Here is a 144,179-nt window from a genome sequence, read left to right on the forward strand (position 1 = left end):
TTTCCCGTATTTCGGTAATGAAGTCTGCTAGGATCTGTCCTTTGACTGCATGCCTTGCCCTATACTCGATATCATATGCTCCTAGCTCGATTGCCCATTTTGCCATTCTTCCAGATTTTTCTGGTTTTGTTAAAATTTGTCTTAGTGGTTTGTCTGAGAGTACCACAATTGGATGCCCTTGGAAGTACCTGCGTAGTCTTCTTGCTGCGTGAACAAGTGCTAACACAAGCTTCTCCATCTCTGGGTAGTTTGATTCGGCTCCTTGCAGTATTCTGCTTACGAAGTAGATCGGCATTTGTTTAATTTCTTTCCCTTTCTGTTAATAGGACTGCGTTTACGCATTCGGCGGAGGCTGCGAGATATATGTACAGGGTCTCTTCTTTCCTTGGGGATGTTAAGGTGGGGAGTTCTGCTATATGCTTTTTCATTTGTTCGAATGCTTCGTCAGCCTCCTTTGTCCATTCGAATCCTTTTTTGGCCCCGCAGTTCTTTAGTGTTTTGAAAAATGGCAATTGCCTATCCACTCCTTTTGAGAGAAAGCGACTTAGTGCTGTGAGTTTGCCATTTAGGCTTTGTACCTCTTATACTGTCTTTGGAGCTGGTAGTTCGAGTATCTTGTTTACCTTAGATGGGTTTGCTTGGATTCCCCTATCCGAGATATAGTACCCTAGGAACTTCCCAGCTTCCATTCCAAAAGAGCATTTTTTGGGGTTGAGCTTCATTTTTATCTTTCGCAGTGTTTCGAAGGTTTCTTGAATGTCTGCAAGTAGTTCTTCCTCCGTTCTACTTTTGACGACCATGTCATCTACGTAGACCTCTAGGTTTCTCCCGATTTGCTTGTGGAAAGCTTTGTCTACGAGTCGTTGATAGGTTGCTCCTGCGTTTTTTAGCCCAAATGACATCTTTGTGTAACAGAATGTTCCTTTGCTTGTATGAAAAGATGTATTTTCTTCAACTTCTTTAGCCATTTGTATTTGATGGTATCCTTTATAGGCATCTAGGAAGCACTTCCATTTATGTTCTGCTAAATATTCAACTTTCCAGTCTATTTCTGGTAGTGGATAACAGTCTTTTGGACATGCCTTATTTATATCTGTGAAGTCTACACACAATCTCCAGCCTCCGTCTCCTTTCTTTACCATTATTGGGTTTGCGATCCACGTAGGGTACGTGGCTTCTCTTATGATTCCGGCTTTTACAGGCTCGTCTACTTCCTTGCATGCTGCCTCATCTCTGTCATTTGATAAACTTCTTTTCTTTTGCTTTTCAGGTTCCATGCTTTTTCGTTCATTCAACTTGTGTTCCGTAACAAAGGTCTGTTCCCCTAGGATGAGAACCCTGGGGACCCCTGTCATATCCGCGTATCCCATGCGAATATATCGATGTTTTGCTGTAATAATTTGAGTAACTTCTTTTTGAAATCTTCTGGCAGCCCCTTCCCTATGGTAATTAATTGATCAGGAAAGGCTGGGTTCACGAGTACCTTGTCATTATCCTGAGCCTGATCGCTCTGGCTGGGTGTCTTCACTTCTTCTGGTTCCTCCTTTGATTTTTTGACCTCACTAATTTGTTTTGTCTGGTCATAACTTGATTTTATCATTCCGACGCCTGATTTCGTTGGAATAGTACCATGGCGTGGACTGTGGAATGTACCATCTCCATTCGTTGTATTGCTGGTCTTCCCAGGAGAAGGTTGTATAGTGAGGGTGCTCGTACTACAGTGAAATCTAGGGTTTCCGTCCGTGCAAACGGAGGGTTTCCCAGGGTAACACCGAGATCTATTTCCCCAGGGGCCATACGCGGTTTCCGGCGAATCCTGCGAGTGGGCCTATAGGGTTTGTCATTCTTGCCTTTATTGCTTCTGGTAATTGCAGGAAGCAATGTTCATAAATAATGTCGCATTCGCTTCCATTATCGATATATACTCTTCGTACCGAGATATCGAATATTTGTGCTTGTATTATTAACGGATCTTTGCTGGCTTTTTTGTCTCCCAAAGCTGGAAAACATAGATCTCTTGACTGGATTTGCGAGTCTTCTGGATCTTTTCGTTTCATGCTTGCTTTATTAGGATCTTTGCCGGCATACATTATCGAGATCTGAGTATCGAAACAGGGAATCTGACCGTTTTTGTGATTTTGGTGAGAAAAATTTTCCAGATTTTGACCTTTTTTGGTGCAATATTTTCTGGATTTTAACCTTTTTTGATGCAGGTTGTGGTGATGAGTAGCGATTGTCCCGAGGATGGCGCCAATTGTTTGTACAATGGATTAGGTTAAAGGATTCGGAGGTGTTTGATGGGTTGGACGGCGATTCCCTGCTGGTAAGGTGTGAGAACCTTTTGTACACCGGTTTAGATGTGTTTTAGATCTCTTAGGGTTTTGCCCGTGGATTTTGTATGTGTTTTAGGGTTTTGGCCGTAGTAGGCATAATGATAATGATTAGGGTTTTTCCCCTTTTATAGCTGCTTTTTCGTGGAGAATAAGTCTCTCACGCGTTTTGTATCTTTAGTAACGATCTCCTTTATTTAAGGAAGTGATATGATCGTATCTTTTCATGTTTATCTTCTTTTCCCTAGGCTATGTGATATCCTGGGTGATCTTTTTAGCCTACCTAGGGTGAGGCTTTATCCTGGGTGACGGTGAGTACACCATCATTTTTTAAAGAAATAATACACATAAAAGTTAAAATAAATACTCCGCATATGTGTTTTATGACATATCGAACCCCAATGATTGATGATAAGATCAACCAGCTAGGATTACTAAAATTTTAATTGATTTGTGCCATCATTTTCATCCCATGACGCATATAATAAGTACGCCAAAACCATTTTGAAAACAATAACCATGTTACACTAATACGGACCTACACATGCTCAATGAATCATCATATGCTTTTAAATCTTTTTATACAATTTCCACTACATACCATGACAAACCCTCTGAAGCAAACAGCCATGGGCATATGCGTAAATGGATATATGGATTAGCTTTCCTCGGTTTAGATTATCAGGAGAAGACAAGTCTTTTGAATGTTGCCTGATTAGGCCATGTGTATGTAGGTGTTAGTACTAGATAGAGTAATTGATATGTTTTCGGTTAAAAGGTAATCCTTATTGTAAAATCCCAAATATCACTCGGACAAAAAAAAAACATCCAGTCCCTGAGTCCCAGGCAGGCAAACATTGGTCTCAGTCTGGCTTAATTATACTGCTCCAAACACAAACATTCTCTATGTTCAAAATGATGATCTATTTATGAACCATACCAAAACAAATACGAATACATGTTACAGATCTGGTGCCTAACAAAATATTCATATGGAAGGCTTTCAACTACCTACAACCACCATTCAAGCAAATACCAAGACTTTTAACAAACCTCTCAAAACTAAATCGTCCTAGTTTTGATGGGTCGAAATGATAGCCCGCAGAATATACAAAAATAACCCATTCCTGGTCAATGACTGGCTTAATCACTAGTTCGCTACTACAAAAACTAATATTTTTCACTTACAATTTTATCAACGGTGTAACCGAGTAGAAGTTCTGGTTGTTCTCCTAGTTGAAGGACCCGCACCAGCATTATCAACCTCAGCATCTGTAAATTTTTCAACCTTTGCTCTACGTAAGGTTTGTGTTGACGGTTGACCTTGAGATGGACCAATCAACTCCTCATCTTCATCATTTCCAAGTCTTCTGAGCCTTCTCCTTGAGGGACCAGAAGATGGTTGAACCTGAGACGGACCATTTGACTCATCCTCTGGAACTTGTCTGGAACCTCTTGGCCTCTTTCGCCTCAAGGATTCAGGAGGTGGCTGATGATCATCCGTATCATCTTCCTCAACAGCTTCAGCTTTGGCTGCCACGTAAGGCCATTGTGTGCCACAACCTGGGCAAACCTTTTCAGTCTGCAATTACTAATATCGTCAGTAACACCTAATAAGTAAGATATATAATCAAACTAACCAAAGGAAATTTACCCTTGCTTGAGAAAATTTCGCCTTAAGACAATACTTGTGAATTCGAACAGTACAACTTTCATTTCGGCACATATCTGCCTGGTAATTATGAACATGAAAATGTAAATCAGATACAATAGAAACTGGGCCATCTTCATAGATATGTAGTTAACATGACAAAAGAAAAAAGCTTTTTCTTTCCTAATATAACAAAGCGAGAAACATGTAATAATTCTGCAGGAGTAGGATTATTGACAATATGGTAACATTACAACCAAACCACCTACAGAAAAACTTGGCACCAGTTATATCCAAAACGAAATGAGACTTAACTAGATAATGCGGATAAACAACTAAGTTTTCAAGATTAGTATGAATTACAGATACAATAAGTATGTCTACTTGAAGGGGTCTAACATAAAGCAAAAAGCGTACTCTCGAAATTTGTTAACGGTAGCCGTGAGATCCAATAAGTATGTCTACTTGAAGGAGTCTACAAAAAGCCTACTCTCGAAATTTGTTAGCCGTTAAAGTTCCACATGGTTATTAAAATCTGCCCTTATTTGATGATTTACCCAGCTATACCATATCACTTTTCATAAGATTATGGTCTCAAGTTAAAAAAGGAAAGTACTTATACCAAAAACTATCATGTGATCAACAAAAATTCATGCATGTCAGAATACAAGTGACCATGGACAATCTCAATTTACCAAAGAAATTAGGAAGAAAACAAAAGACAACTAAAGATTTAAAAAAAATGAAACCTTTATTCCAGCTTCGTTGCAGACATCACATGGTGGAACTTCATTGCTATGAAACCAGCTCCGGAGATCCAAAAATGATCTAACACCAAGTCCAATTCTAGCATCTGGGGTATCACACAACCACTGGTCCTGAACCAATTCTTTAATAGTTTTCTCCTTCTGAGACATCGAGAAATTCTTGAATGCTGGTGGGGCTTGAGATGAAGAAGCTCCCTGAAACCGTGACATGTACACTCAGTTCAGAATTTATGATCTGCTTGGAACTATATCGTAGGGAGGTAAAATCTCTCGACCGGGGGAGAAAGAAAGAGGTCTTTATTGATTGAAGAAGCTTTGCACCCGGAATAGGACTAATGCAGATCCAGAAGAATGGGTCTGGGCTTTCGAAAAGATGAATATGAGCGTTGAAAGTCTTCAATTAGACTAGAGCGTTAGATTCTTTTTTTTTTACTTCTTTCAAAAGGGAATGAATGGAATGAAGAAAAGAAGAGAGGAGGAAAGTGGTTCACTGGAGTTTGTCTCTTGAAAATGGTTATTATCTTGAAGGTCTTTTTCTCTATTTTATTTCATGGTCTTGCACAGTTTAGCAAAGAGACCACGCAACATGATCCAGATTTGGTTTCTATTATATTGTTATGTGCAGATGATTAAAATAAACAAACCTGGTTTTCAAGCCGGATATTGAGGGCTTCAATGTTACACATAGTACCCTGAGCAGTGGCATCTTGGACTATAGCTTCAATCTGTTACGTATCAGTCATTATATTCAATAATCAGTAAAGTCTAGATAACAAAGCAATGCAAATAGAATATAAACGATGTGCTCTAACTAGACATTTACAACAATCATTCAACTCATTACTCTTCCGACACTTCCATAACATATACTGAGCTTAGAGACTATTTTGCCTTTTTTTTTTCTTTTTTTCTTTTTGGTGTCACGAGATATTCTGCTTAATATACTAGACTCAACATTGCATTTTCTTATTTCTGCAACATTAAAGTGTATGAAAACTTACAATGGCCTTATAGAAAGCAATCTGAGGTACGCTGTATTTAGTTCCAAGCTTGGACTGCTCGTCTGCAACAGTGTTGATCACTCCATAATACACACAGCCATCGTACTGGTTTCTGCAAGCCCGTAACTCAAGCTGAACATAAGACAGCTCCATGTTTATCTTTCGCAGATAATCGTTGAATAACTTCTGATTAGAATCTGCAAAGAAGATGGATCGTGTCTTTTAAAACAGCAGAGCATACACAGTCCAACACCACAAAGTTTAAATAGCTTTAAGAACAAGGGAAAAGCAAAAGTGGTGGTGTGGCCATTCTTTAGGTGAATGATACACAACATAATAAAGGGGTGCTTAGAATTGCTTAACTAGAAATCATATATGCTTATTGTGTTTTTTAAAAGCAGATAAGCAGTTTTGAGTGTTTAAAAGAAGAAAATTGCTTATGCGCATGTCTGCTTATAGTTCGGTGAAACAAGTTGCTTTAGTGTTTGAGATTACGAATTCAATGTTTAATACCAATAATTATTGGTGGGTCAAAATAGCAAGTTTACCCTAAAAAATAAATAAGCTGATCAAGTATTTCCTTTCTGCTTTTGTAAACAATATTCTGTTGAAATAAGCATTTAAGCAATCCCATACACCCCCATAATAGTGTTCCATCAATCAACATAAAATAGAAAACGAAGTTTGACAGAGTTACTGTAAATGATTATTACTCTGCAATCCATTAAACAAACTACAACTGACACAGAAATCCATTACACGTGAACAAAAACATAATACATATGAAAAAGCCTTTCTTTCTAATGACATCATGAAACCGTTAATAATTCAGCATACAACTGATTACTGTAAAACTTAGACATAAACTAAACTCTAACACAAACTTATCATCAAGAGTAGAGTTTGCAACTAGTTTTTCTTGAGGGTCCAGATCTCCTCAAGTTTGAACCTCCGTAGGTAAACATCTTGGACGTGGCCAAGGGTTCGGAAACAGTCATAGGGATACCCTGGTTAGAAAGCGTACATCATACTCAAAAGACTCGACCTTCCGGGGTAACCTAATGAACCGCAAAAACGTTATCCGCTTTAGTTTACAACAAGTGCTTCTTGTCAGGCTTTTTAATGTAATCATCAGCTTTCTCACTTAGAATTTTACTATCTATTTAGGGCTAAGTTTTTTTTAAATGTTATCTAAATTAACCTTGTCTGATATCTGACTTCTTATAAATCGTAAACCAGTGACGCGGCACATTATATGCCGCCCGATCAACAAACATAATAAATAAACAAAATAAATAATCATATATCGATAATTGAAAGTTGAATACATACAATAGCACGATTCTAAAGTAAGATATATTAGCATTTAAACACTCAGTCGTAATACTAAAAGCAATACAATTGAATTAACTATTTGTATAAAAGTAAAGGAAAAAAAAAGGACAATACCAAAAGATTTGCCAGTGACGTCAGAGAAGATGGAGTGAAAGTCTTGATCTTTAAGTGGGCCGCGAGATAATAGAGCTTGAATTAAGGTATGGTGTCTCCAGCACAACGGCGCCATTTCTGATTATTTTGCAAAACCCTAGATTTCTTATTTTGGGGGAAAATGGTTTTGGGGCCTATGTTGGCGGGAAAATTACTTATATTTCTATATAGGAGAAAAACGTTTTGCATTAAATGGATTTATGGATCATAATAGCTTAGGGCGTGTTTGGTTGCACTACCCTTTGTTTTATATTTTTGTTTTCTAAGAAAACTAGATTATAACCCGCCGTGTAAAACGCGGAAAAACTTATAAAAAGATTTACATTTATACATATAAAAAGCTAGCATAATGGTATAATAAATAATTAAACGTTATTAAAAAATACAGAATAATAAATAAAATGAGAATAATGAAAATAAACATGTTGTTTCTTTCATAAAGCAACCATAGTATAAATGTAATTTGAAAGTCTAAGGTTTGATAGTGGTTTCCCATCCACTTGACAAGTGTTTCTTAGTATTGTGAAGTATCACAAATGATTATATTTTTAAAGATTATAACATACGTTTTTTTCCCTGTTAATTACTTATAATATAAAAAGTTATATGGATTCACGATATGCACAAAATAATTTGATACACAGATATAGTGGTTTTATAGAAGCTGATTTTATGCATATGACCCACAAGCATGTAATCTTTTTCATTGAAGTCATAACGAAGTTATTGATTTCCTAACACCTCCTTCATTATAAAGAGAGACTCGAATGGGACAACTTTTGGGTAGTACTTATACGTCTACTTTGAAAGTATGACAATTTAAACCCAGATATTCCAAGATTCTTTGAATGCATCGATGTCAGCCATTTTATCGAACACAACTTGATCTGCTATGATATTGTATACAGTGATGGAAGCAAATATATAATTTTTATTATGCTAATGTTTAGTTAATGTATAATATTCATACATTTTTCGTATCACGATAATGATTGTTGTCACAATATCTTTTATGAACTCATTCAAATGATACACTATAAACAATAACAACCCTATTTTTCAACCTTAATCATACATCATCAAGTGTATAGTTATACTTCATAACATAAGGTTATTTTAAAGCATATTCCAATACAAAACTATTTGTTATTAATTATTTGTAAGAAAATCAAATACGAAAAATAAATATAATGGAAGATAGATCATAATATTACCCGACACAAATTAAACAACGGTAAATATAATTGCTAATACTTATTAGAAAATCAAATATTAAAAAAATTATAAGATACATCGACATAGGTTTTTGAAACAATCATTATTTGTTAACAAATCAAAAAAGCGTATTTTTTTTAGTAATATTAATCTATAAGAAGATTTATAAAAGCGTATTGATTTTAATAATATTAATCTATAAGAAGATTTATAAGAAAATTAGTTATGAAATCAAAATAAAATTAAATGAAAAATAGATGATGATGTGAATCGAAAAGGATATCAAAAAAGTTAGATATATTAAAGAGTATTCAAAAAGTCAGACATATTAATTTTGATATGATTAGTAAAATATTAATTAATAATATGTATTGTTAGAGCATTTTATCTATAGTTGAAGGACTAAAAGTGTATTTGATTAAAAATTAAGTCAATGATGATGTCATCATTTTGATCTAAGGGTGGATAAATAAGAAGAAAATTTAATTAAGGGTCAAGATTATTTCATCTTTGAATTAAAGGTTCTCTTTTATTATTTATTAAAGATGGGAAAAAAAACGTTCTAATCAAAGTTTTTCAAAAATATTTTTCATGAAAACAGAAAACAATGTTTTCAACTTTTTAATGGAAAACTTAAAAACATTTTTTTCTTGTTTTTCATTTTCATTTTCTATTTTGCCCTCCCCTACACATCTATGACATTTTTTTTAATAGCAGTGGTGATTGGACTCAGCGGCATGCCTCTTCATCATCTAGTAGAGATCGACCACGTAGCACAGTCAATCCGAGGGCATGACAGGCGGTGGAATCCCACTACCGTTCTGGAGGAAACTAGCTAATGCTAGAGAAAACCCCCATGCTCCACCTCATTGGCAAAGACTTCCCAATATGCCTTTCAAAGGTTTTGAACATGTGACCAACATTTGGCTGAAATACATAAAGAGCATTATATGTCCAGTTTGGTTAAATCCCAAGGACTTCACATCTATGACATGTTTTATAGTTTTCTAAATAGAATGCGTTTTCAAGATTTTTATTTATTTTCTTGAAAATAAAAACACCTTTTATTTTTTAAAAAAATTAGAAATAAAAACTAAAAAACGTTTTTTACAACCAAACGGGCTCTTAAATTTTAAGGTTTTGATAAACGTGGACGATAGTTAAAAGTGTATTAAATAATTGTAATTTATTATAAAATTTATGGGTGAACTTTTAACTTGAAAACTATAAACTTTTTATGCACCTTAAATACAGTTTTAAAGATTGCATTTAACAATTTCTATTTTTTATTATTATTATCAAGCTATATGACAAAATCTCTTTTATGATAAACGTATAATAACAAAATCCTTAAAAATAGTACTCCGTATATGGTTATAACACTTTTTTTGAAAGGCAAATCTAATAAATACATCAATAACAGATTTAATTATTACAATGATGTATTTAAAAAACTTAATTATCAAAATAGGGTATTTTAAAAAGTACCAAAATGTTTTTTTTTAAAAAAAAAAAAACTATTTACCAAAACACAAATAATTAAAAAAGTATTTAACTAAGTAGTTATTTATAAAAAAAAATAATTAAAAAAAAAACTTGTCCTTCATCCTATATATCAATGATAAAGGTTAATATTGATATAAGTTTTATTTAATATCAACAAGCAAATGAACTTTATGATCATCACCGATTTACATTACATTTAAAATAACTTGCCACATAACTTAATTCGCTTCAATTTTACCACTTAATTTAGACTTCATAAATTATAGGGACAAATGCTTTTCTAGAACAAACATATTTAGATTCAGATTAGATTATAACCTATCCATAGAGCAACTTGCTATTGTTAAATAGAGCTTTCGATTACAAGTAGCCATCCAAGTAGTTTCCACTTTTTCAAACAAACACACAATTGTCTAGTCAAAAGTCAAATTAAACCACCTTCTTGTTACAAACCAAATGGTCAACGGCGGCTATCCAAAAAACAAACCCCTCTCATTATAAATACCACATATCACATACAACTTTCTCACACACTATAACTTCTTTAAAAAAACAACTTACATTATTTTGATTTCATATAAATTTATTCATGTCAATGGTTGAATTTTCGTTCGAAGGTTTGTTGATCAAAGGTGCGGTTTTCGTGATTGTTCAAGCTTTGGTTTATTTTATACTATCGAATTCTTCTGATGTATTCTCAAATACAAAAATGGCGAGGTCATTTAGTTTTAAACCCGCGAGGTCTGTTAGTATTCGAAGAATGTTTGCTGCTATCGCGGATATGCCTCCTGGCGGCGAGATATCTCCTTCATCGTCAACTAGTGGATTTGGACGTTCGTTATCATCTTTAGACAATGATTTTAAAAAGTTTGAATAGAGTTAAGGTTATGTTTGATATATTGGTCAAGTATGTTATTTCTATTTTTATTCAATTCTTTGATTCTTTTATTGGATATGTATTCACATTTCACAATACGTCTTTACTTCAAGTGTTAAACAGCTATTTACCCTGTTAAAAATCTTTGATTCTCTGTCCTTTACGTTTTTGTTCTTGTAATTTTCGGCTTATATATTTATAAAAAATAGCGATAAATCAACCTAATTAATGTATCTAAAAACCAACCTAATCATAAAATCATGATATTTGGAAAAACTAAAGGATAAGATTTGAAAAGATATTTAGTGGAATACACATGTCAAATTTTTAAAGTTTTATGTTGTTTTTTAGGCATATCTTTAGGTATATTTATCATTTTCCGTTTATAATATGAACAATTACCATGCATGTGATTTATCCTTATAATAAAAAGTGTAAAAATAAATATGTTTAAGTGTATTAAAATGTATTAGATGTATTGGATATTGGATATTGGATATGGATTGAGGAAATATATTAGAAAGAGATTTTGCTCCGGTGATGTTGTATGACAGTGTGTTAGTTACGTTATATTGAGATGAACATTCGGGTTACTCTAATATACCTATTCTCACGTAAATAGGCAAAAGTCGTTGCCCTCAAATGGCAATCACTAATAATGTGGTCCATGACCACAAAGAAACAATTACTCATTAGTAAAGTGTTTTTTTGTCATGCTAAACTATGAAAAATCCTGAAGAAATTAAACACACACACGTAAGAGAAGCCCATCTAATTGATCATGATAGTCGCTTTTGACGTAACCATGGGGATCAAAAACATCTTTACTGAAACAAGATCCTATCTGATCAATGTCCTTAAAGTCACGACATGTAACAAGTAGTCCGGGTGAGAAGCAAGGTGATGTAGCCTGTAGGGTGACTAGTGGGAGCTGTAGAAAAGGAGTAGAACGCGAAACTGAATCTTCAGTAGCAGCAACAAAACCTTGAGAAGCCGATGAACCAAAGAAATCACACAAGTCTTATACAAGGTTTTTTTACATAAAAGGGAAAGAAGTCAATCTGGGCATGTAGTTCCAACTCATTTACTCAGCCCCGTTATCAAGGTATGGGTTGGTAATACACTTACCTTGCTCCCCCATCTTCCTCACCACACCCACGAACATATATACTTGTTTGGTACCGATTTCTCACAACTATTTGATTAAGTGATTGCGTTTTGTAGATTTAAGAACAATCTCCGTTTAGAATGACCAATGTTTTAGGGAATACTGCAGTCGATCAAGTTTGATCATTGTGTACTGCCTCTATTTTCTAGTTTCTAGTTTTGTAAAAGAAATTTTTGACATTCAAAACCTAATAAAATTCCTCTTTTTATTAAAAAGAAAATGGTCTGCATAGGGGATGTGACTGCCCTCGGGCGTCTATAAGATCATCTAGGTTCATATTGTCTACTTTTGGTGCACTAATAATAAGGTCATCTTGTATAATCTTGTCTTCTTGCTTAATCTGGTCTTCATCGGGTTCTACCTAATTAATATTCTAATGCTTAAGAAAATGTCTCTATGGTGTGGTCTCATAAAAACGTTCAAGATGAGTCTCATTGCAATGTTTAGTTGGTGGATTATCAACCTAACAATTACACAATTAAACTGTTAATTACTCCCTAATTTTGGTTGGTCGACTATATGTAAACCGGATACAACTAATACTTGTTTAATACGATTAGTTGTTTATCATCATCCTGCACATAAACTTGCTTGCACTTAGCCCAATATCTAATTCGTTGCGTCGCTATAAAGGACATCATATAATCGTATATATCACTAAGGCCTGTTCTTATAGGAGCGTCTTCGCTCCGTCCCACTCGCTGAAGACGCAAAAGTGTATAGGCAGCGAGCGTCCCCCACGTTGCGTCAATCTCCAGAGTCCTGGCCAAGACACTCGCAGACGCTCCTTGTGGGCCATGCGAGCTTGTAATCAACCGTTATATAAAAAAAAATTTGTTTCTTCCTCCTTTTTGAATTTAACGGCTACCTTCTACTTTTCTTTTTAAACAACCAACTCCACCTTCTTCTTCACATTACCATTTCACATACATTCAAACCATTCATTACACTCAAACACACATCATGCCTAAGAAAAACAAACAAAACAAAAACAAAAAAACTAATCAAAATATTGGAGACGACATGCTTCAAAATCTTCTCGACTTTCCTCCACCACCATCACGCGTGATGTCGTCGTCTAGCCTACAACTTCAATCAACCAACTCTCAATTCCCACTCAACTATATGTTGTCGCCATCAATGCCTCCATGCCATGTGAACCCGTTTTCAACTTCCTTTTATAATCAAATGGGTTATAACCCGATTGATGGTATAAACAACGCAAACAACCTTCTGATATTGCAACAATTGCAGGCGGCACAGATGTATCAACAAGCAACAACGGCATCGGCACCACCACCACCACAGCCGATTCATGTGGTAGATGAAGCGGACAACCAATGCGCGGGAACTAGTGTTGCTTCTGCCACTCCTGTGGACGAAGAAGATGTGGCTGTCCAACCACCAAAGAGAGGACGCGATCAAGGGGAATGGTCAAACGGAAAACGTGTTTTGGACAAAGATTGAGACGTTGTTTAACAAGACATCAACAGATGGTCATCGTAATGTGAGTCAACTTCATGGAAAATGGAACAAAATCAAAGTCGGGTGTAAGAATCTTGGGACTGTGTATAAAAGGTTTAATGATGAAGGACGGCAAAGCGGCGCCGACGAGAAGCATATTTTTGATGCCGTCCATAAGCGATACAAGGAGTTGTATGGGCCGTCTCACTTTGCATTCGAGAGTTGTTGGGAAATTCTTAAAGGTTTTCCAACCTTTTGGAACGACCACGGCACAAGTAGACAGTCGTGGGTGGATATGGTCGATTTGGATGACGACAGTGGGCCATCACAATCGCTTGGTCAACAGCAAAAGCCGGGTGTCGACCAGTTGTTTGGAGATGACCCGATTAGGAGACCACCGGGACGTAATGTTAGACGAAAGTTGTCCCAAGGTTCTCATGTAGGTTCGAGTAGATCATCCACCGGTTCAGAGGCGCTTCTTAAGCTTGACGAAATGCTCAAGTTGCAGAAGGAATCCATACAGAAAACAGATGAAGATCTGCTCAAGTTTGAAGAGGATCGAAAGGCAAGGAAAGCTTCTCGTCACAGGAGGGAAGTTATGGACACGTTTACGTTTCTTCAGAACCCGGTTCCCACTGATTTGCCTAGAAGGCAGCCAAAGGCGCTTCTGAATTATCGTAAGTCTTTGATGGATCAGTTTGGGGAAGAGTTTCTAGCGATGGGTGAAGGTAGTGATGATGAAGACGATAAGGATGACGAGGGGGACGAGTAGTTTGTTTTAGTTTTCATTCGAGTTGGTTTGTGTGTTACTTTTCATTGTGTGTTTTCAATAAATTGTGTTGTAATCTTTTTTTTTTAAAAATAGATGTTAGTGTGTGTTTTTTTTTAATTTAATGTGTTTTTTTTATATAAATGTGTGTGTTTTAATGTTAAATATATAGTTTGGTTAAATGTATTTAAAAGAAAATGAAAAAAGAAATGATGATGTGATGAAGAAGTTCTGAAGAAGCTGTCTTATAGGCAGGGAGAGTCCTGGAGGGAGTCCTGCTGATGTGGCAGTCAAGACTCTCCAGGACTCCCGTCCTTATAAGGAGAGGCCTAAGCTCTTCATTCATCTTTCTCAATTTGTTGACCTGCCTATAACGTTATGACTCATCTGTTTCATTAATTGACATTTTAAGATAAGTTTTTGTGCATCGTATAGCTTCCTAGTGACTTTCATGATGATGTGTCCACTGTCCATGGGAGTCCATTTACAATACTCATTATGTTATTGGAAGTAGAATATAATTCATTAAGTTCTTTACAAAGCGTTACTCATTTTTTAAAACTCCATAGATTGTGGACATACTTGCTTCTAAAGCAACGTGAACTGATTTTTCAGTCAAGTTCAATTCTTGCTCAAGAATGATCAATGAGTTTTGGTGTTATAGATCGAAGAGTCTTGATATATATAAAAACTTCTCTTAATCGGGCTTCTAATAATTGTCATGTTAGGCCCATTTAACTAAGATTTATATATAGATCAAGACTCTTTGATCTAAAACTTCAAAATCCAATGATCATTCTTGAGCAAGAATTGAACTTGACGAGAATAATGAATCCAGTAGTTGACGATGGTTTGAAAGCAAGTACGTCCACAATCTTCAGGATTCCGATAAAATACGTAAACTTTCGTAATTAACTTAATGGTTTGAATTCTACTTACAATAACATATTGAGTACTTGTTAACGGACTCCGGTAGACAAAGAATACATCATGGAAGTTACTAGGAAGCTGCGCGTGATATCTGATATTCATAAACTCATATTTAAATGTCAAGTAACGAAACAAGGGTGACAAATCGAAGTTATAGGCACGTCAACAATTTGAGAAAGATGAATGAAGAAATCAGGGACTTGTACAATTATATGATGTCCTTTATGGTGGGGCATCGGGTTAGAAACCAAGCTAAGGATAAGCAAGATGTTTTGAAAAATGATAATAAACAACTAATAATATTAAACAAGTATTAGTTATATCCCATTTTTATATAGTGGGACAACCAAGATTAGGGAGTAATTACAAGTTTAATTGTGTAATTGTTAGGTTGACGATCCATCAATTGTAAGTTTCAATCAAGACAATCCTCAATGTTTTTTTTGACACTATAGACATTTTCTTAAACATCAAAGAGTTAGGAAGAAATCAATGAAGACGAGATTAAACAAGAAGACGAGATTATACAAGATGACCTTATTATTTGTACACCAAATGTACACAACATTAAGCAAGATGACCTTGGAGAAACCTTAAGGGCAGCCACATCCCTTACGAATACCATTTTCCCTTTTAATAAAAGGATGAATCTTATTAGGTTTTGGCTGTCGAAATTTTCCGTTAAAAAACTAGAACTAGAAAATAGAGTGAGTACACCGCTCAAACTTGACCGACTTCAGTAAGTCCCTACAACATCGATTCTTCTAAACAAGAATTGTTTTCAAATCTACAAGTACTATCACTAAATCAACTAGTTGTGAGAAATCAAATAGTTGGTGGGTGTGGTGTGGAAAATGGGAAGCATGGTAAATGTATTACCAACTCATACCTTGATATAAGGGTTGTGTAAATGAGTTGGTGCTACACGTACCCTCTTTTCTACCAAAGTTTTACTATTCTTTTTATTAGTTGAGTTCTACTATCTCGTGTATAATGAATTAGGAATTATACAACCTCTAAACACTCGGTGTAGATCATGCAATAAAAGTTTTATTATAGTCTTGTTTTTGGTGCTTTTCACCTTTTTAGAACCAAAGTAGCCAACATACACAAGTCTTATACATGGTTTCTCATATGAGAAGAAAAATAATATATAAAAATGTAAAAATAAATTTTTTAGTTTTAACTAAATAGAAAATGGCTGACAAAAAAAAATGTAGTGGTCTTTATTCTCAAAGTTATACGGCCCAACACCATATTCACAACTCCAACAACCGTAACACACCTTTTGAGTTTTGCATGATCAATTGCCCCAATACCACATATTTTTTATCTCTTTTTTTCATTTCTTTTATTTTCTTACCATTTAAAACTCAGAGAATGTATGTTATGTCTAAGTTTTTTTTTCTTTTCCCTTTATATTTTAATACTTTTTTTACATACTTCACACTCGAGAATGTAGAACTTTAGAGACATTTTTTTTGGTAACAAACTAGTCTCTATCAACTGTTCTTTTTAATTAGGAAAAAGAAGGAAAGGGAAAAAAACAAAAAGTAACTATTGAGATTTTTTTTATATATATTTATTAAGATGGAAAGAGTTGGGAAAAAAAAAAGATTTAGGTAGCTTTTGACCCAATTTTTTCTTCTAAAGATGAGATTATTAAGAAGTAAAAGTCTCAATCAAATTATGAAGTTAATGATTCACACTCTGAACTTAGTAACTAACAAGAACCAAATAATTAACAGCGCGTTTAGTTCGAGAAAACACCCTTTGTTTTTTATGAAAACAAGGAAAACTGAAAACGCGTTCAAATTGCATTTTCCTAAAACAATTTTTCAAGAAAACAATAATCTTTGTTTCCACTTTTTGATCTAAAATTAGAAAACTATTTTTTTTTTCTATTTATAGTTTTCCAAGTTAATAAGATAGAGAAATAGAAACAAAAACAAGTTAATTTGAACATGTTTTCTAGATTTCTAAGATGGAAAAATAAAAATTACATTTTTTATTTTGAACGCGTTTTCAAAATTTTCAAAGGTTTTCTAGAAATGAAAAACCCTTTTTATTTTATAGAAAACTAGATTAAATCCGCACGTTGTGCGGGACTGACTGAGAACGTAAATCAAAAAATAACTGATAATTACATTATTATTCATAGTTTATGATAATATAAAAAATAGTCAATTTACAACTGATGCAAATAATAAAATTATAATTTATAAATATATATATATATATACTTATCAAATATATTAAAATATGACTAATGAAACGTAAACATTTATAAATCATAAAATTCTTTTTCTATGATCTATATATATTAAATATAATATAAAACACAATCTCACTTAAAACAATGAATATTATTTTTTTATTTTTTTTAGAACGGCACAATGATAATTACTCGTATTATTGAATTAATAAAAAGACGCGGTCTAAAGAATATATAAACATCTTTACGCTCATATATTATCAAAATATAGAATCTTAGTTGTATGAAGATAAGTTACAAATATAGATTTAAATATAAAAAATATATGTGTGAAATTGATAAAGTAAATATCTAATTTAACATTGATAATATAATCGGTTAGTTTAATATTAGATGTAATTATCAATATAATCTAGTCTTATATTATATTAAACTATATTATATTCCACGTATAAAGATAATTAATACAAAGGAAGATAGAAAGAAATAAGTTACAAAGATCGACAATATATTATCAATATCTTTTAATTAGTTTTAAAATTCAATAAATATCTATTGTAGTTTGCAAAATATAAAAAAATATTAAGTTAGATCAAGCAGTTTGTGCATAATATTAAAAGTTAGAGGTCATGAGTTCTAATCTTGTATTTGGCTTTTTTATTTGCTATTTAAGATTAATTAAAAAAAAACAAATGTCCACGTAGGCAAATGATGACGTGAAAATGACACCTAGGAAAAAAGTCTAGTTGGCACAAAAAGAGAAGTGTCACCTAAAAAAAACATATCCTCTCTTAGTTATATAAAGAAATGAAAAACTAAAAAACATTTTCTTGAATTAAACACACGTAAGTATCATGAAATACTTTTACCCAACATTATATCAAAGAAATGTGGCTTTCAGCCGGCAGCTAGTGAGTAAAGTGAACTTCCGACAAAAAAAAAAAAAGAAAAAAAAAGGTTTGATTTCGGTCACATTTAAACAAATAACTTGCTCGATCGCTTGATTTATTTAGTCGTGTTGTGTTGTGTTGTGTTGATGATTTATAAGGACTTTGGTGGTCTTTCGTGTATGAAAATACATATTTCAAGTACCAATTGTGTAAATGAAGTATATAAGCACCACACGTTGCTATCTTGATATACCAACAAGTGTTTCCAAGTCACTGTTATCGCCTCACAAACCGAACCAAACCAAAACCTCCTGCATGTTCTTCACGCAACCACTTCTTCTTCACCCCAAAATCATCATCAGCAAAACCTTCATATAATCACACTCACATATATACATATACACATTGTTAATAATAATAATAATCATCATCCAAGAACACCAAAAATGAATGCAATGCCAATGACATTGAAAGTGGTATCCCCTGTTCCAACAGATATAGATATTGCTAATTCCGTACAGCCTCTTCATATTTCAGACATTGCCAAGAAACTTAATCTTAATTCTAATCATTATGATCTTTATGGTAAATATAAGGCTAAGGTATATTGTGGCTTCTTTCTTTCTTTATTTAGCTGCACTGCACCTTATATTATTTTTAATAATAATAGGAATGTTGGTGGATTAATATTTAGATGTTGAACTCAAATTGTACTAATGTGGGTGCTCTTTTTATATATATATTTTAATTATTATCATTTGTTCTAAACTTTGGGGCTTATGGATTTTATATTTAATGTTACATGGGTGTCATTTTTTGGGTTGAACTTGATGAGTGTTTCTAAGTAATTTAATAACTACATACATTTGAGGCAAGACTCGCCCCCGGTATCCCGAATGAATCAAGATATAAGTCTTACAGATTTTTTAGAGAATTTTGAAAGTGACAATGTCATAGGGATCATATGAACTCTAATAAAAAGGGGTGTAGGAGATAGTGTTTGTTTTGTTTTGTTCTTTTTTTCGATAATGCCCTACAATGATTATCCATTTTAAAAACATGACAAGTAGATAATTACTTTAAAAATACAATGCTAGATTTGATTGCTGGAAAATTTCAAAAAAAATTTGTCCTTTAAGTCAGGGAAACAGCCCGGATCACCAGCTATGGCCCCTAAATGACCGCTCTGTGATAAAGGAGATATGAAGTACAAAATGACAATGTCAATGCTATCACAATTTTCATTTGACATTTTCTAGGATTGAAGAGTTAAATTTATGGATTTACTCATTTACCAGATCTTGACATCGTGACAAGCCCATTTACATTATAGAAGTAAAAGCATCTAGTTTGTAAATGAAATGTACCAAGACTGGGGTGCTAATCGTGTGATGATTTGTTTGTGTGAAAATTTTAGGTTTTGCTACCTGTGATCGATGAACTTAAAGGACAAAAAGATGGGTTCTACGTCGTTGTTGGAGGAATAACACCAACGCCACTTGGAGAAGGCAAATCTACCACTACAGTTGGTCTGTGTCAAGCATTGGGAGCTTATCTTGATAAAAAGGTAACACCTTTTGGTTAAGTGGCAATTAATACCCATTTGCTTATGAATGGGTCATTTTGGGTAGTGGTTAATCTCAAATGTGTCAGATAAAAATTATATAGAGGAGTAGAAAGTCAAATGGGTCAAATGGGTTGTACGTCGTTCAAAGTTTATACAACCTCCTAGCTTCTTTTAATTCAAAGATCTATACTATAATCTTAATATTAATAAAAGATAGTGCACTAAAAAGTCAATCGACCTATACTATAATCGACCTGCTCAACTCTCTCATGTTGTCATCTCTATTGTTGTCTTGTTGATGCACATTGTGTCTTGTTGGTTAATTGGTAGAAGTTATAAAACTTTTGGTTCTTGATTGTTGCCTGTATTGTTAGGTTGTTACCACCCTTAGACAACCATCACAAGGGCCAACATTTGGTATCAAAGGTGGTGCTGCAGGTGGCGGTTATAGTCAAGTCATTCCTATGGACGAGTTTAATCTACATTTGACAGGCGACATCCATGCCATAACTGCTGCAAACAACCTTTTAGCTGCCGCCATTGACACACGAATGTTTCATGAATCAACACAATCCGACAATGCTCTTTTTAGTCGATTGTGTGTACGAGACAAACAAGGTAACATGCGATTCAATGATGTAATGTATAGACGCTTAAAGAAGCTCGGTATTACTAAAGTCAAACCCGAGGATTTTAACTTAGAAGAAGTAAAAAGATTTGCTAGACTTGATATTGATCCTGAAACCATCACGTGGAGGAGGGTTATGGATGTAAATGACCGTTTCTTGAGGAAAATCACCGTGGGTCAGGGCCCAGATGAGAAAGGGATGATGAGAGAAACGGGGTTCGATATTTCCGTTGCTAGTGAGATAATGGCAGTTTTATCCCTTACAACGTCTCTAGCTGACATGAGAGAGAGGTTGGGTAGAATGGTAATTGGCAACAGTCGAGCTGGTGATCCTGTTACTGCTGATGATATTGGCGCTGGAGGTGCATTGAGTGTACTAATGAAAGATGCAATTAACCCAACCCTAATGCAGACACTTGAAGGCACCCCAGTTTTTGTTCATGCAGGCCCGTTTGCCAATATAGCTCACGGAAACTCGTCTATTGTGGCTGATAAAATTGCATTGAAGTTGGTGGGCCCAGGTGGATTTGTTGTCACAGAGGCAGGGTTTGGATGTGATATAGGAATTGAAAAGTTTATGAATATAAAGTGTCGGTATAGTGGTTTAAGACCTCAATGTGCTATTATCGTGGCGACTATCCGGGCTCTCAAGATGCATGGTGGTGGACCACCAGTTACTGCCGGGAAGCCGCTTGACTCTGCTTATGTTACTGAAAATGTGGCTCTTGTGGAAGCTGGTTGTGCCAACCTTGCTAGACACATTAAGAATACAAAGGCTTATGGTGTAAATGTTGTGGTGGCGGTGAACCAGTTCTCGACTGATACAGATGCAGAAATAGGAGCTGTTAGGTCTGCTGCATTAGCTGCTGGTGCATATGATGCTGTTCTCTGTTCTCATCACGCCCATGGTGGAAAAGGAGCGGTTAGTTTTACTCCAAATTTCTTGCATTTTGGAATTAAGGATCTAAGCATTTCGATTTTAAATAGTAATGGTTTTTCTAATAAACAGATCAGGCTTCTGATTATTTGATTTTTTAGGTATGAAACAATCAGTTTCATATAGGTGAATAAAACAATTAGGAATCTAAGAGTAAAATAGTTTTCATTCTTGTTTTTGTGAACCTAAATGGTAAAAACACATTGGAACTCATATTTGATTACTAAATTCATAATGCCACTGTCGAAAGTTGCATCCAAAAACTCCTTAAGCATTGTCAACATTCTATTTCTTGTGCTTTTCCAGATTGACCTTGGGATTGCGGTTCAAAAGGCCTGTGAAAGTGCTACTGAGCCGTTTAAGTTCTTGTACCCTTTAGATGCAAGTATTGAGGACAAGATAGAAGCTATAGCAACGTCATATGGTGCAAGTGGTGTCAAGTACTCCGAACAGGTACTCGAGATTCTCACTTGTATTCAATCCTGAGGAAAAAATGTCTAAATTTCTTGCTTATTTTTTGTAGGCAGGAAAAAAGATTAAAATGTATACCAAGCAGGGCTTCTCGGGACTTCCAATCTGTATGGCAAAAACTCAGTACTCCTTTTCAGATAACCCTGCTGCCAAAGGAGCTCCATCAGGATTCATATTGCCTATTAGGGATGTAAGGGCAAGCATTGGGGCAGGTTTTATATATCCGTTGGTGGGGACCATGAGTACGATGCCAGGGCTTCCTACCAGACCTTGTTTCTATGACATTGATCTTGATGCTACTACTGGGAAGGTAAAAGGGCTTTCATGAAACATTTTTTTGTATACTTAGTTACAAAAGTTTTTTGTTTCTGTTGATGTTGTAGTTAGAGTGTTATATCATATCTGTGATAGTGAAATGATGTCATGTGAGCCTCAAGCTTTAGCAAAAAAACCCTTCGATGGCTGAAATGATTAAATAAGAGTTTGCACGAAGCTTTATTTGTGATCTCATTTTGATTATCTGTTTCGTTTGTATAACATACACTAGGGTTATATGTGCAAACTAAAAAACGACAAAGCAAGGTAAGATTGTCCCGAATGACACTGGTCCGTGAGTCACCTGTATAATATTCAGTGTATTCACCACTCAAGTGTAAAGATGATGCTTTGGATAAACCTGTTAACTACTGAAACCCTTGGCGTCGATACTATAGTGCGAAAAACAAACAAAGAGAGATGAAACTGCTTTTGTGTGACTTTTGGATGAAATTTGTTTGATCATCACAAAAATATTATACACTCCATACCTTGGGGCAAATACCCGCATAGCCACGTACATCAATACATACAATCAGCAAAGTAAAAATATGGTCTTGTTCAAATGACACCTGAATAGATGATAGAAATCAAACCAACTCAATTGTATAGTTTGTCAAGTTGAAACTTGAAATAAGATTATAATTTACAATAATATAAAAATCATTATAAACAGATCTGCAACTCTTGAAAAGCTACACATTACACAATGTAGATTGCAAACACTTTCCATCACAGCTCTGAAACTTTAGAATGCTTCTCCTTTGATCATCCTTTAAATAATTCTGCACTACATGACATGTGTATAAGTATATGAAATTCCCAACTCACTCTACAAGTTCATACTAAAAGATATTGTCTAGCAAGCAGAATACAGATATCCTTTCAATAATTCTGCACTTGCTAACTTCCCACAAGTGCAGGGCACAATCAAGTTTTATGCATTTCATACACCTAGAAGAACTAGTTTAATAATCACCAATCCTCGATCTTTAGAACTAATTTGATTCATATTTTCACCAATTAGTTCCCGTTGAGGCCTTCTCAACCGCTTTTATTTAATAAACTTCTGCCGCTTTATAATTAATGATCAAGATTGAGGCTAAGTTTTAAGTTATACTCCTCAACCAACACTGAGCTTGAAAGTAGTTATGTTTTAGTACACAAATTATAAAATCAAAGGGATTCATTCCTTGAGATCTTCATTATCTCTATCCATGGAATGGGTTTGAACAACAATCTGATTAAATACAGAAAATCCTTAAATCTCAATTAGGTTAGAAACTAATAATCCTGGACTCCTATAGTTGACTTTGCGACATTATAATCTCCCAAAAATTTGAGATAAATGACACAGGCAAATTGGCACCATAATTCATTTGATAATCTTTACCTAAAACATCATAAACTGTGTTTCTTTGATGAGTTTCATCAACCAGCTGGAGGGCTAGTCAAACAGCCAACTTCAATACTTAAAAGGATTTATTGAATGCACATTTCATATAAGCTCAACTTAATCTTCAATCTTTTCTAGAACTAATTTGTTTCGAATTTGTACCATTATTATCAAGTATTCAACAGAGCTACCACTTCTGTCATTTAATTGAGACCAAGAAAGACAGGCTATTGGAATTTTCTATTTCTCTAATTGTTTTAAGTTATATTCCCCAATCTTCACAAGCTTAGTACACTAAGGATCCACAAACTAAACAAATCCAAATAAATTAGGCAATTTGTATTTTATAGGGTTTTCCTTTGTGTCTATTAGTGGTTCTGAGACCAAGATTGGAAAATATATAGAGTAGTATTCTTCCCCAAATATATACTTACAAAACAAAGAAAACACACAAACATGAAAAGCCTCAGCTAATAGGGAGTTCCAAGAAGCTGTGTCTCTTTGAGGAATTTCGTCAAACAGCTGGAGATGGGCTGATTTAAAATAACTTTTATAAAGGTATAATATATATATATGATTGGTTTAGGAATCCCTCTGAATATTTGTTAACAAATTACTAAAGTTCAACTCATACAATTAGTTGTGTAAAAGATTGAGATGACATACCATGATGTTAACATTAATGCACATATACTTCCAAATATGAAGTTGGCGCTGGCACATCTAACTTCGTGCAACGCCAAATATCAAGTCGTTGAAGGTGAGGGAGGCGTTGTAAGACCTCTGAAACTGATTCCACTTCCTCGAATTCAACGATTTCTAGAGAAGTTAGAGATTGTGGAAGAAGAAAACACCCTGAAGGCGGCGTATTATTATGATCTTCATGTTCTTCCATTATTCCAAATGAAACCACTCCTGAATTTTTTCCTTCTAACATTAATCTAACAAGTGAAGGTGGGTAATTTTGAATTCCCCACTCTGACATTGGCTTCTTTAATCCACCTATCCTTAATGTCTTTAAATTAGGAGGCCACAGTAACTCATAAGATGGAAATGAACCCTCCATACTCGGACAATCAAGTATCCACATCAATTCCAAAGATGTGAGACTTTGCAAATGCTCTTGAGATATTGACTTAAGATTCTCGCAATCATTGATCAAAAAAATCTTCAAATTAGCGGATGAAGATGCTGGGCGGTCCTCCTGCAATCGAGAGAATGTCAATGATGTCATTGATGAACACTTCCATATATCCAACTTCTCAACACTATTTGGACAACAATAACTCTTTAGTGAATGATACTCAATAATTCTCAGTTGTCTAAGATTTGGTGGAAGAGTATTATTATAATCTTGTCTTCCATTGTTCCTAGTGAACCCACTCCTGAATCTCTGCCATTTAACTCTAATTCAACAAGTGTAGTAGGGCAATGTTGCAACCCCCACTCTGACACTGGCTTCTTTAATTCTCCAATTGTTAGCTTCCTTAAATTACGAGGCCACAACCCCCCAGATGATGATGGAAATGAATCCTCCATACTTGGACATTTACATATCCACATCTCTTCCAAAGATACAAGACTCGGCAAATGGTCCTCATATATTGAACTAATATTCTCGCAATTTTGGATCCTAAGTATCTTCAAATTAGAAGAGAATGATGATGATGATGATGACGATGGGAGGTCCTTCTGCATTTTAGAAAAGCTCAATGACCTCAATGAATCACAGTCTTCTATATCCAACGACTCAATATTAGTTGGACAGGAGTAACTCTCCAGTGAATGACATTTTCTAAGTGTCACTCGTTTTAGAGAAGTCAGATGCCCAACCCAATTAGGAAATTCCTTTCCACCATACCGTTTAATTTTAAGTTTTTTCAGATCAGAGGGTCCCCTTAGCCTTTCAAGTACTTCATATTTACTAGCTAGATCCCGAGAATCGTGTTTGCTCCACACCAATGCCAAATCATCAATGCCCTTCTTTTCCTGTAAATTGGCATCTTTTGCTTCGGTTAAATTGGCATCTTTTGCTTCGTCAACCCAACCATCCCCAAAGGCAACTTCTTCAATGACCGAGTATGAGTCATGTCAAGATGTCGAAGGTTTTTCAGCTTTACTAAACTGACTGGCAAACTAGATAAGTAAAGACACCCACACACCAACAAGCTTTGCAGATTATAAAGCTCACTAACTTGTTCTGGTATTCGTTGGATGTGTGTATTTGAAAAATTAAGGTACCGCAAATGCTTGAGACTACCAACAGATTCTGGTACCACTGTTATCAAGCAATCACTTAAGCTCAACACCCTTACCAACTCTAATTTGGGAAGTAACTCTAAAATAATTCTATTTGGTGTTTTCGGTATTTGCCAAGGAATTGACAACAGTAAGAATGTTCTCAAGCATCTAACTCTATGCAGTTCTTTGAACTTTGTCTGTTCTGCTACTTTTTCGTCTATGAATGAAAAATGACGAAACTTTTTAAAATCTATGATCCTGTCATTTAGATCCATATTATCATCCAACCTAAAGAAAAAATCTCTTGCAACACTTGCGGCCAAGTCATTTAGCAAGTCATGCATTGTGAACAGTGATTCATCATTGGCTATAGGCCGAAAAAAAGACCTTGCCAGCAGCTCTTTAAAATACTTGTTACCCAAACTCTCCATTGGTTGTTTGTTGCCGTCTGGTTGGGACAGAAACCCTTGTGCCATCCACAATAGGATTAGTTTCTTCTTTTCAAACTCGGTCTTCTTTGGAAACATGGAGCAATATGCAAAGACTTGCTTTAGATGTGGAGGGAGATGATAGTAGCTCAGCTTGAGTGCGGGAAGAATACCACTTTCGTCGTGTGAACCCCATATCTCGCTGTTCAGCAACGCCTCCCATTCAACAACATCAATTCCTTTAGTCTGCAAGACCCTCCCAGTTGTTACCAAAGCCAAAGGCAAACCATCGCACTTGTTAACAATACCTTGAGCAATCGGCTTAAGTGATGGATGTTTGTTAAAGTTTTGTTCCGCGAGTGCATACTGAGCAAACAAAGACAACGCTACCTCATCCGACAAAACCCCCAGATTGTGACGGTGAACCGAGTTCATCACCAATGCAACCTTGGTATTCCGTGTTGTCACAATAACTTTACTTCCAGGTGCCCCTACAAGTGGTTTTTTTAGGACTTCCCACTTCGTGTGGTCTTCATTCCAGACATCATCTAGAACGAGTAGGAACCTTTTGTTCGAAAGTTTTTTTTGAAGCGCCTCATGAAGCAAATTTAGATCAGCAAATTCTTTGCTTTCCCCACATACAGCTTGATAAATAACCTTGCTGACACTAAGTACATCAAACTCATCGGAAACAGAAACCCATGCTCTGAGTTCAAAGTGACCCTTCACTTGCTCGTCGTGGTACAAGATTTTGGCAAGAGTTGTTTTGCCAACCCCACCAAGACCAACTATGGACACGGTTTTCACATAGTGACAGTTACTTGCTTCAACCCCCAAAAGCTGATCTAGCAATGCCTGCTTATCATCCCCCCGCCCAAAAATCTCTGACTCATTAACCAGTGAAGTTTCTCCCAATGGTTTATCTATTCCGCTTGACTTTTCAACAATCTCTTTCAAACCCAAATCATTACTCAGCTGAAAAAGCTCATTCAATCTAGTGGTAATATCATCCAGCCTAGAACTAATCTTACGACCATACATGAAGTTATGTGGAGTGAAATTATTATTAGTACAACAAGCTGGGATGAGGATGATCTTCATTACCTTACTACTACTAGTAGTAGTCCCACGCCTCATAACTTCTGTGGCGATATCATCAAGTACGTCGTCTATGTCGTAAGCCACATCCTGGAGCTCCATCAGCCACATTTCAACAGCTCTCTGTGTTATTTTCTTGTGGCCCGCATCAGCCAGTACAGCTTGAATCAGCGGTAACTTTCTCTTCCAATCTTTCAGCTGAGATTCCATCCCTTCGGATCGAGCAAACTTCATCAACTCACCACCCACTAGCTTCTCAATCACAACAGTGACGATGGCTCCAACAACGACTTCAGCCATCGGATGCTAATTGGAAAAAAAAAGATCCGAAATTTGTTTGTTTGCTTTGTTTTGCAGCTGGGTGTTATTTTCAAATGTTTGCACTTGTATAGTTTATAAATAATATATTTGATAATATCATAAAATGAGCTGAATCTTCTCCTCCATGTGTTCAAGTTGGATTATTTCGGAGTAAATATATATATGAAGATCTGTTCAACATACATATGGAGTTAACGGTTGACTTTGTCATAATTGTTTGGTGGGGGGTTGTGATTTCAAATAGTGTGCCTATGTCCACTTGCACTTTATATATTTTATTGTAAAACGATAAACAAACATTTAACGTACATAGAAGATTCTATATTTCTATATTAAAAGTTCACCTTTTGAATTTTATGTTAAGTATATAACTAATTAATGCACTTTAAAGAAAATGTTTAAAACTTTGTTTAATAAAACTTTTATTTATCATTATTTATTATGCGTGAATGTTGACAGATCATGTTTCATAACCAGGTCCTTAATTATTAAAGAGCTCATCGCAAAATAAATATCAAATTTAAAAATCCTGACCAGATCAAATTATAATTTATATTAAATGCAAATTTCGTCCATACTGTTATTTAAAAGGAACATTTCTCATCTTTGTAGTTAAAAATGAGCTTTTATCATCATTATGATCAAACTTCCGTTAATTTCCTTCTTCCCTTTTATTAACTCTTTACGTGTAAGTTAATGATAGTGATGAAAAATGTGATTTTTTAATTGACAAATTTTGCTGTTAACCCTAAAACTTATTACATAAATGCATAGACTACCTCTGTTTTTAAATGAGTGTTTATAAGTAAAGTTCAAGAGGCAAACTAATTTTAGTAAAAAGTACGAGTACAACTTTCTAAGCGCTAACGACAGCTTGGGATATACTTAACATTTTGCTTTAAATAATCCATGATGCATAATGCAAGGTCTTTTATTAAACCTCTCGATCTATGTATATATCCAATTGTAATTGTAATTTAATTATAGTTTTGTTTGATTGTTACTCCATCATAAATATATTCGACCATATAAAAAATGAAATCTTCACACCCAGTCACGTCCACTTGTATATATAAAAAAAATAAAAAAAATAAGAATCTTGGAATGTAATAAACTTTGAATGAATGTATATAATAGTAAATAACTAAAGTTATGTGTATTGTATGTAAACAACTCGAAATAATGTTTATTGTATGTAAGAAAATGTATTCAACCAATTAAAATCAGACAAGTGGCACCTCTATATGGTTGTCACGTATGTTTTCTTACATACAATAAACATTTTTTAAAGTTGTTTACATACAATACACACAACTTTAGTTATTTCCTACTATAGACATTCGTCCAATGTTTGTTACATTACAGGATACTTATCCCATAAAAAAACCTAATTTGATGTAGTATTTTTATTTTACCTTTATTTATACTCCTTTATAAAAAAATAACACTCTCCCTCTAAATGCTAAAACTTACATAGCGAAATTACACTTATACCCTATTTATTCCCTACTCCTTGTACACACACAACACAACGCTTTGAAACAAAAACACACACAAAGCACATAGTATTGTTTTCTTTTAAAAAAAAATAGTACTGTTGACGGTAACTATCATGACACAGTGTCAATTATATCTGCCGCAATACGCGAGTATCATCTGACATCTAGTCATTTTCTAATAAGGATATATATATATATATCATAGAGAATTGTATTTTGGTTTTTAGTTATTATCTATAAATTTCTTCTCTAATGTACATTTATTTGCAATATATGTGAAAATATATTAACTGTATTAAGTGAAAATATTACTCATATATGTTTTTTAATACTTTCAAAATTAAAATTGTTATTTTTCTATAAAATAATATAAATATTTTTTTTTTGAAAGACAACAACGGATAAATGGGTAACATCTCTACGTAGATGTGCTCACGTCAATTCAACTCTTGGCAATGCCCTAATTTTAAATGTCAAACGGTTACATTGTCATGATTTTTTTTTGTTTTGTTTTTTTTTTCATACCTATCTATGTATCCACTTGTAATTTTCTTTTGGAAATTTAACAGGGCATCACCCGACAAACATCACTAGATCTAATCATAAATCTAATTGCATTTATATTCTTTTATAAAACAAATTACTTTCCCTTCATTTTTAACTTTCTATTTTTAAGGTACCTCTCTCTCTTCTCTCTATCCACTTTCTGTTCTCTCATCTTTAACGGCTCTTTCTCTTGGATCTTGGATCGGAGATTGAGCCTATGATTTCGAGATCTGGATCAAGTATTAAAGATTGAGAGTTTGAGATCGAGATTATTCTCATCCGGTTAAAGCTTCCACTCCGGTGGATCTGGAAGCAGCCTCTCTACCGTTGTGTAGGGATAAGGTCTGTCTACATCTTACCTCCCCCGTACCCCGGCGTTTCTCGGGATTGGGTACCGTTGTCGTTGTATTTTTAAAGTACTTAAATAGCTTTAACTTTCAACACATTCTTAACTCACACACCACATCTACCTAAAATATCCATAAAATATTTTTCAATCTTTATCAATCCAAACTATTTCTCTTTTTTTTTCCACTAATATAAATATTTTTACCAAATATATTTAATTAATTATAATACTATTATTTTTTACAAAATACATCTTTTAACCTTAAATTAACTATACTATATTCTTTTTATATCAATTACTTTCACATTAAAAATCATACACCACCCATTACCAAGGGTACCCCTCTCGTTCTTTCACAAAGAGACGTGACCACTTGTGTAATAAAACCCGAGAAAGTTGGCAATTATTTATAAAATACAAATTATAATAAGTATAAACATCTAAAATATTGTGTCTCTAAAAAAATTGGGCCCAGGTCGGCGTAGGGTTTACACATCCACCCTGCCCAGATTAGGATGTATTTAGATTATAACCACAAATCTGTACAAGACTTTCAATATTAATTAAAGGTTTAGGGGGAAAAAAAAATTAAAAATTAAAGGTTTAGGAAAAGTTGACCCTGTTCTGATCGCACGATATTTTTCACCCACCAGACCACGTACGAGGAGTGTTAAAAAATTAAAGGGTACTCTTGTAGTCTTGTTTTATGTATCTTTTTTGATCTTATTATCTTTCCTTATTCTATGGATATATGAGTATAAGTTTTAGTTTATCAGATCAATAATTATATAAATGGATGACACGTAGAAATTATTGATTTTAGTTTTAAAATTCATTAGCATGTTTCCTTTTTAATTGGACTTTGTATGTTGGGTCTGAAAGTGATTACAGCAAATTTAAAAAAAGTAAGCACTTAATGTTGTTTTCCATCAGTTTTGGGTATGTGGGACCTATGTGTAGAGAGGCCATTAGGTTCTGTTTAAATGTCTAAGATAGAATAGGATCTCTAGCAGACATGTGGATAGAACCCTTGAACTCCATTTATCCAACTTCTTGTTTTTTGGTTTGAAAGTGATTACGAATACTTAAAATCCAAATCAGAATACCCTTATGTTTCACATTGCTAGGCTTATTTTATATTGACAGTAATTAGTTTTTGCAGCATTCTTTAGTTAGTACCTTCCGGTGGGCGTGATGAAAATTATAAGTTGCTACCTTGTGGATAGAATTACTACTATTCCTCGGCCCATTTTAGAAACCATCCTATGTCTTGTAGCGATTAAAGATGCAGTGAGGACGAGTATCCTCTCGAGGAGCTGGAGATACAATTGGACCACAATTTCTAAGCTTGTGTTTAATGACGAAGAGCTGTTTGATCTTCCGCAGAATAATAATTATACCTATAACAGCCTAAAATTTTCCCTGCAATATACCAAGTTTTGTCAATGTACGAGGGTCCTTTACTTGAGTTTTCTCTTACCTTGGGACGATTCAACACCTTCACTGAAGAACTCGACAAAATAATAACTTTTTGTCGTAGAACAGTACTACTGTCAAAAAATTTACACTTCACTTTGGTTGGCGTTGGTCCTCAGCTAGATATTCTTTACCATCATCTTTCTACTCTTTGTATCAATTAACGGACATAGATCTTCTTGACTGTGACTTTTACCCTATACCAACACTCAAAGGAGAATTTCCCTGCCTCAAAAAATTACACGTGCACACTCAAAATCCCAATGGAAAAAGTCTTGTACATCTTTTATCCTGTACTAAAGTAGAGCTTTAATCTGGTTAGTATGTTCCTTCTAGAATGCATATCGATTGAGCCTTGTGGGCTTTCATAACGTATCTGAATATTGTAAGTTGCCCTGCAGATGATTACTTCTTGTTCTTGTAGGCCATGTGATACCATCTCCGTGTTTGAGATATGCAAGCATTTGTCTTCGATTGAACATATGTCTCTTTGCATGCACGCTTTCCAGGTGGCATTAACATATCTCCATATTACTATAAAATTGCTAAAGATTCCAAAAAGATTATGTGTACTAATATTTGTTTTGATGATCTAATAATTGAAGGTTTATGAAGAAGAAGCTCCACCAGAACTTCCAAGTGGATTGGTCCACCTCAAATATTTGTGTTTACTCGATACCCCATTTTACAAAGCTTACATTCTCTTGTTTTTTTGATTAGAATCTCACCCAATTTGGAGAAAATTAAGCTACAGGTTATTAAGAACACAACAGCTATCTCATTACCTATATGTCTTTTCATTTTCATTGTCTTCGTATACTGACGCAAGAAATACTTACAGTTGTGTGAAGCATGGCAGCCGGTACAAGTAGATTATCCACATATTTGGCTGAAACATCTGCGTGAATTGGAGATTACAAACTGTGGCAAAAATAAATATCATCTGGAGTTTCTGAAGTTTATCTTGGCCAAGTCACGTGTGCTGAAGAAAGTGAGCATAGCGTTTCACAATAAGGTTTATGTTCATAGTGTTAAAGGGATAGAGACCATGAGAATTCTCCTGCAATTGCCATGTGCATCGTGGGTAGCAGACATCAATTTTGAGCATCCTATATATGACTTAGTTGGCTTCAAATCGTTATATATTTCCAGATAACTTTTGGGGTTAATTATGATAATCAACTAAAGTTGAATTTTTGCTTGTTTATCATGCATTTTAATTTGTGATTTTCCATCACATACACAGCCAAAACAATGTTGTTTTACACCAAATTGTGCAAGGATAAATGCAAGTGTTTGTTTGACTTGAAAATAACATCATTATTTGGGCTTACCCTTGCACTTGAATATTAATTCGTCCCGAACCATGGCTCGCTTAGAAGTGGTCATAGAGAATGGAGAATGACATCAACAGCGGATCATTTCTGAAGGTGTATCTCTTTACTAACTTTATGCTGAGAAAAAGGACCTTGCCACCCAATAAACATACAACAATAAACACTGATTATGTAGGGAGTCTGAAAATAAGGTGGGCTCCTTGGTTAATGATTGGTATGAAGTGTAAAAGAAAGAGGTTTGAGAATTCCTTTTTGTTGGGAAAAAGTGCATTTTTCCACCACTTTGGACATCAATAAATATATGGTCGTGTGACATATATTGTGAACCGTTCAGTGGGTTTTGTAGTCTCTGGCCAAGGCTACGTAACAAACTAAGATGCGTCCAAATTGGGTTAAAGGTGAATGAGATATCGAGTCTCAAAGTTGTGTGTTTGGTGCATAAGTTGGAGTTAGAAAACCTTGTCCCACATTGGTGTGGGATATAAACTTTCACTAGTTTATAAGTGGAAGTTTCTAAGCCATGTCAAGATCTTGTGTTGTGTTTTACTCTGGCTCCTACCCGCGCGTAGGGCACAGAAAATGTGTTTCTGGGTCAAAATTCTCTGAACCAACCAATGCATGTACCTGCGGCCACAAGCCAGGCTATATTACGTTTCCTTTGTTTTGCAGGATTGTTCTTGTGGCTGATTTTATTTGGTTCTGTTTTGCTTCATAATAATCTATCATTTTGTAATATAATATATATATATATTTAAGGAATTACATATTGTTATTATACTGTTTTCCAACACTTTTCGCATCAACCAAGTCTCTTAACACTGCTTCATAACAACCTTAATTGAAATTTCCTGTTGGCAGAGAAGAAGAGTTACCAAACAAGGCTTCTCATGACTTCCATTCTGTATGGCAAAAACTTGGCACTCTTTCTCAAACAACCCAAAAGGAGCAAGCATTGGGGCATGGTTTCATATATCTGCTGGTAGGGACCATGAGTACGATGCCCGGGCTTCCCACCAGGCCTTCTTTCTATGACATTGATCTTCATGCTACTACTCGGAAGGTAAACGGGATTTCATGAAACTTTTTTTGTATATCTGTTGCATTTGTATAACATACACTAGGGTTATATATATACAAACTATAAAACCACGAAGCAAAAATAAAAATGTTCGGAATGACAACTGAATTTGAAAAATGAATTGGGCCACATTGTTCGACTAATTTAACAATCACTCATTCATCCTAAACTAACAAGTATAACTTTCTTTCCTTCTAACATGATAGCAAATATAGCAACTACAGTCTTGTCACCAATATTCAATCAATTAACCACTCAAATGAATTGGGCAAAGTGGATGGTTTGGATAAAACCTGTTGGTGTCCATAATATAGTGCGAACAAAAAACAAAGAGAGATGAAATTTCTGATGAAAGTTGTTTGATCGTCACAATAAAATGTTATCTGCTCCATACCTTGGGCAAAATACCCACATCCATACATACAATCAGTGAATTAAAAAGAAAAACCATATATCTTCATGATAAAGTTGAAAAGGTTGACCTGAAAAGCTCAGAAAGGTAAAACATCTACTTGTACTTTAAGGCACAAAGTAACCACATTAGTCCTAATGTACAAAATCACAACTTCATCCTCCAAATATATACGCACTTGCAAAGTCATAGTTAAGCTAGTTAAGAACTTGATAAACAACTTCTCAAATGATCACTTATACTACGTACTCTATTTCGCTCTGTTTCTGCCGTCGTGTAAAATGCTACATTTAGGCAACCGTAGTCGAGCAATATGCAATGTACACAATGAAAGAAAGCAATGACAACTGAATAGAGGTTCTGAATTAATAATTATATAACGGAAATCCAACTGTGTGTCATAAACTAAACTAAGCAACATGAGACTGCATGACATTACAAATTTAAAATCGAGTTATTAACAATAACAGATATCAACATAAACAGTTCGCAAGTTGTAAAAACACCCACATAATCTTAACTGCGAACACCTTCCATAAGTCCGAAACTTCGACAATGCTTTATCTTTCGGTGGTTACAAAAAAGAATAACCCATGAAAGCAAGTCTTTCTTTGTTTTTTCTTCTTCTGATGGTAAGTTGTCAATTCTCCTACTACCACTTTGATTATCCTTGGCACAATTCTAAAGCACATGACCTGCATACAAAAAGATGAAATTCCCAACTTAGTCTACAAGTTTGATTTACGAAATGAATGTTATCAAGCCAAATAGAAATGTCTGTATGTTACCATTGAGGAATTTCAACATTTTTTGAACAACAATCACATATGTACTATTTTTACTATGTTTGCTTCTCCTCATTAATAGTTGTTGTAACGTGATCACAACTTATCCTAAAAAGTATATAAAAAGTAAATTAACCACATAAATGAAGACCAATTTCTGTTAAAAATGTACATGTTTATTTAGGGAATTTAAAAATAAGTTAGTCACATTGAGAAATTTCATCCAACAATATACTAATATATTTATTTATTTCTAAAACTATGATATAACTATCTAACTAAAGAGATTGAGATAACATACAACGATGTTAATGTATATCCTAATACACCTTCAATGCTTCCTTTTTTTCTAATACACATTTACTATCATAGATGAAGTTGTTTGTGGCACATCTTTAAGCTTTGGGCAATCCGAAATATCAAGTTGTTGAAGGTGAGGGAGGTGTTGTAAGACCTCTGAAACCGATTCCACTTCCTCAAATCCTGAGATTTCTAGAGAAGTTAGAGATGATGGAAGAAGAAAACATGCTAAACTCATATTATTATGATTTCGTTTTTCCATTGTTCCAAATGAAACCACTCTTGAATTCTCTCCATGTAACGCTAATACCACAAGTGAGGGTGGGTAATTTTGAAACCCCCACTCTGACATTGGCTTATTTAATTCTCCTATTCTTAGACACTCCAAATTAGGAGGCCACAACCCACATGATGGAAATGATTTCTCCATGTTTGGACATGTAAATATCCGCATCTCTTCTAAAGATGTGAGACTTTGCAAATTCCCTTGAGATATTGACTTTATATTCTTGCAAAATTTGACCTCAAGAAACTCCAATTTAGACAATGATGATGATGAGCGGTCCTCCTGCAATTTAGAGAAACTGAGTGATGTCATTGATGAACAATTACTTATAACCAAACACTCAACACTATTTGGACAGCAGTAACTCTCCAGTGCATCACAATAATAAAGAGTTACTTGTCTAAGAGATCCCATGGTACTACTTCTAACATTAACCACCTCATTCTCTCCCCGAGTTGATTCCAAAGATCTGAGACTTTGCAAATGCTCTTCGGATATTGACTTTAAATTCATGCAATATCTGACCCGAAGAAACTCCAAATTAGAGTTGGACAAGCTCAGTGATGTCATTGATGAACAAAATGATATCTCCAAACTCTCAACGCTATTTGGACAACAATAACTCTCCAGTTTATCACAATGATGAAGCGTCACTTGTCTAAGAGATCTCATCATGCTACTCCCCACATTAACCACCTCTTGTCCCTCAATCGATACCAACTTTGGGCAGTTATATATTCCTAACTTCCTAAGTGAAGTCAGATGCCCAAGTGTTGCTAATTTTTTACAATTCTTACAATCTCTTAATGTAAGCGCTGTTAATTGATCAAATAAAGGATCCCCAAGCCAACTAGGAAATTTCATTCCCCCATACCCATTAATACTCAGTGTTTTCAACTCGGAGTGAGGCCTTAGCATTTCAATTACATCATCTTCATTTGTTATATTCCGAAAAGCATAATTCCATACCAATTCCAAATCATCAAGGCCCTTCTTTTGTTGTAAATTGGCATCCTTTGCTTCAGTTGGATCTATCACTTTCTCCAACCCCTCGATGTAAAGTTCACCTTGAAGATCTTTTAGGCCCTTGAGCTCAGATATTTTAAACCCATTATCTTTTTGGATAACAACCTTGGATAATGTTTTTAGATTAGTCAACCCACCAATCCCTAAAGGCAACATCTTTAATGACGAAGTACCAGCCATGTCAAGATGTCGCAAATTAATTAGCTTTACAAAACTAACAGGCAATTTAGATAACATACGACACCCACGGACCAACAAACTTTGTAGATTATATAGTTCACTCACTTCTTCTGGTATTTGTCGGATTTCTGCATTCGAAAAATCAAGGTATCTTAAATGCTTGAGATTACCAATGGATTGTGGTGCCTCTGTGATTGACCAATTAGTTAAGCTTAGCACCCTTAGGAAGTGTAAGTGAGGAAGTAATTTTGCAGTAACATTGTCCAATGTATCAAATCCCTCCCAACGACCTGATGAAACAGGTAAGAACGTTCGCAAGCATCTCGCTTTGTGTAATTCTTTGAACTTTTTATACTTTGCAACTCGTTGTTGACGTATGAATGAAAAGTAACGAAACTTTTCATAAGCTTCGTGACTTCCATTAAGATCCATATTCTCATCCAACCTAAAGAAAAACTCTCCAGCAACACTTGTGGCCAAGTCATTCATTAAGTCATGCATTATGTATCGTGATTCCTCATTCTCTAAAGGTTGAAAGAAGGACCTCGAGAGTAGTTCTTCAAAATACTTGTCACCCAAACTCTCCATTGGCTGGTTATTGCCCTTTGATTGGGACAGAAACCCTTGAGCCATCCACAATAGGACTAACTTTTTCTTTTCAAACTCATAGTCCTTTGGAAATAAGGAGCAATATGCAAAGAGTTGCTTTAGATGTGAAGGGAGGTCATAATAGCTTAACTTCAAAGCTGGAAGAATGTCACTTTTGTCATCCGAATTCCATATATCGCTATTCAACAACTCTTTCCATTCGACCTCTTTATTTCCCTTGGTTTTCAAAACCCTCCCAAGTGCTATCAAAGCCAAAGGCAACCCGTCACATTTCTTAACAATACTTTGAGCAATCAATATAAGTGATGGATGATTTATAAAGTTTTGTTCACCTAGAGCAGATTGAGCTAATAAAGACATAGATATCTCATCAGACAAAACCTCCAGCATATAAGGTTGCAAAGAGTCCATCACAAATGCAACCTCCTTCTTCCGAGTGGTCACCAGAAATTTACTTCCATGTTCCCCTACATCAAAAGCACTTCTAAGAAGATTCCATTTGTTGTGGTCTTCGTTCCAGATATCGTCTAAAACAATCAGGAACCTTTTCTTTGAAAGTTTTTCTTGAAGGGCCACATGAAGCAGATCCAAAGTAACAAACTGTCTGTCCTCCCCTCCTACAGCTTGATAAATGGCCTTGCTAATATTGACTACATCAAATTCATCGGAAACACAGACCCATGCTGCGAGTTCAAAGTGATCTTTCACTCTCTGATCATTGTACAAAAGTTGGGCGAGAGTTGTTTTTCCAATCCCACCCATACCAACTATGGACACAATACTGATCACATTATGATTGCCGCATGCTGCCTCATTACCCAGCAACTGCCCAATCAATGCCTCTTTATCTTCTTCCCGGCCCAAAACTTTGGATACATTAACAGATGATGTAGTCGTTCTATTCGACCTATCGACTTTCCGATCCGCTACTAAACCCAGAACCTGTTTCCGGTCATAAAGATTTTTCATCTTAGAGGTAATAATATCTAGCTTGGAACTAATCTTTTGACCATAGATAAGTTTACTAGGAGTGCAATTAGTACAAGTTGGAAATATCTTGAGTAACTTACTTCTGGTGCTGGTGCTGGCTTGAGATGTTTTAAGGTCTTGCTTCATGACTTCAGTTGCGATATCATCAAGTACATCGTCAATGTCGTACGCCAACTCCTGGAGTTCGTTCAGCCATAACTTAACAGCTTGAATTGTTATTTCCTTTTGGCCTGCATCGGCAAGTACAGCTTGGAACAAGGGTAAAGTTTTCTTCCACTCTTCCAGCTGAGAATCGATTCCTTGAGATTGTGCAAAATTCATCAAGGCAGCAGAGAATAGGTTCTCAATTAGCCCACCCACGACAGCACTGACTAGGACCTCAGCCATTGATTGGTATTATGATCGTTTGTTTGTTTTTAGATTAGATGAAAATGAAAGAAAAAAGAGAAGACCAAGACTTGTGTCTTGGAAAATGGTATACAGTACGGTTGTTTATTTATTTGGTGGAGGGCCCTGACTTTAAATTAAACAAACGCGTTGAATAGCAAACTACTCGATCTCCTTATATGTAATTAATTAATATTGCAAGGCTTTTTGATTTTTTCTTTTGAAGGTATCTGTGAGTACGGATTGAATTTCACAACAAGGATTAACATTATTCTGACTTAATCGGGTTCATACTAAAAAGCCTCTTCACCCAATACCTAATAGAAAGAACCATCCCCTCCCCTTCCCCCAATATTCCGTCTAAAAACACAAGTGCACGACAACATATTAGAGAAAACTTTGTCTTATAAGACTTGAACTTGGATCTTCACAAATTCAAGCCTTTATGAAAGAACCTCCTTACCTCATGAGAAAAGTTCCTTACGAATGGACTATGTTGTCTTATACTACAAGGCTTTTTGATACTTTCTAATGTATTGGATTAAGAGTGGTTCGAAGTTAGAACAACCCGAGGAGTCAAGTTACTCATAACTCATTGGAATAAAATTAAAAATCAATCTTTGATTTGATATAAAAATGAAGATTTCTCTGGAATTTGTAAGTATCTCTATAGATTGACTTGTAAATTGGTTTTGTTTCTTTGTTATATCATAAATCTAATCGATTACTCTTTCATTGGACAGATGTGTCCACTTGTATATAAAACAAGTAGTTTGTTGCAGTATAATATACTCGTATTATTTTTATCACTTTTTAACCATCGAAAAGGACTACAATTTTGTCGTTTCTTTGTAGAAATGAAATGTATGATAATTTATTATTTAGCTTGGACGTGTAAGATAACATATTTTTTCGTTTCTTTGTACATTGAATTTAGGTGTCAAAAGCTATGTTTTGAAATACAATTGAATCAAAATTCCATTGATTCAATAATATAAAATTCCATTTAATGGAATCTAATTCTCTCTATAGTTTTCTCCTAAAAACGAACAATAATATAATCATAGATACATTGTCAAATTAAAAATATTTGTCACACTAGTTTCCCATACTTTAATAAATAAAATGCATGTTCTATCCTTAGTTAATATCATCTAATTTTATCTTAAATATTAAAAAAAGAAAAAATATATTTTTGGTCCCTCAAGTTGGCAGGATTTTCAGTTATTACCGTGAATTAATTATAGAAAAAACCTTCAAGTTGGTCTTTTTTTTCGCTTTTCACTTCGTGGCTAACAGTCGTCTATTAGGTCTGTTAAGGGATGGGCATATTCGTCATTTCACCATTCGCCGCTGCCGCAGCTATCACCACCGCCACGGTCATGCGCCAACACTCCGTCACCGCCACTACAACCATTACATCGCCGCCACCTCCAGGGCTCCACCGCCACCACCACCGCACGCCACCATCACTCGTCACCGCCACTACCGTCGTCTCCATTACACCGTCGTTTAGTATTATAAAGCAAAATTTAATTTTGTTGAATTTTAAGTTTCAACAATTCATCAAAATCACATTATATCAATAACTTATACTACTTGTTGCCGACGCCATTACCATCATATGCCACAACCACCGTCATATGCCACAACCACCAGTCACTGTCGACCGCCGCCATTACATCACCGTCACCATCGCCCGCCACTCCGCCACTACCACTGCATGCCACCAGCACCCATCACTGAAAACATCGCCGTATCGTTGCGCAAATACCTTCTAGTTGGTTGATCAAGTCATTCTCTATCACTTTAAACCAAGGGCATTTTTGATCATGTGGTCATAAAAATATATTTTGTTTGACATACAAAACAAAATAAAATTAGAGAAGGGCAATTTAAACCAATCATACAAAAACTAAGTGGGGCCTTCTTATATAACAACCATGCAAATAATTCTCTATGATATTGTAGTGGCCGTTATCTAAAAGCACTAAATATTTAAACAAAAATATCAGTTTTTCACTTGTTTCATTACTGAAAATTAATGGGGTGCTACTCAATGGAGGTTGGGATTCAATTGAATCACCATTTTCCCAGAATTAATCAAAAAAGGATTATACAAAGACGACCTTATAATTCATTTTTGAAAATGAAGCAACGACATCATTGTAAATATGTCACCCGACCTCATCATATCGTTTCGTGTTCTACATTAGACGAAGCACAGATTCAGCAGCAGGAGGAAGAGATTTCATTCAGTGATGCCGAGAAATCGCTTATAAGTAGTCTTATTGGTATTCAAGGACGCGGTCGTTCTGCTTCTCCTCAGCAACTCAAAGTAAACATTACATATTCTGTTCTGTTAAATCTTTCCCTTTAACCTTTTGGAACGATGTCTAACTCTTTATGCAAGAATTATATAGTTTTAAGGTAATATTAACATAATTTGGAATTAAGTTTTATGAGTAAAATTTACATTTTTGAATGTCTATAAAAGTAGATTTGTTTAGACGGGACATGATTAAATTACCCCAGTCTTTGTCTATAACGACTCTAATTACTAGTTAAATATCGCCTCTTGGCCCGACTGGTCTGTCATTTGGTAAATGCAGAGCATTTACATTGAGCTAAGAGCCAGACTACCAACAAGTATTCGATTTGGAAGCCCAACCTTTGTTTATATAGTGCTAGCAGTCCCCTGATTCGCTGAGTGGTCATCACAATGACCCACATCTTAGTATCTAACAAGATAAAATGTCTGAAGGACGTTTATATTTAGAACCATATTTGAAATTTGAAAGATAACGAATTGAAACCATTTATTATGGATGCTCTAATGGATGTGTTAGAAAGAACGTCGTGTTGATGTATGATATATTTTTGATATTCTTTTGATTGTGTAGGACGTTGAACAAGCCGTGAAAGTTCTAGAAGCTACTCAAGGCATTCCTGATCCGGTATGTGATCATTAAAACTTAAACCTTAATCATTGATCCATAAAATACTTAACCATCAAATGTTGCAGACCAGCTCGAGTCTGATTGAGGGCAGATGGCAATTGGTCTTCACAACAAGACCTGGAACTGCCTCCCCGATCCAGGTTACCCTTCAACTCATCTCATATCAAGCTTTTATGCAAATGCTTTGCTCAAAATTTAACCAAAGTTTCATCATTTGATACGAACCAATGGCTTGTATCAAATGATAAGAACAATAACAAATGATAAGAACAATAACAAAGATAGACTGGTATTCGAGAACCAGTAAACTCCCAAATTAAACTAAATAAGAACAATAAACTTCTGATTAATATTCCACACCCCAAAATTACAGCCCTAATATTCTATTTATACTAATCCTATAGCTTGGTTAAAAAGCTAACTAAATAATAATAATAAATATATCAATAAAATACTTTCCTAATAATAATAATATTAATAAATAATGTGGAGACATATCATTACTCCCGCCCCAAACAACAAGTACCTTATCCTCAAGGTGTTTCCTTAAAAAGTTCTCTCTAGTAGTTCCAGGATCCCAAATCTTGACTTGTAAATCCATAGCTTGCTGATCATAGTGAAATTGTAAAATAGACCCGATCATTGGTTTGTCTTCCAACCTGTTAGCTTTATAAATTATGGTGTTTAATTGTAAATTTTCATTAGTGGAAGGGGCTTAGTGTTAATTAGACTTATGTATAAATATCCCCTTCCACCCCCATTTTGTAACCATATCCTAAACTCCTGTTCAACACAACTTGGCGAGTGTTTTGAAGACTACTCCATAGATATATTAAGCTGCCACTTCAACTTCGACATCATATCAGGTTTGAACTTTGAACATGTCATGGTTCTGCCCTATAACTTGAAGTATACTTCTGATAAAGATGTTTTCTTTCTGAGTAATATTATTTCCAATAGGAGGTTGACTAGGGAAATCTTTCAGCAAGGCAGCCTTACTGTTTTCAATAAACTTATTCTCTATATCTTCTGACACCACCATGATTTGTTCTATAAGAGCCACTTCTTCATCACATGGAGCAACCATAAACTCAGTTGTACTACCACCATCTTTGCTATTGTCTTCCACTGTGATAGGTCTGGTAGGTACAAAATATAACTGAGTTTTCGTGAGAATATTTTCACAGTCCCATTTATTTTCTGACTGTGACGTTTCCAGTTCACACCTTTCAGCAACAACAAGTCAGCAAGTTGGTCATGGATGTCCCATATATCCATCAGTATACTTTGTTGAACTATTGCCATTCTTTGTTCAGATCTCAACATCTCCTTTTGGATCTTGTGAAAAGTCTGCATACTAGCTCGATGTTCTTCCATTATCTTGGACCGAAGATACGCCATTGATTCAAGCAATTAAAAATAAATAAATATTTTTAATTCCGTGCTGTGAGCAGTGACGATGAACTAGTAAATGCAACAGTGTTTCCGGCGATGAACGGTACCCTCGTGAACAGTGGTTTGAAAAGTGTTTTTTTTGTGGATATCACAGGTTGCAAGATCGATGCTCTGATACCAATTGATACGAACCAATGACTTGTATTAAATGATAAGAACAATAACAAAGATAGGCTGGTATTCGAGAACCAGTAAACTCCCAAGTTAAACTAAACAAGAACAATAAACTTCTAACTAATATTCCACACCCCAAAATTACAGCCCTAATATATTATTTATACTAATCCTATAGCTTGGTTAACAAGCTAACTAAATAATAATAATAATAAATATATCAATAAAATACTTTCCTAATAATAATAATACTAATAAATAATAAATAATGTGGAGACGTATCATCATTCTTGTAGAGAACATTTGTTGGGGTCGATTTGTTCAGTGTATTTCAAGAAATTTATCTTCAGACAAATGATCCCCGAGTTTCAAATATTGTCAAATTCTCGGATGCAATAGGTGAGCTTAAAGTTGAGGTATGTATGTCTTTGTTCATCCACACAGCTATATATCATTGCACTTTGACATATATTTGATTGTGTGTTTGACCTGCATGTATAACTTAGGCTGCAGCTACAATCAAAGACGAGAAAAGAATTCTTTTCCGTTTTGATAAAGCTGCATTTTCACTCAAGTTTCTCCCTTTCAAAGTACCATACCCCGTGCCTTTTAGACTCCTTGGTGATGAAGCTAAGGGTTGGTTAGATACGACATATTTGTCGAAATCAGGGAACCTTCGTATCTCAAGAGGAAATAAGGTAACTTTGATATGCAGTTAGCCAAGTTCGATTTGCTTTTTTCTTGAATTTAATAACCACCAGCTATGTTGGTATAGTGCAGGGGACGACATTTGTACTTCAGAAACAAACAGACCCACGACAAAAATTTCTTTCTGCAGTTTCCTCTGGTAGATCAGTGATTCAGGTGCCATTTTAAATCTCTAAATTGAGTTTGGAGTGTTTACATTAGACAATTTTATTAAAAATTTGTCTTCTTGCAGGCAATTGATGAGTTTGTTTCGCTAAATCAAAAGGGAGAACAAAATCTTGTTGAAGGCGAATGGCAAATGATTTGGAGTTCACAGGTCAGTTTTTAAGAGTTGGGATTGGCGATCTGCTCATAGTGTCTGAGATTTATGTATCATAAATAAAACCCTGGAAATGATTCTGATATGTTAAGTCTTTTTCTCAGATGGAAACAGATAGTTGGATAGAAAATGCAGCCAACGGTCTTATGGGCTCACAGGTAAATTCGAGTCTTGACAGTTATTTGGTACATACTGATTTGCCTCACTCTGACCATGACTATCCCGCCTTCTTACTCTAACGTAACTATGTTTAGATTGTCAAAGAGAATGGGAGACTTAAGTTTCTGGTTGACATAGTTTTTGGGTTCAAGTTCTCCATGAATGGAAATTTTGAGTAAGTTTTTTATACATTTTTTCCAAGTTAGTTACAAACTAGCAAATTTAGTATCATAACAATAACAATGGGTAAAGTTATACTTACACCTTGCTCTCTGGATGCAGGAAATCCAGCACCAACGTGTATGATGTGACGATGGATGATGGTGCAATCGTGATTGGTCCATACGGGCTTCCAGTCGAGCTAGTAACCAAATTCAAATTGGAAGTGTTGTAAGGATTCTAAACTTATCTTTTGCGCCTTTTGTTTGTCATTATTGGACTTGTTATGATTTTTTTTGTTTCTCAGATACTCCGATGACAAGATCAGGATCACTCGAGGGTATAGCAATATTCTTTTTGTTCACCTTCGTGTTGACAGTTGATCAAAATTGTACTTGAATTTCTGTTACAGTAAGTTCCCTGTTGACTGTTGTCCTTTCAAGACCTAAGAAACAACCAAAGTCAACTTACTGACAGTATTAGAACTCCATTATCTCAGGTTGAAGAACATTAAAGATTTGTTGATGATCATACAATTGGTGATAATTATATGTTACATAGTTCTTTTTGGTCTGTTATAGAAACGAATTCAAAACTGTAATTAAGGTTGTTTTCCAATATATTCTGTGCAGTTTTTTGTTGTGTATTTGTTTGTTTGTCTTTTTGTGTATTTTGCAAATTGGGTTCTAATTTTAGCCATGTTTGTTGTTTTTTACATGGACGGTTTGTAAGTCAACGGGCAATTCAGTCATGTTACCTGTTTTTTTTGTCGATGATTAATACAAGTGAACAAGAGGTGATAACCTTTTATCTAAAAAGTTCTCATTACCATATTTGGCCACAAAATATAAGCCCAAAAACATGTTGATATATATTTAAGTAAACATATATCGCAAGTATTTAAACAAATACAAAACATGTTGATATATATTTAAGTAAACATACATCACAAGTATTTAAACAAATACAATTAGATGTGACATCTGAGGCATAACAAAAATTATACAAAGCAAGATTAAATTATGAATAGACCAGAAGAAAGTGATCACAAGAACAGATATGATACATTGATACCACATTTCAAAAACAAATTATTATTTAGAATCTATACTTGTTTATGCTTAGAACATTATGATATACACGTTTTTAATCATGATTATCTTTTTACTAGAAATGAAGATGTATTCGTTTGTGAGTGGAAGAGTTTTCATTTGAAATAAGCATCTGTTTTGGTGCTTTAACCTTTTACATCATTTAGAAAATAAGCTAATATCCATAAATTGGTTTTTGTATAACAAGTGTATTTCTAATGGGCAAAGGTCACCTATTCAAATAGATCAAAATCCTGTGAAGTTGAAATCAACTTGATAAGCCAAATTATGAAATCAACATCATAAGTCATGTTAAAAGTGTTATAAGTAGGAAAGAACATAATAAGTCCTTAATTTTAATTAGTTTGTAGGTCTAAATTTTCATTTACTATTTTGTAACTGGCAAGTTACTGGTCAACATGCAACATGCCTAGGATCGCGATCCATTTACATATGGACATAATAATGCCAATTTTAAAGGTTGTTAACAAGTCTGAATTTGATATGATGAACACTGAAAAAAATTATTAAAAAAAAACACAAATAAACCAAAAACAAAATCACATGATGCCAATGACATTGCCAACCATGTCATATTGTCATGTACTTCATCACTAAACGGTACACTTTTAGCTACTTAGAGATGAGCTTTGAATTTTGGGCATGCAATCCATGTGTCTTGAAATAAATTACAAAGAAAACACAGAACAAAGCATTTCTTTGGTGTAATTTGGAATGTAATCAAATTAGCATGCAATGCAACTTTCCAATCAGTACTACTTTTTAGTCACTGAAAACAAATATTATGTAAAACATTAGGCAAGTGTTTAAATCAAAGTTATGCATAGGTGGTTCAACAACATTATTTAGGAGTGCAACATACGAAGTACATAACCTTACCTAAAACCTTCTTTATCCTCTTCCAAAACATAAAAACAAAAACAAAAACCAAAAAAAAATGCAAAAATAACAAACAAAACCAAACCATAGAAAACCTCCAAACTTATTTGCACATTTGGATAGACTTGGTTTCATCATCATAATACTTGATAGTAAACACAGACAATACATTGAACTCTAAAAGTTGTTACTTCATTCATCCTTAGCAAGTCCTTTATTGGCATCTTCTACTTCTTTAGTACTAAATCCCTCGACATGTTTTTCATGATCATCATCTCCTGCTGTTGCCTCATTATTGTTTTCTTTCTTAGTTTCGATATCTTCTGTATCGTCTTCTTCCATACAAACATCTGTTGTTACATTAGTACCATGTTCTGTTTCTTGCATACCCTTTTCAATGCTGCTCTCAGATTGCTTAAATTCAACATCTGCATTATTATTCTCTTCCGAATTTTGACTCCTTTCTACGTTTTCCCTCATTACATCGTTGTTGTCTTCCATAGACGGACCATAACCCCTACTACTCTCGCTCTCGTTATCAGAATCATTCTCTACAACCTCTTCATTATTAACGCGTTCTGACACACCCCCACTTTGTCGTTCAAGACGCTGCAACCGCATTCTCAAATCATCAAACTCCCTTTCCATCAAAAACAACCTTTCTTTCAATATCAAATTCTCTTCTTCCAACTGCGCTATATGCGTATCCTGATCATCCACTCTATTCTCCAAATTATAACTAGTATGATCTACACCACCACCACTATAATTCGGATAAATCATCTCAAACCGACTCAAATCATGATCCAATCTCCTTTCCACTTCCACATGTTCTTCCACATCACTCTCACTCGATTCTCCTCCTTCATCGTCCTCATCCTCCTCACCCGCCTCACCGTCATTCCCATTTCCGGGTGACCTTAACCTAATCAAACCTTTCATTGACCCATAACCATCTACACCCCATTCCTCTTTAGCCATATCTACTAGAACCTCCCTAGAGGGAGAAAAAATCGGGGTGGGCAACACTGCTGGTGTCACCGGACAAGGTGACACCAACGATGTAATCCCACCCGCTTTCTTAGCACGAATCAAAAACGATGTCGTGTTCCTAGGGGCAAATGGGGCTGATCTACCCCCATAATTATTATTATTATACTTCTTTTTAGGAAAATATCTCCTAGCTTTTAACCTATTTTGTTGTTGCAATTCATTCAATGTTGGTGGATTATATCCACCACTACTATTACTATTATTAACTCCTATAATTGTTTTGTTAGAATTCCACTTTTCATTATTCAATCCCTTCTTATTTTTCCAACTATTCTTACTTCGTTGTCCGATCGATGGGACAACAGAAGTCTGAGGTGGGGGCCACATTCCGTATCCCCCGCCCCCACGGTGGGTGGACATCGACCCACCACTAACACCCTGTACAAACATTTGGGAATTCTGATTATTCATTACAGGTTGACCCATATTCATCTGATTGTTTGCCATCTGATCTTACAAACAAAATTATATAAACTAATTTAATTTAATTTAAAAAACCCCTAATACAACACAATAAATATTAGGAAAAAAAATAGAAAAAACCCTAAAATAAAATAAGGAGACAAAAAGCTGATGTTAGATATTAACGATGATAAGATCTGGAAGGTAAATAATAAATAAAATTAAAGGTTTGAATTTTTAAATTTGGACAGATAATTGTTTTGTTGTGTTTTTGTGATGTTTTTAGAGAGAAATTGTAATTGAAAGAAAATGTAAAAAGGAAGGGAAAGCGTGTGGTTTATGATTATGTGGAGGCGAATAAAAGGGAGGGGATGGAATTATATATAGGCAGGTGTAATGGATGATGTGTGCGATGGACGGATGGGATTGATTTGTTTAATCTGATGGCTAAGATTGGGGGTTTTAAGCGAATTAGCGTCGGTTAATGAAGGATACGAACGAATACGAAATTACGAATATTTAAGGAAGTACTGTTTCCTTTTATAAAATTTCAATGATAAAAATGGTGTGAAAAACGCTAAATATAGCCATTGGTTTAAGTTTTTTTTTACAATTCCAATCTAATTCACAGTGAAGACATGTCCATCACTCCTTATTATAATCAAAATTCATATTCTAAACATCAAAAACCTCAAATATAGCCATTGGTTTAAGTTATCGTGCATAAAAAAAATTTTTTTATCTTTCATATTAAAAGTTCAAACTTAAATTTATGTTAAATGTAGAACTATTTAATGAATTTAACTACATCCCTTAAACTGCGTTTAACAAAACCCAAATAGTATTAGTGTCCATTTAATGAATGGGACTTTATTAAAACTTAATACTTTGAGGTTTTCGATTTAATAATAAATTTAGCCAAAGTATTTTTTTTAACCGAAAAAGAGGATTTTTTGAACATTACAAAATTTACTCTCGATGTTAAATCATTATAGATAGAGGTAATATTCCTGAACCAAAATTTTTTTTAAAAAAGGTATTAAGCATTTTTATTTCGAAAGAACTCAGTTTTTTACGGATTAAGACAATGTATGATAGATCTCTTATTATCGAATCACGACAGGAAATTTTTAAACGAAATTTACCATTAAAAAAAAATGTGTTAGTGTAACCAATGTGTTTTGCACGTATCCTGTGCCTTTGTTGTCACCCATCGTCAGGGCTCCAACAAAAGTATCCAATTAGGCCTATAAAATAAACCAATTAGCCCAGGCAAACCCAAACTTGTAAAACAAACTAGCCCATATGAATTAAAATAAACATATACTACACAAAAAAAAAACAAATAACTTATGCGGATTTTGAGCCCCAATAGTTCGACGGTGTATGAGGAGGTTAAGATGTAGGCAGACCTTACCTTTACTTAAGTAGAGAGGCTGTTTCAGTTTCTACCTAAATGGTAGAAAAAGCCCTCCGACCTTTGCATGGGATGACTAGGGTAACTGATCCAACATGCTTCTTTACTACACAAAAAAATATAAAATAAAAATACAAAGGGTTTTACAAAGTACAAACTAATATTAGGGTTTATCAAAGAATTACTCTGAAACCATGCCGAAGCATTACAGACCAGCTGTATGCTCAATCAAATTTCTTATTTTTATTTGTTATATATATTTATATAGATATATATAAGTTCTGATGATGTAATTTGAATAAAATTTGCAGGGGAAAAAGAAAGAAGGAAACGCAGCTAGATATATAACAAGGTCACAAGCTGTTAAGTATCTTCAAGCCAGTCTCTCTGTTTTCAGGTATATAGCTATATATATATATATATATTGCATTTATATATATTGATTTGTTGAATGCCAGTATAATGATAGATACAGAAAGGACTAAAGATTTTAAAATTCTTTTTATAAAAAGTGGAGGTGAAATTTTTAGTCAAGAAGAATATTTTTTGTTGTAAGATTTATGTTTAGACTTATTAAAAATTCAAACTTTTTTTGTGGGTTATGTTAATATGGTTGTATAGTTTCGAAATTTGAGAATTAAGTGGTTGGTTAGTTAAGGCGATTTATGGTCGGAGTCACCTTCATTAGGTAAGGGGTAAGTAATAAGAGTTTAACAACTATGACAATAAGAATGGCATTTGGCTGCAGTGAGGAAGTAGTCAAATTTAGCTTGTTTAGCAACGCAGAGTCCGATACTCTTATTCGAGGTTTTCAAGTTAATGTTTACTGCAGTGTGTCAAAATGCCAATCTTTGAATTTAAATCAGTAATTAACTAGAGTGCGCCAAAAAGCCAACATTTGAATTTGAACTAGTAATTAACTAGCTTAATGTGAAAATCTGTATTGGGTTATTTAATGGAGATTGACAACGTAGAATCTGATGAGATGTATATTTGTTGATAGTTGTATCCAGCTATGCATGTATAGATGTATATTTGTTGATAGTTGTAATCAACTAGGCACTAGCTAAAATGTATATATGCATAGAGTTATACATGTATATTTGTTTACCACAAAAGGAGGTAGGCAACCTGCCTCTATGTAGTTACCAAGGAAGTTGACCGGCTTAGTCTATAGTATAATCCTGTAAATAGTTGTAACCTCTAAAGATATTCTTCATTTTGCTGTGTGTTTAACATTTCAAGTGTTTCTGTTTTTACTTTAATGCGAGATTATGAAATTTTGAAGGGTGTTCTTAAACAAGGTATTCACTGTTCGGATTTTTTGATATGATAGGCGATTATGTATCTTCAAAGGTGTTTTTCCCCGGGACCCAAAGAAGAAGGTGAAAGGAAACCACCATACTTATTATCACATGAAGGATATTTTGTTTCTTAAACATAAGCCACTTCTTGATAAGTTCCGTGAGATGCGGGCATATGAGAAAAAGGTAAAGAAAGCCGTATCTAAGAAGAACAAGGATCTTGCTGAACGCTTGTTGACCCGAAAACCTTCTTACACTCTGGATATGCTTATTAGAGAGAGGTTGGTCGTACTATATCAACGTGACTACATTCATAGCATTTTCACCTATCATTACTCATTGATTAGTAAATTGTGTTGCCTTTAGATATTCAAAGTTCATTGATGCATTGAGAGATTTGGATGACTGTCTCACCATGGTGCATCTTTTTGCCACATTACCTGCCATAGAGAGGAAAATATTCAAGCTGAGCGAATCCATAACTGTCAAGGGTATGCTTTCCAATATTTCATTTGATAGTGAATTGTTAAGGACATTATGTCTTAACTTTTGTTCATTTCTGATATTGTATAATATTTGTATCATCGTATGTCCTATCTGGTAATATAATGTTATATATGTCGTTGTAGGTTAAGCCTTGAGTGGCAGGCATACATATCTCGAACTCATAAGCTGCGTAAGGCTTTCATATCTGTGAAAGGCATATATTACCAGGTACGGTGATCAATGCATACACATTCTTTGTGCATATATACAGTATACGTTATAGAACATAATATGTAACTAATATGAGTGTACAATTAAACCCTGTTCAGGCAGAGGTTGATGGGCAAAAAGTCACATGGTTGACTCCTCATGCACTACAGCAAGTCATGCCTCAAGATGTAGATTTTAAGATCATGCTTACATTCTTGGAGTTCTATGAGGTTTGTGGTAATTGAGTTCATATACATGTGTTATGGATGTTATATCGGCACTAATTTATGCATATCTTTTTTATTCTTACTTGTTCTAACATATACTTTGGTTAAATTTTATATGCAGACTCTCCTTGGTTTTGTCAATCTCAGACTCTATCATTCAATCAATTTAAAATATCCACCTATTCTTGATCCTCGTTTGAAAGCTTTAGCAGCAGGTATGAACTTGCTATCTTGTGTTTAGCTGTTGATGGATCACTATATTTGTGCGTTGCTTTGTGGAAGAATTTTTGGTGTCTTGTGTTTTGGAGATGTTCACTATTTTTGAAAATTTTGCAGATTTATATGCTTTGACAAGGTATGTTGATGCGGAAAACCGGACAAATGGAGCAAGTACCGAAGAGTCTGAGCTTAGACTAGCTCAACTTCAAGACCAGCTTCCTGCTAATGAACCAGGTGCATTAATGCACCTGGTTGATGCTGCTGCTGAGGAGAACGAGGATGATGAAGAAACAAAGGCCTGTAAAACCCTCTTTCAAAATAAGACATTCTTCTTGGGTCGTGAGGTATGATCAATGTCTGGTCAGAATTGTAGTCTTGAGATTATGTAGTCTTGACTTTTAACTTGGCATATTTGTGTGCGCAAGATTTAGTCTTTAAAGTAAGTCTGTCTGTGTGTTTTAGGTTCCAAGGGAGTCGTTACTCTTTGTGATTACTGCATTTGGTGGTGTGGTTTCATGGGATGGGGAAGGAGCTCCATTGAGGAATCTGATCAGAGCATTAATTATCAGGTATGCCATTTTACAAGGAAAGCTTTTAGTTGCATAAATCTTGTTAGACGTCAATATTTTATTATCTACTTTTAGCAAATGCCTTCATAGGTCTGCTTTACCTGGTATGTTGTGCAGATTGTTGATCGGCCAACCCAAAATCACCGGTTTATATCTCGAGATTATATACAACCACAATGGGTGTTTGATTGCATAAATGCACGGGTCATACTACCAACTGAAGAGTATCTGGTTGGAAAGTAGGTTTTATATTTCTTTTGATTTTGTAGATGACATGGCAACTTAGTTTATTAATAAGTTTCTAAATCTTTCAATGCCTTTTGCTGAATAGGGTGCTTCCGCCACATTTGTCTCCATTTGTTGACAACGAAGCAGAAGGTTATGTACCTGAGTATGCAGAGACCATTAAAAGGCTTCAAGCTGCTGCAAGACAAGAAATCCTTCCAATGCCAGGTGCAGAACATGATGATTCCCAGAATCTACTTGTTGAAGGCATCATTGACCGCACAAAAGCAAAAGAAGCTGCTGAGACAAAATGGAAGGTCAGTCAGCTGATGTACAAACATGTATATGTAGTTCAGCACATGTTTGGTTAAAAGTTTGCTTACATGTCTTTTGGTTGGATGCAGATGGCTATGCATCAGACTCAATACCATGAAGAACTAAAGAAAGAACTTGAAGGGACACAATACACACCTGTTGTTACTGAGAGCCAGAAGAACGCTGATGAAGAAGATGCGATAGAAGATGACCCTCTACAGCAGGCTGCAAAGGACGATGACATCCTTTCCACTCTTACAATGTCACACAGTAGACAGGGGCTTTATAAGGCCGTGAAGGTACGATTCCATCTATATCAACAAACCAATCATCCAGTGGACCATTTTGAGTTGGATAATCGTGCCAGACAGTACTTTTTTGGTTCATAAAATATTTAGTCTTATTTAAGATCACAATACAAAATTGTTATTATAATCATAATAATATTCCAAATCCCTAAATTCTTACAGCTAAGTTAATTAATTGACCCGTTTTCATCCATTCACAAAATATCAACTTTGAGTTGAAATTAGTCCAACTATATATTCATTCTTGAACGAATCTTTTGTATCAACTAACCATCTAATTATTTGCTTGTTTAGATTTCCCAAGAAAGGAAAAGGGCAAGCAACCAACTTCTTGAGTTAAGGAAGAAAAATCTTAAAAAAAGCAAGCAAACGTCTACAGACTAAGTTGGATTCTCATCTACTCTGCCAATTGCTGCTTTTAAAAGTGGTTAATTAAAATTTTGTAGTTATTGTTCTCCTCTTGTTTGCATCTTTTCAACATTCTAATTCAAATAGTTTCCAAAGATTGATATTCCTAATGTATCATATACTCTTATTGCAACCACATGTGGAAATCACAAGACTTGTTTAAATCTGGTACTATAGCGTGATGGAATGCTATCTAGGACCTACACAGTAACTTGACCAATCTTAAGAGTTGGTTTATATAAAACGTTGATACCCTCAATTGTGTTTGCATCAAATGTGGCATTTGCAGTTTCAATATATATGAGTTTAGCATTTTTTGAAATTTAAGAAGTCACAACCATGGTAGCTTAGTGGTAGGTCACACTTTCATAAAAGCAGAGTTCGAGGGTTCAAAACTTCAAATTCTGTCTCATGTCTCCGTAATCATGGTGTTACATGATTTTCGTATCTTCCTGTTGATCATAGGGTCTGTCAGTGTAAACTGAAATGGATGGATTATCGTCTCCAGCGTTATAACTTATAATAACCAAAAAAATGTGGTACATACAGTTTAGCTAGTTTCCACAAATAATGTTTCAAACTCGAATGTCTCTGATTCTATAAAAGGGCCTCCTATTTCAACTTATCCAAAGACATTTATGTTGTTTACTCTTTTGCTTAATTGTTTTCCTTTCAAAAAATATATCTTATAACTTTTTAAGATAAATGAGATCTACGGGTTTGTCTGTTTGTTTACTTGAATGTACATAAAAATCTTGATCAGGTTCACCACTTTTTATTTTGAACTAAATGTTCATCACTTCCTAGATAGATGAATTTATATGAACTTCCTGTTGAATGGATTCGGTATGTTTACAAGTCTACTCTGATTCTTATAAAGGATTTTTTTCAACTTAATTGGATCATTGTTTTAGTATAATCAGTTCTTAATTGACATGGTATCGATTGAATATGGAAGAAATAAAGCAAACAAGTATTGCTCATTTGACTCGATAGACAAAATACATAATACAATATGCAATTTGACTTGAAAGAGTAAACCCATCTTTTCACAAGATTAAGTTTTAAACATAAGATATTTATTAACTGAAAAGAGCAGGGGATGAAAAACCAATTCTGGTTTGATTCAAGACTGAATTCAGTTTGAGAAATGAATTTGGTTATGTTATTCAGACTACAATGTGAATTCCCCTTGCTTTTCAGTTTGGGATAAAAGTTGCATAAACAGTATTTATTGAACACGGTAACCAAAAATTGAATCGGTTACCCACTGACAATGCAGTCAATTAGCTTATTGTCTTCAATAAACAGTCGGCGAAACTTAAATGAAGTACAGACATAATATAACTTTGTATAGTTTGTGGGCGTAAGTGGCAACCGCTACAAGAACCCATTTTGCTAATGGGCGTTCAAATATATCTGTTGAGGAGTCGGGAGAAAGCATATTAAAGTGTGGTTTTCAGTACAATGCATTCTAGTTACCTATATAACCAGTAACAATCAACACGGCTGATTCATAATCAGTCATGTGGTTTAGAATTCTCATGTGGTTGATCCATGGTAGAATTTTGTAAAAATCAACACGGCAAACGAATGCTACAAATGTATAAGCTACAGTTGCGTGGACATAGTCATAGCTTTAGCCTTTAAGGGTTATATATTATACCCGAATATTGATAAAATGTATATCTAGTCCACCATCGAAATGAAGATTAAGCATTGCTTTGCTGTTTTTAGTTTTCTTCACATCATTCAGCTTGAAAGCTAGCAACCTAAGAATATGGAAGCAAAAATCTTCATCTGCATGTACTCAAATTCTCGGCGCAAACCAATTCTGTATCCTGCATATTTTTGCAACACATAAAAAAACTAATCATGTTAAAATATACCTATAGACAACATTAAACTACTGTGCATTTTATAGCACTAATTTGGTAAATTTGCCTTAGTCAACTTTAGTCCTAAATGAGACATCTAAAGGAATTCAGACACTAGGAGTTAAATTTTATAGTTCAGGTATTGGTTGCTCATCATTGACAGTGAATTTTTATGATCTAGAGGAAAGAATAATGGTATGGTATGTTGTATACTAACCTGAAAAGCTGTAAATTGGAAGGCCCCTCTGGCTACAAGCCACCATTGTCATCGAACCATCATTCTGGTTTAAAGTCTTTTGCATCATCACGCCTTCATTCACATCATAACCCTCGTTAATTAGTGAAAGACATAGTTAAGTATGCCAATAATGAAGTTAAAGTTTAAAGGCATCAAGCCTCCATTTATATATTTCAAAAAATTATAGATTTAATGATTTATTATAGCTGAACTACTCAAAAAAGAAGTTGAAAGACAACATACCGGGTAATCAAAATCGTGAACAAGTACATTAACTTATAATCTGGAAGAAAGAAAGAGATCAAATATATGGAGAGAAAGGTGTTGGGTTATATAACTCTTATCAAATCAAATCACAAAGCACGCAACGGAAGACAAGATCTATGTAGTTTAATTAATTAACCAAAGTATAGAATGTGTACCTTAAATTGGAGAGAATAAGTAAGAAACCTTTATGATAAGGTTTGAATTAAACCTCTCTACGATTGCACACACAACGTTGGAATGTATGTATGCTAGTACTTGATCATGAACCGAACAACCCTTTGTTCCTAGCTCTAAATTTCGACCCAATCAAAAACCCAAAACCCTTTTTTCTTGATGATGTCGATTGAACCAAAGAGGAGAGGAGAAGAAGAGATTTTTAGGGTTTTAGAAAACCTAATGAATTGTGTGTAGAAAACAATTAACTTAGGCCTCTATTTATAGTGTTTAGGAAACTTGATGACCAAGTTTAGGGTTTTTGAAACCCTTGGACGATCCCCCCCCCCCCCTCTAGACTATTCTAGAGGGTTTCCTAATTCCAACTCTTCTTCGTTAAGTCCGTTAGTTAAGTACCGTTAACTTTTAACGGACCTCCGTTAGTTTTTCGTGATCAAATTAATCAATAAATTACATTTAATATATTAATTAATTTATAGTTATATTCACGTTGAGGTGTGACCCCGTAGGCTTAAATACTTTCCGAATACGTTCATTTTACGTGATCATATACTAACAACTCCCACTTGAGCTCGTAACGAATGAAGGTAATAACATTGGTTAGCGTCTAGCAACACTCCAATGCTCCCGAAAACATTTAAGTATAGTTTTAAACGGTTAAGGCATTTATTATCCCTTTGTTCCGATACCTTTGTTAAATATGAATATGGATCAAGGTCATTTCATAATTTAACGATTATGTTTCTCATTCAATAACTAATTAATGATTACCAAATATAATCGAGAACAATCTGGATTTATTTGGGCACGGCCATGCAAACATCTTAATTAGTCAAATGAGGGCGCCAATGGTATCATGCTTCAACTTTTAAATTGAAGGAACAAATCCTATATTGACTACACGTATCATTCATCATACTTCACGACACTTTCTGAAAATAGCCCTTTATGTACCCCCTTATTCAGGTGAGTTAGAACTACATCTAGTAAGTGTGATTCATACATGCTGACCTACATGTATCTCAAGTTAAAGGATCAATAAAAGTAACCATTTACGAATTTCACTTAATGACGACAATCCATAAAGTGATAATTCATTAGTGGAGTAGTCCGATATGCATCCGCTATGGATATCATGTGAGTTTATATTCCAAGAATATAACCAATCACTCATATTTGTCTTAGTTTAATTATATTCCTATATAATTAATCGACAATGGACAATTTAGAATATTTAATAATATATATAAAAAATATTAAATAAAATATTCAAGGATTAAACATGCAAATATAGAACATAATTTAATATTGAATGAAATCAAACATATCAAGTACTTTATTTCATTATAGAAAATATAAATTATTTAACATCCCTTATCCAAATACTGAAACAACAGATTTACATGAAATAACTAGCTAATTTAAGTCCTATGCCCTCGGCATGCCTTTCAAGCTTGGGCCTAGACAAAGCTTTTGTGAAAGGATCAACTAAGTTAAAATCTGTGTGAACTTTGAGTAATTTGATTTCCCCTAGTTCGATCTGCTCACGAACATAGTGATATCGTCTAGCATAATGTCTGGCACCTTTTTGAACTCCGGGTTCGTTGGCAATGATTAATGCACCGGTATTATCACAGTACAAATCAGTGGGTAAGTCATTTGAGAGGATCACATTTAGCCCGCTAATGAACTTCCTTATCCAGACTGCTTCCATTGCGGCTTCTGAGGCGGCAATGTACTCAGACTCTGTTGTAGACACGTCAACTGTGGTTTTTAGCTCATAGCATTCCGCCGTGCCTTCATTTAAATAATGAAGACGTATCCCGACTGATATTTTGAATCATATTTATCAGTCTGAAATCCAACATCACAAATTCTTTTACCATTTGAATTTTTGATCGGGATTTCAACCATACACCAAGAATAATTCTTTAGTAGCACACATGTACTTAAGAATATTCTTTACAGCAATTCAATGATCCTATCCAGGATTTTGCTGATAGTGGCTAACTATATTTTGCACGAACGCAATATCAGGTCTAGTGCATCTTATCGTATACATAATAGATTCCACAGCCGAAGCATAAGGGATTTTTCGCATACGCTCCACCTCATTAGGTGTAGAAGCACTATTCTTGCTAGATAAGTTAAGTCCTTGCATGAGTGTAAACCCACACTTAGAATGCTTCAAGATTCTTATCAATATAAGCACTTTGACTTAATCTAAACAACCGCTTTGATCTATCTCGGTAGATCTTGATTCCAAGAATAAATGCCGCTTCTCCTAAATCTTTCATGGCAAAACACTTTCCAAGATGGGATTTAACATCTTGCAACATTGGAATGTGTTTTCTTATGATCAATATGTCATTGACATATAAGACAAGGAAAGTAACATTACTCCCACTAGCTTTGCGATATACACATGGCTCATCGGGATTTTGAACAAAACCAAACTTTTTGATTTCTTCATCAAACCGTTTATTCCAACTTCTTGATGCTTGCTTTAGTCCATAAATGGACCTTTGAAGCTTGCATACTTTGTTGGGATGTTTTGGATCAATAAAACCTTCCGGATGATCCATATAGACTTCTTTATCCAAGTAACCATTTAAGAAGGCAGTCTTAACATCCACTTGCCATATCTCAAAGTCATAGTACGCTGCTATGGCTAAGAGAATCCTAATAGTTCTAATGTCCGCAACTGGAGAAAAGGTTTCATCATAATCAACACCGAAACGTTGAGTATAACCTTTCGCCACGAGACGAGCTTTATAGGTGTGTACATTTCCATCCATGCCCGTCTTCTTCTTGAAGATCCACTTACACCCAACAGTTTGAGCATTTTGTGGAAGATCAACCAAGCTCCAGACTTGATTGTCTTTCATGGATTTCATTTCCACCTTCGTAGCTTCAAGCCATTTGTCAGATTTCCGGATCTGATAATGCAGCTTTGAAATTCGGAGGCTCATCGAGATCTCCTAAAACGTCTTCTTCTACCATCAGACATAATCTGTTAGTAGGACGTCTTGTCCTTTCGGACCTACGAAGTGGAATCGCTTCATTATCATCGACTTGAGGTTCATCACTTTGAACATCCCCCCCCCCCCCCAAGTTGATGATTGCTAGTATCTTCAGAAGGTGACACATCTTCCTCTTGAATCTCATCAAGTTCTACAACCCTCCCACTGTTCTCTTGAACTAACTTCTTTTCAAAGAACTCAGCATATCGAGCAACACGAACAATGATTTTGGCGGGATCATAGAAGTCGTAACCCATCGTTTCCTTAGGGTATCCGACAAAGATGCACTTAGTAGTTCTGGGTTCAAGTTTGTCAGGCGTATCGCGCTTCACAAGTGCCTCACATCCCCAGACTCTTAAGTAAGACAAATAAGGGACATCACCATGCCATAATTCGTACGGTGTCTTGTCAACCTTCTTGGTTGGAACCATATTGAGAATGCGTACAGCAGTCTCTAGAGCATAATCCCAAAACGAAAATGGGAGAGTTGTACGGGTCATCATTGATCTTACCATGTTTACCAAGGTTCGATTTCTCCTTTCAGAAACTCCATTATGCTGAGGAGTATATGGAGGAGTAAGCTGTTGGACAATTCCACATGCTTTTAGATAATCCTTAAACTCTTGGCTTAAGTATTCACCACCTCGATCCGAACGAAGAATCTTAATGGTTTTACCGAGTTGATTTTCTACTTCATTTTTAAACTCTTTGAATGTTTCAAAGACTTCATGTTTATGTTTAAGCAAGTAAACATAACCATAACGACTGAAATCATCCGTAGAATAATGAAGTAGCTAGCATTTTTCCTTGACACATGCCTAAATGGGCCACATACATCCGAATGTATTAGTCCAATTAGTTCCTTAGCCCTCTCGGTTTTATGCGGAAAAGGTATTCTTGTTATATTGCCGAAAATACAAGATATGCATTTGTCAAATGATTCATCATTTGATTGTAAGATCCCTTCATGTTTAATGCTTTTCTTGCTAACGACAATTCCAAAGACACGCATTTATCAAATGATTCATCATTTGATTGTAAGATTTCTTCACATTGAAGTCTTTAAATGCGTTTCTTGACAAAAAGATGACAGTGTCAAAGATAGATAGAGTCCAAGTTAACTTGAATCTTTTGCTATTGAATTATCATTTGAATCTCATCAACACTTATAATTCAGTTAAGAAGATACTCGAAGAACTGGTTAAACCAACTTGCTTCTTCTTCTTGTTCAACTCAGCTAGATACTTAGGACAATTCCTCTTCCAGTGTCTCACTATAGCATAGTGATGACAAGCCTGGTCTTTAGCCGTATGCTCCTTTTTCCAAAGGGTCTTTTAAGGTTTTGAGACTAAACACTTTGTTTTCTCTTACCTAAGTTCTTGCCTTTAGCTTTACGGTTGTTTTGCTTTCTAAACCATTCCCCCCTTGATCATAAGAACTTGGGGTATCTCAGATTTCTTGAAAGGTTTTCTCCATACTCAATCAACTTAATATGAAGTCCAACTATGCTATGCATATATGCAATTATCTCTTATGCCAATAAGAATCGGCAAAAGATACACATAGTTTAAACCTTTCCATAATGCTCAAAGTGACTCTTCATCTTGAGTACATGAGCACTTACCGGTTTCCCATACTCGTGTTCAAGTTACGGAGTGACTCAATTAGCTAAAGTAATTAAACTCCAACTTGTTTTCCATACATAGACTTGAGTTATTTGATCATATCACACGGATTTTGCAATCCGAATTGCTTTTTAAAGCTCAGGAGACATGCTTCTAGCATCAAATAAGCAACCTCAATATTTCTATTGTACCGAGTATTTTATGCTTCCAACTACAAAGCAGTGGCATTCGCATCAGGAATAGCGGTATCTGAGTTTCAAATGACATCGGTTTTCTTTTCAACTCTTAGAACAATTCTCTATTGACAAAATAGTCATTGAAATTGGTTTCAGAAAGTTTTCTCTTTCTAGCATTGACCTGAAAGCCGATTGGTGTATGTTTTGTGAAGGATTTGTTGCCTTTTACAAAACAGATTCAAGTCCAATTATCGGTATTTTCGATAATAAATCCTTAAGAAATTAATTACCCAATGCTTACAAAATAAACAATTAATTTCATTAAGGCTAGGATCCAATTGACATACAACCATTTCATCAGTTGATCTGCTAGAAATGATTGCACTCAAAAGGTAAGTGACGAGCAATAATTGCATTACAAGTGCAATTCCTAGAAAGTATGGGACCTACGTAAGACACTCGATTCATCAAGTGATCTTTTGTAGTCATGTTTTGTCTCATCTTTTTCCACGGGTCAAGGTCTCACCGCTTAACTCGCTTTAAGTCGTCCAACTAAGAACGCGCAAAATTGACCACCACTGTGTACCAGTGAATGGGTTTCGCCATGCAATCGCCATTTCACCACTGTACACTAGTGAGTTAAACAACGACCCCATGTGTCCTTGACAAATTGGATGGCAAATGACTTAAGTTTATTGGGTCATTCAATTTGATATTGTAACATTCGTAATTTTTGACTCATTTGACTTGTCGAGTTTTAACGTAACGTTGAGTTTGTTTAAGTGCACGGTTTTGTTTTAGCATTTAAATGGTTAACGTTTAGCTATTAGTCGAAGTTAGCGGAGCGGGAGCCACTTATGGACCTCTCTAGGCCGGCCCCCAAACCCCCCTCCTCTTTTCCCTTTCCCTTTCATTTCTTTCAATCTCCTTCTTTATCTTTTCTCTCCAAAAGCAAACACCAAGACACCTTCTTCTCCTTTATAAATTCTTGGATTATCGATTGTTGTTTGGGCTAGATTAGTAGTAAGTCTTTCATCATCAACAACAACTAAACATCATATAAATGGATCAAACCTCCAAGTGCAAGAAATCTCCATTTTTAGGTCAAATTCGGATTCAAAGGCTTTTGGAAGATTTGGTAAGTCAAACTCAACCTTTAATCGTCATTTCATATTCATAAACTTGTTACTAGTTGTAACTAAGGGTTTTTGGGTCACAAATTGAGAAAAAGGTCGAATTAGGGTTTGTAATGGGTCAAAGCGAATTTGAAGTTTGATTTGATGTTTAGATACGAAATCTTGGAATGGGTTGTGTTCATTTAAGTTTGTTTATGTCCAAATGTGTGGATTCAAGCTTGAAATCGGGTCCTAGATCCTCCTTGGTCGACTATGAGGTCAAAATGGGTGTTTTTGGGTCGTTTATGGTGATGAGCTGCTGCTGTTGGGTGCAGATTCTTCTCACTGCGGCGCAGTGGGAAGGGTCAGACCCCACTGCGGCGCAGTGGCATTTTTCTAGTCACATGTCAATTTCAAACGCTTATAACTTTTGATCCGTAAGTCCGTTTTAGGCGTATGACCTATCGTTGGAATCGTGAGAGAGTCTACTTTATCATGGTATAATCCTTATATCTTGAATCCACTGCCATTTTCAAAAATGATGTGATAAAGTGTCCTTGTTCATATTCGGTTGAACCAATAAGACACTTTAGGGTTGTGACGTAACTGAGTTAAGTCCCAATTGTCCTCTAAGGTTGATTTTCTCTTCTAGAACCTATATAGGGTTTGACACGTGATTTGTAACGTATATGTTTATAGGTGGTGCACGCTAAGCGATTGTTGGACGTTATAACTCGATTATAACTTGTACTTAGCTTGCATATCCAATCAAGGTGAGTTTCGTAAACCCTCCCTACTCAATTGAGATTCGGGTTGAAAAGTGTACGTGCTTGTTATTGTTGTTTAATCGATTGATTGATTTTTTGATTAACGTATCGACTTGTTGCTCGGTTAATTATGCTTCCATTTATGAATACTTGTTGTGGTTTGCGTAGTTGTACATACATGGAAGACGGTTATACTTTCAATGAATAGGAGATGTGGTGGGAAGGCTGCGGGTGACCCTATATATAAGCATCAATGATTCCTTGAAATTAGAATCGTAAGAAGTGTATGTGCATTGTGTTGTTGATTGATGGAAAACGTTTTGATAAGGATCGGGACATAGGATCTCGCATGATAACATTTTCCCCCTTAACGTATTATAGATTTGTGATTGCGATAACGATTAAGTCCATGTTGATGGCATAGCGATAAGCCCACGATTTGTGGCATAACTTTGTTGTTAACGATATTGTTTAACATATATATTGAATATGAATGCTTAGTTGTAACGTAACGTTGATATTACACATTTGAAATATATGTAAGTCGTGCCGTGATATTACGCATTTGAAATATATGTAAGTCGTGCCTGGAACGTATTTTACGTATTTGAAATATATGTAAGTCGTGCCTGGAACGTAGTTTACGCATTTGAAATATAAGTAAGTCGTGCCTGAAACGTATTATACGCATTGTTTATCATGTAAGTCGTGCCAGTTTATCGCGCATTATTTATTATGTAAGTCGTGCCATTATAACTATTATTGAACGTAAACGTTGACTTGTATTGATTTGTGATAACGTGAAACCTTTTAGGGTTTCCTTGGAACTTGATTAAGTATTCTAATCCTCGTATATCGTTAACCGTTGTTATCCTGACACACTTATTTCCTGTTACTTGTCCCTACGAATCACCAACTTTATATTGACCCATTTTAGTACACTTTTCAGGTGAACAGGTTAGCTTAAAATTGTATTGGATGATTGATTGCTTGATTATGCTAGAATTGGATATGGACTTGGACTTCTTGGATCCGTGATTCATTATTCCCGATTTGGGGTTTATGCTTAGATGTGACCCAGTTACTTGCACTACTGAATGGTTCGTATGGATTTACTTGATCCTTTTATGCATTTAGTTTTACTCTACATAATTTCCATGTCGTGTTGTGCTTTTGTTGTGATACCCCATGATTCCGCCTTGTTGGGGTGTTACAGATATGTGATCAAAAAGTTATGTTTCGAAGATTCATGCATATCTTCTAAACATAATATTTAATAAAATCATTTGTATAGTCTTAACAACACAAGAGATCTCGGTAGCTCCATTTGAACGCACAAAGAAGCGCAAGGGCAAATGTTTGCGATGAACGCAATTAAAAACCCGCCCTTTTAGAAGGCTAGCGCACTCCGACTTATACCTCTCTTAGAGTTTGTTCAAATGGGTGAGCCGGTGTATCTCAAGGTTGTAAGATTCCAATTTTATTAAAAAATCTTTATTTCGATATTGCTTAGTCAAGTTTATATTTTCTCAAAAACAATTTTACATCACAATTTATATCACAATAAATATGCAAAATTATAAACTATAACTATTAAGCATGGAACGACTTATGGTAGGCCACCTAAACATGTCACTATGGTTTATTTATGTCTAAATCGGCTCCCCCTTCAAAGAAGAGGACCACATACATCAAGTTGTCTTGATTGCGTAAGCCTTAAACATATACAAAACAAACAATTATCACATAAGCACATTGCTCACTGGAAATTCCAGTAGCTTCACAACCTGTTTAGACCTATTTCTGGTCCGATTCAGATTTCGACCAGAACTATAAAGTTTTAGCCCTATGTGTTGAGTATCTACAGTTCAAAGCACGACCTCTAACTCATTACGGATTATAAGATATGAATTTTTTAGTAATCTGTCACAAAACAGAAAATTTATACGAAAAATTCACATTGTCACACAATTAATTATCCAATTATCTAGCATAATTAACCCTAATGATCAAGATTTCATATCAATATATCTAAGTAAGAATCATGAATGATTTGCATGAAAAATTCATGATTTTTACTTCTTTTTAACCATTAAAAATAAAGGTACAACATATAATCACATGCAATCTATCACATAAACATGCAATTAATCAAAACTTGGATTAGGAACCCTAAAAAAAAAATTTTTTTTTTTATTTTCTGGAATTTCGAAACATATATATACATATATATATATATATATATATATATATAAAACCTTTTTCTAATTTAAATAATATAATTAAATTACAAAATCAATTTAACAATATATATATATATATTATATATATATATATATATATTCGAAAATTATAAAAACAAGAACCCTAACCCCCCTTCAAGTTTTGATTTATTGGTAATCAAAAAACATACATAGTAGGCTCGTGATACCACTGTTGGGTTACATAACTATTATCAAATCAAATCACAAAGCACGCAACGAAAGACAAGATCTATGTAGTTTAATTAATTAACCAAAGTATAGAATGTGTACCTTAAATTGGAGAGAATAAGTAAGAAACCTTTATGATAAGGTTTGAATTAAACCTCTCTACGATTGCACACACGACGTTGGAATGTATGTATGCTAGTACTTGATCACGAACCGAACACTCTAAATTTCGACCCAATCAAAAACCCAAAACCCTTTTTTCTTGATGATGTCGATCGAACCAAAGAGGAGAGGAGAAGAAGAGATTTTTAGGGTTTTAGAAAACCTAATGAATTGTGTGTAGAAAACAATTAACTTAGGCCTCTATTTATAGTGTTTAGGAAACTTGATGACCAAGTTTAGGGTTTTTGAAACCCTTGGACGATCGCCCCCCCCCCCCCCTCTAGACTATTCTAGAGGGTTTCCTAATTCCAACTCTTCTTCGTTAAGTCCGTTAGTTAAGTACCGTTAACTTTTAACGGACCTCCGTTATTTTTCGTGATCAAATTAATCAATAAATTACATTTAATATATTAATTAATTTATAGTTCCATTCACGTTGAGGTGTGACCCCGTAGGCTTAAATACTTTCCGGACATACCTTCATTTTACGTGATCATATAGTAACAAAAGGTGCACCTTATCAAATATAGTATATTAACTAATTTTGTAATTCACCATCTATCTTGATGCCGGGGATATGTGAGATTTTGGGCCAATAGCTGAAAGAGCCTCTTCCACTTTTAATTGTCTTTTCTTTGAGGTTGAGGCATCCTATAATTGTTAATCTCAATAGTGAAGTCAACGGCTTCTCTGGTAGATCTTTTAGCTTTGGGCAATATGTTATCTGAGGTGAGGTGTTGGAGTCCCACCGAAACTGTTTCTAATTTCTGAAATCCAATGCGAGAGAAATAAGATTTGAAGGAATAAGATGATGAGACAATCGACTCAAATTCCTCACCTCATATCCCCTACTGCAATCTAATGTTAGGTCAACAAGAGAGATCTGGAAAATTGAGGGGCCCACTCTGATTTTCGGCTTCTTCAACCACCCTATTACAAGAGTACTCATCTTTGGAGGCCAATGTCCACGTGAAAAACGACCATCCATACTTGGACAATACGCAATTGTCACATTTCCATACAATCAGGAAGGTGAGGTGAATAGAGTTCAATAAACTATTCATTGATTTCAAATGTAGCCAGCCATCTAAAAATACTTCCTTACAATCTTCGATAAAAAGCAACTTGCGCTTTTGCATTTCTCCCCCTCCCCTTTCGTCAGTCAGGAAGGAGACACTTGTAATTGAACTACAGTTTCTAATTTCCAATGTCTCAATGCTACCTAGACAGCTACAATCCTTCAAATTGTCACAATCCTTTAGTCTCAAAATCTGATGTTAGCATATTGCTTCTACAATCCTCCTCTCTCCTAATCTCACCAATTTCAAACATCCATTTACTTCTAAGTACCTTAAATGTGTAAGAACCTTACTTGCCTCTTGTACTGATTCCCACGTGTATCTTATTCCATTACAACTATTGACCCTTGCATGTTCGAGTTCCATTACAACTATTGACCCTTGCATGTTTGAGTTCCCCAAGATTCTTCATAACACCTCTCCACACCTCATCACTAAGACCTAGAATATTATTTATCACCAAATTGATGACTGATGATGTTACACGAACCATACTCACCATCACCACATCCATTTATTCTTAGTTTTGCAAAAGATTTGAGCGAAATTCCTAGTTACACCATATGGGCTGATTTTTGTTCTATTCGTACAAAAAATTTTATCTTTCTCTCACTTCACGTCCGCACCTATTTTTCAACATATACCCATTAGTCTATTACCAAATCCAACTACAAAACAATCATCAATTTATCGAAAGTTACTCGCCTGAAGAATCTTGTTTCATTTCAATCAACATCAGTTCAAACACTCGTCCAAATATGTTATTTACATACAAAGCTAATGAAGATAAAACGAACCCAATAAAATTCAAGGTGCCCAAAACCAGAGGCGGTGCTATTCTCACAAATTCTATGCTCATAATTGACCAAATACTACAAAATTTACAACCTGATATTTTACATACAATCACTACTTAAAATCTGCAGATTAAATTCCTCATAGTACACTTTAAGTTAACCCCTCTACATGTAGAAAATCTGACCAAAAAACTATAATCCTGAATTTGGGTTATTTCCAGCAAGAATGAGGGAAATTTCCAAACCCCGACTAAACGCTTGGTTGAACATAAGCCGTGTTTGAAATGTTGAGATAAAAGGGAACCATGAACACAAGGCAATGGGTACAAATATCAGCATTCCCATTCCAGCATCAAATAACCTAGCAAGAGACCGCACAGATTTCCACAGCCCAATCTTTTTCAACACTGGTTTCCAAGCCACACAGATCTGAACGGAAAAAAAACATGAGTAGAAAATGAGATTAACGTTCCCCACTCATGTGCACAAAAGTAATGAGACCCAAAAAAGAAAAGCCAAATAAAGAAAACATACCGAAAGTATTCCCCAACCAGTGGGTACAAATGCTAAGATGCTAGCAAATATGTCGGTAATAGTAAGCTCTGTGAGCACAACAGCAACAGCTATTCCAGCAATTGCTAGCATGAAGGCAACACCTTGTACAAATCGCAAGATCAGTTGGAAATTGACTGATATTTTCTGGCTGAATGTGAAAATCTGTATACATAAAAGCAAGAAGATAAAAAAGACCCATATTAGAGATTATCCAATTTGCTACAAGGTAATATAACATTACAAAATTCAATGTCATTTTCTGTACCTTGAATAAGAATATCAGCCCCACAAGTACAAGCCAAGAAAATCCATACACCTGCACATATATATGTACACTAAGCAAAATGACATAATTGAAAAGCTCGGTTACATGATGAAAAAAATACCTACCGACAAAGACGTATTTGAGCCTTGCACATCCAATTTGTAAACAACACCGTATTGAAAGATAAAGAAGCGTAGACTTAAAATGGTCTCCATAATCCTTCCCCCAAGTGTTCGGATATGAGACTGCAAAAAATTACAATTTCATAAAAGTTGATCAGCCTGGCAGAGTTACAAGTTAATAACATGCAAGAAAATATCATAACCACGTGTATTACTCCACAATGTATAGATACAAGACAACATAAAAATGACAAAAAGTTATATTCATACCAATTCTTCATCCCACCATGCTTCCCAACTTTCTTCACCTTTGACACCGATTCCTCCCCTATAAAAGAGCCAATTTGTCCAATCGCGGAAGTCCTCAACCGTCCTACACAATCTCAAAAGACAGTAAATAAAACAAATAAAATAAAAAAGAAGATGATGCACAACTCCAATTAGCAAACACCATAACTTACTTTTGCCATTCAAAACCTGAGGGATTAAACATATACGGAGCAAAAAGCCACGATATTGCCATAAACCAGCTGCTAACACTAAGAAGAATGTAGCCTACTACACCAGCTTCATTGAACCCATACGCACTATACACTACTAGCAATAGAACAACTTCCAATCTGTTTCAACAATTTTATATGTATCAAAAGCCTGAGCGCATATGAATGTAAACAAGATCTAGATACACACACATGCACACACACACACATATATATAAGAGAGAGAGAGAGAGAGAGAGAGGTACGCTTTGACAAAATGGCTGCGTGAATAAAGCCTGTAGTTCTCTGAAAATCTAATGTGGCGCACGACAAAGCCCCGACCAGTTGCATGATACTGTTTTGAAATTTGAATTTTGTTAGGTTAAAAGGAAGACATAAGGTAGACGAGACATATTTGATCCATTTACATATGCAAACATTGAACTGGGTTATATCTCATCTGTCAAAATGGGTAGAACAATAAATACAAAAGTAAAATCTGAAAGAAAGAGTTAAATAATTTGATAGAAAGAGTTGAATGTCTCCCCATTAATGTTCAAGGTCAATCCAGCCCATTTTAACATGAACCCGTTTTGACCCATTACCCAACCTGCCTATTGTCACCTTTAGAATAGAGCAAGAAAGAAAGGATAAATAGAATAGACCTTTGCACCACCATGAAGAATGGTTCGGCCAAAGTAATGTGTTCTTGTGCCCAAAGAAAACGTGAAGAAAACGGTACACAGCTGAAATTGCATGGTGATAAAACTAACAACAGCCTGTGACACCATTAAAAAAAAAAGATCACATAAGGAGCAGATTAAGTAATAAAAACAATCTGCATGCACATAGACAAATAAGCATACCCTCAAGAATCCTTGCTCCAAGATAAAACCCAAAACCATGGGTATAGCGGTGAAGACACCAATCTGAAATAGGAACTGTGTATTCAAAGCTGCATTTAGAGCTCTGTTGTCTAATACGTCGGCTCTGTTTTGGATATCTTCACCAACTCCAGACAATGCCTGAAACACGAATGTATATAACTTCAAAAGATACTTCAAAACTCTACTAAAAAAATATATAACCAAAACTATACTACTTACCAAATACAATTTGCCATACAGAAAAAAGTACACAGTAATCACCGTTAACTGCACACAGATCACGAAACTAGTTAGGGGGACAAACGAAACGTTTAACATTGATTTGATGCGTGCACAAGCTCCTAATGATTGGAAATTTAAATAATTATAATGTAGGTGAATACCATGGTACAAAAGTAGAATCCAACAGTTGTAAAGTAGAATGAAAGCATTCGGAAGAAATCAAACAACTGTCCAAGTCTGTATATATCCCTACTAAGAACCTGCTCGCCATTTCCACCCGCCACTTTTCCTTCAAACAGTGCAATCTGATTGAGCCCAACATCACGTCCCTTGCCAACTTGTATGTACTCATGATGAGTGATATTTCCTTGCCTCAAAGTTGAATTAAAACCTGCAGTTTAAATGTCAGATCTATGGTTTCATGAAGCGGAATAATAGTTAAAATGTTCTAAAAGTAATTAAAAAAAAAAAACACAAAAATACCGGCATAAATATCTTCGCTAATGTTGATCACACGAGATGCTTTGCTAATACCACCCCGTGTTATATGGAACACTCTATCAAATACATCTGGGTGGCCATAATGCATGCGAACCCTGATCACATTTTAAAGTGAAATCATGATGAAGTACATAAATAGCTTATTAAACTATAAAAAACTTTGAACTTACTTTAATGGTGTTGCCAAAACGCGCTGTCCAAGAGTAACGAAACTTGTTTCTTGATTGGACATGAAAGAAGCTAAAGAAGAGACACTGCATAAATGGTTTAAAAATTAAAACTGTTTATTCACAAGAATGCATATGTCAAGAAAAATACATTAATTAATATATATACCTCCCCGTAAACACATGCTCTCTCACACCAAGAATTGTAACAGGATGGATACCATGATAAGCATGAAATTCCTCCAGAAGATTTCTCATCTTTAAAGCTTCTTCAAAATAGTTGTCCTAAAAACAAATAGATGGATGCTAATTAATATCTAAACACAAAGATGATAAAGAAATCACATATGTAGTATTACTATTACCTGATTCATGTCTATAGTTTGAAGAGCATTTCCACGGGTGAATACAATCGCATGATTTTGATTTTCTGGTTTTCCTTCACCAAGTTTGGGATTCCCAGGCAATTTTATTGAATATACTTCCTACACAATGAATACTTCCATATTAACAAATAATTAAGCCAAAGTTAATGGTCATTTGGATTCAATACACAACAATAACCAATCCCACAAGTGTGCAGGGTATGGGGATCTAATACACAATAGCAAAATAGTAAAACTGATTGAGTATGAGCAATCAGAAGAACATCATGATATGAACCAGAAGCCCAACAATGTTAAGTATCGATTTATAATAATTGTCTTGTTATTCTTGGAAGTTACTTGTTCTCCAAGATTCAGTCAAGCCTGTCTACAAATAAGGCTGCCATTAGAGTTAAATTTCAAGATTTTTAATTAATTGTTCTTAGGAGCTTAGGGATACTGGGGCATTAATCCTTAAAACGGGCTACTAGAGCGTATCTAGATTATCTATTAATAGTAACAGCCGCTCCTGTTGGCTTTTGTTCGTGTTATTCAATTGTGTTTTGCTGTTTAGCTTGGTGTCCATCAGGGGTATAGTTCATCGCGCACTGTTCATCCAATGGAATTCGCATTGAAGAAGATTATGACAATTAGCCTAGAAGGCAATGTTAAAGAATATTGATTCGTTTCAAATCTTATTCGATCTGGTTAAAAATTTTGAAGAAATTTCAGAGATTACGCTACATACCTATTCATCTGTGGTTTAGAACCTGAAATTAGGGAAATATTGTTAAATGGCATCAATATAGCTGCTCTAAAGTGAAAGATCTGATTTCATTGGCCTTAAAAAGTTGAATCTCATGGCTTGCAAGATTCTTTCTCAACGTTTGATCCTACTTCTTTTTATAAAAAAGATTTGGATTTAAATATTAAAATAGAACAGAACAAAGCTGATTTTAGTGCTGGTGTTAGAGGTATGGAAGACATTGAAGGTACAAAGTCAACACAATAAGACCAAGAAGAAAGTAACAAGGAGGCCGAGGAAGTAACCATATTGGTTGTTCAACCAGAGGTGGTGGAAGATATTAGTGAAGATTGTGGTACTCTAGCAGAGGTTCGTGGTAGCCCATTTATAGAATAACAAAATGATTTTGTAGTGAAGTCTTCTAATTAAATGTTTTGGGGCTGGTCGATTGTAGCCAAAACCAGAAACTTTGGCCAATGTGGAGGAGATGACGAGAATGTTAAGGGAGGCCAGGTCATTCTTTTTGAAGAGCCATGGGGTCACTTCAGATGACCTGATATTATTGCTGGACATAGTGTTCAAAGAAAGATATGGGATCTCAGAATTTCAAGATTGTTTGGAGCAACACCTTGAGGACAAGGTGTTTTGGGGGGAAGGAGGCAATGATATGAACCAGAAGTCCAAGGGTTCTAAGTGTCAATTTATAATAATTGTCTTGTTATTCTTGGAAGTTATTTGTTCTCCAAGATTATGTCAAGTCTGTCTACAAATAAGGCCGCCAGCCATTAGGAACTTAGGGCCACTGGGGCATTAATCCAGAAAACGAGTCTACTGAAGCTTATCCAGATTATCTATTAATTGCTACAGCCGACTTCCGTTGGCTTTGTTCGTGATATTCAAATGTGTTTTGCTGTTTAGCTTGTTTGTATCACATCAAAAGAGGATAGAGATAAGAGATGAAAGCATAATACGTATAACGTAAAAAGAAGGGGCCTATCCACAGAAAAATAAAGGAAAACAATGAAAATTATTAACCTTGTCTTTCCCGTTAATATCACCCTTAACGAGTTTAGAGAAGTACTCTTTGTTACCAGCAGTCAAAGTCTCCACTTCATCAATGAAAGCAACTCGAAGTGCTTCATTTCTGGAAGACAGCCACATATATATTGATTATAACAGATTATCATCAAGGAACTTGATATCACAAAATTGCAAGAAACTATATATATATTTGCCAGATAAAGCTAAAACTAGAAATCAGAAACATAAAAATCTCACCTTTGCAATAACAAGCCAATATCAGCAGCCTCGGGCTTTTGATCTTCTTTCTGTTTCCCATATATCTGACACGTCACAACATACGTAAATTTTAGGTCCGCATGAGCTCTTGCTTCAGGAGAAAACTCAAATCCTTTAGTATCGGTTGCTTCATTATCGGTAACTGGCGCTTCCATATCTAGCATAAAAGTAAAAATTAAAGTACGTCTGATGTGATAGCCTTAAAATAATAAAATACAAACTTTCAGGAAGCCGAACCTCCAACAGTCATTCTTTCCAGATAAGCTTGAAGCATTAGAGCTTTTCGGTAATACATCATTCCTCGCACTGAATATATGTTTTAACAAAAACTAGGTGTCACGTAAACAGGAAACACAATCTGGAAATTCAACAGAATTACAGTAGGATTTATGGAACCAGGCTATGTCAACTAAATAAAATAATGTTTTATACCAGTTCGTGCCAGTGTTTGTCCACGATATGATGCCCAGAACCGAAGTTCAAGGTTATCGTCTGGATTATCAATTAGAACCGACTCATGAGTGTTTTCATCACGACCAATCCGTGCAAGAAAATTTTTCCATTCATCTGCAAAATCCAAAAGGGCATCCATATAGACTGGTACTCAAAGCCATTAAATATATACACATTTGAAAGTGAAAATACCTGGATAAATCTTTTGAAGATAAAATAAAATCGAAATCCCATCTTCATTTTTCTTAAGAAGCTCATTCATACTATAGAGAACAGTCTCCGAATAATATGGAGTGAAAACGCTGATAATTTCAGAATCTCCATCAGTACCAAAGGGGTAGCTTATAATCACATGTATCAGAATACTAGTATTGAAATGAAGCACCAGCAAACAATAAAAGTGATAATTTACCTGAAAGATAACATTTCTCGAACAGGCTTGGTTCTGGGCATGGACATGAAAAGTGAATTCGTGAAGAACTCCAACCTGCGTCTAGCCTCTAGGTTTCTAGGGACATTTACTGCTGAATCCTTGATAGTGAAAAGCGAATGTAACCTCCGAATTTGTGACCTCTTTAGACAAATATATGAGTATGAGATTTAATGTCGAATATAGAATAACATGAAAAGTAAAAGTCAACTAACACAACATTGAATATTACTGAAGTCTACATACCAATTCAGGATCTTTTGGCCACTTTAACTTCGAAAACAGGCGACCTTCCTGCCTTGCTTTTAACAAGAAATTCCAAGTGGCATAGTTTTCTCTACAAAATTTTAACATGATCTGTCAATTTTATGTTAACGTAGAAAAGAGGTAAGATGTACATATGCACGCACCTCATATTGACACTAAAAAAATCGAGCTTAATAACATCATAAAGATCAAGAGCAGCATTGACTGCACCACTCTCCAGTTCAGGTGTTCCAACTTCTTTCTGTGCATACAAAATGGAAACCACATTATTGTCATACAAAGTGAATGAAAAGAAATAGGCTATAACGTACAAATACATACCAAAATTCCTGTAAGTGCAGTAACTTTTTGAATTACAAGAGCCAACTTTTTCAGTTGGAAGTCGGCATAGACGCTTCCTTTCACTATACTTGCTCTAATGTCTTCATATATTCTTTCAACCCTACAAAAGACATGTAGATGAAAAGCTAAACAAATGCACTAAGACAATAAAAGGACCACTATTTTAAGAACAAATAACTTATAATATAAAAGTGGTAAAGTTAGCAAATCAGGTGGGACAGTTAAAGGGCCACGACCAGATCAGGTTACAACCAGTCATTTTTAATTATGAGCCAGAACAGGCCAGATAGGGTTGGCCTGCATGAACAATTCTAACATATTTACAGATCATAACGTGTTATGATAACAAAAGTTTTGTCACAATATAAAACTGAAAATTTGTATACAAAATGGTTTAGCAGATTGCATATACTTAAAATAGACTTTGGGTTACTTTCAGCCCAATAGATCAGTATCAAATGGGTCAAAATTGCCAGCTTTACAATATATGAATCTAAACACTTCGGTCAGCACCTACCACAATTTTCCATCATCATCCAAAACTGAAGTCAAAATTAACTTGATGGTATAAAAGCACTCTTCAACTGCATACTTCATGTAGTCGTCCCTTGAAATCCTATCCCACAGCTCATCTTGCGTGTCACTCTCTCCAGCAATGTCTTTTGCAAGGAATATCTGCATATGACAAAGAGAGCATATAAAACAAGGAAACTAAAAAAAGAAAAGCCAAAATATGAAACTTCAAGAATGACCTTGCTAGCTAGGAGGAAAAGTGGCCACTGAACCATAGGAACAGACCCAGAATTCTTTGGCATTTGCAGCAATTCCATTTCCCTGGGAAATAATATGCATTGAAGTAGGATGAGAAAAAAGCCATTACCCAGTAAGTCCTGTTATTATAGCAGTAAAACACTCACAAATTGGTAATGTAATCTTCTTCTCGCAGATTATTCACAATCTCATTCCAAAAGGGTGAAAATCGTGAAGCATCAAACTTGTTTTTTGCCAAAACCTTAACATAATGGAGAACATAAAATTTCATTTAAGAAGGGAAAGAAAGCAACAAGTCAAAGGAGCTGGAAATGATAGTATAGTTTAATGCAACTTACCTGACCAGTTAGTGTAAGAGAATTCCTGCAAAATGTGAATTACTCATCAATCCCACAAGCAACACTAATCCAACTATTTAACATAAAATTTCAAAATTTCTGATATAGAAAGTGACCAGGAACACCTGTTAGCTAAAGGAATATGAAGATTATCCATAAATGCCTCAGGGAACCTCTCAAAGAATTTGTGGACGGCGCCCAAAGACCTAATCTGAAAGAACAGATACAAAACAGAGGACTTGTAATTATTACATGTCCTTAGTCCTTACGACAAAGCATAAACGTAGCAGATGGATACAACAATTAGATACATACAGAAGTGAGAATAGAAAATATACACAGGAACATAAAAGTAAAGATGATGTCATAATCCAAGATAACTACTATATGAGATTTTATTTATCAAGCATGCATGTTTTCAATACATTTACTTACCTCACCAAGACGATCTCTAGCTCCAAGCAAAAAACCCACAACAGCAGATATAATGGTGTAAAAGATGTGGATGTCTAGAAGATAGATCTGCAATTTTCAATAATAGCCAATCATGTTTAAAAATAGACGACAGCAAATATAATGGGCTAAAACATGAGACATTAACATATTAAAAAACATCACAAAAGGAATCATTTCTTAACCAGTCACCTTCAAAACTATACATATTACAGCTCAAGTTCAAAAACATATCTAACCATTCATAACCATTAAATACACCAAAGAATACATGTCTCGCCATCTATGTTCACCAACAAAACAAAACAAAAAGAAAGAATAGGGAATATGAGTGGTAAAAATGCAAAACAGAGCTCATAGTAATTAGTCTTCAATCTTTCCATCACAATCAAATACAAGTTGAGGTTTAACTCATTGCTTTTGCATAAGCTCATAAAGAAGAAAAAGTGAAGGCCAACAAAATCAAAAGCTTGTCATATAAATAAAACAAATGCATAATTTGGTTACAGTGTTACACTATAAGGTAGTTACAATTTTCTATCAGAAACTTAAAATATGGAATATTTTAAAAAGGTCATTTTAAAGAGAATGTTATTGAATAACTAGATAATAAAGAAAGAAAGTACAAAAGAACTTACACAAAACACCGGTGCCCACAAGCTAGCAATAGTCAAGGCATTATGGTTGTCTGAATGTTAAATGATCAGATTACTTATAAGGAAAACAATATCCCAATCCAATTAATAAAACAAAAAGGACAAACATATTAACGAAAGGAATGTAGAAAAAATGACTTCAATATCATAAAATCTAACTTACTTTTTGATACAAAATCATGCCAGGAATAACGCAAATCTTTAATATCGATTAGCTGCCGTGTTGGTTTCACTAGGGGCCTGATCTGCATAAAGACTCAATGACATACATATAAAAATCAAGTAATCGGAAATAATGAAAACACCTAAAATAACACTAACAACACCAAACTAGTTAATTACCTGAAGAAAATAGGCAAATGCAAACTTTCCTCCCAATACAATAAGCCAGAAAAACACATACCTGATTTTACAAGTCAGTGACATTATAACTAATTATAAATAGATGAAGGAATTGGAGAAAAAACGATGCGTTGAGATCATTACATGATATAATCTGTTGTTGCTTCATACATGCCTCTCCCAACATAATAATGCTCCTAAAAAATAAAATCAGCCGGAAAATAATATTGTTGTCAAAAATCAAAAGTAAGAGATTATGAACCATAACTCCATAAGTAGAAGTATATGAAGCTACATGGGATGGAATGCCAACCTGATGAATCCACTTGACTAAACGAACTACAGATGAATTACCCAACCGGTCGATTAGATGGTGACATGATGGTAACCGTGCCAACGAGCTCCAGCAGAATTGAATTCCAGCATATATGCATAGAACAATTACATATATCTTGAAAACAATAGACCCCGATATTGAATTAGTCGTGTCTTGGAGGCCTTTCCTGAAAGGAGACGGAATTGATAAGAACTCTGGTAATGACTTTCACAAGCAGGCATACAGATATAAAAAACAAAGATATATAATTACTTACACATAAAGAAAGATTATGAATATGGTAGCAAAGCTAAACCATAAAAAACGAACAAAAATCCGTGAAACAGCCAAGTGTCTTGTTGTAGAATAGGCACCGTACATCACCACAATATCCAATACACCTGATAAAATAATCAGTAAGAAATTAAAAACATAAACTGAGAAAACACTTTTTTTTACTAAATAGGTATGCAGAGAGCGACACCTACTTTGAAAAAGCTTCATAACAAAAAAAGTTGGGCCAAGACTAAGAACTAAACGTACTGTCTTGCCATCTAGTTTTCCATCATTGAAAGCTATTATGGCAAGCGCCTGTAAAGAGGATAATGTTTAGTATCAGAAAATGTGGGAAAACCAAAGAAATTCTGACAATGTGGCCAACCTGAAACATCATGAAAAGGAATATCCATAGGCGGTGGAAACTATGGTAAAGATGAAAAAACGTCCGGTGCTCAACGAATGAGGTTTTCCCACGACGCTTACTGGCGCTAGCTTTCAATATATTCTACAGAAGAAAAGTTGAAGGTGGTCAAAGTAAGTTGCATGACAAAAACCTACGTGTTCTTTGAAAGAAAAGATGAACACATAATTACTACCGTTGACCTCCGCGATGGCTTCAAAAGAAATGATGAATTTCTGTCTAAAGGCCAACCAAGTTTAAGACAGCTACGAGACCTACAAAAGAAATAGCATGAAACGATGTAAAGAAAAACATTAAGCATCTTAATGATGATATTTAAAAACATAAACCTCACCAGAAGTACTCATTGAAATCATCATAATTTCTCCACGCGGAATGAGGAGCCTTCCCATTTTCGTTGTTATCAGCCTCCTGCAATCAAGCTTAACTACTTAGCATCTCTGCAGAGCACAAAACCTAGACGTGGTCACGTGGAACAACCAGGTTCATATAAAAAGGAATACTCCTTCAGTACGTGTCACGTCATGTTGACATGAGGCACTAATTGTCCAAAATCTATTTATGACAATAAGTGTGGAAGATATGTTTACAAGAATTTTACTTATTTAATTAATATTTATCATAACAAGCCACAAGAATTATATTATTTCAGCCACTTTGACTCTTTCCTTATTGATGATATTACACTCTTGACAACATCACAAGTCAAATGCATCAATGTATGAAATCTTGGATTAAAATTTGTAACCTGTTATAGAACTTATGACATACAACAAGATAATTCCTAACTAAACTCTTGAAATGTCAACCACACCATTTAACAAACCATCCCAAAAGTCCACTCAAAGTAATTAAGCAAGTAAAAACAAATGCCTACAGTGTCTACGTAATTTACAGCATATGCTTACTGCCCACTACAATTATGCCTATTCTCGTCCACTAATATAATCGCAAATCAAAAAACTATAAAATGACAAAGTCAATGTACACAAGACATACTGCAGCAATAACGTCGTAAAGAGGGCAAATGACTTGTTCAAGAAATGAGACGCCATTCTCAGTAACACAGCTGACAGCTGGCTTTGCAAGTTGCTGCCTCAATATATCATCCACTTCTTCCCCCATCTGTCAATTAGACTTTTAGTTAAAACAATCTAGAACATGTGAATATGTTTTACCGACATATCTAATAAAGCGAAAAATCCAAGCATATTTTCAGTGTTTAACAAAAATAAATAAAAAAATCTAACATCCATTACATTAAAATAATACGAAGAGTTTTGATCCCCCCCCCCCCCTTCTCCAAAAAATAATAATAAATATAAATACAAAGAGCAAAAGTTTATTTCAGATATTCCTACACGGTGAAATATGTAGCACAAGCATTCTGGGAGATATCGAACGTTGGCAGCTTCACCCCAAATCAAAAAGTACAGCGAAATAAAAAGTATTTTCTTTTCCTTGCTGACATCCGTACTGCAAAAACGAAAGAAAAGAACTAAGGATTTATGAACCCACATGTAATTGTTAAGACCAAGTTTAACTTTGGCATTATATATTTTAAATATTTGTAAACGTCATACTTGCTCCACATTGGTGGGATACCCAGGTAGTTGCACCATTTGATGTAGTTATCCAGAGACTTTACAAATACCCTATCCACGGCACCCTCGTCCAGTTTCTGAAACAACATACAGTGCACCTTATTAAACACATCATTCAGGTGGTGTTTATTGCGGCACTAATGTAAAACATGCATCTTAAGGTAAGCTATATATATTATAAAAAAAAAGCTGAATAGATATGGGACCTACCGGTTCTTGCTCATCAGGAGTACCAAGTCGACTTTGCTCATTTGAAAGAAGATTGACAATATTCTCCCTTTGGTTCGAAACATTACCTTTCTGCCAACCAACAAATATAAAAACTAGTTAGGACCAATATATTTGTTACTATCATTTTCTATTAAAAAAACATCTTTAAAGTTTAAAGTCATCATCAGGGACTCGAGTACAAACCTGAAATCCAAAAATGTAGTGCAGAAAGTCGAGAACATCGGCACTCCTGGTAGCGGGTAACGGAAAATTTCCCGGCAGCTTTGGAAGACCTCTGAAGTACTTCAAAGACGATATTGCAGCACGAACCTGAGTATCAACTCATCATGTCATTAATAGTATCATAAACTATGTTAAAAATGAGAGGAGAAGTGAAAGCGTGATAAAAAAACAAAAACAAAAAAACATGAACTTCATTCACCTCTGGGAACGAAGTGATAGCATTGGTCATAGCAGGAGCATCAAGAGGAATAATATTATAAGCAATTAAATCTTCTGTCATAGCAGCATCAGATTCAATCACACGCTTTAACTGAAAAATAACAATAACCATTAGATATAATACATAAATGACATGTGTTGACAAACTATTCAGACCCATGTTGAATTCTAAAAATATTTTTATAAAAAAAGAATAAACCTCATCAGGAATCAATTCTTCTGCCTCGTCAGGAGAAATTTCCTTAGAAAGCTGCTCTAAAACAGTTCCCAAAACTTTAAGAGTTGCAAAAACCCGTTTTCTCTTCACGGTTTTGCGTTCTAACCTGTTATCCAAACATAAAAGTGTTTCATATACAACAATATGAATCTTAATACAAGGTGAATAAAGAATGGGAGATGAGAGAGTCTCATACTCTTGAAAGTTTCCACTAAAAGTACCCGACTCCCGCAGTTCCATTTCCTCCTCCCGTAGCTTATCTACATCATTCTTCTCTCTGTATATCTTGTAGAACTCCCGTAAGCGAGTTATGTCTTGATTTCGATCAAAATCTGCACCATCCCTCCTTGCTAGTTTTTGCTACCAGATAAATAATAGAACACATGCGGAAACATGTCATTCAACAGAAATATTTGAGAAGATTACAACATTTGTCACATTGTCATAGAAACCATACCTTGATCACAGACATTAACCCTGTCTTGAACTGTAGCACGCCCCTACCTTCACTATTAGGATCTAAATTTTGAGCCAAAGTATAAGCATGCTCACATACTGCAACAAAAGTAACATACACTATTTTAACAATGTTATAAATTAGCAGCTTAACTGGTAATGTAAAACGTCTGAAATGAGTAAACAGAAAGAAAGGGAGAATGAAAAATATACAAATCCTGGAAATGTTTGGATCTTCATCTTGGATTTCATCGGCTGCTCTTAGAATGGGATCAATGTCCCTACTATTTGAGAGTGAAGATGGAACATTTCCAGCAATGCCGCCAGCAGGGCGTCCATAAGCATCAAACCCGGTTCTTTCCCTTCGAAGTGCAGCACGAACCAAACGCTCCCACAGAGAGGCCATATCTCTGTGGTCCATCTGAGACATCTATCTTACTGTATATGTATGAAATATAGTGTCAGAGGTGACAGGCTCATTTCAATTCACTCTAATATAAAACAAAACAAAACAAAAAACAAGAAAGCAGACAAACAGGGTATTAAAAAAAAACACAACTTTTATTAAACATAAGTATAGTTGCATGTCAAAAGAAAGAGACTACTAAACACTGTTGTCGATGATTACATTAAGATAACATTTTATGTGCTTCCTTAACGCTTATGCTAGTAGCTAAACAATATAAGTTCCAAGAATGCCACAAATACCATGCAAATTAGATGTCCAAATATAAATATCAAACAAAACTATAATCAAAGATCAAGGATACAAATATAAGTCAACTATAGAGCAACATATGGTAAGTAACTGCTAGTAAGTACATAAGTTTGAACAGACTGAACCCTTAGAAACTGATCTGCTTATAGCTAAAATGGACAAAAAAAAAAACTTCAAATAAAAAACTTCAAATCCAAGCATATAATCCTTCATAATAAGTGAAATGCCAGCAATCAAATTCATATCGCATTAACAAGCATCTCCAAATAAATATATCGCTTTATAGTAGGCTAGCTATTTTCAGTATATGAGCTTTTGAATTTTGAACAACAGCTCCTAGCCTCCTACCTAGATCCACATATCAGATTACGGAAGCTAAACACAAAGTATATATGTATAGATATACTAAACCCTAGCTATTTAAAATCTAAAAGACTCAAACACAGCTAAAATATATATATATATATATGTATATATACACATATAAATACATACATACATTCTATATATATATATATAATTTAGAAGCATGACCTAACAATAGTAAACTAACTACACAATTATCTAAATTAACACAAAAACCTCTTTACTAAAACCATAATTTTAGCATATCAGCTTATGAACCCTAACCTCATGCAATGTTAATGTCAACATTTACATTCACACTTACATACATATATATATATATGTGTGTGCGTGTGAGAATAAATAAGTAAACTGAAAACTCACCGGATATGTAGATCGTAGCGGTGCAAAAGATCCGAGGTAACAAAACTATTATATATATATATATATTTTAAAAGTCAGTGTGTGTATATATATAATTTATATATATATATATATGTAATTGTATATGTATAGTTCAATTGGAGAGAGAAAAGAGTTGAATCTGTAAAGAAACGAGTTTCTTTTTTAAGTTTTTGAAAGTAAAAACCGGGGAGAGAAAGATAGATTGGGGAAGAAAGGGTGGTGTTGGTTACCGGCTATAGCAGGTTAACACGGGGTTGATTTGTATACGTACGCTGGTGTTAACCGTGTTAGTGTGTGAAAGAGTGAACAAGTCCAGGATGAGTTTACTTGGTGACTTGTTGTTCTGATTAAGATATAGCTTTTGCAAGTTTTAAACATTTTTATGCTAGGTGTTCTTTACTTTACCTTTCTTTTTACAACCTTTTTTAGGTTTTGTTAAGGAAAATAAAAAGATGTAATAAGGTCGAGAAGGGTTTTAAGGATTTTTTAAAAAAAGGGGTTTGTTACTTTTGCAATAAGTTAAGGGGTGTTTAAAACTATTCATACGAATACGAAAATCAAAAAATATGATTAGATTTTATCCAAAAACTAATTTTGGATATCCGAAAAAGCTATTTTCTAAGCATGTTTCAATATCTTCTTTTTATATTCGAAATTATCCGAAAATATGAAGATCATGATTCTTTTCATCACGAGACTGACCCCATCATCTTTTCATCACGTGACTGATCTGATCAAACACCTGAGAGACCCCACAATTGAGTAAGAGGACAACAAGCAAAAACTTATGATTTTACTATCAATAAACATCTGAAAACTCTATTTTTCAATATCTGAAGGTATCCGAAAATATTTCTTTTTTGAAATTGGGATATTTCAGTTATCCGAAATTTCGGATATATGTTCGGTAATGAAATCTATTATCCGTATTGGATTAGTGGTTTTTCCAACCAGTTATTCATAATTTATTATCAAGTGTATATTATCTTATTTCTAACTATTGGCGAAGATACTTTTCCACTAACAAACTTGATTTATCAAAAATATTATTAATTATTTAATTTACAACATTTATCCTCTTATTTCTAATATAACTACACTACCACTTTACAATTACCATTACATTAATAACCTACAATACTCCTCACTACGCCATAAGTTACCGTTGCCGCTACAACTATCGTTGTCGCATCTCGTTGTCACCCGTTTAGTTTTATAAGATCTAGCAGACTAGCATGGTATCTGCGCAATGCGGGTGGTCGTGGCGGCGACGGTGTGATGGTGGGGGAGACGGTTGGTGGTGGAGGCGACGTCGAGTAGTATAGATAATCTATGTAAAGGATTAATGGAAATTTTTTAAAAGATAAATGACTGATAATGTAATTTAATTAGATAATTCTCTATGTAACTTTCAACAGGTTAATATATAAAGGTGAAGTAAACATGGAGTTCCGTTATCTAATGTGTTGGATCTTCATAAGAGAGTAAACTCTTAAAGATATATGATATGTGTTTGTGTATTGTTTTCAGATGACATCCATAGAACTTTCGTGAGTTTATTGAACATATGCCTTGTTGATGTAACCAATGTGACTCCATTGAAAGATGTGAGAAATGATGTTAAGAAATGATTGTAGATAATCCGATTGAGACGTTTTTGGCCGGAAGTTAAAGAAGCTTCGTAGGAAGTTAGTAAGCATATTTATGTTGAAAGTTGATTCGTGAATTACCCTCACCTAATTGATGCTGAAGTGATTCTAAGGACGGAATACTCTTAAGGGGGATGTAATTGTAACATCCCGAACTTTCTAGTTAACGGTTGACTTGAGTCGTTAAGTCAACATTTCGTGTCCGTTAAGTCTTTAGATGATTCAATGCGTTTATGTGTTTAATATGCTCTAAATGCAAGGTTATAACGCCTTAATGATTGATGTGTATCATTGTTTAAAGGTATACTTTAATGCCTTTAGATGTGTTTGAAGTGTTTAATGTGTTATAAGTATTCCCAATAGGTGTTTTGAGCTAAATATGAGCTCTATGGAAGTTCACAAACTAGTTTTGACTTAGGTGGAAACCTAGAAACGGGATTAAGGGTTTTGTATCAGTTCATTTGCCCCTTATTACAGAAAACTAATCTTCTCTTTGAACCCTAAACCACCTTTTAGCCTATATCAATCTTCTATGCGATTTTCTATCGATTTTGGGTCCATTAGGAGCAATTAATCACTTGTAAATCGATCTAGTAATTATCTTCAAGGTAAGGATTGTATTCTCCACTAATTTTAGGTCATCCCTATCTGTTCATCTCGTTCATACTTGATCTTGATTGCATTCATGAAAAGGTACGCTAGGGGGAATATGACAATATGAAAGAGGTTTCAAATAGAATCTAATCAACCTGATAGAACATGGGCCATGGCTTTTGTGCAGCGAAGAATAGATACATCAAAGCTAAACCCGATATAGTTCAACTTTTAGAAGTGGTTTGGTGAACCATAGTTTTTGTGTATCAGTGCTTAGAAGTAGTAAAGTGGGATTCTCAACAGGTCACTTTCAGTTAAGTTCAGAACAAATTAATAGGGGAACAATATACTCTCTTAATACACTCAAGATATAGCTGAACAACCCGTTGACACAAAAGTTTACGAGAAATCCCGATGGGAGGAGTGATGCCTGTGGGAGGAGCGGGTATAGTAGATATGCCAGTGGTGGGTGTTTCGCGGCCGGTTACAAAGGTTATCATTACGAGAAAGAAAGTTAAATTGGAGATCATCATGATGGATATTTGATGTTATTGAGTGAGTGAATGTGGGAAACTGGGATGTATATATAGGGGGTAAAGTATTGGGAGGGGGGGGGGGGGAGAGTGTGTTGTCTTTCCTCATCTTCACTTTCAATATTATCAAGTCTCTTGATTTAATTTTTATGCATATAATTTTAGTCACATGTATCAAGTAAATTAACTATCACTCCGTACTTCATAACAATTAACTTTTCAATTAACCTAATATGTTGAGAAATGTAACAGATACTCGGAGTGATTGGTAGCAATATAATCAACTAAATTATAGTAATTTGGGTTGCTACTTGCCATTAATATTTATATAGTTTTATATGGGTTGTTGGGTACCAAATACATTTGAGCATCTATACAACCACCATGGATTTTTACAAATTGCCACTTCTGTAGCCAAGAACCTAATCGAGCTAACATATGCTTACCCACTTTTACACACTCCAGTAATAGTACTAATCCAACTAGAGACATGATTGCCGAAACAAAACTTAATTATAGTAAAGAATTAATTGCCAATTATCTAAAAAAAGTTGAAATATCAATCTCATTTAAGATCAAAGAATAAAAAAGAAAATGCCATTTTTAAATGAGTTGTGCACTCTCTTGAAATTCATGTCTTCTGACGAATTAAACTATACTCTTACAAAGTGAAGTCCCAACCAGTTTGGCGTATATAAGGTTGACAAACAAGACGATTTAGCTTTTGTAACAAGATCGAACTAATGTATGACTAGACCAAGCCATCAATATATAGTCCCAAACCTCTTAATGGGGTGACCACGAGTGTGTGTGTGTGTGTGTGATTTAATGGTGATTGTGCGTATGGATTGTTTGTACGCGTTGTTGTTTTTAGGTGTAAAGTTTGAATGTGTTTTTCTTTCACTATGTTAAATGGGGTACTTTGTAGATTTTCATTTTATTTTTATTTTTTTGTTGTAAAAAATGGGTTTTGATTTTTTTAGGAATCTTTTTAAAAAATGGGTTTTCTCAATTATGATATATATCCTTACATGTTACTTGTAAGATGAAAACCATGAAACCTTTTTTGATTTTTCTTTTATTTTCTCATTATAAGCCCATTTTGTAGCTAAATCAAGCTAGCATATGCTTACCCACTTTTACACACTCCATTAATAGTACTAATCCAACTAGAGACATGATTATCGAAACAAAACTTAACTATAGTAAAGAACTAATTGCCAATTATCTAAAAAATTTTGAAATATCAATCTGATTTAAGATCAAAGAATAAAAAAGAAAATGCCATTTTGAAATGAGTTGTGCACTCTCTTGAAATTTATGTCTTTTGGCGAATTAATCTAAACTCTCTTGAAGTCCCAACCAGTTTGGCTTATATAAGGCTGACAAACAAGACGATTTAGCTTTTGTTACAAGATCGAACTAATGTCTGACTAGACCAAGCCATCACTATACAGTCCCAAACCTCTTAATGGGGTGACCTCGAGTGTGTTTGTGTGTGATTTTATGGTGATTGTGCGTATGGATTGTTTGTACGCGTTGTTGTTTTTAGGTGTAAAGTTTGTATGTATTTTTCTTTCACTATTTTAAATGGGTTACTTTGTAGTTTTTGATATATTTTATTTTTATTTTTTTTGTTGTAAAAAATGGATTTTAATTTTTTTAGCAATCTTTTTAAAAAATGGGTTTTCTCAATTATGATATATATCCTTACATGTTACTTGAAAGATGAAAACCATGAAACCTTTTTTGATTTTTCTTTTATTTCCTCATTATAAGCCTATTCGCATATGTTTTTATCTATAAAAGGTCAAATAAGTGAAATCAAATAATAAGGTGAGTGAAAAGACAATTAAATACGGAGTAATTTTATTATGGGAAAATGATCGGTACAACAAATTGTACCCAAGCTTAGGTACTATACACACAAACATGCCCCCTGATTTTACACCTTTATCCTTCAATTTATATATGTATCAAAAATGCCCCCTGATTTTCAACTTGGCTGTACCCTGTACGTATGATATCCCCTTTTATTATATACTCATAGTATTTTGAATTCACAATTCACATAAGTAAACTTTTTTGAGCATTTTATAACAAACATGTAAAGGTTGTTACTTAGGTAAACTTTTCTTCATAGTAAACTTTTCAACAGCATAGTTGGATCAGTGGTAAACACCCTTGCCTCTGGAGACAGAGGTCATGGGTTCGATCCTCATCCCATGCAAAGGTTGGAGGGCCTTTTATACCATTTAGGTAGAAACTGGAAGTAGCCTCTTTACTTAGGTAGAGGTAAGGTCTGCCTATATCTTAACCTCCCCCATAGACCGTCAAGGTATTAGGGCTCAAAACCCGCAGAAGGCAGCACTGAGTAGTTACTTACTTACTTACTTTTTTTTTTATATATAACAAAAATGTAAATATAACTTTTAGTGTCATCTTTAACAAATTTTTGGTTTTACAAATACCAAAACTACATAAATTCTTTAACATATTTTGGTTTTAAAAATTTTAATTAAAATATTCGGGTTAAAAGTCGGGTTAATTAGCTAGTAAAAACAAAACACAATTGAGGTATAGTTAGCATTATTGCCTTGATGATAAGTCTTGATCAAATATATGGTTGAGGCCTACTAGGTTTAGAGAAAACCAATAAAATTGGGTCTGGTTGAGGCATATTGGCCTGGTTGTCATGTCCATTCTTTAAAACCTCAAAATTTTCTATTTTAAACTTTATACCGGAATTATTTACTATTTTATAAAATAAATATTTAAAGTCTTAATTTATCATGCTATTTTATAGCAAATAACCAAAGTCTTATTTTTTAAATATTTTTAATAACATAGTCCTTTTAAATCATTTATATCTAAATGCCTACCACATATAAGTTAATGCCCCTTAATAGCGAACCCTCGTCATGGGTTGTCATTCAACACTTTCTTTTTTCAATTTTACATAAATTATTTATTATCACGTATCAGTTGAATATCAGCCTCATCCTTAAGCTTTGACGAGGATAGAAGTATAGAACCTATAATAAAAATTGAGTTTGTTAAACTTGTAGACTCGTACTCGTTGAGGCCGATGTTTATAAGGGATCTTCTAGGCTAAATCTTGAATGTTTTGACGTTTTTACTTTTACCACCAAATCGTTGGCGTTATGTCTTAGCCGTTATAGAGGACCTTACTTTTACGATGGTGTCTCGGGCCAAATCGTGGCTTCATCTCTCCATGGAGATGGCCAGAATTTAAAAATAGTGTGTCCATGTTGTTGAAATTTGAATTTGGTGATTTTTAGGATTTATAACATTTTCATTAAATGTAAAATTCATTTTGTTTTTTAAAATATGAAAATGATGTAGTTATGTGACTGAGAACTTGAGAATTCGGTGAGAATCTTATATATATTATAAAACAGTTGAACTAATGACTTATTAACCAATCAAATCGCTCAATTTTATTAAATTGGTTCTCACTTATGTCATCATTTAGATTTTACTACAAATTAAAAATCCTAATAATCATTACAAATTAAAAATCCTAATAATCATTATCCAAAATATTATTATATTAGTATCTATATTAATCTTTAGGAAAAGTCTCATTAATTTAAACTTTTTTTGTTTTCCATCAATAATTTACGCTTTTTAACCTTGAATACTTAATTTATATTTATTTTTAATCATCAACTTGAGTAGTTTTTTTTTTTATAATTTTTTAAAGAAGTTACAAAAAGTATTTAATTGTTAAAGATAGAATTGTCACACAAGTCAAGAGTCCTAATTGTTATCAAATAATGACCGTGCTCAGCGTCTGTGGTATTTTCGTCTTGGTGTTCAGCTTTCTGGGAGTACAGTTGCAGATCACAGCCGACCGTGCTCGCGGGTGTAGTTCTTCTTTTCTGAAACAGAATTTTTCCGAGCTTCAATTTAACTTTTTCAAGGTCTGAAACCTATAGGATATGTCTAATATAACATATTAAGGTGTTCTAATTCGTTAGATTTTGAATTAGAGCGTTTTGAGTTTTTCACATTATTTTAGTTTAAAATTTTTCCAAGTATGGAAGTGGTCAAACAAAATCAACAAAAAAAAAATGGTCGAGTCGATCCCGGTCTTTTCAAGTTTTAAAAGGACTCGACTCGACTCGACCAAAAGATTGGGAATTTTTTTTTGTTCTGGCCGTAAATTTACGGCTTAGTTACAATTGACCGTAAAAACCTAGCCATAAAATGAAAATAGTCCTAATTGTTATATAATTATCATATGATAGGTGATTGAAAATAAACTTATTCGTTAATGGGTCCGTATCATGACCAAATACATATAATTGAATGTCAAGTACATGACCACAATTATGTTTATAATTTAATTCTTAATTATCTTTCATTAAACTATTACATTATGAGTACAATTGGTTTCAAAAAATTATATAATATGAGAATTATTGTAGCATGTGCATTGTGTAATGACTACGACAAATGATTTCATCAATATATCTCAGCTAATAATTACAGTAATGAATCTGTTATTATTGTACTACAACTGGCAAATTATAACACTTAGAAAACCTGTGATTATTGTACTACAACTTGCAAAGTATAACACTTAGGACCGTATATCTTCAAATTTATAAGATTTCATGAATTAAATGTATGAAGATCTAATATTGATAATATAGTGGTGGTAATATAAGTGGGGTGAAATTATTTGGCTAGAGATATGAGAAATTGAGATCCTCATTAGCGTATGGCTAAATACCACGTAATCGTTTTAAGTGGCCGATGACCATATCGACCAATACTAAACATTACAGTTGACCTGTAACAAAACAAACATCATTTTATATTGTTGACCATTTCTATAACAACAAGGGCGGCAGTTGACCTTTAAAAAACAAGCTTCAAACATGGTGTTAAATTCATTAGGCCTGCATTAACTTTACCAAATGAAATCACAATTTAAATCTGTCACCTTCCATTTGTCTGTTACACCTTTCACCATCACTATCTCTTTTCAAATTTTCTCAACATTCATATATCAATGCTGCTCCGAGCTCTTTATTTACTCACCATTTCAATCTTTATATTCATGCTACATTTGGTTCTTGCTCATATATATCTAGAATATATCAAGTGTAAGTTTTTTTTTTTTTCAATTATGTACATCAAGTTCTCTATGTGTGTGACAAAATTTTGAATTGAAATTCATATTGTATGTATTGGACCAAATCTTGTATGCAGTTTCCAATTTCTAAATTCTGTCCGTGTATTAAACTTTTAATTCATTATTATTGTATATACATGACGTCTTATAACCTGTAACTATAATGTTAGTAATGACATAGTGTAGGTTGTGATGACGTACGTCAACACATATACGGGTTGGGTTACCAAATAAAGACTAAGTTAGATAAATGCAATATTAATGAATTGGTAAAATTTGACACATAGAGTAGCCAAAATGACAAGTTAGGATTCATTTTGGTGCACTTATCCCATTTTGTTAATGTTGAAATGACTTCATTTTTCTTCTTTTTTTTATTATTTTTTATTTTGGTTGGATATAACTTTATAGGCAGAATCGTTTGGAAGACTTTAAATTGCTATGTCTTTGGAGGATCTTCTAGCTGATGAAGGTTTTAAGACATTCAAGGGAAGAAAATCGAGGACAATTAGTAGAGCTTCTACTGGAATTGTGTCAAAAAGAATACCGGTTTACCCACCACGAGATGAACATAAACAGGGTTCTTCAGTTCGTTTAAGAAAGACTGAAAGGGCGTATTCTGATGTTAATCGATATGATATGAGTGTTAAGTCTCCATTGACTGATTTAGTCAAGGGTCGGCGATCATTAGATGTTTTCAAGAGGGAAAAACTTGTAAAAAGATCTACAAATGGCACGAATGGGAAGCATATTAGAAGCCGTTCTCAAGAAATACATGTTGATATTGAAACTAGTACCGAGTTGTCAAAGCCATCTTCTGTTGGTGAACTAGCTCTTGATGAGTTAGCGATTAAAGCCATTATTCATATGCTGAATGTTCATACTAAACGTTTTATCAAAGACCGAGATTTTAGGACATCACTGCATCATAGTTGTCTTGATTTGCTTATTTCTACAGATCTTAATGATGAAGTCAAAGTTATAACCAACCTTGAACAAGCCATAGAATCAGTCGAACGTGCCACAGAAGATCAGGCTGATCCAAAGTCATTAAAAAAAGCTGCTTTACAGCTTAGTGTAATCACGGGTCTGAATAAAAACGAGCTAAAAGATGGGTTTACATCCGGGATATCCAACTCTGTTTTATCAAATTGTGGTCATCTTTACCTTAGTGTGATATATTGTTTACAAAATAAAGAGCGGGTTGCAGCCAGACATCTTTTACAAGTGTTTATTGATTCCCCTTTCTCTGCGAGGACGACGTTGGTTCCTGAATTGTGGGACAACATTTTTCACCCTCATTTAGTGCATTTGGATGACTGGTACAATCAAGAAATTGATTTTCTTCTGGATGATGCAAGTAACCCGAGGAAGTTGAAGAAACTTAAGAAATTGTATGATGAGGTTTTAGATACTGGGACCCACAAATTGGCGTTGTATTACAAGGACTGGCTCACGGATGGCATGGAGGCGCCCTTAATTCCTACCATTGATGTTCCATCAGTTTCTTTTCGGGGAGTTCAACGAGGAGGTTCACTTGTACATGGCTCTTTAGATTTCAGTACCCCAGCCAATGCATTTACACCTGAACATATGGTCACGAAGAATTTAAACGATTCGGGGATCAAGCATGCATCAGTAGCTGGTGATGTTGAAGTTCATCAGACTATGCAAATGTCGGATGATGGATCTTTGGTTGAAAATAAAATGACAGTGATACACTCTTTGGAAGAAAGGGAATACAAGGATTTGCATATCAAACAATATGGTGAAGTCCATCATGTAAGTGTAATATTATCTCTTAATTCTTAGATGATTAGAAAACTTCAAACACTGAAACATATCCTTATTGAATTTAGACATATGCTATCTGTAGACTAGAAAAGCGATAACATTCTTGAATTTAGCAGGAAGCACTAGGTGCCCGAGAAACAATGGAATTGCTTACAGAAAATGTCTTAGGAAAATATAGAAATGGCATTCTGCAGCAAGAATGTAGGAACGTCACCAACATTTTACAAACCCTTTCAGTTTCAGAAGTCAATGAACTTTCTCTAAAGATGCTACAGAAATCTGTTTTTCAACAAAATGAGAGATCCACCTGCCTGCCGCATCTTGATAATGCACATCCGGTAATTGTACCAACACAGCTACCAGAGTATGTAAATTTCATTTATTGTCTTCAATCCTAACTTTAAGTTTATGTTATTCGAAATGTAGCAAATTGAAACAAGGCCTATTAGTGGAGAAAGGGAACGTTATTTTTTTGATATCCCTCAGGATTATATATGCCCTCTAACTGGACTTATTTTCAAAGATCCAGTGACCTTAGAGACTGGTCAAACCTACGAACGAGTTGCTATTGCAGAATGGTTCAGTGAGGGAAACAAATCATGTCCTGTAACCAATGAAATTCTGGAATATCATAAGATACCACGTACAAACTTTATATTGTGTCGAGTCATTGATAAATGGAAAGCGGAGTACTCCAGAAATATATTAGCTTTAGCATGCCAGTTGGAAGGAAGCCCCCGGGAACAAAAAAGTAAAGACGAAGAGGCTATATTCATATTAGAGAAACTTTTTACTCTTTTTGGAGAAGGAGAAGATAAAAGAATCGGCAAACAACTTATTGCATTTGGTGGTTTACAGTTTCTCATTAAAAAGTTTGAATATGGAGATATGGACGAGAAGACTTGCGTGGCTGCATTGTTGTTATGCTGCATTAAGGCTGACTCTGGTTGTCGTATAAACATGACTAGAAGTATTGAGAAGACCTGTTTGCTTGAATTACTTCACTGTAAGGAAACAAAGTCAATTGCAAATGCCGTGTTGCTGCTCTTTGAACTGATCTGTCTTAACAGGTTTGTTGCTTTCACTTATTTTAAGATTCATTTCTATCTTCATAGCGTTATGTGATCCACATAGACCTATAGGTAAGTTAGATAACAAGATAACCAACTTCATCCAGATTTCTATGCTAGGCAACCACCTTACTCCTGTCTCAATTTAAATGTCTTGTTTGACTTTTTGAAGTCTTTGTTTTCCTACTTTGACTTTTAATATCTACTCTAAAAGACCTATAAACTAGATTTCCATTTAAGTTAAATACCTAAGATATCTGATGTTTAGATGCCGTATCAGCACCACATCAACCTCATGTAAGAATAAAATGAACGTTGTCAAAGATTACTGATACGCCAGCTACTACATCTTTGTTTTTGAGCAGTAACCAGGTCCTATTACCATAAATCAAGATTTGAAAGCTTACTGGTTGGGCATTTTTTTCCTTTAAGTTTGATGTTTTTTCTGATTAAAAATAAGTTGGATACTTAAAATAGAATCGGTTACTTTTTCATGCAATTGGTGTCGTTCCTAATTCCTATAAGATTAAAGGCAAGGCTATGGTTATTTGCAAGGCAGTCAACGGATCCAGTGGTTCTCAGAAAACTATCAATGGGATTGTATCAGTTTCTGATAGACTCCTTTTGACCCGGTTGCAAGTAAAGCCCATACAATGGGCACATGCAAATAAGAGGCACCAATTTCGGCACATGTAGTTATATGTGAGTTTATCCCGAGTATCTTTTATCGGTAACATGTCATACGACTACAAGAAGTTTACTAGCTAAAAGAAACATGTTAAGAAGGGTGGAACGGGTCAAAAGTCAACCAATGTGTATAAACCTACTAAAACTACTATATTTACAAGTTAGATGATTATTGAAAAAATATAACATTTGTTATCAGTTTGACCATTAGTTATTTATATGTAAGTTCAAGAAGTGGGACATAAAGAGTGTTTCAGGTCAACCCAATCCAACTCGATTTTTACAAGCTTACCCTTTTTGACCCATTACCCAACTTTTCAACCTGCTAATTTTCAGCTTTACTTGTTATATTCATTCCTTGATTTGTCACTGGTAGGAATCTTATGAAGATCATATATATTGTTGGTTATTTTCCAGGAGAAAGGATGTCCATTTTTTCTTGAATGGCTTGCAGAAGGAAAGTATAATGAGCTCAATGCACATTTTACTGGTCTTTCTTCGTGATTGTCCACCTGAGCAAAAACCCTTGATTGCCGTGCTCCTGTTACACTTGGATCTTATGGTATATATAATGCACAAGTTTCTGCAGTATATATATCCGGAAACAATTTATTATGATAATATCTGTGTTTATATTTATTCAAAATGTGACAGATAGATCAACAAAAGTATAGCATATATAGAGAGCAAGCTGCCGATTTCATTACGTCAGCTATGAACACTAGTTTTGTAGATGATACAGTCAGAGTGACATGCTGCAGAGCACTCCTTATTTTGGGAGGACGTATCTCTTTCTCTGGGAAGGTAATGACTGAAGATTGGATCCTAAAGAAAGCCGGTTTCCTTGATGGTCCTGAACTGGAGGCACAAGAAGATGAAGTAACAGTCAAAGATTACATATTGAAGGTAATCGTGATTTTTTTCCTTTCTAACAATCTGTTTTCATTCGTAGGATAAAATACATTTGTAATTCTTATTATCTTATATCATGCTAAAATGATCTGTTCTAACATTGGTCACCGGTTACAGGAAAGCGAGGAGGAGGATGTGGCTGTTAACGATTGGTTGATGAAAATGTCAGCATTCCTTCTTAGTGATAGGAAGACGTCATTTTTACATTTGCTATCCCGGTGCTTAAAGTCTGGTCATAGAGATATGACAAGGGTCTCCTTGACAACAATGACATGGTTAAGCTCTACTCTGGCTTTTTTACCTTACTATAAATCCCGGGTCTCAGTGTTCTCAGTTGTCATCAATCAATTGAAAGAAAACCTTAAAGACGGTGAAAGTGTAGAGCACAGAATTCTTGCAACCATGTCCCTGTTAAATTTCAGTAAAATTCCAGGTTGGCATTTACTTGAGCCATTTTTGATGTGTTTATTATTGCCATGTCTGACAGTATTGTTGTATTATCTTTGAATGTTTATTGTTTACAGAATGCAAAGAGCTATTGATGACGATTGCAGATGAGATAATAGTACCTCTCAGGGACCTTTGTGAAGCAACTTGGATGGCAAAGGAGTTATCTGCTCTAATTTGTCAAAAGAACATTGATAGTATAAGAGGGCACAAATGAATGCCGACGTCATCTTTTTTTCAGGCTATAAATATAGTACTGCAACTTGAGGAATTGATTGGCTTTTTGACTATCATTTTGTTTGTGACAGTAACAAAAAGCCTCTATAGTTTGCAATGACAATTTTGGTAATCACTGAAATTTACAAAAATAGTTCAGCTCAACACTTTAAACACATTTGTTCTGCAGAATGTGGTTTCTTTACATAAATTTGTTCAAATGCTGATTTGCTACGGAAAGCCCTGCATAGTATGATGTTCCAAAAACATTTAGCATCATGATCGTGGAATCTTATATATATATCAAAGTTCAATACCAGACACTAACGGCGTTCAGAACTTAGAAGTAGAGTGTCACGCTCTGCGACTTCTTACAAGTCTATTTGCTTCACCTTTTTTCCTTAAACCTGGCAATGGCATTCATTGTAGAGACTAGAGAGGTATCATATTGATATTATTTAATCAAATGAATGCCACTTCTACTATCTATTTATTCTAACTGGCCCTAAATCCTTCTTTTTTTGTGTGGTTCTTTTTCCCTTCAATATTTGGTTTTAAACTAAAATGACTCCAATAGGCATGAGCAAACCATTTGATCATATTTGGTTTGATTATATAGAAAAAAAACTAAAAAGGAACTCATCATAATTTTAGATACCCAAATCATCAGGCCGACTAAGCCTTTAAACAAAGAAAATACAAACAAACCATTTCCTATAATGCCATTTTCTCACGAAATAAGTTTAATTTGAGACAAAACAAAAACAACATACGATGATTTAGACAGATAATCGACTATAACACTGTATTGTTTAGTTAATGTAACCAAATCAAATTTCTTCAAACAATAGTTTTTGTTATTGTTATGGTGTAAGTCTCATAATATGTAAGTGATAGAAACTTTTCAAGAACATCCATTATGTCATTATGCATTGCTTCAAGATAGTTGAAACTTGAAACCAAAAGTACAATTCACAAATTGGACTTGATGTCATCACACATGTATGAGACAAATAACAATAGCATATTTCTGTTTTTTTTTTTTTGTTTTTTAATTTCTCTATAATTAAAAATAAAAATAGCAATACCCTTTTTTTCTATAAATATTAAAATATATTTATGTTTATTCTTTCACATAGACGTAAACGAGTCTTCTTTCACAAAGAATATATTCTTGATTACTTTAGACATTTTTTAAACAATATCGAAATAATTATGTTTAAATTTATGTAAAAAAAAAGCGACATATGTTATCTACCAATTTTACTTTCTTAATCTTGCCGTCATCTCATGGTTAGAATGATTTTTAAGATATTTAGTTAGCAATGATTAATCATTTCTCATCCAAAATACATCTATAATATTTTACTCTTATCTCTACTCCTTAATAAAGCAAATCCCCCTATTAAATATTTTTGTCTTTGAAATACCTTATTTGCCCTTGGACTTTTTTGTTTTTTTTCTTTACGTAACTACTCAAAATCCCTAATAAAGCAGACCGTCTTCCAAACTACCACTACTGCCGCCGCATTGCACGGTAACCATGCTCGTATAAAAGATAAGCACCTTCCCTAAATTTCAAATTAAAACTCCAAACTACCAAAAATATCCATATCCTTTATTTATTAATTTAAGTATCTTACCCAAAATACCTATAATACTTTAATGAAATAATTTACAACATACACATCCCTTAATTCTTAAAGATAACTACACTATCTCCTTTAACATCAATTACTTTTGCATTTAACACCATTGTCCATCCCCACCACCCGTCACCGCCACCACCTGTCGACACCGCCGCCGCCGCCACCACCTCGCGCTACTACCTCCATCGCCGCTGTATTGTGCGAGCATGTGACTCGTACCTTATAAAAGGGGAACCCTCTCCAAAAATTTCAAATAAGGAATTGAAATACTTAAAATACTGATCTCCTTTATTAATCAATTTAAAGTTTTAAACATCTCTACCTAATATACCTATAATACTCTTAATGAAATAAATTACATATAAATCCGTGAATCATTAAAATAACTACATTACCTTCTTAAACATTAATTACTTTTACATCTATTACAATTAATTGCCATGAATTTCATCCGTCGCCATCGCTACCCACGGTCGCTACTATCATTAATACCAAATGCAAAACACGAATGACAAAATACAATATAAGAAAACAAAATCTTCAATAAAATTTATTTACTAGGAAGGTAAAAAAATTATAAAACGGTAAACAAAAAACTGATTTTTTTTGAACGGCAAAAGTGAAAAAAAAGAAAAAAAAAAAAAAAAAAAAAAACTACTCCATCCACCTATTTTGTCCAAAGTAAACAAAAAACTGATAATCACAGATTCAAACACATATCCAAAGTAAACATGAAACATCAACATAACATAATTATTATTCAACAATACTAGTTGATCCTTTTACATTTGTCCACCTATTTTACTGTCCTACTTTCACACACTCGTTTCCCCACCGCCGTTCACTCCATCCAATATGTCAACCGAACCATCACCGCCGCCGTCAGCCACCGCTATTAATTTACCGGCTGATCCGTTAACCGGCGAATTAAATCGACAAAATTCAAATAATAATCCAGAGGTCAAGAAGCTGAAAATTGAAGATTTAAATTGGGATCATTCATTTGTTCGTGAGTTGCCTGGTGATCCTCTAAACGACATCGTTTCTCGTGAGGTTAATTTAGTAATTTTTTTATATAGCAAATTTCCGTCTTGATTTCATGAATTTAACTGCTGTTAATTTGAGCACTGTAATTGTAAATTTTAGCCTAGATATAATAATTATAATATAAGCATAGTTTTTGTGTGCATTAATTTAATTGTAAATATTATCCCAATCGAGTTATTTACACAATATGACTTTCAAAGTAGTATACTGTTGCTCCTAAAATCAGTCTACCCACCACGTTAGTCACTGCATTATTTGGTACGTCTAGCGGACATTATATCCACATATCAGGAATTCCATGCAGTGTACTCTTTTTAAGCATTTCTTCCCATATAGGACTAGAAAACTTAGACTGAAAAAATAGGTGCTCGTGAGAATCTTTACAAAAATTGCACAAAGGACATTTCATATTGTCATCATTATTCGTTATTCCATATCCTTATCCTATCATGGGTATGTAGTTTTCCTTGCACAGCTAGCCACATTATGAACATATGGCTAGGTAGGCCTTGTGTAAACCAAATTATCTTGTTCCAACTGACAACACTATCCGTAAAATCTTCCCAGACCCTATTAACAGCAAAATCAACTCATTCCCATTGTTTTGCAACTTTTTTAGGCTTAAACTGACAGTCCCAACTACGGGGGCCCAATTATAGTCAAAAGTTGATTTTGCTCTTTTTTTCGTTTTCGTTTCCTATTTATTTTTGAATATGATATCAACAACCAACCAACAAGGTTTCAAATCACAGACATGAAGGAAATTGAAAAGATAATCTTCAAGAGTTTTTTTTTGGTAATTTTAAACGGTAGTTGGCGGTGTAAGAAAGGAGGGAGAGAATGATAGGTCATGTTCTTATTTGTGGAATAAAGAGGGTGAAGTGGCGGAATATGATTGTTAGTGTTGAGCCTTAAAATGGGAGTGGGTAAATGCTTTCGATCATAGTGATTTGAGTTTATTTGGTTTCCTATTTGTTATCGTATAAGCTGAGATCAGTACCTCACGAGAACAGATAACTATATTTTACTGGTATCCGGATACAGTTGGGGATCCTAATGTTACAACATTTTTACGATAATCATCCACTTTTTGTCAAAATACAATCACTGGCTGTATTTTCATCTTGAGTTATAACTAATTCAAGAACACGCGTATAAATTTTGTACCAAGTTAATGATATATTCTGATGTTTTAAATGCCATTCCGAAAAGTAAACCGAAACAAACCTGATTTCGCTGGTGAATTGTGTTTATATAGGTACTTCATGCTTGTTATTCCAGAGTATCTCCATCTGCTGAAGTAGACAACCCTCAGCTGGTCGTTTGGTCAGAGTCCGTTGCTGATATTCTTGATTTAGATCCTAAAGAGTGAGTTCCTTTGGATATATAGAGCACATCTTCGGACTTAAGATTTAGTTTCTAGTAAAAATAGTTTATTATGTTTATATGTCATTATACGATGTTATGGAAGGAGGGCGGTATCTCAGGTATATTATATTTATCACAAAAAATTGTTTTACACCTAATTGTGGGACTCCCACCTGGCATTTTCTCTTAGTCTAACAAGACAGGTCCCCAAAACTGTCATGGAATTTGCTTAGTCATTATACTATGGTTTGATGTCCACAATTCTTTGTATATGAATAATAAATAACTGTGGTGGTTGCCTGAGAGATGTCATAATCTTGAAATATGTTATTTATGTTGCAGATTTGAAAGATCTGATTTTCCACATCTGTTTTCGGGAGCATCTCCTCTAAAAGGAGGGTGAGTGGCATTTCTCTTTTTTGACATTTCTGAAGAGCTTTTCGTTCAATTCTATAAATGCCGATGTCATCACTCAGGTTATCTTATGCTCAGTGTTATGGTGGACATCAGTTTGGAGTGTGGGCTGGACAGTTGGGCGATGGGCGGGCGATCACACTTGGTGAGCTTTTGAATTCCAAGAACCAAAGGTGGGAGATTCAGCTAAAGGGTGCTGGGAAGACTCCCTATAGCCGATTTGCTGATGGTTTAGCGGTTCTACGTAGTAGCATTCGGGAATTTCTTTGCAGTGAAGCAATGAATAGTCTGGGAATTCCATCCACTCGTGCACTTAGCCTTGTAATGACTGGAAAGTTAGTGAGCCGTGACATGTTCTATGAGTAAGTTTTGCAAGTTAATAAACTTTTCCATTTTTAGAATTTAAAACACCCTGTTCAATATACCCTGTAACTTGCTTATATCAATTGACCTGTTATATTACAGTGGTAATCCAAAAGACGAGCCTGGTGCTATCGTGTGCCGTGTTGCTCAATCTTTTTTGCGTTTTGGCTCGTTCCAGATACATGCTAAAAGAGGAAAAGAGGATCTCGCCATTGTTAGAACTTTGGCTGATTACACCATTAAACACCACTTTCCTCATATAGAAAGTATGAGCAAAAGTGATGGCTTATCTTTCTCCACTGGGGAAGGAAGCAGTGATGTTGTGGATCTAACTTCCAACAAGTATGCAGGTGAATGTTCTAACTGATTCGACTTTGATATATACTGACTATACATTATAATCTGATCTTTATTTGGTTTCAACTGATGGATGATTATATCAGCTTGGCTTGTGGAAGTTGCTGAACGAACTGCTTCATTAATTGCAAGATGGCAGGGTGTTGGGTTCACTCATGGTGTACTAAATACTGATAACATGAGCATATTAGGGCTCACAATTGATTATGGTCCTTTTGGATTTCTTGACGCCTTTGATCCTAGTTTCACTCCCAACACCACAGATATTCCAGGGAGAAGGTATTGCTTTGCAGAACAACCTGATATTGGCTCATGGAATATAGGCCAGTTTGCATTAGCTCTTTCAACTGCTCAACTAATAAGTAAGCAAGAGCTCAATTATGCCATGGAAAGGTATGGAAACTTCAAACTTCCATTTTACTTGTTTCATTATTATCATTGCTGCCACCACTCATTAATTGTATATCACTGCAGATATGGTAGTAAATTTATGGACGAGTATCAGGCTATCATGACCAAAAAAGTTGGCTTGCCAAAGTATAATAAAGAACTCATTGGTGAACTGCTGAACAACATGGCAGTTGACAAAGTTGACTACACAAACTTTTTCAGATTACTCTCCAGTGTTAGGGCTGATTCAAATGTTCCCGATGAAAAGTTGCTAGTTCCGCTTAAGGCTTCTTTGCTAGACATTGGCAAATCACGAAAAGATGCTTGGACCAGCTGGGTCAAACGTTATAGAGACGAGGTAGCTTGACTCTTGAACTTGCATCACTATAAAAAAACTGTTAATATATGTAATGTGTAACTGGACCGCTCTTAAGGTACTTGGTAGAGGTAACAAAATGGACGATTTTGGGGAACAGTAACATGTAATTATGTTGTGGGTCGATACGGGATGGGTTGATCACAAACAAGTTCTGTCAAAAACCCTGTAAGTACTCTCATATTTAAATAGTGTCTCTAATATGTTACAAAAGCTGTATCGCATAGTAATAATGTTTTTGAGATTTTATGTATCAAAAATACACTTGGGCAATCTTCCCATTTGGAAACATTTTAGGTTGTCTCAAAACACTTTATATCCAAAAAAGTTATTAATTGGTTTGACTTTTTGACGCCTTTCCTTTATAATATTGTCTTATGTTACCTGTTCGATCTGTAAGAGATAAAACATGTGTGGATCAAATCTTTGATATGTAAATGGGTTGATATTGCCTTATCTAGTTCTTTGTAATGGTTATCAATGGTATTTTTGTACGTAGATATCTACTAGTGGTATATCGGATGAAGAAAGGAAAGCGTCAATGAATTCTGTGAACCCAAAGTATATTCTCAGGAACTATCTATGCCAGAGTGCCATTGATATGGCTGAACAAGGTGACTTTGAAGAAGTGAGACGCTTGCTGAAGGTCATGGAAAGACCGTTTGATGAGCAACCCGGTATGGAAAGATATGCTCGGTTGCCTCCTGCATGGGCTTACCGTCCAGGTGTTTGCATGCTTTCTTGTTCCTCATGAGGGCTCTTTTGCCCACTAGAAAAGAAATGTAAACTATATCAAAGAGAGTTCCATGTGCATAATAGTAAAGTTATGTGCTAAAAGGGTTAGTCTTTTAGGATTTTCATGTTGTGACAGTTACAAATTTTACCCTGTAATATGTTTGCTTTGGGGGGTATTTAATATAGTCCAAACTCCTAAGGATACAAGAACTCAAAGTAAAAGTGTTACATTGTTGTGGATTTCTTGATTTTAGTATGAAGAAAAGTATAACCTCTTACTTATGTTGTGGTTTTGACATTTGATTAACTAGGGGTACTAGAGAAGCACTATCTGTAGTAGTTCCAAAGTCAGTTCCGAGACCCCAACCCTAAAAGGCGTGGCTCATTTTGTTTTTAGGTGTCGGCCTTTTTAGATATATGTGAAAAAATAGAAGGTAAATCCTTCACATCAACCCGATTAAATGGTTCGACTCCCCGTAGTAACAAATCTGTGGGTTTTTCCCGTAAGTTTTCTACGATCGCAAAACAGGCTTTGAGGATAGAATGTTTAAATTAAAAAATGTTGTTAATGATGCTTACCTACATATACAGCTACTCCTTACTTGAAGACAAGAAGGATCCACGAAACAGCATATATATTGGGTCATTAGTTTTTTCTGTGGGGACATATATAGATTATTGTGTTTCTTGTCACAAATAATACATGAATTGAATCATCGTCAAAGTGTAGAGAGGAGCCATGCTTGTTTCGCCAGCACTTGACAAGTTAGTGCCCAAACTTTAAAAGTCTTTTTCAAATTAAGTAACGAGATATGGTCTACTAAATTTACTTCTTAACTGTAAATAATTTAAGGTCAGCGTGGTGAGACACTCAAGTTTACCCACGAGGCACATATTTGATCTTTGGTTTAGCTTATCTGGCTTTTTCTTTTTCTAGTGGTGCAATTGCCAATTGGGCTCGAGTTTCATATGGTTGGGAATTGGGATAGACATGCTAGCCCTTATGTCATTGGGTCACTTCAAAGTTTGTTAGACGGTTGAAAAAGTTACTTCTAATTATGCCCGGTATTAAATTAAGGTGGAATCCCCTCAAGTTAGTTTCAACTTGAGGGGTCTCTCCCATTAAATTGAGGCACATGGTAGAACAGATAAATAGAATAAGAAATATTGGATTATACATGTTTATGATACTAAATATTATGATATTTTTTTTGAAATAATTTAGAAGGAGTATTGTATATATGTCACTTCTTTTTTCAGTTTTTTATAGTTGCGAAACATGCATGTATAGGCACATCTTTTTATTATTGCGACAAGAAGATTGTTTTATCTTTTATGAGAAAAGTAAAAGTGTAATCGTAAGGTTTTTGTCAATCTCATAGACATGGTCTTTAATGAGAAAAATACAATGTAATCCTTTTCATGGAAAGTTCGATCATAATGAGTCATTCACCTGTCACAACAGACTTTGTTGACTTACAAAGCAAGGGATTGAATTATAGATCGATATAGTTTTGTCGCAATATAATTAAAAAATAGCAATGTAGTTCTAGCTTTATTCTAAACTTGGTAACGAATTTTTGAATATTACCAATGTTTATGGATTACATATACAACTCAACTAGCACAGAAACTAACTTTGGACAGAAACAGCACAGGTTACAAATACTAATTTTCAGGACGATGATCTCCTTTTCTGAACTTCAAGAACGCCTTGACAAGTTTTGAAGGATCCTTCCTTCCATTAGAAAGTGTAATCCATATGTCATTTATTGAACGTATTAGACATGCTTTTAATTTAGACCTATATTTTAGGCATATATATCAGGATTAAGATCCTCTAAAGTTATTATTAACTTCATAGGTGAAGTTGAGAGAATCTTGACCTTTGGATTAAAATCAAAAGTTAAGATTCAAAGTTGATATTTGAATCTTGACACTTGATTTTAATCCAAAGGTTAAAATCATCAACTTCACCTATAAAGTTAATAATAACTTTAGAGGATCTCAATCCTATATATCATTACCTGTATTGAAACAAAGCGAAAAACATACATACACGCACTTTGTGCACATAGACCACTCTCTTCCTCTTCGGTTATTCGGCCTTCAATTCCCTGGCGACAAGACAAGCCCCGGTTGTGCCAACTGTTTACAAAGTTGACGATTTTTTCCATTGAAACCACGAGACCATTGGCGTGTGGTCTTAATAGCTTAGCAATTTGTAAATCCTTAATTCAATGAAGAAGAAAGATGGTAAACAAAAATCTGTAAATCCTTAATCCCAAATTATTAAACAAATTAAAGTTTGTAATTTTTTGGTCAAAATTTTGTTCTTGGAAAGTAATGACACTATTTAAAGAGATCAGACCATTGATTTCTTTACTACTCGTACTATACATAACTCGAATTGTATTTTGCACCCTTTATTTGTTTATGGATTACATGCATATACAACTCAACTAGCACAGAAACTAACTTTGGAACAGAAATAGCACAGGTTACAAATACTAATATTCAGGACGATGATCTCGTTTTCTGAACTTCAAGAACGCCTTCACAAGTTTTGAAGGATCCTTCCTTCCATTAGAAAGCGGAAGCTGCTTTTTCCAACATTGGCTGTCCCTATAAATTGCAACGGCACAAAAACAATCTTTCAAGCATGAAATTTTGCAGCTTTCTACATTACTGGGGTAAATGCTTGCATAATCGGATCCTGGCCAATCAATGTTATTAAGCTCAGTCAAATCAAACTGCTCTTCCACATACCCTGCATCACAGCTCGGAACAAAATCAGGGTCACAGTCACCATTCGGATAACTGGGCTCAAGCAATGAAAACCCTTGTGGACATTCACATTTTGGCCGGTTACCATCAAGGGTACAAACATTGTTTAGCCCACAACCTTTGCCAGTCTGACAAATATTTGTTGGCACCAACCATACAACTTCCCAACTTGTATTGCGCTTTGGATTCTTGGGGTAATAGTACTGAGTAAAAACCCCATCAGAATCTAGAGTAGCTCTGTGATAATACTCTCCAGAAGGAACGGCGTATTTTGGAGTAAGATCAAATCTTTGGCCATTTCTTTTCAATATATACAAGTACCCTGTCTCATCAAAAACCACTTTTTCACCAGAATTCGTTGAGTTTGAGTCATCATCAGTTTGACTATCATAGTAAGGATCACTACTAGCTTCCCCAGAGAATCTATCAATAGTATTAAGAACAAGATTCCCTTTTTCAAGTAGACGTAACTGGAATCTTCCAGTAGAGAAGTTTGTTCTGCTCGTTTTCGAATTGATCTTTTCACCTTTAGCCAGAATTTGAGTTGGCAACATTGTATCCGCTGGATTACCAAAACTATCCCATATAATAGTGCTAGAATCTCTACCAACAAGCACAAAGTTACCAGTATCGTTCATCAAACCGTATGCAATATAATCAGAACTGGACACAGAAGTCCAAACCTCTCTCCCTTGAGGATCAGTGAGTACGAGCCCACGACCATCAATTAGCGCAACTTTTGATCCCCTGGGCACCATTGGACCATCTTTTGGATACCAAATGATAGTCTTGTCTGGTATCTCGTCATACCATATCGATAACAAGAAAATATTGTTTCCTTGAAGTTGTTGAAACCCAAAGGCAAATTCGCCAGAACGTGAAAGCCATGGTTTTGCGTTGGATGTTGCCGTGAGTGATGCACCAACAGATACAGAACCATCAGCCTGTTGTGCAGCCACACAAAGTAGAAAAATTGTCAGAAAGCCGGGACACAGCGGGATCACTGCAGCCATTGAATAGAAGATTGATAAATTGATTGACAAAATATATAACAACAAATTAGGATTCTTTATAATAATAAAGATGATTGTGACTCAAAATGAAGACTTTTAAAAGTCCACCCTCTTTTGCATGATGCTGAAATACTTTTTACCTCAGTTTAAACCTTTTTAAACCATTTTTCAGTTTTAAATCACCACATCATCACTCAATTTTCATACTAAAATACTTTTTACCTCCAATTTTTTCAGGTTTGAACCTAAATTTTAAATCCCTATTAGTTTACTACTTTTAATTTAAAAGACGCATCATATCAAATTAAAAAAAAACACACAATTCATTAGTAAATATTGATGCTATAAATACAGCAAAATAAAGATTATATTAATTTAGAAATTTTACATTAGTTTTTGGCACTCATAAAACCAATTTGTTAGTTTTTAAAACTTAGAAAACTATTTTGACACCACAATACTATAAGATTTATAATTTTTTGTTAAGAAAATGCAATACTATACCCACATAGATTTCATTTGCTTTCCTTGTTTCTTTCTTAGTCAAATTCCCTTAATTTTGTGTACTTCTTAACAAGGAGTTGAAACTCAAATTGTGATACACGGCAAGAAGACTTCAATGTGGAAAACTATCTCCAACTGAATGACAACTAGACCCAAATCTCAACACCAGTTTCTTGCATGTTTTTGAATTTATTGAAAGGATTTATTTTTATGAAAATAAAAAAGAAAAAGAATATATAGAATGCTATCAGCGTTAATTTTAAAACAAACACTCGTGTAAGAAAAGATATCATAATACTTGCGCAAAGTATAGAAAATAATGTTATTATAATTAAAAACACTGAAAATCTAAATTACAATAGCAAACAGTACTAAAATTACATAACTCAATACACTTGATAATAAAATTACATAACTCAAATGGTAAACACTAAACAACAACCTTTATTTATAGATGGATTACTATTCAACTAGGACTGAAACTTACTTTAGAAATAGTAATAGTACATTTTACCTAGAAAAAAAAAGTAATAATGCAGGATATCAGTATGTAACAGAGAACGGGCTTGGGCATGGAGGTTCGTTCACTCCGACTTCTCCTTCAAGCATCTGAATGACCTTCCTCATGGCTGGTCTCGAAGATGGGTCTTCTTGGACACACCAAAGACCAACCATCAAAAATGTTACCAGCTTCTTGTAGTCATTTAAAGCCTCCAAATCGTTCTTAACAAATTCATCAAGTCTGCCTTCATGATAGCAGTCCCATGCCAAATCAGTTAAAACTTCCATATCTTCGTTATCATTCTCAAAAACAACACTTTTTCGGCATGAAATGATCTGTAGTAGCAAGACTCCAAAGCTATATACATCAACATTTACTGTGACCGGGGTGTTCCTAAACCATTCAGGAGCAAGATATCCTTTTGTTCCTCTTATTCCAGTATGGGTTCGACTTTCATTGATCTTCAAAAGTTTTGCCAATCCAAAGTCGGCAATCTTTGGATTGTAGCAGTCATCAAGAAGTATATTCTGAGGCTTTATGTCACAGTGGATGATCTGGGCGCTACACTCTTCATGGAGGTACGAGAGTCCTCTGGCGATGCCTACAACAATGCTACTCCTCTGTTTCCAACAAGGTCGCACGTCTCCAAAAAGATAGAATGCCAAAGTGCCATTACTCATGTACTCATAAATCAACAACCGTTGATCGCCATCATCACAATAGCCAAGGATCTGCACCAAATTTTTGTGATGAGTCCTTGCAATAGAGTTGACCTCAATTTTGAATTCCTTTTGAGCATGTTGTTCCACAGTATCCAACTTCTTCACTGCCACGGGCTTTGTCTCTATTACCCCCTTATAGACTACCCCAAAGGCCCCCTTTCCCAGTACATCTTTGAAGCCATCAGTAGCAATGACAAGCTCTTGGTACGTAAAACGTGGCAGAGTGGTTTCAACAGCTTTACTACTACCTGGATATGTAGTTCTGGATTTCAACTTGCAGATTTGAAAAAAACCAAAACAAAACACAGCAATCAATACTGCGTTTACAAACACAGACGTGCTTAACAAAGCTTTTCCGATAATAATTAAACTTCTCCGACTTTTACTTTCTCTTGGAAACACAGGAGAGATTCCAGGAGGATGACCAGTACCTTTTCTAAACTTCAAGAAGGCCTTCACAACTCTTGAAGGATCCTTCCTTCCATTGGAAAGTGGAAGCCGCTTCTTCCAACATTGGCTGTCCCTATAAATTGCAACAGCACAAAAACAATCTTTCAAGCATGAACTTTTGCAGTTTTCTTCATTACTCGGCTTTGTGCTAGCATAATCGGAATTTGGCCAGTCAATATTATTGAGCTCAGTAAAATCAAACTGCTCTTCGCTAAAACCTGCCTCACAGCTTGGAACAAATTTAGGCTCACAGTCACCATGGGAATAATTCGGATCAACCAATGAAAACCCTTGTGGGCATTCACATGTTGACCGGTTATCATCAAGGCTGCAAACATTGTTTAGGCCACAACCTTTGCCAGTCTCACAAATATCTGTTGGGACTAACCATACAACTTTCCAGTCTGTATCGTTTGTTGAATCTTTGGGATAATAGTACTGAGTAAACACCCCATCAGAATCTAGAGTAGCTCTGTGATAATAATTTCCAGAAGGAACCGCGTTTCTTGGTGTAAGATCAAATCTTGTTCCATCTGTTCTCAATATGTACAAGTATCCTGTCGCATTAAAGATGACTCGTTCACCAGAATCATCATCAATAAAACCAAAGTTATAATAAGAATCATCATTAGAATCACCAATGAATCTATCAACAGTATGAAGAATAAGATCTCCTTGTGGACGCAGACGTAACTGGAATCTTCCTACAGAGAAGTTTGTTCTGCTCTTTTTGGATTCGAGCTCTCCACCTTTCATCAGAATTTGAGTTGGCAACATTGTATCTGCTGGATAACCAAAACTTTCCCATATTCTGCTAGAATCGCTAGCAACAAGCACAAAGTTACCAGTATCATTCATTAAACCATATGCAATATCATCAGAGTTGGACGCAGAAGTCCAAATCTCTCTCCCTTGAGGATCACTGAGTACGAGCCCACGGCGGTTGATCAGCTCAACTTTTGATCCTCTGGGCACCAGAGGACCATCTTTTGGATACCAAATGATAGTCTTGTCTGGTATCTTGTCATACCATATCGATAACAAGAAGCTATCGTTTCCTTGAGGTTGTTGGAACCCCAAGGCAAATTCTCCAGAAGGTGAAAGCCATGGTTTAGCGTCGGGTACAGCTGTGAGTAATGCACCAACAGATACAGAACCGTTATTAGTCTGTTGTGCAGCTACACAATGCACGAAAATTGTTAGAAAGCATAAAAGCAATGAGATCTCTGCAGCCATAGAAAATTAAGAAAGATGGATTGACTAGAACAACAATTTAGGATTCTTTATAATAAATTAATAACAGAAAGAATTTTATAAGTCCAAACATACTTTCTGGTGCTGGAAGTCTTTTTTTTGTGTTGTGGTCCATGACTCCATGTTTGTTTCTTAGTAAATTCCCTTTTATTTTGTGTGGTTCTTAACAAGGAATTGAAATACAAAGTGCGATACACGGCAACAAGACTACTTCAATGCGGAAAATTACATATCCCCCAGAACCAAATTACAATGGTCGTTTTGACCCGTCACACGTCGAAAACGAAGACTTATAGTAAAAGTTATGCTCATTTTAATGAGGCACCTTTAGAAGCTCTATTTTGGACCTCTAATTATATCATAGCCTTGTTTCAATACTTGGGCTCGCATCACAAACAGATTAGAAGGTTAACCAGGAATTATAAAGAGGTTAAACAACGAAAATATTAATGAAATTTTCAGTTTGTAAACATTTGTATAATGTATTTATTTTTATTTTAAAATGACGTGTTAGTTGATTATTGATTCGATTTCAAACAGTGACATCCAAGCGAGCAGTATGCTAGATTTTGGAATCTGAAAGCACCCCTGGAGACAAAAAGTGCTAACACGACCCGCACATGTGCAAAGAGGTAAAATATACATCTATGGTACTTTTGACAGCCTTCTAGAATAAAAATATATATGCAAAAAAATGTCACTGGAAAATGAAAAGTGTTTGAAAAAAGTGACATAGATCCGGCCAAAAGTAATCTACATATGTACCAAAGCTTGAATTTATTAAAAGACTAAAATAACCTTACCAGTGTTGTCCGTGCGTAAAATCTGAGCCATACGAAATGTTTAATCAGACGGTTACTATAATACACTGAATTTTGATATACAAAGATAATAAATAAATAAAGTCTAATACTTAAATAAATGTGGAATCTTTTATTATACTAAAATACAATTGCTCTAATAACTTATCCACCAATCATAACTCTCGATTTCTTAAGGTTGATTTTTTTTCAATTTTGACTTTAATTTACACTTTTTTGTTTTCCATCACAAATTTACACTTTTTACCCAATAATTTTAATATATATAATAAATAATAATAGCTTATATATATCTGATAAAATAATAGCTAATATTTATCCAATAAAATAATAGCTAATATATATCCAATAATATGTTCTATCATATATATAAAATTAATTATATAAAAATAAATTAAATTTATTGTAAATATATTAAGATTTTAGTAGTAATTGTACAATTTTAATTTTAATATATATTAAAAGACAGTTGAACTAATGACTTATTAACCAATCATATAACTCGATTTCATCAAATTGACTCTCGCTGATTTCATCATTTAGTTTTTACATAATTTTATTTAATTAATAAAAAATAAATAACTAAAATAATTATTTTTACAATGTTATTAAAACTGATTCTATCTATAAAGTCCGGTTTTCACACACGAACAATTGTACATTGTAGTATCTCGAGTTAAGTCGAGAAGGGGCTTTAAGGTGTTAATATGTGACAATGAATGACAAGACAAAAAACACTACAACAAATTTCGTCTATAAATAAGTTTTTCAAATAATGAAGGAGAGTATATACTTCCAATATTCTTTTATTACATTAGTTTTCTTTCTATAAGGTTAACATTTTTGGCTATTGAATTGAACACTCAGTATCTACTTATATCTTCAACTTTCACTTTATAAACTTTTATGAGTTATATGTATTAATATCTAATATTAATAATATCGTAAGTCTCGTGTTCAGTGTTAGACACGGGTCTAAAATCTAATAATTATTTTTACAATGTTATTAAAACTGATTTCTATCTATAAAGTCCGGTTTTCACACACAAACAATTGTACATTGTAGTATCTCGAGTTACGTCGAGAAGGGGCTTTAAGGTGTTAATATGTGACAAATATGACAAGACAAAAAACACTACAACAAATTTCGTATATAAATAAGTTTTTCAAATAATGAAGGAGAGTATATACTTCCAATATTCTTTTATTACATTAGTTTTCTTTCTATAAGGTTAACATTTTTGGCATTTGAATTGAACACTCAGTATTTACTTATATCTTCAACTTTCACTTTATAAACTTTTATGAGTTACATGTATTAATATCTAATATTAAGAATATTGTAAGTCTCGTGTCCAGTGTTGAACACGGGTTTAAAATCTAGTATAAATAGTATTATATTAGATATTAAGTTGATGGCCTCATCCAAAATTTTGAACGATAGATATACTCTTAAAATTGTAAGTAGTAACAAACAAATGTAATATATATCCGTAAGTTAAAGAAGTTATCGAACTTTCTTTCAATACTTTAAATATAAACGGCCCAAATGAATAAATTGTACGTATGAGACTTGTGGCAGTAAGATACAAGGTATATTATTTGGTAATTTAATCTAATAGATAAGAGTTTATCTAGTTTCAAGTTATAAGATAAAGATTAAATGAAGTTGTGATTTAGTAAAAATCTAATTAGTTCAGGTATATATGTACATACATGTAAATGAGGGAAGCGCAAAATATGGAACGGCTTGGGCGTTCGTGTGACGGTCGAAAGGGCAATGAAGGTTGGTTTTCAATATCCCTACATTATATAAATCTCACTTCAAAATTTATTAGTTATTGCCTATGTGGCATGCTTAAAAATGCAAGAAAGCCCAAAAATCATTACAATATTGCTCCTTGAAAGGTCTACGGATTAGTTACTTTTATAAGAAGTTCAAAATTTCAAAAACGGATTAGTTATGCTTTCAAGAAGTTCAAATTTTCGAAAATTTGAATATGTAACCGTTCATGTATTGCTTGTGGCGGTTACTTCCTTGCATGTCTATGTCTATATAAGGCCACTTCCATTCAGTTTTAAGGCATTTCAAAACGTAAACACATAACGGATCAATTTTAGCATGGCTTCACTAAACCATGTTTCAATTAGAAATTTCCGTCCAAATAATAAGCCATGTACGGTAACGGTTAGAATTTGCGGCTATGGAAGCAACCTCTATATGGAGATGTTAATAACATAGGTAGTATTGAGATGATCCTGATGGACGAACATGTAAGTATTCATTGTTTGTGAATTTTTCTTCTTTGATTAGATTACTTTTTAACATAACTTTCTTTCGAATTTATAACTAGCTTTTTAACATTCTAATGTATAAACATTTTCATTTTGACAGTTTGATAAAGTGGTTGTTGTTGCAACAATTGGTTTTATTCCAACCGACCAGTTATGGTATTCAATGGAATGTGTGTACTGTTCTCAAGAAGTTAAGTTGACCGATCTCTACATGGATGCAGTCGACATTATTGATGCTTTAAGGGACAACAAAATGTGGATTTGTTGTTTATGTTACAAGGAAAGAGTTCTCATCAATCCTAGGTATATATTTATATTTCATATTAAAACTTTATAATCATTAAGTTGTGTGGTAAAATTGTATCTCTGTTTTTTTTTTTTTGGTAGGTTTAATGTGCAAGTTAGGATTGTAGATGCCACTGGTGCTATTGGAGTTAAAATGAATAATCAACAAATTTCAAATCTTATACAAAGAACAGCCTATCAAATTTGTGATGAAAACAAACACTCGTGTAAGAAAAGATATCATAATACTTGCACAAAGTATAGAAAATGGTAATTTGAATGAGAGTGATGTTTTGGTTTGGCATGACATAAATGGAAATGAGAGTAGCTTTTCCTCTAGTAGCGTATGGGATACATTAAGGAAACGAGGGGAACTTATACCGTGGGTGAATATGGTTTGGTTTCCTCATGCTATTCCTCGACATGCTTTTCATATTTGGCTTATTTTCAAAAGGAAACTTAAGACCCACGACAAAATGAAGGTGTGGGATGCCGGGAGTGCAACTAACTTGAATCTCCTTTGCTGCTCGTTGTGCAAAAAGGGGCCTGATTCGCATGATCACCTTTTCTTTGAATGTTCATATTCTCTGCAGGTTTGGTACTCAATAAGACACTTGGCTAATATGCAACATATATCAGAGCGCTGGGATGACATTACGGCTTGGTTGATACCGATATCTACGAGCAAATCGGGTTATAGTGTTACTGGCAGATTGTTGGTGGCTGCTCTTGCTTATTACATTTGGCAGGAACGCAACAACCGCATGTTTACCAACCTGGAACGAACTCCAGGCCAATTGAAAGAGGCCGTGGAGAGTACTGTTCGTCTTAAGCTGGCGAGCATGAAATTTAAACAATCCCAGAAGACTCTTCGCTTACTGGAACTGTGGAAGCTACCTAAAGAACAAGATATGGGTGGATAAGGATTGTTGAGGTCCACTTGAGACCTCTAGAGAACATCCTGTTGCTGTTTCACAATGGATGAAACTTATCGCTTGTCTATTTCTTATGTACAATTAGAGTTTCTTTAACAAGACTGATGGCTTGTTAGATTGTTCTTATGTTCACTCATATATGGCTTGTCATGTATGGGAATAAATGTGGCACACAACCGCACTATTTGTAAAACGTTTTAATGTTCTTGGAATATAGTTCAGCGGGGTAAACCCTTACCCAAAAAAGTATAAAAAATAATGTTATTATAATTAAAAACACTGAAAATCTAAATTACAATAGCAAACAGTACTAAAATTACATAACTCAATACACTTGATAATAAAATTACATAACTCAAATGGTAAACACTAAACTACAACCTTTATTTATAGATGGATTACAATTCAACTAGGACTGAAACTTACTTTAGAAATAGTAATAGTACATTTTACCTAGAAAAAAAAAGTAATAATGCAGGATATCAGTATGTAACAGAAAACGGGCTTGGGCATGGAGGTTCGTTCACTCCGACTTCTCCTTCAAGCATCTGAATGACCTTCCTCATGGCTGGTCTCGAAGATGGGTCTTCTTGGACACACCAAAGACCAACCATCAAAAATGTTACCAGCTTCTTGTAGTCATTTAAAGCCTCCAAATCGTTCTTAACAAATTCATCAAGTCTGCCTTCATGATAGCAGTCCCATGCCAAATCGGTTAAAACTTCCATATCTTCGTTATCATTCTCAAAAACAACACTTTTTCGGCATGAAATGATCTCTAGTAGCAAGACTCCAAAGCTATATACATCAACATTTACTGTGACCGGGGTGTTCCTAAACCATTCAGGAGCAAGATATCCTTTTGTTCCTCTTATTCCAGTATGGGTTCGACTTTCATTGATCTTCAAAAGTTTTGCCAATCCAAAGTCGGCAATCTTTGGATTGTAGCAGTCATCAAGAAGTATATTCTGAGGCTTTATGTCACAGTGGATGATCTGGGCGCTACACTCTTCATGGAGGTACGAGAGTCCTCTGGCGATGCCTACAACAATGCTACTCCTCTGTTTCCAACAAGGTCGCACGTCTCCAAAAAGATAGAATGCCAAAGTGCCATTACTCATGTACTCATAAATCAACAATCGTTGATCGCCATCATCACAATAGCCAAGGATCTGCACCAAATTTTTGTGATGAGTCCTTGCAATAGAGTTGACCTCAATTTTGAATTCCTTTTGAGCATGTTGTTCCACAGTATCCAACTTCTTCACTGCCACGGGCTTTGTCTCTATTACCCCCTTATAGACTACCCCAAAGGCCCCCTTTCCCAGTACATCTTTGAAGCCATCAGTAGCAATGACAAGCTCTTGGTACGTAAAACGTGGCAGAGTGGTTTCAACAGCTTTACTACTACCTGGATATGTAGTTCTGGATTTCAACTTGCAGATTTGAAAAAAACCAAAACAAATCACAGCAATCAACACTGCGTTTACAAACACAGATGTGCTTAACAAAGCTTTTCCGATAATAATTAAACTTCTCCGACTTTTACTTTCTCTTGGAAACACAGGAGAGATTCCAGGAGGTTGACCAGTACCTTTTCTAAACTTCAAGAAGGCCTTCACAACTCTTGAAGGATCCTTCCTTCCATTGGAAAGTGGAAGCCGCTTCTTCCAACATTGGCTGTCCTTATAAATTGCAACAGCACAAAAACAATCTTTCAAGCATGAACTTTTGCAGCTTTCTTCATTACTCGGGTTCATGCTCGAATAATCGGATCCTGGCCAATCAATATTACCGAGCTCAAATAAATCAAACTGCTCTTCCCCATAACCTGCATCACAGCTTGGAGAAAAATCAGGCTCACAGTCGCCATTGGGATAACTAGGATCACGCAATGAAAACCCTTGTGGACATTCACATATTGGCCGGTTACCATCAAGGCTGCAAAGACTGTTTAGGCCACAACCACTCTCACATATTTTATCTTTTGGCAAAAACCATGTATATTTCCAGCTTGTATTATCCGTTGAATTCTTGGGGTAATAGTACTGAGTAAACAGCCCATCAGAATCTAAAGTAGCTCTATGATAATAATTTCCAGAAGGAACCGCGTCTGTTGGTGTAAGATCAAATCTTTGGCCATTTCTTCTCAATATGTACAAGTATCCTGTCGCATTAAAGATTAATCGTTCACCAGAATTCGTTGAGTTTGATGCATCATTTGTACCACTTACATAGTATGCATCAGTAGCAGAACCAGAAAACATGTCAATAGTATTAAGCACAAGATTCCCATCTGGAATCAGACGTAGCTGATATCTTCCACCAGAGAAGTTTGTTTGGCTCATTTTCGAATTGATCTCCCCACCTATCCCCATAACTTGAGTTGGCAACATTGTATCTGCCGGCTGATTAAAACTCTCCCATATCGTGCTAGAATCACTACTAACAAGCTGAAAGTTGCCAGTATCATTCATCAAACCGTATGCAAGATCCAAAATGGGCCCAGAACTCCAAACCTGTGTCCCTTGAGGATCACTGAGTACGAGCCCACGACTGTCAGTTAGCTCAGCTTTCGATCCTCTGGGCACCATAGGACCATCTTTTGGATACCAAATGATAGTCTTGTCTGGTATTTTGTCATACCATATCGATAACAAAAAGCTATCGTTTTCTTGAGGTTGTTGGAATCCCAAGGCAAATTCGCCAGAAGGTGAAAGCCATGGTTTAGCGTCGGGTGCAGCTGTGAGTGATGCACCAACAGATACAGAACCGTTATTAGTCTGTTGTGCAGCTACACAATGCAGGGAAATTGTTAAAAAGCTGAAAAACAACAGGACCTCTATAGCCATAGAATATTTTGTGGCAAGAACAACAAATTAGGATTCTTTATAATAACAAAAAAGGATTGTGGCTTAACAGAAAGACTTTTGAAGTCAACGCATACTTTCTAGTATGCTGAAAGGTTTTTTTTTTTTTTTTTTTTTTTTGTGTGTGTGTGTTGTGATCACAGAAGATTATATACCGAAATCTATCTATCTATATATATATATATATATATATATATCAAGTTAACATTTATATGTGGTCCATGTTTGTTTCTTAGTGAAATTTCCATATATAATTTTGCATGGTTCTTAACATTTAATGCAAACTCAAATTGTGATACACGGCAATAAGAAGAGTTCAATGTGGAAAATTATCCCCTGTACCCAAATTCCAACAGCTGTCTCTTGCGTGTTTTTTTAATTCTAATCATCCTTCTATTTTCAAGTTTTCATGGCTTACTATTTTTTCAATATGATTACATTTAAAACTCGTTATATAAATTCACAAACAACTAGTTGATTTTGTGTTCTACGAAGTGTGGTCAGATCATTTTGTAGTTGAGTAGTTTAGCTATTTTAATTTTATTTTTTGAACATAATTTGATGAGCATTTATCCTTTTATACCTTATTTACAGTTAAATTTTAGGATTAATGATAATCTACTAGTACTCTAGCAAACAAAGGCCCTTACCCTCATCACACATTCTTCTTGTTCCTGAATCCATCATAATGGGCTTACCGACTTTACATGCTATTGCACTTAGACCTTTAGTACTCCATGCCTCAAGTGGCATATGTTCCACTGCTTAACCCATAGTGGCAACACAGTAGGTTCAGTTTTATCAATGCACATCTCTGGGTTCCATTGTTATACAATTAGGGGCTTATTGTTGATCATCCAAGGACCATTTTCAACAATGTACTCCAAATGTTCCTCTTTTCCAAACTTAAAGCAATATATTCCAACATTATTCATGAATACATCAACTAGCCCAAATTTCCTCCACATTCTCATTATATGATACCTAAGTAGCTCATTAAATGGCATCTTAAATCCTACAAAATGTCCACAATCCCATTTCTTACATCCATCTTTAACTAATTCCTCATCAAACACTACAACCTCTCTTCCTTCCTCATTGATTACAGTTGGCACAAATTCAAGTTTGTTAGCAACTATAGTATAATTTTGAACTACAGCCTTAGCATAATTCATTTCATTTGCACTTAATTTGATTAACCTCAGAATTAGTGGGATTAGAGGTACTTAAATTATCATCCTCATTATTGACATCCTCCACATTGTCTCCTTCCACACAATCAACCTGTTCTTTCCTTTGTTTTAGTTCACCTAGTTCTGGCCAATCCTCAGCCCCTTTTTCACCAACTCCATTAATTTTTCCTCCAACTTCCTTATACGAAAATCGAAATTTTATTATTGTTATAAATTTAAGTAATAATTATTATATAAAAATCGTTAACAAGTTACTCCCACAGCCAAGCATAGGGTAATTTCCTCGTTTCTAGTTAAAAGTGGTTTAGAGAAAAGATTAAATGTTGAAAGATTATAATTAAAGAGCTGGACAAAGTTTTTGTAATTAAAGAAACTAGGCTTTAATACCTGTATGCTGTACATCTTAACTATAAATTATTTAAGTTAATCATTAATAGTAAAGAACTTGAATATATCCTTATTTTTATCTCTACTACATTATAAAGTATTTGTTCCAGCATATTTTTTCAACTTTCAACTTTTTAACCACTCATTTTCATCCCTCTTCTCAAATCTCAATCACTCATTTTTTTCTCTCTCTCCTTAATAAATTATTTTATTCCTCTAATTCATTCAAAATCTTTTATATCAAAAACCGCACATCGATAAATTATAAAAATTAGTGTTCTTAAAATTTCATGCTTTTTCATTAGAGATGTTATTCAATATACTTTCGACGAATTTTTAAGTCCGCGGGCGGAGCCCGTACGGTTAAAGCATTTGGGTATCACACTCTATGACCTATCATCCTCCACCACCTCATCGCCACAATGCGCGGGTATTTTCCCTCGTACATATATGATCAATCTATCATATACCCCGGTGTATGGATGAGAAATTTATTATTTTTTTTTTTTTTTGGGGGGGGGGGGGGGGGGGGGATGGCTGGTATATTTAGGTGGCAAACGAAAATCCAAACAACAGAAATGAAGTTATAAAAGATCTTTCATATGTCATGTGATTTTGTAAAAGAATGAAAATAGAAAAATAGAAAATATATATGATGTATGGTAAAGACCACACATTCCAAAAATAAAACATCATAAGTACGGTAAATTGACCCCATATATCTTTGCAATCACATAACTCATAACATGACCTATCAAGTTGTTTCATAACTTAAGAGGATCCCTTATCCGTAAACCTCACAATGCAAAACAAATCTGTTTAGTACACCTTTAGCAACGATATGAGTTGCTAAAGACTTCTATCTCCCTTCTTATAATGATAATTCAATCTTTATTTATGTATTATGGACTTTATATATGTATTATGGATTACAATTCAATTACGACTGATACTTACTTTAGAAACAGTTCTACAACAAGTTACCAATAACATTTCATGATTAATTAGCAAGAAGTAACAAATAAAGGGCTTGGACATGGAGGTTCTGTCACTCCACATTCTCCTTCAAGCATTTGAACCACCTTCTTCATGGTGGGCCTCAGAGACGGGTTTTCTTGGATGCACCAAAGACCGACCATCACAAATGTCCCCAGCTTCTTGTAGTCATTTGTGGCCTCCATATCGTTCTTAACAAATGCATCCAGTCTGCCTTCATGATAGAAGTCCCATGCCAAATCGGTTAAAATTTCAAATTCGTTATCACTCTCAAAAATAACACTTCTTCGGCATGAAATAATCTCTAGTAGCAAGACACCAAAGCTATATACATCAACCTTTACTGAGACTGGGGTGTTCCTAAACCATTCAGGAGCAACATATCCTTTAGTTCCTCTTATTCCAGTATGGGTTCGACTTTGGTTGATCTTCAAAAGTTTTGCCAATCCAAAGTCGGCAATCTTAGCATTATAGCAGTCATCAAGAAGTATATTCTGAGGCTTTATGTCGCAATGAATGATCTGGGCGCTACACTCTTCATGGAGGTACGAGAGTCCCCTTGCGATGCCTACAGCAATGTTACTCCTTTGGTTCCAACTAGGTGGCCTGTCTCCAAACAGATAGAATGCCAAAGTGCCATTACTCATGTACTCATAAATCAACAGCCGTTGCTCGCCATCATCACAATAGCCAAGTAGCTGTACCAGATTTTTGTGATGAGTCCTTGCAATAGTGTTGACCTCGGTTTTGAATTCCTTTTGGGCATTATTCTGTACCACAGGATGCAACTTCTTCACCGCCACGGGCTTTGTTCCTATTAGACCTTTATAGACTACCCCGAAGGCTCCCTGTCCCAGCTCATCATTAAAGCCATCAGTAGCATTAACAAGCTCTTGATACTTAAAACGAGGCAGAGTAGTTTCAATAGCTTCATCACTGATACTTTGGTATGGTTGATTTCTAGCTTTCTGGTTGTAGACCCTAAAGAAGCCAACACAGATCACAACAATCAATACTATAATTACAACACACAGGGCTGCTCCAACCAAAATTAAACTGGCCCGATTTTTACTTTCTCTTGACAACACAGGAGTAGGAGAGTTTCCAGAGGGACGATCACTAGTTTTTCTAACTTTGAAAAAGGTTTTAATAGCATCTGAAGGAACCTTCCTTCCAGCGGATAGTGGAAGCTTCTTCTTCCAGCAGTTGATGTCCCTATGAAGTGCAACAGCACAGAAACAATCTTTCAAGCATGAAGTTTTGCAGTCTTGTTCATTAATCGGGTTCAAGTGTACATAGTCTGATCCTGGCCAATTAACATTGCCGAGCTCGATTAATTCAAATTGCTCTTCCCCATAATAACCTTGGTCACAGCTTGGAGAGAAATCAGGCGCACAGTCACCATTCGGAGAATTGATATCATACAATGAAAACCCTTGTGGACATTCACATTTTGGCCGATTATCCTCAAGGCTGCAAATATTGTTTAGCCCACAAGCTTTGCCAGAATCACATATATTGTCAAAATTTGGTGGCACAATCTTTATGTCTTCCCAACTTGTATTCGGACTGCTTGGATTCTTAGGGTAGTAGTATTGAGTAAAAATCCCATCGGAATCTAGAGTAGCTCTATGATAATAATCTCCAGATGGAAGCGAGCCTCTTGTCGTAAGATCAAATCTTTGGCCATTTCCTCTCAATATATACAAGTATCCCGTTACATCGAAGATAAGTTGGTAGCCAGAATTCGTCGAGTTTGATGCATCATTAGTACCACTGGCATAGTAAGCGTCACCAGCAGAACCAGTAAACATGTCAATGGTATTAAGAACAAGATTCCCATCTCGAATCAGACGTAGCTGGAATCTTCCACCAGAGAAGTTTGTTTGGCTCATTTTCGAATTGATCTCCCCATCTATCCCCATAATTTGAGTTGGCAACATTGTATCTGCCGGATGATCAAAACTCTCCCATATCGGGCTAGAATTACTACCAACGAGCTGAAAGTTACCAGTATCGTTCATCAAACCGTATGCAATATCATTAGAACTGGACGCAGAAGTCCATACCTCTATCCCTTGAGGATCACTGAGTACGAGCCCACGGCGGTTGATTAGCTCAGCTTTCGATCCCCTGGGCACCATAGGACCGTCTTTTGGATACCAAACGATAGTCCTGTCTGGTATCTTGTCATACCATATCGATAGCAAGAAGCTATCGTTTCCTTGAGGTTGTTGTTGGAACCCAAAGGCAAATTCGCCAGAACGTGAAAGCCATGGTTTTGCGTCGGGCGCAGCTGTGAGTGATGCACCAACAGATACAGAACCGTTATTAGTCTGTTGTGCAGCTACACAATGCACGAAAGTTGTTAGAAAGCAGAGAAACAGCGGGATTGCTGCTGAAGCCATATATATATATATATTTATATATATATATTTAGATTTTTTAGAAAGATTAATAGTAATTAACAAGAACAACAAATTATAGCTAGTATTATTTATAATAAAAAGAAAAATAGAGGATTGATTGCTTAAAAGTCAACAGAAAGACCTTTCTAATGCTAAAAGTCATCTGTGATGAAAAAATTTCTACTCGTATCAATTAGTGTACGTTTCCTTTAACTTTTTGCGTGGTGCCAAACAAGGAACTGTAACTCAAACTATTGATACGGCTAAGAAGAATTCAATATGGAAAACTATCTGCACTACTCAAATTTGACCGTTTCCTTTTTGGACTTAAATCATCCGTACATGCTTTTTAACTTTGTGATCGCCTTTTTGGACTCGCTTAATTAATTCATCGGGTTTAATTAAGCTTGTTAATTGTAGAATAAAATTGGCCGGCCTAGTGTTTATATCTATATCTATACTTCTATACTACTCTCTCCGTCCCATTTTAGTTGTCATGTTGACTAACTTTGACCGTAAATAACTTTGTTTGTGTCATGTAACACTTAATATAAAATATATGAATGGATTGGGTTTTTAATGTATTTTTCGTTCATATAAGTTTCATCAACTACTATATAATACAAACAAAGTTATTTACGGTTAAAGTTAGTCAACATGACAATTAAAATGAGACGGAGGGAGTACCTTATAATACAAACTAACTGGATCTCTTAAATTCAACACTTTTTATATTATTACCAAACTACCCCTAAATATCAGAAACATATCCACGGTCACTTCTTTTTCTCTCAATCTGATTCTCAGTCATACACGATTTCTCCTTCCCACCACCATCCCCATTTTTCAAAAATATTTGGTTTGAAATCATCGTCTTGACAGCACCTCGTACGTTATACACTGTCACCGTTGCAACGCACGGGTACTCTTCTATTATATTTATAAAAGGGGTCTAAGCGTGATAGCCTAGTGGTAATTAAATGATTGGTCTTCAAGGGATAAAAATACCAAATTAAATATCTCAAGTTTGAATCCTAGGAGCAAGAAAATATACCCGCTTGTGGCCACGAAGGTTCATTCGCAACTGTTCCATAGCGGGTGGTCGCCCTACGATTAGTCGGCTTGCAAAACAGGTCCGGGGTTAGTAAAGAAATAGGGGTTTAAGAGCTAAAATACCAAATGATGAAATTTTCGATTTGTAGACACTTGTGTCATGCACCGTATTAATTTATTGACCTATATACCTATTGTTCGGAGTATTTAATTTTCAAATGTTGTACATCTATGATATTTTTTTGACCTGATCCTAGCAAACAATATGCTGAAAATTTCACTATAAAATGAAAATTGTCGGAAAAAATCACGTAAGTCCAGCCAAAAGTACCATACATATATCAAATTTAAATGTTCAAAGGGTGTATATCTGTAAATCGAAAAAGAACACAACTATAGATACAAACAAAAAATATATTGTTGAAGCCGGCCTTAATTAAACTGTAAAAAAAAAAAAAAAAAAGTTCCCATGATGACATGTAAAGATGCAGTACTTGTCTTTATTTTGCAACTCGAACTTCTCGTACATGTCAGTTATATAATTACTTAATTTTCAAGATGATACAAATTAAATTGTGGTATATATGCGACTTTTTTACATAAAAAATTTCTAAAAGAAGAGGTTTACTTAAAACTGACAAAATTAAGGGAAGGAAAACTAAGATGGAAAGATGGTAAATATTTTCACAATGTAAGGGTGCACACTTTTGTCAATATATAGAAAGATTTACCAAGTTTTGTTAGTTTTCTACCCTCACACATACCCACCACTAACCACGCATATAGGGGTATACAACATTCACAAAATTCATAAGTTGTTACAGATCACATTTGCACAATGTTGATAGTTAACCTGGGTTAATTATGACAAGTTAGAAAGTATGTATGTATAAATAGGTTGGCAGTTAAGTCCTAAAGGGTAAGGGTGCATAGTCGATACTTGGTTCTTTGGCTTCATTTTGGCTAAAGTTTAAACAGTGAGAGCATTAGCAAGTTGTTTCCGGCATAGATTCCGGCAATAGAAGCCAAAAAAACCAAAGGAATTGCCTCAAAATCGAAAACCTTCAAATAAAAAAATTAGGTTTCCAGTGGGATTTATTTTGGCACAAGAACGAAAAAAAAACGGTCACATAGCACGCTCTTAACGTTCACAAGGATCGGACAAATGTGGCCGATTTATATAGCCGATGGAATGTGCCGATGCTTGCCGATACAAAGGGTACAAGGTTGCAAAAGAGCCGATGCAAGCCAAAGAAAAAATGATGCAAGCCTAAGCTTAACCATTGAAGACCAGGCCCTTTTGTTTTTAGAAAATCAAGACAAAAAGAGGCCACCACAAAAATGGGCATAACTTTTGCTAGAAGGCTCCGTTTTGGGCGTGTGACCAGTCAAAATTACCACAGAAACGAGACGCATCAAACTACAAACGCCAAGGCGGTTTGGTCAGCCTTCGAGCCCCAAAATGGCCTTTTTCTATGAGTTTTGGACCATTTTGTATGTTTTTTGGTTTTTTTGGACTTTCTTTTGGTTATAACTTTTGGCCCACTTGTATTTTAGGGTCCATTCGAAATTTGCAGCTTTATTTATATGTATTTGGACATGGGGAAATGATCAGTTTATGATAAATTAAAAATTCATTTTTTCCCTATTCACAATGTGTGTTTAGTGTGAGAATCTAGATTATCGGTATTCAATCTGAATCAACGATAATTTGAAGAATTGTTTTCCGAGTATTCTTTGAATCAATGGAATCAATTAGTTATCTTAAATTTCCGTCTGCGTCAAAAAAGAGCATTTTTTTTGCCGACTGCACCCTTGCTCCTAAGGGACACACCTGTTGGTTTGAACCTGTGCCAATCTTGGTAGTTATACTGATTGGAAAAGTATATATGCATGTGTTATGTATAGTTTAAATTAGTGTGCGTGTGTGTCTGTATGTAAGATTGGATGAATAAATATTGTAAGTTTCAATCAAATAGAAAACATATTCATATATTACATGTGATTTTGTTAACACATAATTAATTACTTGTAGGTATGAAGAAACGAAAAATGTATATCATTTCATCATGCATGTACAATTTACAGGAGGAAATGTAATAACGTACTATTAAATGAACAGTATGCTACCTACCATCAGTGCCCATATGAAGTGGGGTCGATTTAGAATGGGTCAAACAAAGATGGAGTACTGCGGACAGATAAAGATTGACTAAAGCGTTCAATAATGTTAGTATTAGGAAATAATCCAGTAAGTTCTAGTCATGTTTTAATAGTTAGGACTTAGGAATGCATGGTATTGCAAAATATGACAAGAAATTAAAGCATGTGCCGGGAGAAATGGTCCAAGATTGACCGGGTTTATTGGAGTATCATGCAGGAGAACGAGGGACCTAGCAGTTTATCCATGAAACTTGTTGGTTTTATGCTTGTTTGTTTCTTTACTAGCTTAATAAACCGCGTACTATGCTGGGAAATCAAGAAAAATTTTGTTTTTGATCTATTGAAAAATGTTTAAAAATTATTTATGATGTACTACGTATTATAGTTAACATTTGTGATTAATGCATATACTAATTAGCTATATCTAATTTCTTGTGTTTTAATAAAAGAATTAAAAAATTTTAAAAATTAACTAATAAATGATGTCATAAATCATTTAAGTAAAAAAGAAAAAAATTATAAGAAATTTTCTAACAATACCAAATCAAATTTGTCTTTATAAATAATGATGTAAGCAAAATCTTCTTTTATTATATACAAAGATAAATATTAAATAGCCCTAGAAGTAGGCCGTTCATTTAACTCACTTTTCAATAAGTGAAGAGCTTTTTCTGTATATTTTCTCATAGTAAGGTACCCTCATCTACCAATATATTATAGTCGACATGTTACAAAAGTGAAAAGTGAGTAAGCTTGAGTGTAAAAACTCTCACATACGAATAGTTTAATATTTATTGTATAACTAATTGATTGCCCCCATGTATTTATTTTATATATTAAAAAATCAAGATGTGAGAGGTTCTACACTCAAGTTTAAATGTCTAATAGTTACATATTTTCAAACCTCATATATAAATTACAAAAATAAAACTTATTTATTTTAATCCATAAAGCATGTTAAGTTAATTAACAAATATTAACGATATATTTATGTTTCGAAGTTATAATTGAATATAACTTATTATTTTATTATGAGTAAACGGCCCAAATCGTCCTTGTGGTTTATCCTTATGATCAAGTTCCATCCTTAACTATCTGAAATGACACTGGCAATCCTTTTGGGAAGGATAAGGTTCAAATTCAGTCCTTTTCGTAAACGTCCGTTTGGTTCATTCTGTTAGCCCTCGCACGTGGATATCTCGTGAGGGCATTTAAGACTTTTGCCACCCTCTTTTTCTGTCTTCGTCTCACTCCTTTTATTTTATGTATATAACATACATAATCCCTTTTTCTTATTTTTCACAAAAAAGATCAAATTTCTCTCTTTCTCTCTCTCTTTCTCTCTCACTATATAAACAAGAAGATCCAGATAATGGTATTTTGTTCGTGTGGTAAGGAAGCTATAATCCGAACATCATGGACAGATAAAAACCCAGGAAGACGTTTTTACTCTTGTCCCAAACAGGTAAGGTATGAATATGTTCAATTAGGTTAACAATTTAGACCTAATTATTTTTTCTAAATCTTGATTAGGGTTCTAAGTGCAGATTCATTGGATGGGTCGATCCACAAATGTGTCCGCGTGCAACGGATATTATACCTGGTTTGTTGAGGTCCAAGAACCAAGTTGAAGCACAACTAAAACAAAGAGATGATAAAATTAAGAGATTGAAGCGTTGGTTGGTGGTGTCCTTGATTGTAATTGTGTTTCTGGTTATTTTGCATATATTTTGAACCTAAGCTAGGTATTTTATTGTGACTGGTACTTGTAATTCTATTTTAGTTTTGTTGTATATTTTTTGGTAAGACGTATGTTGTAAACTGGAAGTTTTTATGAATGGGAAAATTGGTATGTTTTGACAATTTACAAGTTTGACAATTTGGTATGTTTTGACAATTTGCAAGTTTCACAATTTGTTACCATAGTAAAATGCATATCCAAAAGACACATGGTATTTCATATCCAAAAGACATGCTTGTACATAAACATACTAAAATTCATACCCAAAAGGCAGATTAAGTTAAGAAACAAACATAATCATTAAGTCATACAGTGCATAGGCAACAGGATATATGCCATTGTTTGAATCCAGAGTGACAGCAGTCAACACTTGCCCTGGGAAAGGTCCTGAAGTAAATGCTCCATCAAGTCCAAGCAACTCTCTCCCTGCACTTTTGAATCCTCTCTTCAATGCACCTAGACATACATAGATCCTCTTGAAAACTCTGGTAGGCTCATCTTCATGATTTGGAAGTAACACATCCAGTTTCACTGTTGTGCCAGGATTTGAAGTCATCAGTTCTTGAACATAATCCCTCAACATGTTGTATTGTTTGGTGTAGTCCCCTCTTAGTTGACCTTTTGCTGCTTTCTTAGCTCTTTGAGCTTTCTGCTTAGACAACCCTAACATAAACTTAACTTGCAGTTCTTGTTGTAATGCTGCAGAAGGTATGTCAGGGTTCCCTGTTGAAATCAAAATGTATCAACAACTAATATACTCCAGTTTAAAATAAAACAAATATATAAACAATGAGATGAAAGTGTTACCTTCAATCTGTTGAACAATGGTGGAACCAAGAAATTTTGATGTCAAGTGTTTTATTATCCTTGACTGCAGACATTGATGCTCTTCAATGTGGGTTTTCACCATCCATGTTTGACTACCATAAAGTTTTGAGACATGTAAAGACCAAGTACATGTAAATTGATCTAGATTGGTCTTTTTCCCCCTCCCACCTTTATTAACTTTGGAATCTTCACCTACTACACCACTATTCTTGTCTTCCTTCTTTGACCTAGTCTTTTGATCTGGGCCACTTGAACTAGGTCCCTTATTCTTAACAGCACCCGTTTTCTTGTCTGCTTTCTTAGGCCCAACATTTTGACCTGGGCCACTTGAACTAGGTCCCTTATTCTTAACATTCTTTGTTGGGCCCCTTGATTTACTAAGCCCATCCTTAACAGGCCCAACATTTTGACTTGGGCCACTTGCTACATTTACTGCACTCATTGAATCAAAATTTGCCATTTTTCCTTCACATACAACTCTCACCCTCACATTATCATTTTTAATAATCTTCAACTGTCTCCTACTTTCAATTGAAAGCTTCCTAACTCTTTCTAAGACCTCTGCTTTGTTCCCAAATGATTGAGTAACATGAAATCCTGCTTTAAAAGTATTTCCATCCCCAGTTGGTCTATTCTTCCCCATTGATTTTAGCAGTCTATTTCTATTTCTATTCACATCATCTTCTGCATCAGAACCACTCTCAAAATCATCATTGTTTATAGCTTCAATGTTTTCTTCTACTACTTCTGCACTAGCTTCCACTTCATTAGTTTCTGGACCCATATACTCCACATCAGGATCCACATTCAAACGAAAATGTGTCATATCCACATCCACATCATGTATTTCATTCTGTTCATCAACTATGAAGTCACTATCCTCACTGTCTTCATCACTACCATCATAATCATCCTCACCACCAGTATGATCATCACCATTGCTATCATCATGATCATTAACTTCCTCATCCTCCACTGGCCTCCTATCTACTCTATCCTCTTCCATAGTATCAAAGTTATCATCTTGAAACACTGCATTTTCATCTAAGTTATCACTTCCCACTACTGGTTCTTTACCTTTGTTATTTAACATAGAGTTGACATTTTCATCTAAGTTATCACCTCCCACTACATGTTCTTGAAACTGTTGTGCATTTTGATTTTGTTGGCTGCTTGGAGGTAATACTGGTTCCTCGTCCCAATCAAGCAATAACTTCCTAAATCCACTTTTGGTTTTTGGTTTAGGCTTGGGCTTAGGCTTATGTTTAGATGGTCCACTATCATCAATCTCTTCAAGTACTAGTTTTCTACTTAAGGTTGGACTAAAATAACCTATATTCTTTGACTTGCCATGTTCAATAAATATAGAAATAAGTCTATTTTCACCTACATATTCAGACAACTTGATCACATCTTGGTCACTAGATAGAGGGTGAAGACCAACATCTAAATCAAACCCAGGTTTTAAAAAGAAATACAACAAGACTTGCTTTCCTGTATATCCTAAATCCTCCATGATAGAATCCATTTCATGCACAGAAAATAGGTCAATATTTATGCAATCTGCATGGTCAATCTTACCATCGACATATGAGATACCTGGCTTAGGAGTAAAATACCCACCATGGTGAATCTTGAATGAGAATAATCCCTCGTATGGTGCTACATTGGCAAAAAAAAAACATAAAACAAAACCCATCAACATATATTACCTTCTGAAAGGTAAATTAAAAAAAAAAAATAGGGTTAAATCTTACACTCACCATACATATTATCGAGATCATTCCAATTTTCACCAGACTCACGAATAGAATATAATGGATTTGAAGCCATTGTTAATAGGGTTTAGCTGGGTGTTGATGATCGGATCATTAGCAGGAAGATGAAGAGTTAATAGTGGTGGTAGTTGGGTTAGGTTTAAAGGATTTATGGGGGTGTTAAATCGATTTTATGGGGATTATGTATGTTATATACATAAAATAAAAGGAGTGAGACGAAGACAGAAAAAGAGGGTGGCAAAAGTCTTAAATGCCCTCACGAGATATCCACGTGCGAGGGCTAACAGAATGAACCAAACGGACGTTTACGAAAAGGACTAAATTTGAACCTTATCCTTCCCAAAAGGATTGCCAGTGTCATTTCAGATAGTTAAGGATGGAACTTGATCATAAGGATAAACCACAAGGACGATTTGGGCCGTTAACTCTTTTATTATTAATGTGTCTATTAAACTATATAACGTGGTTATAAATTTTAAAACGACATTAACCACATTTTATCATCATGATTATATATTAGATTGTATCATTATTACCAATAAGAAAAGTAATATAAAATCTTAGACTCATACTATCATAAAAATTATTTATCACTATTAGGCTACGTACATAGATATATACATATATAAACAATCGGTACATTGTATGGGTATTAGGACTAGTCACATATATAATGTAACACCCCAACAAGGCGGAATAATGGGATATCACAAGAAAAGCATAGCATGACATGGAAATTAAGTAGAGACAAATCTAAATGCATTAAAAGGATTGGTAATCCATACAATTTAATCAAATACAAGTCCATAACCATTCAAAAATGCATAAGGAGCACGACCATCAAACGTTTACAAAAGAGAGTACAAAAGATGGCATATGATCCTAACCATAACCCATAAGCGGGGATAATGAATCACAGATCCACAGTAAGTCCAAGTCCAATCCTAGCATGCAAACCATCAATCATCAACCGACACGTCTTCCAATTACCTGATCACCTGAAAAGTGTACTAAAACGTGTCAACATAAAGTTGGTGAGTTCGTATGTTTAGATAAAGAGATCAAATGTGTCGGGATAGCAACTGTTAACGTTACACGAGGATTAGTATACCTAATCATGTCCACACAAATCAACACAAGTCAACGTTTAACAATATTGATAACCGGCACGACTTACATGATAAACAATGCATAAAATACGTTTCCTGACACGACTTACATAATGAATAATGCGTAGTAACCGACACGACTTACATGATAAACAATGCGTAAAAATACGTTCCTGGCACGACTTACATAATAAATAATGCGTAATAAACCGGCACGACTTACATGATGAACAATGCGTAATCATAACACATGCAATCCCGTGAACAAGCAAAACAAGTAAGTAACCATCATCTCGTTCAATATCATAATCAATCATATCAACTAACAAGCATTTAACAAACGAGTACACTTTCCACCCCAAATAACGTAAACGTAGGGGCTACGAAACTCACCTTGGCCTTGAACGTTGGTAAAAGGTGACTAAGCGAGTAAGCAGGGAGCACAACGGTCACAACCATAATATAACAACGACTACGAAACACCAAAAATGATCATGAGAATGCCACTGCGACGCAGTGGTGGCTATCCCACTCCACTGCGTCGCAGTGGCCAATATCTGAAGCCAAACAGCAGCAGAACAGCAAGAAGAACGAACCCAAACCCAATTTTTGACATCCAAATCGACTTGTGGTGTTTCAAGACTCGTTTTTAGGCTCAAATAAACATCATTAAGTATAACTAAACATGTTTCATCAATCAAATCCAAACCCATAACACAATTACATGTCCAAATCGTTCTTGACCCAAATCAACCCTAATGAAACCCTAATTTGACCCAATTCAAGTTTTAACCCGATTTCGACCAAGGGTTTCTTAGACATGACTAGTAATGAAGTTATAAACATAAAAAATGGAGATTTAAGATGAGTTTAACTTACCAAAAGAGTCGAAATCTTCCAAATTCGGTTTTTGGGTAAAAACTTGGATGAACACCTTTAAATTTTGATTTCTTTGAAGAGTAAAGATTATTGTTGTTATTGTTACTAGATTTAGTTAAATTTGATATAAAAATACAAGTATTTGGTGAAATTAAATGTTGAATTTATGAAGATTAGAGGTGGTGGTTGAAAGAGAGGAGGAAGGAGTAATGAGGGAGAGAAAGAGGTGGGTAAGGAAAAGATAAGGGAAAGAAATGAAGTGTAGAGATGGGGGGCTGGGGTGAGGCCGGCCTAGGGAGTCCATTTTTGGGCTCCCGCTCCGCTAAATTCGACAAATAGCTAAACGTTAACCATTTAAACGCTAACACGAGACCGTTTACACAATTAGACTTCACATTACGTTACTACGCAACAAAGCGTTCGATAATTCATGTAAACTAACAAATTCGCTCATTTTCAAATATCATTTAGTTACAAGTCAATTAAGTCAAAAAAACACGAATGTTACATATAAATATACGTGAGTGAGTGAAGAGGCCTGAAACCTACATTGGGCGTTCAAATGTTTAAATTCAAGAAAATGCTCCCCGTAGTGGAGACAAGGGTAGTTTTCACGAAGTTTTTTTTTGAATTAGAGTTGGATATAAGAGAAGGCAATGCCGCTGAGCCCAAATTTGTAATTAAAATAATAAAACGAAACTGTCATGCTCAACGTACTAAACTTAAGGAACAAGAAATAACAATAAGCCTGGACTTGAAAGTGGTCTATACCAAAAACAATCTGAACTAATGACTTTAGAAGAATAAAAACGAAAAGATAGAAGCATTTTGACAACAGGTCAAAACTTAAGACAAATGGACATTTAAATTACAAGTTTTGGCTGCTGCTATATATCTAACTTTATATAGTTACAACTAGGAATATCAGAATTTGATCTTGGAAATATATCAGACATAAAATCATATATACAAGCAAATATATGGTGGCACAATTTGATGATTAGCTCAAGCTTACGGATAAAGGGAATGGACATGGAGGTTTGTTCACTTCAACAACTCCTTCAAGCATCTGAATAACTGTCCTCATTGTTGGCCTTAATGAAGGATTTTCTTGTACACACCAAAGACCAATCATTACAAAGCTTCTTAATGTCTTGATATCGTTTAAAGCTTCCGAATCATTATCAACAAACAAATCTAACCGCCTTTCTTGATAACAATCCCATGCCCAATCAGTCAAGATTGCTCCATATTCATCACCATTGTCATTTTCCTTCACACTCTTTCGGCAAGAAATGATCTCTAGTAGCAAGACACCGAAACTATAGACATCGACCTTAACTGAAACAGGGGTGTTCCTAAACCATTCAGGAGCAACATACCCTTTTGTTCCTCTTATTCCTGTATTTGTTCTGCTTTGATTCATTAGCAAAAGCTTTGCCAATCCAAAGTCAGAAATCCGAGCATTGTAGTACTCGTCAAGAAGTATGTTCTGAGGCTTGATGTCACAATGGATGATCTGGGTACTACACTCTTCATGGAGGTACGAAAGTGCCTTAGCGATTCCTAACGCTATATTGCACCTATGAATCCAGCCGGGCCTCATGTCTCCAAAAAGAAAGCTTGCTAGAGTACCATTACTCATGTACTCGTAAACCAATAACCGATTTTCACCTTCATCACAAAAGCCAAGGAGCTGCACCAAGTTTTTGTGATGAGTCCTTGCAATAGCATTGACCTCGGTTCTGAATTCCTTGTCACCGTCTTGATCCATTCTATCCAATTTCTTCACTGCCACTGTATTTTTCCCTACAACTCCTTTATAGACTATTCCAAATGCCCCTTTTCCTAGTTCATCCTTGAACCCGTTAGTAGCATTGACAAGCTGACGGTATTTAAAACGAACAAGATTGGTTTCAACGCCATTACTACCTAGATCAAGTTTTCTGATCTGCCTCTGGTAGATTAAGAAGATACCAATGCAAATTGCAACAATCAATACAATGTTTACAAACACAGAGGTACCAAGCAGGGCTGATCCCACAATTATCAAACTTTGTCGGTCATTCTTCTTTCCTGAAAAACGAGGAGGGCCTTCAGGAGGAAGATCACCTTTCCGGAACTTAAGAAAAGCTTTCACACTTAATGAATAGTCTACTTTTCCGAAGGAGAGTGGAAATTTTTTCTTCCAGCATTTATTTCCACGGTAAATTGCAACAGCACAGAAACAATCATTCAAGCAAGAAGCTTTGCAGTCAGTTTCTGTAGTTGGGTTTATGATTTCGTAATCAGAATATGGCCAATCGATGTCACTGAGCTCCACAAAATCAAATGTGACTACCTTGACCTCATGGTCTTCACAACTTGGATAAAAATATGGCTTGCAGTCACCATACGGGTCACTAGGATCAACCAACGAAAACCCTCTTGGGCACTCACACTTTGGTCGATTACTCTCGTTAAGGCTGCAGACATTGTTAAATCCACAAGCCCCACTACCTTCAGAACCACGGAAACTAAGGCATATGTTTTCAGGATATGACCATACAGTTCCCCAACTTGAATTAGTAGTCGTAGAAACCTTTGGATGATAGTATTGGGTAAAAACACCATCAAAATCTAGTGTAACCCTGTGATAATAGTCTCCAAATGGGAGTTCTTGGTTTGGAGTAAGATCGAATTTTTGCCCATTTCGTCTCCTTATATACAAATAGCCTATCTCATCAAAAACCAGTTGCTCCCCTGAATTTGACTGATTGGCAGGATCATTGGTTTTAGTAGCATAGTAATCTGCGTAAGCATAACCAGATACTATATCTCGGGTGTTTAGAACAAGATTTCCGTCTTGAAGCAGACGCAGTTGAAACCTTCCTCTAGAAAAGTTTGTTCTGCTCTTTCTTGAATAAATCGCCCCACCTCTCTGCATTACCTGACTAGGCAACAAAGTATCTGTTGGAAAACCGAAACTTTCCCATATCTTGCGAGAATCGTTACCAATAATGACAAAGTTGCCAGTATCATTCATAACCCCATATCCAATATCTAAATTAGTCCCAGAAGTCCATACCTCTCTACCTTGATTATCACTCAGTACTAACCCGCGCCTATCATTTAGCTCGATTTTTGACCCTTTAGGCACTATAGGACTTCCTTCTGGATTCCATATTATTGTTTTCTCAGGTATTTTGTCATACCATATGGATAACAAGAAACCATCTTTCCCTTGAACTTTTTGGAACCCAAAGGCAAAATCTCCAGAAGGCGAAAGCCAAGGTTTGCCATCATCGATAGCGGTGAGGGACGCCCCGACAGATACAGAAACGTTGTTGGTTTGTTGCGAAAATACTAAAAATGGTAGGAAAATAATTGATAGAACTAGACAATATGCGACTCTCTGCATTGCGAAATGCTAGTATGGATTAATATCAATCTTTTGTTTCTTTAATTACTAGAATGTAGAGATAAATTAGATACAGTAATTAATTCTTTTATAGCAGGGTTATTAATTCACTAATCTACTCTTAGTTAAATAACCTCTTGATTAGCCTGTTGTGACTGCAGTTAATTGAAAAATTATCATATCCAATCATTTTATGCCATTGAAAGACCGTAAACTAATAGAAAACATTAAAGTGTCAACATCAAATACCAAAGATTAAATCAGAATCACTTATAAATTTTTAACTTTTTTTGGTTTAGATTATGATGATAGAATTAAATTATATATTAATTTGTTCCTTAAAACGTGGTGTACTAAGAATTGTCAACATTCAAAATTGTCAAAAGTGATATTGACATAAACCGAAGTTCCTCGAATGAAAAGCAATAATAATATATAGGTGAAACTTGATGATAGAAGACTCGTGAGAAAGTGAGTAGAACATGTATTAATGATTTTTTTGGACTTGTGAAATCATATGCAAGATTAGGAATGAATATAGTAGTTCTACTTTTTTTTTTCGAACATTAAGAAACTGTGACAATTAATGTTCCTTTCATTATGTTATTTTGATACATATATGTAAATATGTCTACATCTATATGTACATATGTCTACATCTATTCATCTAGGACCATTTACTAAAGTTGGCCGACTGTAAAGTTCAGGTACTTTTGCAACATAATTTATGACCCGTTTTAATTTCAAAGTATGTTATTCACGACTGATTTTTTATTGGGTTTATTTTATATATTTAAGTTTTGCTAAATAAAGCCCTAAGGGCTTTCGTTAAGATGCATTAAATAGTTGTACATTTACCATAAAAATCAGGGGTGGACTTTTGATATGGAAACTTACAACATTTTTATTTACATTAAGTGAAGCGCTAAGGACTTCATTTAGCATTTTCCTATTTTATAACAGGTTTTTAAAAGAATTTTTTTGCTTTGAAAAATAGTACGGTGAATTTATTGAACTTAAACTATCTTAAATTTTAAAAGGGGTTTGCTAAATATAGTCCTTAGGACTGTATTTAAAGTGCATAAATTGTTTGTATATTTACCATGAAAATCAGGAGACAGACTTTTAATATAAAAAATACAAGTTTTTTTTATGCACATTAAATACACACAACCCTAAGCTGTATTTAGCATTTCCCTTTTAAAATACAAATATGTAAAAGTGATTATAGATTAGATTGATGATTTGTTTTTTTATTCAATAAGTGATACGGAGTTACGGACTTCAAACACGTGTTTTGTAACCAATGATACTCATCTTAAAAAAAGCGTCTCCCAAAAGCAGCACTTGGTAATAAGCAAAAGAGATAATAATTAGAGATAATTACCTAAATAGTCAAATTTTATGCTCTATATTTAAATTTAGACACCTATGAATAAAATTATCTACATAATCATAGAATTCTTATCACCTAACATAGTAAGTAAGAAATAAAATTAATTATCTACATAATCATATAATTCTTATCACCTAACATACTAAGTAAGAAATAAAATTAACTAATTAAATGATGACAAATGTCCATAAAGTCTACCTCACTTGTACTAATTTGTACTTGTCTTCTCTTCCCAACAAAGATGAACAAATATATATATTTTTTAAATATTTATAATTACTTATCAATCTACTTGTGTTCTATTACATGTATTATGTCTAACATTTAAATTTAATTCAATGGGTATATATAGATGGCTAGCGCTATTTTACGAGAAAAGAGGTAATCGGGAAGTTGCAGAATCATGTGATCGACTAAAAGTGTCCATGACGGGCTAAAATAAGGCAATGCATTAGTAACTTGGATAGCTTGTTAAAATTAAAGGTTGTATTTTAGTTTATTCGAATAAGTATGTGAAGTAATTCAAAAGACATCATTATTGGCTGCAGTGCTGCACAAAAACATTAATTGATACATGGGAGTGTTTATGCTACAGTTTTAGTAATATATATATATATACTAGGATTTTTTTACCCGCACGATGTGCGGCTGCTTTAAAAAGGTGCTCAATAAAGTGAGATTTGAGTTAAACTTGTTTAAAAAAACATTTAATGAAACGCTTAATATGTGAACAAATGAGTTAATGGAATGAATCAATAATGATCGTAAAAAAAACATATGGACGAACAATCTATTTAGTTTCACTTAATTAAATTAGCAATAACGTATTCATTATCCAATCAGTAAATTAATTGTTATATACACTTGTTTTAAACTAACTCTTCGTCGACCATCATAATATTTTTCTCATCATCACAATGAAAAATGTATTGTTAAAAAACAAAAGAAAAAAGAGATTATATTAACCATTATCATAAAATTCAAAAAAAGATAAAAGAATTAAACCAAAAATTGTACATAATTTCCATAGTGATATGAACGAAAGAATTAACATAACTCTTTCAGAAAGTTATGATATTATACAGAGCTCTTAACTCATATAAGATGAATATAATTTTGTGGTGATAAAAAAGCTTATAAACTTTAAATATTGTCACTAATGATTAATGCGATGAGAGTTCCAACTAACCAACGGCCTGAGCAAACTTTCATATAATCACCATAAAAAAACGAAAGGAACCTCATATAAATGTTGAATAAAAAAGATAATGAAATATCATCAGGTATAGACGTGATTTTTTAAACTAAAGAGAAGATATCATTTTATCTAATGAGAAGATCTTAAATTCTTACAATATATATATATTTATTTATTTTAACATATATACGTTCATTTGTTTTCTAAATATATAGTTTATTTAAAGAAAAATATGGAGTTGACACATATGATAATATCTTATGTGGCAATTTTTTAAATTAGTTTTAGATTGAAAGAGGGCTTTAAAATGCTTGGTTAATTATTGTTTTATAAAAGTTATAGATATATATATCTATACTATATTATAAAGCAGATCCATTCCAGATTTTCAACATTGAATTGAAATTTTCAATATTAATTTTAAGTACATTTCCAAAATACCCCTCTCATCTATTCTATATTTATCTAAAATAACCATAATACCCTTTCTCTCTCTTCAAATCTCAACCAATCATCTTTTTTCTCTCTTCTTCATAAATCATTTATTCCTCCAATTCATTCAAAATCTTTTATCTCACAAAATAATACGTCGATAAATTATAAAAATTGTGTGGGTGTTCTTAAAATTTCATGCTCTTTCATTAGAGATGTCATTCGATATACTTTCGACGAATTTTTAGATCTGAGGGCGGAGGGCGGAGGCCGTAAGCATTTGACTATCACACTCTCTGACCTAGCTATCACCCCCACCATCTCACCGCCGCAACATGCGGGTACTTACTCTCGTGTTTACTAAAATACGTACTTAGAAAACTTAGAAAGAATATAAATTTTATTATTGACAAAAACTTAACTTATAAATTAAATTACAAGGGAGTAGACATATATACAAGTTGATAATTTATATATATATAAAGTGTTAAAATGAAGATATTCATCTCTCAATTTTCCCCCATCTATTACATTACAGTTGTTTTATATATATGATAAAAGAAGAAATTAAACTAATAGTTTCATGGACACTTGTCATCATTTGATTGATTAATTTTATTTCTTACCAAATGTGTTAGGTGGTAAGGATTTCATGACCATATGAATAATTATTTTTGTAGGTGTCCAAATTAAGATATAAAGTATAAAATTTGACTAAGTAATTATCCCTAATAGTTATAGCCGGCTAAACAGTTGTTAATGGTAAATGATCGTTTTAGCCCCCTAAAATTTTAAGGTTTTAAGTTTTCGTATAATAGGCCCAGTGTTTAGATTTTGGGCTAAGTACCATATTTTGCATTGCGATAACACTATTATTGGTTTTTTCATCAACCTCTACATCTTTTATACTAATAGTTTAACAACATATATTGAACTATTTTTTTTGTGGCTTTTTTTGTTTATTTAATTAGTATGTTAATAAACTAGGTCCCTAAATTTAATCTCCTTTTAATTAAGTCACCAAAAAACTTAAGCTGAGACCGATAGTAATGAATGAATGTAAAGCTTAAAATCATTAGATGATAACAGTTAAAAAAAATAAATTAAGAAAGAGATATAGTGACCCACATGTCAAAACTATTTAAAATTGATTGTTAAGCTTATCAGGTAGATTAATTTATCATTTTTCTAAATGAAAAGATATTGGTGAATAATAAAAGAGTTTTGAATTATGACACACATATTGATGATTCATAAGCTAAACATGTCTAAATAATTAATCCTTTAACATATAGTAGATTCTATCATTTCTTGTTACTCGTCTTTATAGGTTTTAGATAATTTAAAACAAGTATTAAAATAAAATAAATAAAACAATAGGTTTATTTTCATTGAAAATCATTACGAATTATTGTGTATCAATTGTTTCGTGAATTTTCGTGCATCAATTTAACCATAATCTAATAGTTAAGATTTTGTCTTATTTTGTTTTACTTTAATACTTGTTTTACAATACCCAACCCCCATCTTTATATTCAATTTGTGAATTTTGCTTCTTTTTTTTAACAGTAATTTTTCGTTTATTCTTAGAATTGTTTAAGCTTTTGAATTTTAGTTATATGCATGCATATTTTATTTAAGTGCATAACTAATTATCTTTATTTAAGTGTTTAACAACACATTCATCCGTCAAAATCGAAATAATCATGTTTTTTGTTTTGTGCATCCATCTTGGATGCATAATCATCAAAATGATGTATCCAACAAAAAACGTGATTTTTTTTATTTTAATGAATCAATGTGTTGTTAAACACTTAAATAATGATAATTAGTTATACACTATGTCAGTTTTATAGACTTTTAATGCATCAAAATGATGTTTTTAAGGTGTTCTCACCGTTCTTATATTAAAACTGTTCTTATTTGATTGTCCCCTATATATATTGTATATAAGGGAAATAATCCTCCTAACGAAATATCCTAAATATCTTCCTAATCACGATATGATGACATGTGGAAAGATTAGGGGGTAAGATTGGGAAAGAGTATTAATGTATAACACATGTCACATTCTTATAATTTTAGGAGGATTTTTAGATTATTCTTTAAGAAGATTTATCATTTTCCTATATATAATACTCAATTCTAACATCGATATACATATTGACTATATATGTTATAAAATAAATAGGCCAAAGTACTTATTTTTTCCCTGTGGTCTTTCGAATAAGCAATTTTCATTATCGCTGTAAACTTTTGGTTAAAATAACTTTGTTGTTGACCCCCTCACATGCAAGTCACGTGAGGGGCATTTTCGTCTTTCTATAGAACTAAGTGCAAAAATCATCCTTGTGGTTTGTTGTTTTTGCATTTTTCATCCCCATCATTAACAAATTCAGGAGAACTTTTCAAACAAAACAAAACAAAAAAAAATGTCGGTAACAATTTAATCCAAACAAAACAAAAAACCTATACACCTACATTTGAGAATCTACTCAATCACTTTCAAATGCAAACACGTACATACAAGGTTTTAAATACCGGTAGTATTACTCGTAATACCAGTATTGGAGGGTACTCCGGTACAACTAATTCTGGTACTTTCGGTATTTTTTTGGTATTACCGTTCCGATATTTTTGGTATTCTCATTTTTTATTTTTTGAATTTTTAAAATTTTTTTTATAATACTTTAATGTTATTCTTTTGTAATTTGTGAACTTTCTTATATTTTGTATAAAATAACTATTTGGTATTATTTTTGAGTGAATTGTAATTATAATTTGACTATTTTCGTTAAATTGTAATAAGTTTTATAACATTTTTATAAAAAAATAAAGTAGATTAAATTAGCCGTATCGGCCGTTATTAAATTAGATCCTCATATATAGGTATATATAGGTTTTTGATTTGAGTTTGTTTTGGTTTTTGATTAAATTGTTGTTTGTTAAAATACAAGGATGAAAAATTCAAAAACGACAAACTACAAGGACGAATATTGCACTTAACCATAAGGACAAACCATAAAGATGGGTGAAAAGACATAAATGCCCCTCACGTGCAGGCACATGAAGGGGTTAACGGATCCAAAGACGAAATGCAAACCACAGGGATGATTTTAGCCCAAACGTTAAAGGCGAGGACGAAAAGTGCTTATTCTAAAACCAATGGGACGAAAAAAGTACTTTGGCCTTAAATATTTTTAGGAGCAAGGGTGTAGTCGGCAAGTTTATTGGCAAGTTTTATTGGCTTCTTTTGGCTCTTTGGCTTCCTATAGCAGGGAAATGATTAATCCTCCTAATTAAATAGCCTAAAGATCATCCTAATCACGAGATGGTGACATGTGGAAATATCAGGGGGCAAGATTGGAAAAGATAATTAGTGGATAACACATGTCACATACTTATGGTTTTAGGAGGATTTTTAGGCTATTCTTTAAGAGGATTTACCATTTTCCTAGCATATGCATTGGCTAGTGAATTTGACTCTTTTTGGCAAGTTAGATCGGCTAGTATTGGCCGATTGTGGCAAGCATTGGCAACAAATTTATAAAGCAAGATTCTTTATTTTTTGTTATTTGTCTTTTTTTTTTGGCAAAATTTGGCAAAAAAAATAGCACTACACGACAGGTTTTGGCAACAATTGACAAGTTTTGGCTTCAAATTGGCAACGCCACATGTCAAGCTCGTATTGGATATAAATTTGCCAAAACATGTCAATTTGCCAATTTTTGTCACTACACTCTTGCCCCTTATAGGAACGAAAATTGGACTAACAACATAAATCAATATATAGAATTATATGTAATCGACGTCGAAGTATCAATAAAAAATAAACCTAAATACCTTATACTAGATAAGGTAAGTGGGTATCGTTTCCACGAGGAGCGTCTGTGGTTATAGTCAAGTTTTAACAATTTTAATGAATTTTAAAGACAATACTAAAAGTAATTTTAATTAACTAAAGCCAAGATAAAATTAATTAACTAAACTTAACTAATAAAACAAGACAAATTTAAAAAGAGAAGTTGTAAACAATAATGAAAAGTGCATCCCTCCCGAATCCCAAAAGTTGCGTTAATTTACCTAATAAACTTTACCGAGTATTTATTCTAAATTACATAGACATAATTTTATTACTTGACAAGAACATTTTTGGGCACAACCTATGTTAATTATATGACCTGTCTTAATCCCTAAACTAGGTGGACTCGACACAAATCATTAACTCGCAATAAGTTGTCTTACGAAAATCCAAATCAAATAATAGTGAATAAATACTCAATCAGTCATATGAATTATAATTTAAAAAGAACAATGTTTACGCGACTAAAAGTAAAGTTCATCAAATTAAATTAACTAACAATTGTTCATCGGGAGAGATTGTAAAAACCTTAGCCGGACATAATCTTCTTCAAATTACTAACAATTGATGTAGAAAATAGTTGTTCCATGGTGATCGAATATGCTGCTTCTGTTGTTCGTCAGTAACTTTCCTACCTTGTTCGACTTTCTCTTTGATCGAAACCCCCTAAATTAATTGCAGCCGACTATCGAATTATAATATATGATCTCTCGAAATTAATTGGCGGAATATATTATTGTGATTCCCTCCTAAAACTTCAATCATCAAATAATATATATAGTCTTGAACTCTTGATCCCACGTGAGTTCCTTCCTAGCCGACATAAGACTATTTCCAAAAACAAGAATTGAAGATGGGCTCTTCTTCTAGTTTCGTTGTAGTTCTACTTGTTTCAAATCAATAAGGGAATTGGGCTGGTGAGTAGAACACGGCCCATATAAAAGAAAATCCACACCAAAAGCTTCAAATAGTACGTGACTACATGTTCTTCACAATGTTAAGGCTACTGATCAAATTCATCATCCATGTAATTCATTCTTTCATCACTTGATCATTTATTCCATGACATAATGATGCCATCTCACATAATCATAATTTTATACCATAATTTATTCTTTTAGTTCAAACCTGAAATTCACAAAACATATATCAAAATAGGTCTATTTCATAGAAAGTTAATCTATATAATCATTTATAGACCATTTAATATATATACAATTATGACTTATCAAACCTCCCCAATTTAAGCTTTGCTTGCCCTTAAGCAAATCCATCTTTCAAAATCAAATTATTCCTTTGGTACACAAATATGAAAAACATGACAATTAACAAAAAGAAGCTAAACCATTAAGTTGAAAATAACTTTAGAATGGTTAAGCAGTTTTAATCTTAAATAAAAACTGAAATGTTTGTCAATACTCAAATGATTCTCAAGCCTTGATAGAACACGACTAAGCACCGCTCAAATGAAACGAAACATATCTCACTATCACACTCCAGCTAATAAACTTTGGGGTTGTATAATGCATAATCGCTCAACGCCTAGTCGTGATGCATACTATTTTACCATAGGCTTGTTCTAGAATCAAATCTTCACCGACGTGGCGTAAGCACCAGGTACAACCATCAAAAGAGGACTTTTAAAGGGTTGTAATGTTGTGAAAAGGGTCATTAAAAATAAGGGATATGGAATATTTAGGATAATTGCTGTAAAATGTAAAATATAAAAGAAATTAAAAATTCAAAAACATAGTCTAGTCCAACACAACCCGTGTCATTAGTTACCATCTTATCCATAAACCCAAAAACGTAGTCCCAACAATACAACTCAATAGACCAATAAAAACTGACACCATTGTGGTGTATTACATTCAAAACGACTTAAACAACCATAACATACCATTGTTGGCTTTAACGAATGTGCCAACTCCAAATATGAACACTAATAGAACCTTTGTTGGTTTAAAACAAATGTACCAACACAAATTGACTTGACATAAATGTAGAAATACCAATTGACAGTCCAAGTTCATTTTTTTCTCATTTTTTACTCTTTTTTTTTTCTTTTTCTATTTTTCTGTTTTTATTCTTCTTTGTTTTGTGAACTATTTTTACCCTGCCTAACTGGTATTTCATTTGAACTTTAAAATGCATTAACAAATCATACTTTCACTAATTTGAATAATCTAGACTTCACAAAACTTTATGACACCTCAACCTATTCTCAAAAAGCCGAGAATATATCAAACCAACACAACTTGACAAACTCAAACCATCTATCTAGCATAGGCAACCAATGACCCACCATGGATTTCGACTATCGGTATGGCTAGGATAGGTGAAATATCTGGGGTGGATTTAAAACAAAAGAAATAGGCTAGGTTC

General features: G+C 34.5%; 16 protein-coding genes, 2 long non-coding RNA genes and 1 pseudogene across 19 annotated transcripts; 7 read left to right on the top strand and 12 right to left on the bottom strand.

Moving 5' to 3' along the window:
• Positions 1 to 3,237: 3,237 nt before the first annotated feature.
• LOC122582809 lies at positions 3,238 to 7,360 on the bottom strand. Its single transcript, XM_043755244.1, has 6 exons — positions 7,199 to 7,360; positions 5,750 to 5,946; positions 5,393 to 5,473; positions 4,731 to 4,943; positions 3,985 to 4,062; positions 3,238 to 3,912 (listed from the first exon to the last, which is right to left on the bottom strand). Exons 1-6 carry the CDS (start codon positions 7,311 to 7,313, stop codon positions 3,526 to 3,528), a joined length of 1,071 nt encoding a protein of 356 aa, XP_043611179.1. The 5' UTR covers positions 7,314 to 7,360; the 3' UTR covers positions 3,238 to 3,525.
• Positions 7,361 to 18,542: 11,182 nt separating this feature from the next.
• LOC122582057 (formate--tetrahydrofolate ligase-like) lies at positions 18,543 to 22,366 on the top strand. The gene is made up of 5 exons (XM_043754405.1): positions 18,543 to 18,873; positions 19,689 to 19,838; positions 20,213 to 21,388; positions 21,710 to 21,856; positions 21,927 to 22,366. Exons 1-5 carry the CDS (start codon positions 18,718 to 18,720, stop codon positions 22,200 to 22,202), a joined length of 1,905 nt encoding a protein of 634 aa, XP_043610340.1. The 5' UTR covers positions 18,543 to 18,717; the 3' UTR covers positions 22,203 to 22,366.
• A 380-nt stretch (positions 22,367 to 22,746) lies between these two features.
• Positions 22,747 to 25,606, bottom strand: LOC122580995. Its single transcript, XR_006320943.1, has 2 exons — positions 24,252 to 25,606; positions 22,747 to 22,974 (listed from the first exon to the last, which is right to left on the bottom strand). It is a non-coding gene; the product is annotated as an uncharacterized LOC122580995 (long non-coding RNA).
• Positions 25,607 to 27,775, bottom strand: LOC122583535 (putative disease resistance RPP13-like protein 1; the record flags this gene model as incomplete). The annotated part of the gene is made up of 1 exon (XM_043755929.1): positions 25,607 to 27,775. A coding segment is annotated over exon 1 (2,046 nt), but the record flags the coding sequence as incomplete, so codon positions are not given.
• A 3,818-nt stretch (positions 27,776 to 31,593) lies between these two features.
• On the top strand, positions 31,594 to 32,720 carry LOC122583977. The gene is made up of 4 exons (XR_006321368.1): positions 31,594 to 31,860; positions 31,945 to 32,052; positions 32,149 to 32,297; positions 32,385 to 32,720. It is a non-coding gene; the product is annotated as an uncharacterized LOC122583977 (long non-coding RNA).
• A 1,991-nt stretch (positions 32,721 to 34,711) lies between these two features.
• LOC122582471 (putative disease resistance RPP13-like protein 1) lies at positions 34,712 to 38,558 on the bottom strand. Of its 2 annotated transcripts, XM_043754866.1 has the most exons (3): positions 36,180 to 38,558; positions 35,457 to 36,023; positions 34,712 to 35,065 (listed from the first exon to the last, which is right to left on the bottom strand). In XM_043754866.1, the coding sequence occupies exons 1-2, from the start codon at positions 38,523 to 38,525 to the stop codon at positions 35,505 to 35,507; spliced, it is 2,865 nt and encodes a 954-aa protein (XP_043610801.1). In that variant the 5' UTR covers positions 38,526 to 38,558; the 3' UTR covers positions 34,712 to 35,065; positions 35,457 to 35,504. The 2 variants fall into 2 exon arrangements, with proteins under 2 accessions (XP_043610801.1, XP_043610800.1); XM_043754865.1 differs by having other exon boundaries at positions 35,457 to 38,558.
• Positions 38,554 to 38,933, bottom strand: LOC122583536 (putative disease resistance RPP13-like protein 1). Its single transcript, XM_043755930.1, has 2 exons — positions 38,627 to 38,933; positions 38,554 to 38,558 (listed from the first exon to the last, which is right to left on the bottom strand). The coding sequence occupies exons 1-2, from the start codon at positions 38,931 to 38,933 to the stop codon at positions 38,554 to 38,556; spliced, it is 312 nt and encodes a 103-aa protein (XP_043611865.1).
• Positions 38,934 to 40,953: 2,020 nt separating this feature from the next.
• On the top strand, positions 40,954 to 45,453 carry LOC122581751 (probable plastid-lipid-associated protein 12, chloroplastic). The gene is made up of 12 exons (XM_043754023.1): positions 40,954 to 41,271; positions 41,837 to 41,890; positions 41,959 to 42,033; positions 43,759 to 43,878; positions 43,969 to 44,160; positions 44,243 to 44,326; positions 44,403 to 44,486; positions 44,594 to 44,647; positions 44,744 to 44,823; positions 44,931 to 45,038; positions 45,115 to 45,218; positions 45,307 to 45,453. The coding sequence occupies exons 1-11, from the start codon at positions 40,978 to 40,980 to the stop codon at positions 45,188 to 45,190; spliced, it is 1,221 nt and encodes a 406-aa protein (XP_043609958.1). The 5' UTR covers positions 40,954 to 40,977; the 3' UTR covers positions 45,191 to 45,218; positions 45,307 to 45,453.
• Positions 45,454 to 46,724: 1,271 nt separating this feature from the next.
• LOC122581624 lies at positions 46,725 to 48,450 on the bottom strand. The gene has a single exon (XM_043753867.1). The coding sequence runs from the start codon at positions 48,296 to 48,298 to the stop codon at positions 46,991 to 46,993; it is 1,308 nt and encodes a 435-aa protein (XP_043609802.1). The 5' UTR covers positions 48,299 to 48,450; the 3' UTR covers positions 46,725 to 46,990.
• Positions 48,451 to 49,825: 1,375 nt separating this feature from the next.
• Positions 49,826 to 54,114, top strand: LOC122582835 (annotated as a pseudogene).
• Positions 54,115 to 67,562: 13,448 nt separating this feature from the next.
• On the bottom strand, positions 67,563 to 82,908 carry LOC122581880 (callose synthase 9). The gene is made up of 51 exons (XM_043754194.1): positions 82,745 to 82,908; positions 81,511 to 81,735; positions 81,299 to 81,396; positions 81,038 to 81,201; positions 80,824 to 80,947; positions 80,605 to 80,715; positions 80,367 to 80,492; positions 80,163 to 80,252; positions 79,932 to 80,029; positions 79,710 to 79,824; positions 79,348 to 79,473; positions 78,683 to 78,759; positions 78,524 to 78,602; positions 78,310 to 78,432; positions 78,137 to 78,239; positions 77,926 to 78,049; positions 77,646 to 77,835; positions 77,477 to 77,529; positions 77,333 to 77,393; positions 77,154 to 77,235; positions 76,973 to 77,022; positions 76,317 to 76,403; positions 76,007 to 76,092; positions 75,882 to 75,906; positions 75,690 to 75,784; positions 75,525 to 75,606; positions 75,290 to 75,447; positions 74,752 to 74,872; positions 74,574 to 74,671; positions 74,410 to 74,500; positions 74,146 to 74,306; positions 73,926 to 74,035; positions 73,713 to 73,847; positions 73,518 to 73,586; positions 73,260 to 73,437; positions 73,017 to 73,125; positions 71,237 to 71,356; positions 71,041 to 71,156; positions 70,875 to 70,958; positions 70,687 to 70,799; positions 70,365 to 70,594; positions 70,201 to 70,248; positions 69,961 to 70,119; positions 69,760 to 69,873; positions 69,361 to 69,449; positions 69,077 to 69,235; positions 68,886 to 68,988; positions 68,619 to 68,738; positions 68,494 to 68,544; positions 68,208 to 68,390; positions 67,563 to 68,102 (listed from the first exon to the last, which is right to left on the bottom strand). The coding sequence occupies exons 2-51, from the start codon at positions 81,725 to 81,727 to the stop codon at positions 67,866 to 67,868; spliced, it is 5,742 nt and encodes a 1,913-aa protein (XP_043610129.1). The 5' UTR covers positions 81,728 to 81,735; positions 82,745 to 82,908; the 3' UTR covers positions 67,563 to 67,865.
• Positions 82,909 to 91,149: 8,241 nt separating this feature from the next.
• LOC122583537 (putative E3 ubiquitin-protein ligase LIN-2) lies at positions 91,150 to 95,890 on the top strand. Its single transcript, XM_043755931.1, has 7 exons — positions 91,150 to 92,490; positions 92,619 to 92,840; positions 92,929 to 93,572; positions 94,677 to 94,821; positions 94,914 to 95,165; positions 95,289 to 95,604; positions 95,696 to 95,890. The coding sequence occupies exons 1-7, from the start codon at positions 91,150 to 91,152 to the stop codon at positions 95,833 to 95,835; spliced, it is 3,060 nt and encodes a 1,019-aa protein (XP_043611866.1). The 3' UTR covers positions 95,836 to 95,890.
• A 2,279-nt stretch (positions 95,891 to 98,169) lies between these two features.
• LOC122581380 (protein adenylyltransferase SelO-like) lies at positions 98,170 to 102,815 on the top strand. The gene is made up of 8 exons (XM_043753603.1): positions 98,170 to 98,536; positions 99,789 to 99,898; positions 100,241 to 100,297; positions 100,375 to 100,674; positions 100,778 to 101,025; positions 101,119 to 101,425; positions 101,507 to 101,780; positions 102,298 to 102,815. The coding sequence occupies exons 1-8, from the start codon at positions 98,339 to 98,341 to the stop codon at positions 102,550 to 102,552; spliced, it is 1,749 nt and encodes a 582-aa protein (XP_043609538.1). The 5' UTR covers positions 98,170 to 98,338; the 3' UTR covers positions 102,553 to 102,815.
• A 2,228-nt stretch (positions 102,816 to 105,043) lies between these two features.
• LOC122583538 (G-type lectin S-receptor-like serine/threonine-protein kinase LECRK3) lies at positions 105,044 to 106,333 on the bottom strand. The gene has a single exon (XM_043755932.1). The coding sequence runs from the start codon at positions 106,331 to 106,333 to the stop codon at positions 105,044 to 105,046; it is 1,290 nt and encodes a 429-aa protein (XP_043611867.1).
• Positions 106,334 to 107,206: 873 nt separating this feature from the next.
• LOC122582394 (G-type lectin S-receptor-like serine/threonine-protein kinase LECRK2) lies at positions 107,207 to 109,781 on the bottom strand. The gene has a single exon (XM_043754778.1). The coding sequence runs from the start codon at positions 109,745 to 109,747 to the stop codon at positions 107,381 to 107,383; it is 2,367 nt and encodes a 788-aa protein (XP_043610713.1). The 5' UTR covers positions 109,748 to 109,781; the 3' UTR covers positions 107,207 to 107,380.
• Positions 109,782 to 113,375: 3,594 nt separating this feature from the next.
• On the top strand, positions 113,376 to 114,089 carry LOC122583539. Its single transcript, XM_043755933.1, has one exon. The coding sequence runs from the start codon at positions 113,376 to 113,378 to the stop codon at positions 114,087 to 114,089; it is 714 nt and encodes a 237-aa protein (XP_043611868.1).
• Positions 114,090 to 114,389: 300 nt separating this feature from the next.
• LOC122582244 (G-type lectin S-receptor-like serine/threonine-protein kinase LECRK3) lies at positions 114,390 to 117,071 on the bottom strand. The gene has a single exon (XM_043754610.1). The coding sequence runs from the start codon at positions 116,951 to 116,953 to the stop codon at positions 114,584 to 114,586; it is 2,370 nt and encodes a 789-aa protein (XP_043610545.1). The 5' UTR covers positions 116,954 to 117,071; the 3' UTR covers positions 114,390 to 114,583.
• A 2,437-nt stretch (positions 117,072 to 119,508) lies between these two features.
• On the bottom strand, positions 119,509 to 121,955 carry LOC122583540 (G-type lectin S-receptor-like serine/threonine-protein kinase LECRK3). The gene has a single exon (XM_043755934.1). The coding sequence runs from the start codon at positions 121,953 to 121,955 to the stop codon at positions 119,556 to 119,558; it is 2,400 nt and encodes a 799-aa protein (XP_043611869.1). The 3' UTR covers positions 119,509 to 119,555.
• A 10,551-nt stretch (positions 121,956 to 132,506) lies between these two features.
• LOC122583542 (G-type lectin S-receptor-like serine/threonine-protein kinase LECRK3) lies at positions 132,507 to 134,906 on the bottom strand. Its single transcript, XM_043755935.1, has one exon. The coding sequence runs from the start codon at positions 134,904 to 134,906 to the stop codon at positions 132,507 to 132,509; it is 2,400 nt and encodes a 799-aa protein (XP_043611870.1).
• Positions 134,907 to 144,179: the final 9,273 nt, after the last annotated feature.

Source organism: Erigeron canadensis, chromosome 9, assembly GCF_010389155.1.
Source record: "Erigeron canadensis isolate Cc75 chromosome 9, C_canadensis_v1, whole genome shotgun sequence".
Lineage (NCBI taxonomy): Eukaryota > Viridiplantae > Streptophyta > Magnoliopsida > Asterales > Asteraceae > Erigeron > Erigeron canadensis.

Excerpts from the sequence above, each read along its gene's own strand:
- LOC122583542 (XM_043755935.1), bottom strand. The coding sequence starts at position 134,906 with ATGCAGAGAGTCGCATATTGTCTAGTTCTATCAATTATTTTCCTACCA.
- LOC122583536 (XM_043755930.1), bottom strand. The coding sequence starts at position 38,933 with ATGGCTGAGGTCCTAGTCAGTGCTGTCGTGGGTGGGCTAATTGAGAAC.
- LOC122583538 (XM_043755932.1), bottom strand. The coding sequence starts at position 106,333 with ATGGCTGCAGTGATCCCGCTGTGTCCCGGCTTTCTGACAATTTTTCTA.
- LOC122581880 (XM_043754194.1), bottom strand. The coding sequence starts at position 81,727 with ATGTCTCAGATGGACCACAGAGATATGGCCTCTCTGTGGGAGCGTTTG. Across the intron at positions 78,050-78,136 it reads TGTTATGAAGCTTTTTCAAA|GTGTATTGGATATTGTGGTG; the intron begins GTAGGTGTCGCT and ends TTATTTTATCAG. Across the intron at positions 77,394-77,476 it reads GCAACAACAGATTATATCAT|GTATGTGTTTTTCTGGCTTA; the intron begins GTAATGATCTCA and ends TTGTAAAATCAG.
- LOC122582394 (XM_043754778.1), bottom strand. The coding sequence starts at position 109,747 with ATGGCTGCAGAGATCTCATTGCTTTTATGCTTTCTAACAATTTTCGTG.
- LOC122582244 (XM_043754610.1), bottom strand. The coding sequence starts at position 116,953 with ATGGCTATAGAGGTCCTGTTGTTTTTCAGCTTTTTAACAATTTCCCTG.
- LOC122583539 (XM_043755933.1), top strand. The coding sequence starts at position 113,376 with ATGAAAACAAACACTCGTGTAAGAAAAGATATCATAATACTTGCACAA.
- LOC122583540 (XM_043755934.1), bottom strand. The coding sequence starts at position 121,955 with ATGGCTTCAGCAGCAATCCCGCTGTTTCTCTGCTTTCTAACAACTTTC.
- LOC122582057 (XM_043754405.1), top strand. The coding sequence starts at position 18,718 with ATGAATGCAATGCCAATGACATTGAAAGTGGTATCCCCTGTTCCAACA. Across the intron at positions 18,874-19,688 it reads ATGGTAAATATAAGGCTAAG|GTTTTGCTACCTGTGATCGA; the intron begins GTATATTGTGGC and ends TGAAAATTTTAG. Across the intron at positions 19,839-20,212 it reads GAGCTTATCTTGATAAAAAG|GTTGTTACCACCCTTAGACA; the intron begins GTAACACCTTTT and ends CTGTATTGTTAG.
- LOC122581624 (XM_043753867.1), bottom strand. The coding sequence starts at position 48,298 with ATGGCAAACAATCAGATGAATATGGGTCAACCTGTAATGAATAATCAG.
- LOC122582809 (XM_043755244.1), bottom strand. The coding sequence starts at position 7,313 with ATGGCGCCGTTGTGCTGGAGACACCATACCTTAATTCAAGCTCTATTA. Across the intron at positions 4,944-5,392 it reads ATATCCGGCTTGAAAACCAG|GGAGCTTCTTCATCTCAAGC; the intron begins GTTTGTTTATTT and ends TCACGGTTTCAG. Across the intron at positions 4,063-4,730 it reads GCAACGAAGCTGGAATAAAG|GCAGATATGTGCCGAAATGA; the intron begins GTTTCATTTTTT and ends CATAATTACCAG.
- LOC122581751 (XM_043754023.1), top strand. The coding sequence starts at position 40,978 with ATGGGGTGCTACTCAATGGAGGTTGGGATTCAATTGAATCACCATTTT. Across the intron at positions 41,891-41,958 it reads CTCAAGGCATTCCTGATCCG|ACCAGCTCGAGTCTGATTGA; the intron begins GTATGTGATCAT and ends CAAATGTTGCAG. Across the intron at positions 44,487-44,593 it reads AAATGATTTGGAGTTCACAG|ATGGAAACAGATAGTTGGAT; the intron begins GTCAGTTTTTAA and ends TCTTTTTCTCAG.
- LOC122581380 (XM_043753603.1), top strand. The coding sequence starts at position 98,339 with ATGTCAACCGAACCATCACCGCCGCCGTCAGCCACCGCTATTAATTTA. Across the intron at positions 101,426-101,506 it reads CTCAATTATGCCATGGAAAG|ATATGGTAGTAAATTTATGG; the intron begins GTATGGAAACTT and ends ATATCACTGCAG. Across the intron at positions 101,781-102,297 it reads TCAAACGTTATAGAGACGAG|ATATCTACTAGTGGTATATC; the intron begins GTAGCTTGACTC and ends TTTTGTACGTAG.
- LOC122582471 (XM_043754865.1), bottom strand. The coding sequence starts at position 38,525 with ATGAAAAATCTTTATGACCGGAAACAGGTTCTGGGTTTAGTAGCGGAT.
- LOC122583537 (XM_043755931.1), top strand. The coding sequence starts at position 91,150 with ATGTCTTTGGAGGATCTTCTAGCTGATGAAGGTTTTAAGACATTCAAG. Across the intron at positions 92,841-92,928 it reads ATCTTGATAATGCACATCCG|CAAATTGAAACAAGGCCTAT; the intron begins GTAATTGTACCA and ends TTCGAAATGTAG. Across the intron at positions 95,605-95,695 it reads AAATTTCAGTAAAATTCCAG|AATGCAAAGAGCTATTGATG; the intron begins GTTGGCATTTAC and ends TATTGTTTACAG.